At 44.1% G+C, this 144,179-nt stretch overlaps 2 protein-coding genes across 3 annotated transcripts in view; both read left to right on the top strand.

Moving 5' to 3' along the window:
• mboat2a (membrane bound O-acyltransferase domain containing 2a) overlaps window positions 1–30,339 on the top strand; it is a 75,265-nt gene extending 44,926 nt beyond the window's left edge. Inside the window, exons 4-14 of one of the 2 annotated variants that reach the window (XR_014610051.1) lie at window positions 9,876–9,971; window positions 11,715–11,770; window positions 16,524–16,578; window positions 22,201–22,384; window positions 24,047–24,239; window positions 24,866–24,969; window positions 25,066–25,130; window positions 25,455–25,587; window positions 26,953–27,104; window positions 27,950–30,053; window positions 30,103–30,339. Coding sequence is in view for 1 of the 2 variants with exons in the window: in XM_084144309.1 (XP_084000435.1) it covers window positions 9,876–9,971; window positions 11,715–11,770; window positions 16,524–16,578; window positions 22,201–22,384; window positions 24,047–24,239; window positions 24,866–24,969; window positions 25,066–25,130; window positions 25,455–25,587; window positions 26,953–27,104; window positions 27,950–28,136 (1,225 nt within the window). In the remaining variant the exon portion in view is untranslated. Of the gene's footprint in view, window positions 1–9,875; window positions 9,972–11,714; window positions 11,771–16,523; window positions 16,579–22,200; window positions 22,385–24,046; window positions 24,240–24,865; window positions 24,970–25,065; window positions 25,131–25,454; window positions 25,588–26,952; window positions 27,105–27,949 lie in introns of both variants that reach the window. The other variant, XM_084144309.1, reaches the window with a different exon arrangement.
• A 2,410-nt stretch (window positions 30,340–32,749) lies between these two features.
• On the top strand, window positions 32,750–127,325 carry kidins220a (kinase D-interacting substrate 220a). The gene is made up of 30 exons (XM_084144373.1): window positions 32,750–32,869; window positions 45,876–46,028; window positions 46,336–46,434; window positions 48,802–48,900; window positions 50,573–50,671; window positions 50,792–50,890; window positions 51,079–51,177; window positions 51,525–51,722; window positions 51,962–52,060; window positions 52,732–52,830; window positions 53,059–53,157; window positions 54,925–55,102; window positions 55,340–55,504; window positions 55,778–55,957; window positions 56,232–56,397; window positions 56,520–56,671; window positions 63,505–63,605; window positions 63,710–63,895; window positions 67,431–67,571; window positions 73,837–74,065; window positions 74,399–74,487; window positions 76,681–76,825; window positions 76,978–77,140; window positions 98,673–98,851; window positions 100,288–100,514; window positions 103,814–103,936; window positions 114,330–114,467; window positions 118,781–118,879; window positions 119,820–120,035; window positions 125,507–127,325. Exons 2-30 carry the CDS (start codon window positions 45,897–45,899, stop codon window positions 126,563–126,565), a joined length of 5,058 nt encoding a protein of 1,685 aa, XP_084000499.1. The 5' UTR covers window positions 32,750–32,869; window positions 45,876–45,896; the 3' UTR covers window positions 126,566–127,325.
• The last annotated feature ends 16,854 nt before the right edge of the window (window positions 127,326–144,179 follow it).

The raw sequence follows: 144,179 nt of genomic DNA, 5'->3' as shown, positions 1-144,179 counted from the left end.
CAGAATACTACACCAGGAGAAGCCTATAATATTGTTGTTATTACCTAGCTGTGCATTGTGTGTAGCCCAATCACAAGGCAGAGCCTACAGTCCGGAACGTGTGGCAAATGTCAGTGAATAGCATGCAGACAAAACAGGCCTTTATATTTCAAATACAATCACGGAAAAACCACAGGTTGGATAGCAACTGGCTCCTGCTGAAATGAGAAGACTCGAATCTCTGTAGAGGCTACCAAATCCAAATAGGCCTATTGAGCGAACAAGAGAGATGGACATTTGGCGCGTGCGCACCGGCCATCTCCGGTACGTGAGCTGCACATCATTGGGTGAGTGAGTGAAACTGGAAAGCTTTTTTAGGACTATAATTCCCTCCTCATATTGTACAATATGTGTCTCCACACACCTAGGCCTAGGCTGTTGATGGATTCAAGACAAGGTTGTTTTTATTGATCTCAGTTTGTCAGTATCAAAGTAGCCTGTCATTTCAATAATTTGTGTGATATATTAAAAAGATTATGCTAAAGTCTCAGTCATGTAAAATGACGTAGAATTGCACGAAATGTGTTTATTAAAGTTTTTAGAAAATCCCGGACCCGAAGCTAAAAAAAGATTTCCCGATGTGTGCCACTTCTGCAAGCACCTCTACTGCTCTATACCATCACGCAAAAGCGATGATAATGCATGCAATGCTTTATTTTATTTATATATAACAAACTATCGTTTTGGCAAGTCGGTTAGGACATCTACTTTGTGCATGACACAAGTCATTTTTCCAATAATTGTTTACAGACAGATTATTTCACTTATAATTCACTGTATCACAATTCCAGTGGGTCAGAAGTTTACATACACTAAGTTGACTGTGCCTTTAAACAGCTTGGGAAATTCCAGAAAATGATGTCATGGCTTTAGAAGCTTCTGATAGGCTAATTGACATCATTTGAGTCAATTGGAGGTGTACCTGTGGATGTATTTCAAGGCCTACCTTCAAACTCTGTGCCTCTTTGCTTGACATCATGGGAAAATGAAAAGAAATCAGCCAAGACCTCAGAAAAAAATTTGTAGACCTCCACAAGTCTGGTTCATCCTTGGGAGCAATTTCCAAACACCTGAAGGTACCACGTTCATCTGTACAAACAATAGTATGCAAGTAAAACACCATGGGACCATGCAGCCGTCATACCACTCAAGAAGGAGACGCGTTCTGTCTCCTAGAGATCAACGTACTTTGGTGCGAAAAGTGCAAATCAATCCCAGTACAACAGCAAAGGACCTTGTGAAGATGCTGGAGGAAACGGGTACAAAAGTATCTATATCCACAGTAAAACGAGTCCTATATCGACATAACCTGAAAGGCCGCTCGGTCTTTTGGAGAAATGTCCTCTGGTCTGATGAAACAAAAATAAAACTGTTTGGCCATAATGACCATTGTTATGTTTGGAGGAAAAAGGGGGTGGTTTGCAAGCTGAAGAACACCATCCCAACTGTGAAGCACGGGGGTGGCTGCATTATGCTGTGGGGGTGCTTTGCTGCAGGAGGGACTGGTGCACTTCACAAAATAGATGGCATCATGAGGAAGGAAAATGATGTGGATATATTGAAGCAACATCTCAAGACATCAGTCAGGAAGTTAAAGCTGGGTCGCAAATGGGTCTTCCAAATGGACAATGACCCTAAGCATACTTCCAAAGTTGTGGCAAAATGGCTTAAGGACAACAAAGTCAAGGTATTGGAGTGGCCATCACAAAGCCCTGACCTCAATCCTATAGAAAATGTGTGGGCAGAACTGAAAAAGCGTGTGCGAGCAAGGAGGCCTACAAACCTGACTCAGTTACACCAGATCTGTCAGGAGGAATGGGCCAAAATTCACCCAACTTATTGTGGAAGGCTACCTGAAACATTTGACCCAAGTTAAACAATTTTAAGGGCAATGCTACCAAATACTAATTGAGTGTATGTAAACTTCTGACCCACTGGGAATGTGATGAAAGAAATACAGTGGGGAGAACAAGTATTTGATACACTGCTGATTTTGCAGGTTTTCCTACTTACAAAGCATGTAGAGGTCTGTAATTTTTATCATAGGTACACTTCAACTGTGAGAGACGGAATATAAAACAAAAATCCAGAAAATCACATTGTATGATTTTTAAGTAATTTGCATTTTATTGCATGACATAAGTATTTGATACATCAGAAAAGCAGAACTTAATATTTGGTACAGAAACCTTTGTTTGCAATTACAGAGATCATACGTTTCCTGTAAGTCTTGACCAGGTTTGCACACACTGCAGCAGGGATTTCGGCCCACTCCTCCAGACAGACCTTCTCCAGATACTTCAGGTTTCGGGGCTGTCGCTAGGCAATACAGACTTTCAGCTCCCTCCAAAGATTTTCTATTGGGTTCAGGTCTGGAGACTGGCTAGGGCACTCCAGGACCTTGAGATGCTTCTTACGGAGCCACTCCTTAGTTGCCCTGGCTGTGTGTTTCGGGTCGTTGTCATGCTGGAAGACCCAGCCACGATCCATCTTCAATGCTCATACTGAGGGAAGGAGGTTGTTGGCCAAGATCTCGCGATACATGGCCCCATCCATCCACCCCTCAATACGGTGCAGTCGTCCTGTCCCCTTTGCAGAAAAGCATCCCCAAAGAATGATGTTTCCACCTCCATGCTTCACGGTTGGGATGGTGTTCTTGGGGTTGTACTCATCCTTCTTCTTCCTCCAAACACAGCGAGTGGAGTTTAGACCAAAAAGCTCTATTTTTGTCTCATCAGACCACATGACCTTCTCCCATTCCTCCTCTGGATCATCCAGATGGTCATTGGTAAACTTCAGATGGGCCTGGACATGCGCTGGCTTGAGCAGGGGGACCTTGCGTGCACTGCAGGATTTTAATCCATGACGGCGTAGTGTGTTACTAATGGTTTTCTTTGAGACTGTGGTCCCAGCTCTCTTCAGGTCATTGACCAGGTCCTGCCGTGTAGTTCTGGGCTGATCCCTCACCTTCCTCATGATCATTAATGCCCCACGAGGTGAGATCTTGCATGGAGCCCCAGACCGAGGGTGATTGACCGTCATCTTGAACTTCTTCCATTTTCTAATAATTGCGCCAACAGTTGTTGCCTTCTCACCAAGCTGCTTGCCTATTGTCCTGTAGCCCATCCCAGCCTTGTGCAGTTCTACAATTGTATCCCTGATGTCCTTACACAGCTCTCTGGTCTTGGCCATTGTGGAGAGGTTGGAGTCTGTTTGATTGAGTGTGTGGACAGGTGTCTTTTATACAGGTAACGAGTTCAAACAGGTGCAGTTTATACAGGTAATGAGTGGAGAACAGGAGGGCTTCTTAAAGAAAAACTAACAGGTCTGTGAGAGCTGGAATTCTTACTGGTTGGTAGGTGATCAAATACTTAAAATGAATTACTTAAAAATCATACAATGTGATTTTCTGGATTTTTGTTTTAGATTCCGTCTCTCACAGTTGAAGTGTACCTATGATAAAAATGACAGACCTCTACATGCTTTGTAAGTAGGAAAACCTGCAAAATCGGCAGTGTATCAAATACTTGTTCTCCCCACTGTGTGTGTGTGTGTATATATATATCTATATCTATATCTATATCTATATCTATATATATATCTATGTGTTCCGGTACCTCAGGTCACCCCCCTCTCATAGTCATTTTTTTTCCCGGCCCCTCTCGATTTACACATTTAAGCAGTGGGAGGCAGTCTACTTTAGGCCCAGGCTTTGTAGAGGCCTGCACTGCAGGCGACTGGTCAAATTACCTCCGGAGGAGAGAATCCCTCACGGGCCTACTGTAAATACACTGCTCCATAAACTGCTCCATGTTGCTCATGTCCTGTTAGCGTAATATAGCTGCTCTGTGTCGCTTTTAATGAAACAATAAAACATCCCATTTATTATAAAAGTAGGACTACTGCAAATAGAATTGGACTAAAAGAATGTATAGTTTTGTCAGAACAGAAATGGTAGACTGTTGGATGATTTGATAGGACAGTAAACCATGTTTAATGGTGTGAAGCCTCAAGGTTATATCAGTTTGAGGTGTTAGCCATGTCTATCTGTCTCTGGTGGCTAATTTAGGGAGTGACGGAAGACTGGCTTTGACATCATCTGGGGATGTTTCTGACTGAATAACTTTGACATTAAGGGAGCCCAGAGGAGTCAAACTTATGTGAGGACAATGAGTTTCAAAAGTGACTCACAAATCTCTGTCACATCTCTCTCTCTCTCTCACACTTTTGCACACTCTCTCTGTTTCTCTCTCTCTCGCAAACATTCTCAGACAAGTCAATATATAAATATACAGCATTTACAATGATCAACTTCAATAGCCTACAACTACTTTATAGACTACTGTATAGCTGTAAACCTAGCTGGTAGGGCTGGGGAGATTGAACAGAGGACATTATAACAGTCCGGTTCTGTGGACTCTTCCTTGACCAGACTGCTAATGAGGAACATTAGTGTCCACTGTTCAGACCAGGGTGCCTGCCACCCTGCACACAGCACTAAGTTGCCCATTGTTCCCACTCAAGAGTGCCCCCTCTCCCACTTCTAATACCATAGTGCCCCCTCTCCCACTTCTAATACCAATAACCAGGGGCGCAACTTTGGTTTTAGAAGTGGGGGGGACATAACTTAGCAGGGGGTCTAGGGGTCCTCCCATTTATTGGGGCTTTTAAAGCACATTTCCTGCATTTCTACACAAACTAATATGACCCATGGCCCTTCTAGCCGTCTCTATTTAGAACAACAAAAAGTAAGCTAACATGCCCAAAGTTAACAAGCTAGGTAAGAGATTATTAAATATGTTTAAGTGATTGATAAGACTGAACTAGATCAATGATAATTAAATAATCAATATTGCGTTGCACCTTTAAGCAATAGCCTAACAAATGAACAACTCTTACAAAAAAAGTACCAAGACTTAACTTTTGTTTGTCTTAAGACATCCTCTGTATCAAATTTCAGACAGACCAGCCAGCCTGAGCCACTTGCATGCCTAACCCCCACCAGTCTAGTCAATAACTCAACTCTCTCCCCAACACAACTTCCTTCCCATCTTTTTTTTTATGTCTCAAGGGAAAGGTTTGGAAAACAAAAGTTGAATGAAAACACAGATACACCTTCACATTAACACACATAAACAGTACACCCTCCATATCATTAATATCATAGGCCTAATAGTACTGTAGAGCTCTAAATGCTAGGTTACACAGTTTCTTCTGATAAGTTTCCAGTATCAACATTTCCAAGCAAACAAAAACAGGGAGAAGGGAGAATCTGTAGACATACTGAGATAAAAGAACATACTCATTGCTATAATTCAGCCAGCCTTCACAAGACCATAACATATGCAAATATGTCCCCTTTTGTGCTTTACACCTCCAGCAGAATAATACAATTTCTGAGTGCAAGATATTCAGTTTCACTGGCATATAGTACATTCTATGGATGGTCTTAAACTGCACCAATTTATGTCTGAGATTAAATTAATATTACTGGGCAATCTAACATCTGTATCCATTCATCATCATCAATAGCATCTCCCAGGTCTTCCTCACATTTTTGTTTTAAATGTTTTGTGTCATCGGAAAAAGCCTATTTTTACATTTTACGTCATTTAGCAGACGCTCTTATCCATGTCCCCAGTGAAAGTTGCGCCCCTGCCAATAACTATGGGCCTTACTTGGAATCCCAATATATTGCTGACCTTTGGGGTAGACTGTGGATGCACACACTCACTCACACACATACCAGGCCCCCTAGGAGAATGCTGTTCGTAGATGTTTTCTGTGATGCAGCCAGCACTCTCCTCTGGGAGACAGGCCAAGGGATTAGCTTCAATAAGTAAGTAGCTGAACACTGGCATCTGTTGCGTTTTCTCAGCAAATGTTGGTAACCGCTTCAACTCATTGTTTCATTTGGTTGATCTGAAATATTGCATTGCGATAAATGGAAAATGCCTCTAATAGATCATAGATTCAGATTTCTTATTCGAAAATGCATGCATGGTGAAGCACTGCATTTGACTTGGCCTAGGTACTCGAAATACAGGTCTAATGATTTAGATCAGTTCTGATTCACTGCTCTGAAAAAGAATGTCAAGTACATTGGCAGCCCGGTTTCCTTCTCTGTAATCAAATGCGTCAACCATTTTCTTTAGTCAAGAAACCTGGAGTTTACAAGTCTGAATGATAAACTGTAACTGTATAGCAGTCATACTTATATCAACCACCTACTGTTCTGAGAAACCAAACAAGTATACCCTGATGAGGGTACAGTATGTTCAAATAAACGCTTTTAGACTTACTCCTATTCCAAAGCACCCTGGCCATGTAACTATGGACGACCGTCTTACTGAACATAAGATGCAAACCATCAGCATTCTTCCTCATCCCCCAACAAAGACTATTTGATTTGTCTAATTGCCTCTCTGATGTCCACAATCCCTTCCATTGTGGAGAACCAGATGGATGCTCCAGCTAGCTGAATCAGTGTCAGCTTTGTACCAGCAGCCCTCAGTGCTCTCTCTCTCTCCCCCTCACCAATGAAAGCTGGTGTTGTCTCCTAACAACACTGACAGTGATGGACGGCAGGAGCTGGGTTTCGCCCTCCTCTCGTCCTGCTTCCACACAGATATGCAGCCATGCCCACTGTCCCTGCTCTGACAATAGCGATGGCTTTTTGAGAGGAGAATAAGGAGGTTTGAGGCTGAGGAGGAACCCAGTCAAGAGTCTATTGTCATTGTCAAGAGTAAATGATCATATTCATGTCCTGTAGGATGTAGTGCCATCCAATTGTATTGATTGACAAACCTATAGTGCTGACCTCTAATTATATCATGTCATGGAGATGAATAGATCATAGGAAACAGTCATGTTTTTATGTCTGACCTGTTGAATGTGTATACCATATTGTTCACCTCAAACTAAACCATGAAGTCCTTGCGCTAAATGATATACATTTCATTCGGAAAGTATTCAGACCTTTTTACTTTTTCCACATTTTGTTACGTTACAGCCTTATTCTAAATCTCATCAATCTACACACACTACCCCATAATGACAAAGCGAAAACAGGGTTTTAGAAATGTTTGCAAATGTATTACAAATAAACATACCTTATTTACATAAGTATTCAGGCCCTTTGCTATAAGACTCGAAATTGACCTCCGACGCATCCTGTTTCCATTGATCATCCTTAATGTTTCTACAACTTGGAGTCCACTTGTGGTAAATTCAATTGATTGGACATGATTTGGAAAGGCACACACCTGTCTATATAAGGTCCCACAGTTGACAGTGCACGTCAGAGCAAAAACCAAGCCATGAGGCTGAAGGAATTGTCCGTAGAGCTCCGAGACAGGATTGTGTCAAGGCACAGATCTGGGGAAGGGTACCAAAAAATGTCTGCAGCATTCAAGATCCCCATGAACACAGTGGCCTCCATCATTCGGCCAAACTGAGCAATTGGGGGAGAAATGCCTTGGTCAGGGAGGTGACTAAGAACCTTAATGCAGGGAGGTGACTAAGAACCCAATGGTCACTCTGACAGAGCTTCAGAGGTTTTTATTTATTTATTTATTTATTTCACCTTTATTTAACCAGGTAAGCCAGTTGAGAACAAGTTCTCGTTTACAACTGCGACCTGGCCAAGATAAAGCAAAGCAGTGCGATTAAAAAACAACAACAACAACACAGAGTTACATATGGGATAAACAATAACACAATAGAAAAATACATCTATATACAGTGTGTGCAAATGTAGTAAGTTATGGAGGTAAGGCAATAAATAGTCCATAGTGCAAAATAATTACAATTTAGTATTAACACTGGAGTGATAGATGTGCAGAAGATGATGTGCAAATAGAGATACTGGGGTGCAAATGAGCAAGATAAATAACAATATGGGGATGAAGTAGTTGGGTGGGCTAATTACAGATGGGCTGTGTACAGGTGCAGTGATCGGTAAGCTGATCTGACAACTGATGCTTAAAGTTAGTGAGGGAAATTAGTCTCCAGCTTCAGAGATTTTTGCAGTTCGTTCCAGTCATTGGCAGCAGAGAACTGGAAGGAATGGAGGTGTTGGCTTTGGGGATGACCAGTGAGATATATCTGCTGGAGCGCATACTACGGGTGGGTGTTGCTATGGTGACCAATGAGCTAAGATAAGGCAGGGATTTGCCTAGCAGTGATTTATAGATGACCTGGAGCCAGTGGGTTTGGCGACGAATATGTAGTGAGGGCCATCCAACGAGAGCGTACAGGTCACAATGGTGGATAGTATATGGGGCTTTGGTGACAAACCGGATGGCACTGTGATAGACTACATCCAATTTGCTGAGTAGAGTGTTGGAGGCTATTTTGTAAATGACATTGCCGAAGTCAAGGATCGGTAGGATAGTCAGTTTTACGAGGGCATGTTTGGCAGCATGAGTGAAGGAGGCTTTGTTGCGAAATAAGAAGCCGATTTATAGATTTAACTTTGGATTGGAGATGCTTAATGTGAGTCTGGAAGGAGAGTTTACAGTCTAACCAGACACCTAGGTATTTGAAGTTGTCCACATATTCTAAGTCAGACCCGCTGAGAGTAGTGATTCTAGTCGTGCGGGTGCAAGCAGCGTTCGATTGAAGAGAATGCATTTAGTTTTACTAGTGTTTAAGAGCAGTTGGAGGCTACTGAAGGAGTGTTGTATGGCATTGAAGCTCGTTTGGAGGTTTGTTAACACAGTGTCCACAGAGTTCCTCTGTGGAGATGGGAGAACCTTCCAAAAGGACAACCATCTCTGCAGCACTCCACCAATCAGGCCTCTATGGTAGTGGCCAGATGGAAGCCACTCTTCAGTAAAAGGCACATGACAGCCCGCTTGGAGTTTGCCAAAAGGCACCTAAAGGACTCTGACCATGAGAAACAAGATTCTCTGGTCTGATGAAACCAAGATTGAACTCTTTGGCCTGAATACCAAGCGTCACATCTGGAGGAAACCTGGCACCATCCCGACGGTGAAGCATGGTGGTGGTGGCAGCATCATGTTGTGGTGATGTTTTTCAGTGGCAGGGACTAGGAGACTAGTCAGGATCGAGGCAAAGATGAACAGAGCAAAGTACAGAGAGATCCTTGATGAAAACCTGCTCCAGAGCGCTCAGGACCTCAGACTGGGGTGAAGGTTCACCTTCCAACAGGACAACGACCCTAAGCACACAGCCAAGACAACGAAGGAGTGGCTTCGGGACAAGTCTCAATGTCCTTGAGTAACCCAGACAGAGCCCAGACTTGAACTCGATCGAACATCTCTGGAGAGACCTGAAAATAGCTGTGCAGCGATGCTTCCCATCCAACCTGACAGAGCTTGAGAGGATCTGCAGGGAAGAATGGGAGAAACTCCCCAAATACATGTGTGCCAAGCTTGTAGCGTCATACCCAAGAAGACTCGAGGCTGTAATCGCTGCCAAAGGTGCTTCAACAAAGTACTGAGTAAAGGGTCTGAATACTTATGTAAATGTGATATTTCAGTTTATTTTTTACGTCTAAAAACATGTTTTTGCTTTGTCATTATGGGTTATTGTGTGTAGATTGAGGGTGAAAAACCTATTTAATCCATTTTAGAATAAGGCTGTAACGTAACAAGATGTGGAAAAAGTCAAGAGGTCTGAATACTTTCCGAATACACTCTATGCTTGCATACATATGAGAACATGACCAGTGACTCCCTGACTTTCTTCCTATACCCACACTAGCACACTACCTAGTATGAAACAATATATAGGGGGGTGCATTCTGCGAAGTATGCTAGTATAGACATACCTGACGTTTGACTGACCTTGTCTCTCCTCTCTCTCTGCAGGTTATGCTTCATAGTTGCTCTAGGTTACCTCAGCTTCTGTCAGATCACCCGGGTCTACGTCTTCGACTACGGCATGTACTCTGCAGACTTCACCGGGTAAGTATTAGGTGTTGTGTTGACAATCAATGACATTCAATTACATTCATAGGCATTGGCATGGAAAACCAGCAAACCTGGTGGTCATCAAAAACAGGAGTTGAATGACCATGGGAGTCTAAATATCACTAGTACCACATATCCAGCTGAGAAGAAAATCCCAAACTCCAACAACTTTTTCATACACTTAAATGTTGTGTAATAACAGGATGTTGAATCTAGTGAATGGGGAGTGTCAGTGAATGGTTGTGTCGCAGTATTATCGGTACCCCAGGGGTACATTGTTCCACCTCCTCCGGAGTGTCTGGTGAACCAGACAGCCACACACACGCGCTAGGGCGGGGGTGGCCAGTTGCTAAGCAACCCCAGTAGGAGACCCATGGCATCACAAGTGCAGACCTCCCTCTTTTCATTTCTTCTTTCATCCTCTCCATTCCTTTCTTCTCTAGTTTTTTTCCTCGTACTCATCTTTTTTCATGAAATGCCAGTGACTAAAAGTTTGGAAATATCTAAGGCCGTGTCATTTCATGCAGCTTTTGTATTCTGATCATAGAATTCCGAACATGTCATACGTCTACACCTACATTTAAATGTATCTACCGTGCCCACATTGTGTCGGAATTCCCGCTATATTCAAATGTAGCATGCATTCTGCAAACGGTGGAACAGGCTAAATCTGATAATAACAAAACAACAACTTGATGGCAGTAGCCAACTACTGTAGCTAACTAGCCAGCTAACCTCTTTAACTAGCCAGCAAGCTAGCTAGTAAAGCTAACGGGATTGCAAACAGGTTAGGATAACTCTAGCATCATATTTTTTCTAAATAAGCTAGCTGGCTAGCATTTATGAAGCCTGCAAACATGTTCCTCACACGCTAGGAATGTTATCTTCCAACGTTTAATGAAAGAAGGTGCATCTCGCTCCCAAAACATACGTTTTCTGGATACTTGTGGGTGGAGTGCTAATGCCGTCGCCCACTGTATGCGCTTTCGGTAGCCTGATTTGCATCCAGACTGAGGAGAAATCTGCACACAATGCGTCTCTGATCACCTCCTGAAGTGGCCAGCCAGATCTGAACATAATATGACCACAATGCAACTTGAGCATCTAGACCTGTCTTTTCAATGCGATCGTCGTATTCTGATAGCAGAAGTCGCATGTAAGTGTCAAGTGTAGAAAAGTCACGGAATATCATCAAGTCAACCCTAATTGAATATTTGTAGTTTCTCTCTGGCTTGGACGATTAGGGCACAATCTATTCCCCACAACATATTAATCTGCTACCAGTTATAACCTGATACAAGCTTTTGGGTGTTATATCATTTTGAACAACTGATTTTCTGTGCAACCTTACAGCTAATGAATCTTAACATTTTTAAGGATTGTCTTTAAGATTTCACCCCACAGTTCTTCTCTGTCACATGGTATTACATACTTGACACTGTGCCATGTTGTCTTTGGGGGATGTACAAAAGCATACCCATACTTAATAGCAGCAAGAAGTCAGTCAGTTGCATTACACAGAGTGATGGTCTGCTAATGCATGTTCGCTACAGCAGTGCTCCCAGTGCGTGATGGTAAATGAATAATGTATGCCTGATGGAGATGGATGTTATTTTATGGGATGTTTATATAATATGGAACGAGAAGAAGCTTGTTCCAGTGTAGGTGAGCAGAGGCAGTCGGGTGATTATAAGTTGATGTGATTGGTTCCTCTCCTCTCCTGTGTTTCTCCTATAGGCCAATGATGGTCATCACTCAGAAGATCACCAGCTTGGCGTTTGAGATACACGACGGTGAGACGTGTGTGTGTGTGTGTACTTGTGTGTCTCTAACTAAGGAACTGAGTCATGGTGATAGAACATATCATTTTGTCATTGATAAGGCTGTCAAGGCAGGTGCCTGGGAGATGAAAGCAGCAGCAGAGAGATAACACAGTGCTGCTCTATTTCCTCTCGCCCAGCCAGCTAAAGCTATGCATAGTGAATACGATCTGCAGTCCCCTTTTGAATAGAAACAAGAAGTCAGAGGGGATATGAACGTCCCATTTTATTGTTTTGGTTTCATCTGCAAGGTATTTTCGAAGGCGAGTTTCCATGTGTGTGTTTGTCTCCTTTTCACCTTGCAGACAATAAATAGTCCAATTTATATCCAGTTTCTCATTTTTTTTTTTTTAAATTGAAAATAAACAATATATACCTTCAAATTGGTTTACATTTTTAAAACCTCTCTTTGGGAACAGTATATTTCATAATACAGTATTGATACTGTAGTGCTTGTATGGTGAGTATGAAAAATGTATGCACTCACTAACTGTAAGTCGCTCTGGATAAGAGTGTCTGCTAAATGACTCAAATGTAAAAATGTGAGGAATTTTTACAGAGTGGACTCAGTCAAGTGAGCAGGGGTGGCTTTGTAAACAAGCTTATGTAACGAGGAACGTTACACACTCTCCCTTCCTCTCCAAGTTCCTCTGTAAGCCTTTTCCTCTCCCCTACACCAAATCATCCATAATGTCAGATACTGTATGCATAGAGAGAAGTGTGTGTGTGCGTCAGTGTGGTGAATGGGGATTACATGGCTGTACTCCTTTGAAGTCCTGTAAAGTAGAGCGCCTGTTTTGGAAGTCTAGAAGTAGCCAATAGGCCACAGCAGCTAATTAAGGATGGGGAGATGGGCGACAGGATTAGAATGAACGAGTGTAAGAGAGGCTTAGGGGAGTTGAGGCTGACCAGCTCCTCCACTTCAGTCACATGGCTTCAGGGTGTGTGTGTGTGTGTGTGTGTGTGTGTGTGTGTGTGTGTGTGTGTGTGTGCGCATCAAGTGTTTTAATTGCAGTGTAGGCTACTGATACTCCTCATAAGTAATGAACATCTAAGACCATAATCCCTATTATGTCTGTGATGTCACAATGAACACTGCATGTTCTTTTTCTGTAGAGGGAATAATGTAATGCAGTGGTATTTAAACTTTTTCAGTGGGGACCCCATGTTTTTCACCGGAAATTATGGGGACTTTTTTTTTAAACAATTTCTGGCGACTCCACCTCAAATCTAATGATGCAACCTTAAAATCGTAAAATTCTGATTTTTACATCAACAAATACATTTTTATCTCTTATCAAAATGAAAATAATCCAATAAATACATTTACTCAATAACATTTTATTTTTTAAATGATATTCTTCAAAAACGTGTGTATTGTCCCATACAATAATAAGTACCAGTAATCTTAAAAATAAAAAATATAGTACGTGACGCATAGTGTAATCACTTGGGTGCAGAGTGTGCACCCAAGTGAATGGGAAAGGTAGGCAACATCAACAATTATGTACTCAAAATGATCAAATTAGACTTTGCCCATCTTTCCAATTCATTTGGGATTGAGGCATATGGCCGGACCAACTAGCCAGTTTATAATAGCAATAAGGCACCTCGGGGGTTTGTGGTATATGGCCAATATACCACGGCTAAGGGCTGTATACAGGCACTCTGCTTAAGCATCGTGCCTAATTTTATTTTTTATTTCACCTTTATTTAACCAGGTAAACCAGTTGAGAACAAGTTCTCATTTACAACTGCGACCTGGCCAAGATAAAGCAAAGCAGTGCGATAAAAACAACAACACAGAGTTACATATGGGGTAAAACAAAACAAAGTCAAAAATACAACAGAAATACATATATATACAGTGTGTGCAAATGTAGCAAGTTATGGAGGTAAGGCAATAAATAGGCTATAGTGCAAAATAATTACAATTAGTATTAACACTGGAATGATAGATGTGCAAGAGATGATGTGCAAATAGAGATACTGGGGTACAAATGAGCAAAATAAATAACAATATAGGGATGAGGTAGTTGGGCGGGCTAATTTCAGATGGGCTGTGTACAGGTGCAGTGATCGGTAAGCTGCTCTGACAACTGATGCTTAAAGTTAGTGAGGGAGATAAGTGTCTCCAGCTTCAGAGATTTTTGCATTTCGTTCCAGTCATTGGCAGCAGAGAACTGGAAGGAATTGCGGCCAAAGGAGGTGTTGGCTTTGGGGATGACCAGTGAGATATACCTGCTGGAGCGCAGACTACGGGTGGGTGTTGCTATGGTGACCAATGAGCTAAGATAAGGCGGGGATTTGCCTAGCCGTGATTTATAGATGACCTGGAGCCAGTGGGTTTGGCGACGAATATGTAGTGAGGACCAGCCAACAAGAGCGTACAGGTCACAGTGGTGGGTAGTATATGGGGCTTTGGAGACAAAACGGATGGCACTGTGATAGACTACATCCAATTTGCTGAGTAGAGTGTTGGAGGCTATTTTGTAAATGACATCGCCGAAGTCAAGGATCGGTAGGATAGTCAGTTTTACGAGGGCATGTTTGGCAGCATGAGTGAAGGAGGCTTTGTTGCGAAATAGGAAACCGATTCTAGATTTAACTTTGGATTGGAGATTCTTAATGTGAGTCTGGAAGGAGAGTTTACAGTCTAACCAGACACCTAGATATTTGTAGTTGTCCACATACTCTAGGTCAGACCCGTCGAGAGTAGTGATTCTAGTCGGGTGGGCGGGTGCAAGCAGCGTTCGGTTGAAGAGCATGCATTTAGTTTTACTAGTGTTTAAGAGCAGTTGGAGGCTACTGAAGGAGTGTTGTATGGCATTGAAGCTCGTTTGGAGGTTTGTTAACACAGTGTCCAATGAACAGTCGTTTCCCATCTAGTAGATACCCATAGACTTCCAGTTATTGTGCTAAAGCTAGTTAGCATTGGCTCACGAAACTACCTTGATCTTCCTTCATACTGAACACAGACACATACAAATTATATCCATGAGTTCATCTGACTATGGGGAAGTAGATCAATGCCAAAATCCCGAAGTATCCCTTTTAAGGTCTTACAGTTGCGTGTGTGGTTTTTGCAGCTGTTTGGTTTTAATGAGTGCATTTCGCAAGTGGCTAGTTTGCATAAACTACCTTAACAAACAACTGAAAAGGTTTTGCCTGCAAACTTTGGTTTTGAATCGTGACGTTCTGGCATGTCTGCCTCGTGATTTGTTGGGAGAGTCCCCGGTATATTTTTTCTTATCGATGTAGACCGTGACGTAGTTCCTCTATGCCAAAAGAGTCCATCATTGAAACCAGACCCTAGTTACTGTGTTGCCTAGGGTCGGGTTTTCAAGACTACCTCAGTCTCACTACCGCTAGCACTCTGACTGAGGCAGATGGAGATGGGCTCAGGCCATAGCTGATTTAGGCACTGTACATTTTAGGGGAAGAGAACAAAACCACAAATCACCACTGACAATGCTAGCACGGAGCTAGCTAACACAGTTGATCTGTGTACTAGGTCATTTTCCCTTTAAGTCTGTTTTTCCCTCTTTTTCTCTCTCTTTCTGTGCCGCACACATTTGTAGCTGAAGAAATGTTTTGCATATGACTTATTCCAATTATTAAATGTTGCTGAGTGACCAAGGGAGCACACAGCAATTAGGCTAGCCTGTAGCTGCTGTGCTGGAGTGATCTGATCTCAAATTAGGCTATATTACCACATAGGGTTGCAAAATTCCGGTAACTCTCCTAAATTTCTGGTTGGAGGATTCCCGGGATTCCTGCTTATTCCTTTGTAATTCCAGGAATCTTCCAACCAGGATTTCTGGAAAACCGGGGAATTTTGGGAAAGTCACCAGAATTTTGCAACCCTATTACCACATCAATTTACTGTATCTCTGAATGGTATGCTCAGAGATATATGGTTTATTATATTTCTTTGGTTAGACTATAACAACAAGCCTGTGGTCATACAGCATCATGTTTAACGGCATCTAAGGTTCCAAAGTGAATTAAGCAATAAGGCCGGATGAGGTGTGGTATATTGGCCATATACCACAAACCCCCAAGGTGCTTTATTGCTATTATAAACTGGTTACCAACTAAACTAAACAGTAAACAAGTATTTTTGCGTCATACCCTTGGTATATTGTCTGATATACCACAGCTTTTAGCCAAACAGCATCCAGGACCCAAACGACCCGGGTTAAAATAGGATATAAGGAGAGAAGAGACTGGCTTCCTCCCAAATGGCACCCTATTCCCTATGCAGTGCACTACTTTTGACCAGGGGCCCATCAAAAGCAGTGCACTATATTGGGAATAGGGTACCATTTGGGACGCAGACACTGTTTAGCGTTGAGCCATAATGAGTCTGAACCTGCAGAACGGATCAGTGTGAATCACTGAGTGTGTAATTATATGAGTGGTTCTGATAACAGCTTGGCTTCACCCCTAAAACAACATCAGTCTGAGACGCTAGTGCTACAGCTTTCAGCTTGATGAGTCACTAGCTTAGCTCTCATGACCCTGTGCAGAATTATTATTTTTTTACTCTATTGGATTGCAATCAACACCTGATAAGTGAATAATATTTTGTCAAATTCAAATGCATATATACTTCTTACTTACTGTATTAAGAGTTGACTATATATATATTTTTAAAACGGTTGTCAAAGGGTTGTGATTGGTTGGGTGCAGTCATGTGACCACACTCTCTGTGTTCCCATAGGCTTGATGAGGAAGGAGGAGCAGCTGACCCCCAGTCAGAGATGCCTAGCTGTAAGGTATGTGTTTCAGGTATGTTTTTACTCTCCCAGCTTGACTAGAGACAGTTCTACTGCCGTACTCAAGAAAGCTATGAGCTAGGTAGTAATATGCTTCCTGGGACTGGGGGCTGTTTTATTTATTTATTTTATTCAATTTATTTGACCATTTAAAAGCACAATACAACCACAGGTGGACACAATGCATTTAAAATAATCGAGGATTAAACAATTGTATTGTTTTTAAACGTATTTCCATTGTGGTCCCCCTTGTAAATACATACACAAGATTATAACATTAAAATAAATACGGTCACTGGGAAAGCTTATGGTAGCCACCAGCCAGTACACATGTGCATTGTGTTGTACAGTGATATTTGTTCTGTTCCTTTCTTTCTTGGCTTTCTTCTTTCTCGCTCTCTCTCCCATTGTATCAAACATGTTTTTTTTTTTTACTTATACTCTGAATCTATAACAATATTGAGTGAGAATCTTGAATGCTTTGGACGCAAGGAAAGATCATGTAGGCACTAGGCACCATGCAAAATGTAGCTCACAACAGGATATTTGCTTCTAAAGAGGAAGAAGATGGAAATGATTGTCTCTGGAGGAATCTTATCTTATTCTGTTTTCTTCGCATTAAATTACTGAGAACATAATGCTCTTGGTATCAACAATTAGAGCGGTTATTATGAATTAAACACCGCAGGGCTCCTCTCACAGTCACAGGGGCTGTGAAGGAGTTTGTATCCCTGCTCCAAAGGGTACCCAGCTGTTGCATGGCAACCGGACGTACTGTACGTCCCTTGTCATGTGACCAGGGTAGTCCAGGGCTCCAGACTAACATTTTCCCCTGGTGGCATTGATGCCACTAGCTTTTTCAGTGGGTGGCACCAGTTCATGATTTGGTGACCGTGCTTTGAGCTCAATAATTATTTGTTGAGAAAATCAAATTATACCTACAGAAAGCTGAGACCATCCTCTCTTTAATATGGACAAGTAGTTGCTTCCAAAGCTGTTTTTTTCTTCCCCAATTGCACAATCACAAGGGGCACACGAGGGGGGAGAGAGAGTGTGTTAGGCTCGCTCATTACAGCAGCCGGCCCCAGCGAAACAGGCAGGCACAGCGGCAGGGCAGAAACTTTCATTACAGGAATCAAGATAATGCAGTTTGTTTAACAAATTCATGGTTTTATCTGCCCAAAAAATAGGACATTTTGATTGAGGTGACCAGGTAGAATGTACAGCTCGCACCAGTGCGAACAATTATAAATGTAACTCATCCAAGTTAAAGGGTCGCAAAATGTGACTAAATTGTCGCAGTCTGGAGCCCTGCAGTCAGGAAGCTGTCAGAGACCAAGGAGTTTACACAATGGGACCCCCAACTACTGTGTGAAAGGAATTTAATCTAAGTCATTTTGGCAGTACTTTAACAATGTATGTGCAAGTTTAGTAGGACATTGAACAAAATTGTGCAAGTAATCATGAAAAGAACAACCAGAAAAATACAAATATCATTGTCAAATCCGTCTTGGGAGAAACATTAGAAGTTTGAAATTCTGACAGAATGCCACAGTTAAAAATATATACAGTGGGGGAAAAAAGTATTTAGTCAGCCAACAATTGTGCAAGTTCTCCCACTTAAAAAGATGAGAGAGGCCTGTAATTTTCATCATAGGTACACGTCAACTATGACAGACAAAATAAGGAAAAAAAATCCAGAAAATCACATTGTAGGATTTTTAATGAATTTATTTTCAAATTATGGTGGAAAATAAGTATTTGTTCAATAACAAAAGTTTCTCAATACTTTGTTATATATCCTTTGTTGGCAATGACACAGGTCAAACGTTTTCTGTAAGTCTTCACAAGGTTTTCACACACTGTTGCTGGTATTTTGGCCCATTCCTCCATGCAGATCTCCTCTAGAGCAGTGATGTTTTGGGGCTGTCGCTGGGCAACACAGACTTTCAAATCCCTCCAAAGATTTTCTATGGGGTTGAGATCTGGAGACTGGCGAGGCCACTCCAGGACCTTGAAATGCTTCTTACAAAGCCACTCCTTCGTTGCCCGGGCGATGTGTTTGGGATCATTGTCATGCTGAAAGACTCAGCCACGTTTCATCTTCAATGCCCTTGCAGATGGAAGGAGGTTTTCACTCCAAATCTCACGATACATGGTCCCATTCATTCTTTCCTTTACACTGATCAGTCGTCCTGGTCCCTTTGCAGAAAAACAGCCCCAAAGCATGATGTTCCCACCCCCATGCTTCACAGTAGGTATGGTGTTCTTTGGATGCAACTCAGCATTCTTTGTCCTCCAAACACGACGAGTTGAGTTTTTACCAAAAAGTTATATTTTGGTTTCATCTGACCATATGACATTCTCCCAATCCTCTTCTGGATCATCCAAATGCACTCTATAAAACTTCAGACGGGCCTGGACATGTACTGGCTTAAGCAGGGGGACACGTCTGGCACTGCAGGATTTGAGTCCCTGGCGGCGTAGTGTGTTACTGATGGTAGGCTTTGTTACTTTGGTCCCAGCTCTCTGCAGGTCATTCACTAGGTCCCCCCGTGTGGTTCTGGGATTTTTGCTCACCGTTCTTGTGATCATCTGGACCCCTCGGGGTGAGATCTTGCGTGGAGCCCCAGATCGAGGGAGATTATCAGTGGTCTTGTATGTCTTCCATTTCCTAATAATTGCTCCCACAGTTGATTTCTTCAAACCAAGCTGCTTACCTATTGCAGATTCAGTCTTCCCAGCCTGGTGCAGGTCTACAATTTTGTTTCTGGTGTCCTTTGACAGCTCTTTGGTCTTGGCCATAGTGGAGTTTGGAGTGTGACTGTTTGAGGTTGTGGACAGGTCTCTTTTATACTGATAACAAGTTCAAACAGGTGCCATTAATACAAGTAACGAGTGGAGGACAGAGGAGCCTCTTAAAGAAGAAGTTACAGGTCTGTGAGAGCCGGAAATCTTGCTTGTTTGTAGGTGACCAAATACTTATTTTCCACCATAATTTGCAAATAAATTCATTAAAAATCCTACAATGTGATTTTCTGGATTTTTATTCCTCAATTTGTCTGTCATAGTTGATGTGAACCTATGATGGAAATTACAGGCCTCTCTCATCGTTTTAAGTGGGAGAACTTGCACAATTGGTGGCTGACTAAATACTTTTTTTCCCCACTGTAATATAATGTCATCTGCTAATGTGACCCCTAGAACACCACGACAGTCCAACCTAGCTAACCCTTTGGCCAAAGGACCGAAATACCTTGGTCATTGTGACTTGGCTGCTCACTCCGAGACAAACTCCAGGGAAGCGAGAAATTAGCAACCAAAGTGTGTTCCCCAACCTTGCTGTACCTCCACCACCACACTCAGTTTGCACTTTGCAGGGAAAGGCCTCACTTACTCCCTCCAAAGAGCCAGACAGACGCAAATGCGGCCAGTGCAACAAAGCCCCTTTACAAATCGGCTCCTATAACTAAAAGCACCGCACCTATCAATTTGACAAAAGTCTATGAATGCTTGACTCTTCATCATGTCCCCACAAGACACCATCCCAAACATTTTCTTCAAGTCTTTTTTGCATGTGCTGAATTCACAATCATACTGTATGTTTCTGCTGAGTCACCTCAGAGGGAAGACTAGGTCTCTACTCTTGTTGCTCTACTTGATGGGCATTCACTATGGCCATGCAAGAACGCTACAACAAAAGTGCTGACGCATGGGCTATTTGTTTCCAACCTAGGGTCAAAGCTGGGGTAGGGGTAATATTAACCCTACTTACCGTGCTAAAAGACCCATGGATAGGAGCGAGATGAGGGTAAAGTTAGATGGAGGTACAGTTGAAGTCAGAAGTTCACATACACCTTAGCCAAATACATTTAAACTCAGTTTCACAATTCCTGACATTTAATCCTAGTAAAAATTCCCTGTCTTAGGTCAGTTAGGATCACCACTTTATTTTAAGAATGTGAAATGTCAGAATAATAGTAGAGAATGATTTATTTCAGCTTTTAAATTATTTCATCACATTCCCAGTGGGTCAGAAGTTTACATACTCTCAATTAGTATTTGGTAGCATTGCCTTTAAATTGTTTAACTTGGGTCAAACGTTTCGGGTAGCCTTCCACAAGCTTCCCACAATAAGTTGGGTGAATTTTGGCCCATTCCTCCTGACAGAGCTGGTGTAACTGAGTCAGGTTTGTAGGCCTCCTTGCTCGCACACGCCTTTTCAGTTCTGCCCACACATTTTCTATAGGATTGAGGTCAGGGCTTTGTGATGGCCACTCCAATACCTTGACTTTGTTGTCCTTAAGGCATTTTGCCACAACTTTGGAAGTAAGCTTGGGGTCATTGTCCATTTGGAAGACCCATTTGCGACCAAGCTTTAACTTCCTGACTGATGTCTTGAGATGTTGCTTCAATATATCCACATAATTTTCCTTCCTCATGATGCCATCTATTTTGTGAAGTGCACCAGTCCCTCCTACAGCAAAGCACCCCCACAGCATGATGCTGCCACCCCCGTGCTTCAAGGTTGGGATGGTGTTCCTCAGCTTGCAAGGTACCCCCTTTTTCCTCCAAACATAACGATGGTCATTATGGCCAAACAGTTCTATTTTTGTTTCATCAGACCAGAGGACATTTCTCCAAAAAGTACGATCTTTGTCCCCATGTGCAGTTGCAAACCGTAGTCTGTCTTTTTTATGGCGGTTTTGGAGCAGTGGCTTCCTTGCTGAGCGGCCTTTCAGGTTATGTCTATATAGGACTAGTTTTACTGTGGATATAGATACTTTTGTACCGTTTCCTCCAGCATCTTCACAATGTCCTTTGCTGCTGTTCTGGGATTGATTTGCACTTTTCACACCAAAGTACGTTCATCTCTAGGAGACAGAACGCGTCTCCTTCCTGAGCGGTATGACGGCTGCGTGGTCCCATGGTGTTTATACCTGCGTACTATTGTTTGTACAGATGAACGTGGTACCTTCAGGCATTTGGAAATGGCTCCCAAGGATGAACCAGACTTGTCGAGGTCTACAATTCTTTTTCTGAGGTCTTGCCTGATTTCTTTTGATTTTCACATGATGTCAAGCAAAGAGGCACTGAGTTTGAAGGTAGGCCTTGAAATGCATCCGCAGGTACACCTCCAATTGACTCAAATGATGTCAATTAGCCAATCAGAAGCTTCTAAAGCCATGACATAATTTTCTGGAATTTCCCAAGCTGTTTAAAGGCACAGTCAACTTAGTGTATGTAGAATTCTGACCCACTGGAATTGTGATAGTGAAATAATCTGTCTGTAAACAATTGTTGGAAAAATTACTTGTGTCTTGCACAAAGTAGATGTCCTAACCGACTTGCCAAAACTATAGTTTGTTAGCAAGAAATTTGTGGAGTGGTTGAAAAACGAGTTTGAATGACTCCAACCTAAGTGTATGTAAACTTCCGACTTCAACCGTAGGTAAGGGTTTTTAGTTAAATCTCTTTTGTTCTCAGAGAACGGCGTACAATACGTCCATGTTTTCTAGCGTGGCTGATAGACGACCCTCAGCTTGACCCGCTTTATGCTAAAAGCTGCCTCTCTTTGACATCTGTCTAGCATCTCATTCTTGTCTCGTCCTCTTCCCCCAGGAGGATGCCCAGTCTGCTGGAGTACCTGAGCTACAACTGTAACTTCATGGGCATCCTGGCCGGGCCCACCTGCTCCTACAACGACTACATGGCCTTCATCGAGGGCACGGCCTACCAGCCTCGCCACCTGGAGGCCAACGGGAAGGAGAACGGGAAGTACAAGCAGACGGAGCCCTCGCCCAAGGTACCACAATGCCGGTCGCTTAGTTAGAGCTCCCCCTACCAGAATGAACCTAGTAGAATAGAATAGATACTTTGTCAATTTTTGTCTTCAACTCTGGTCCTGGGTTTTGTTCTAGTCCTAACACACATGGGCTTGAGGATTAGGTGAGTCGTTGAACTAGCTGTCTTAGTGCTGGACTGGAGCAAATGCCTGCACAACCTATAGCTCTAGGAAGAGAGTTGGTGATCATTGCTAGTGTGAGTTAGGGCTTGCAGGGTACATAGTGGGCAAACAGTCACGGTAAAGTAAAGTGGTGTGTATTTGTATTTATTAGGGATCCCGACTCTTCCTGGGGTCCAGACACATTAAAGCACTTTACATCACACATAAAACAAAAGATAACAGTACATCATAACATTATTACACCACTACATGTCTACAATACAAAATGTATAATACCACCATGCAACAATATTACAATGTACGTGTGCTAGCGTGCGTATGTGTGTGTCTACCTGTGTGTGTGCCTCTTCACAGTCCTTGCTGTAATGTGACATGTGACATGGAACTTTGACCAGGAAAAACTCAGGGCGCTAGTTATGCCATCTTGTAGTTCAGAATGGAAACACTGTGCTTTTCATCCCGAAAACAAGAACAACCAGTACCACAGTCCTTTGTTTAGTAATTCAGCTCTCATTCCAATGAATTTAACTACAGATTCTGAAAAGTTCCAATGAGACACCACCAGTCACCGTTTTCTTCTCTCTAACCCCCATGATGGTCTTATCACCAGTTTACCAGACCTGACTGAGGAACTCAAAGCCTGCATGTCAATGAAGGAGCTTATTTTGCATGATAACTGCCTATGAGTTCCCTCTTTCTTATGTTTGGTTTCATAGTAGAAGAAAAATGCCCTATTACTCCGTGTGTGTCTACCACAACAATGATAATCAATCCCGTAACCTACAATCTATATAATTGGTTGTTTCCTCGTTAAGATGGTACAGTTTAATTACAACCCAATTTAAGATTTTACAGCTGGACGGCTAGAGAGAATAATGTAGCATGTCACTTCATCCCTCATAGCGCTTCTCAATTATTCTTACATCGTTGGCATTTATAATTGATATCTCACTCCAGAGTTGTGAGAGACTGTTATGACAAAGATATTCAGTAAAGGGAAGGGGCACAATACAAGCCGTGCTAAATATAGCGTGTTCTCAGACATCCTAGCCGCACTAAAGTGTTTGAGTTTAAGTTAATTGTAGGCTACTCTTTCACAGAGGTGACGATTTGGCAATTCAAGACGGCAAAACACAAAAGCTGCAACACAACACGTCCAATATTTCCTGCTGTCAAAGAGCTCCTGCTGTTGTACATAATGGTATAGGCCTAAACCCGTTTCTTAAGTTCCTCGCGACCCCCAAAGCTGATATTTCAGACGTTAACTCATTAAGCTCGTGGTGGGTGAACCCGGTCCTAAAAATGTGGTAACTTTTTTCAAGTGTTCAAATCTTCACATATCAAAGAAAGAAAAAAACAGACCAAAAAAAATAAACTGTTGGTAACCCTAGTTGGCAGGTATAATCGATTATCTGGTTATAATGCTTCTTAAGACTGTCATAAGCATGTATGACCTCCGTATAATGTTTCATAATCATCTCATATGTTTCCCCTTCACAGAACGACGTGATCTCCAAGCTGTGTACTTGTGCCATCTCCCTGGCCATCTTCCTGTCCGTGTCTAAGATCTTTCCTGTGGAGCGCTCCATCGACGACAAGTTCATCGCCTCTACCCCCTTCATCCTCCAGGTCCTCTACCTGTACCTCTCCATGCTGGCCACCAGGCCCAAGTACTACTTCATTTGGACCCTGTGTGAGTGCACTTTATTATTCATGTGACTAAATGTGAAGTAAAAAAACATTTTGTTTTTACGCTAAGTATTTGGGATTTGAAGGCTGTTGGGGGAGAATTATGTGGGTGCTATTTTATTTTGTATTTTACTAGGTAGGTCAATTAAGAACAAATTCTTATTTACAATGATGGCCTGGCAAAAGGCCTCGTGGTGCAGGGGGTGGAGATTAAAAGTGTAAGACAAGACGGACAACATATACAGAAGTATTTGGGATTTGAAGGCTGTTGGGGGAGAATTATGTGGCTGCTAGCCACCGCATATAACAAATCAGGGTGATATTGGCTCTGACAGTGGCCCTTTTTAAAGTCACACAAAACAGTTGGGCTACTTTTTTGAGTTGTGTTACACTGCCCTCCTGTGTCAATGTGGAGAACAATACCCCCAAAGAGCCTCTGCATTCAGTCGTAGGCCTACAACAGTCAAACAGAATGGTCTTGACAGTAAGGGATATTGTTATTCTTTGTTGGCCAGTGGCATTCTGCCTGGTAACTTTTCTGTTGTCTTGACAGTAAGGGATATTGTTATTCTTTGTTGGCCAGTGGCATTCTGCCTGGTAACTTTTCTGTTGTGTTTTCCCATTGGACAGCTGATGCCATCAACAACGCTGCAGGCTTTGGCTTCAATGGCTACAACAAAGATGGCACCCCAAGATGGGACCTGATATCCAACTTGAGAATACTGGACATTGAGGTAAGCCTTTTTTATTATTCACATTTCACCAGTACTGTAGAAGTAGGCTATTATTCAGTATTTTGGCTACATTCACTACATCATCACTCTTTCCAGTTTGCCACCAGTTTCAAGATGTTCCTCGACAACTGGAATATTCAGACAGCGCTTTGGCTCAAAAGGTAAACTACATCATAAACCAGATTGCGCTGTACTATCTCACAACAGTAGTCATGTATATTGTAGATATACTGTCATGTAGATTGTACGATCACAGATAGTAGGCTTATATCAGTAGTAATGCTGATAATGCACTGAATCGGCACTGGTCTACTAGCACTGCGTCTGGGCCATTATCTCTACACAGGTTGGGATGCTAATGATTTTGTTAGTTTCAGCTAGTGTGCTAATGCTTTATCTGCATCATGTGCAGTCAGGCTGAGATGCTAGTCTTGTGATTAGCGGGGATGCTAATACTATATCTGTACCATGTCTGTCTTCAACAGGGTGTGTTACGAGCGCTGTCCCATCAACCCCACAGCGGCCACCTTCCTACTGTCGGCCATGTGGCACGGAGTGTACCCCGGGTACTACCTCACCTTCCTCACGGGCATTGGCATGACCATGGCAGCACGGGCAGTGAGTACACAGCCAACACAGCTGGTGTTACCGACCTGGAATCAAACCCGGGTTGTCTGCACACCCTTAGCCCTTTGAGCTAAAGCCTAGGTGTCATCTCTAGGAGTGAACACGAGTCCTCTGGTTTTAGGCAGGATTACATGGGTTGTCAGTACAACTCAAAACTGCATTGGCCCTCTGAGCTAAAGCCAAGGTGTTAACTCTGGCAGCTAACAGAAATCCTCAGGTTTCAGGCAAGGTTACAAAAGCACATAATTTAGCTGCTGTTGCCCCATCTCATTTGTCAATGCATTTGTCACAGTCACCATTAGCTCTGAAGCAGACCTTACCTCTGATATAATAGAAGTGAAATGGTGGAATGTTTATGTAAAGACAGCAGAGAGATAACACAGGGGGAGACTGAGCCGTTACCCTGTTCTGATTTAAACAGGAGGCTATAAAACTACAGGTCCTGTGTAATGGCCGCTAGGATTTAAAGCTCATACCCCTTGGCACAGCGGCTGTGTGTGGGGGTGGGTGGGAGTCATGCTTACGCATGAGCAATACGCGAGCAAGGGTGTGTGTAGCAGTATGATAGAGCCTGAGATCACAGGGTAATGGACATGGTGACAGTAGGAGAGTCGTAGAGGACAGAGAGGCCTATGGCAGACAGTGTCCTTAGATAACCTCCACCTCTCCTCAACACTTGGCTCCATTCTCCCTCTACATCACATCTAGGAATAACACTGTCACAAATGTCATGATACACAGAACTAGATAGGGACTATGTTATGATTCCCTATCCGAAAGTGTGCACTTTGCACTCACTTACCCTCATGGATTAATTTAAGCATTGGATTGGATTGGTGTAAGCATGTATGTATGTGAGTTTCCATGCGTCATGTTTGTTAGACCAGTGCATTCTCTTACAAACCATGAGGGGGAGTGAATGAGTGCAAACCTCTGTGAGAACGGTAGCGAATCGCATCTCAGCCATGTCCTGAAAGATAATTTCAGAAAGTCAAAGCTCTACTTTTGAGATTCATATTGCTACTAAATGCATTCTAAATACAGGTCATGGTTGAGTTATGCACTAATGATGAAGTACATTGCTTCTGTTCATGTAAGATAAAGAACGGGGTCAGTAAACTTCTTCTTAAGAGTTTATAATGGCTACAACATGCCTATTAAGTCTGGAAGCTGATTTGTTCCTGGGGTTGTTACTGTGCCTTCACTGATTGGTCTATCTTAATAATAATAAAAATGCTATCTTCTATACTACAAGTTTTGTTTTTACTTTCTGTATCTTAAAGTCAATGCAATATACTGTTTTGAGGGGGTTGCTATGTGGTTTATTCACAATTTCTTCATTTGGCTCACTTCCAGCTAAGACACAACATCAGACCGTACTTCCTGGGTTCAACAACACACAAGAGCGTCTACGATGTCATCACGTGGGCGGGGACTCAGATCGCCATCTCCTACACGGTTGTGCCATTCGTCCTATTGGCCGTTGGGCCGTCACTCAAGTTCTACAGGTGAGTGACATTACTGATATTCCAAATGCTCTACCAGTACTATTGAAATGTAATACATCATGTAAGAAGTTATGTTATATGTAACAATGTAGGCCTATATTCAAACGTATAACTTATTAATACCCGTGTAGACTACAAATGGTGAGTGGCACATACCGTGTTGGGTCCTAAGAATCCTGGGAAGCACCACCAAGTTCAAAACCCCTGTACGTTTTATGGGGAATTTTAACAAATTCCTGTTTAAAAAGGCAGGCCAATAAAACGCAAATGAGCATGGCAGACAGGCACACAGCACAGACAGGCACACAGCACAGAGAATTAGCTCTGTTCCACTTTCTTTGTGGCCCCTTTTAGTGGCAAACAAGACCACTAATTGACTAGAAGACTTTATGCGATCAGGGCACTCCAGTAAAATGGAGGCAAATGTACGGTGTCATCTGCCAGGGTGAGGAGTGTATAAACCCAGTCATTAAACAGGACCGTTGGGGGACGGCTGGCTGCTGAAATGGAAGGAGGGAGGGAGTGGGTCTTGAGGACCTAGTATTCCCATAATCACAAATACACTGACTGCAGGTACATAAACCGCTGGATTTTCTATCCCATTAGGATTAGCTAGAATAACTTGTTGGGACCCATAATGAGTCCATATCATTTGTATTCACAGTGACATTTTGCCAACTCTTCTGAAATCTTTACGCCACATAGAAAACTCACCTAGGCATGCTCTTTCAGGGGCTTAGGCCTGGATTTGTGTTTTGTGACAAATGCATTTGTGAACAATGCTATACCGAACAGATGACATTGGATTGATTACTTCACTGATTGATTGATTTCTCTCTCGCCAGGTCATGGTACTGCTGCATACACATGGCCAGCCTGCTGCTGGTGTTAGCCCTTCCAGTGAAGCCACGGCACCTCCGCGCCAAGGAGGAGCAACAGCAGCAGAACAGCCTACAGGGGGGGTTGACCGGAGACCACAACAGCCACTCCATCACAGACAACAACTGCAACCAGAAACACAAAGCCACATGAGACCAGGGAGGAAGCACCTCCACCCCACACCTCAGAGCTCAAACAACCGGCACAGAGAGAACAAAACTCTGCGCGAACACTGAGACAAAGTGCAGCGATTCTTTGAGACCACAAAGAACCAATAAATGGACAGGAACACAGGAATAACAGACAATAACAAACTCAGTTCAACAACAACAACCCATCAAACCTTCCAGTAGCGAGGAACAACAGCAAATCATGCTTTGGAGAAATGAGAAGAAACGAGAGGAATGGATAGAGATAAGTATCCGAGGGCCACTAAACAGCTAGGATCTAATGAGTGATAATAATGACATTAGCGATGATGCTAACAGTGCGATGCTAAATGACAGAATGCCGAAGAATGCAAAACTGACTCTGAAGTTTCCTTACCCTCTATGTACTGCTAGCAGGTTAGCGGCTAGGCTAGGTGCAGATTCTGCAGGGTGAGAATGGTTGTGTGGAGGGGAGCACTTGTGGCATTGGGAAATGAAGCAGTTGCAGTTGGACCTCCAGAGGGTAGAGGGCTAGTCAGACAGGTATCGAGAGGATTTTTGTCAGGGTCCGAAAACGATGTAACCTCTACTAGGAAAACAGGTGTAGTAGAAAATTGAAAGAGATATGAAATAAATAACTTTTTTGTCAGATGCCAACTTCAAGCAGGCCTTAGGATCCTCTAAACATTGTTTGATTACTCTCACTTCTCTTTTGATTACTGTCACTTTTTTTCATATCTGCTGCTTTTTTGGAATGATACTCGTTCTTTAAAGAGGGTTCATTACAAAGGGAGTATATTCACGGTAATTGTTTAAGGGCTTTTTTGACATGGGGTTAATTCTGTCTAGCTTCCTTGTTTTCCTACTGTATCTGATTACAAACTGTAGGTTTCCTCTAGGTTCAAATGTCTTGCCTACCACTGTAACATCATTTACAAGTTCAGTACTGTTAAACTAGTTTGAAATCTTCAGAGGCTTCTAGATTTACTATGAACTCAAATGGAAATCTCCCTCTAGATTAGTTTTTGAATCCATAGCCTCTAAATGAAATGCAACAAACTGTATTGTTTGAACTAATCGCTCCTGGACAGACTGACCAAATTATGCGAGATTTTAGTTCAGGGTTAACCAAGATTATTTGTGACCTTTCTATATGAGTAATTGGATATAGGATGTGACGCTTACTATCACAATACAAATAAAGCTGATTTGGATGTGTATGAATTACCTTTAGTAACATTAAAAGGTTGGGCAATATGTATTTGACATTTGGGAAACCTACTGTCTATAATATTATTTGTACATATTTGACATAATATTTGGAATAATGGAAAACATAATGATTATGCTCCAATCATGAACCATAACTTGTATGCTCGCTTGTTTAATTACTGTAATGTGGAAAACACTGGTGTACAAGAGTTCTATCAGGTGGGTCCAACCAACTCTTCTGGGGGGGGGGTGTTAATTGTGGTGCAGAGGACAGCCCATGAGCATAACCTACACATGTCCTGATTAATGTTCCACAGTGCTCTGTTTCTGGAGAGGTATGGAACATTCCATCTCATACAGTGCAGGCAGGCAGGCATTGATGTGGCATAGCCACAACATATTTTTGACCATACACCATTCATTAGATGGTAAGAGTTGGATAAGTACTGTAGTACAACCAAGATGGCAGCCAATGACTCAGTTTAGGGGGTTTATTTTGTGATAATAAGTAACAACCATGCAGCAGTTTTCCAATGTAATCTTTCCCAAAAGTGCATACTCCTGCCATAAATGTGTGTATGTAATTTTTAGATGTTCATGTGGTCTATAAGTGTATTTGTAGCCAAGGTGTAAATGCCTGAGGGGAAAGGGATGCCATCTTTACCAGCAAGTTGATAATTGCACTGCATGGCCACCCAAACTTAGCCTGGTGAAACCAGACTGAACACTACGCTCACTATAGTTTGTGTAGTATTCAGTCTGGTTTAACTAGGCTACCCCAAACCAGCAGATCAATGCAAACTGCTCCGTATGTCCAAAGTGCCATGTCATAAAGGCCCATATATGTTGTACGTGCGTGTGTGAAAGCATAATGGTTATTTTTGTGTCAAGAAAGAAGAAACTTCCGGAAAGATTTGTATAATAGTACTTCAAAAACTGATTTATGTCAAAGGGAAATTATTTTTTAAATACTAATACAGAGATTTGAAACCAGAGTTCTCACTCTCCTTCTTTTGCTCTTTTGGTTGGAATGTGAGTGTGGAGTACTACACTACCGGTCAAAGGTTTTAGAACACCTACTCATTCAAGGGTTTTTCTTTATTATTTAAAAACTATTTTCTACATTGTAGAATAATAGCGAAGACATCAAAACTATAAAATAACACATGTGCAATCATGTAGTAACCAAAAAAAGTGTTAAATCAAAATATATTTTAGATTCTTCCAAGTAGCTACACTTTGCCTTGATGACAGCTTTGCACACTCTTGGCATTCTCTCAACCAGCTTCACCTGGAATGCTTTTCCAACAGTCTTGAAGGAGTTCCCACATATGCTGAGCACTTGTTGGCTGCTTTTCCTTCACTCTGCGGTCCAACTCATCCCAAACCATCTCAATTGGGTTGAGGTCGGGTGATTGTGGAGACCAGGTCATCTGATGCAGCACTCCATCACTCTCCTTCTTGGTCAAATAGCCCTTACACAGCCTGGAGGTGTGTTGGGTCATTGTCCTGTTGAAAAACAAATGATAGTCCCACTAAGCGCAAACCAGATGCCTTTTGAATTCTAAATAAATCACTGATAGTGTCACCAGCAAAGCACCATCACACCTCCTCCTCCATGCTTCACGGTGGCTTCACGTCTCACAAAGACATGGCGGTTGGAACCAGAAATCTCAAATTTGGACTCATCAGACCAAAGGACACATTTCCGGTCTCATGTCCATTGCTCGTGTTTCTTGGCCCAAGCAAGTCTCTTCTTCTTATTGGTGTCCTTTAGTAATGGTTTCTTTGCAGCAATTCGACCATGAAGGCCTGATTCTCCTCTGAACAGTTGATGTTGAGATGTGTCTGTTACTTGAACTCTGTGAAGCATTTATTTGGGCTGCAATTTCTGAGACTGGTAACATTAATGAACTTATCCTCTGCAGCAGAGGTAACTCTGGGTCTTCCTTTCCTGTGGTGGTCCTCATGAGAGCCAGTTTCATCATAGCGCTTGATGGTTTTTGCGACTGCAGTTGAAGAAACTTTCAAAGTTCTTGAAATGTTCCGGATTGACTGAACTTCATGTCTTAAAGTAATGATGGCCTGTCGTTTCTCTTTGCTTATTTGAGCAATTCCTCAAATTAACTTTTAACAAGGCACACCTGTTAATTGAAATGCATTACAGGTGACTACCTCATGAAGCTGGTTGAGAGAATGCCAAGAGTGTGCAAAGCTGTCATCAATGCAAAGGGTTACTTTGAAGAATCTCAAATATAAAATTTATTTTGATTTGTTTAACACTTTTTTTGGTTACTACATGATTCCAAGTATTAATTCATAGTTTTGATGTCTTCACTATTATTCTACAATGTAGAAAATAGTCAAAATTAAGAAAAACCCTGGAATGAGTACGTGTGTCCAAACTTTTGACTGGTATGGTAAGTCTGGTATCTGGGGTAATCTGGTTAATGATTATATAATTGATTGGCTCTTTCCTTGTAGAATGTTGACAGCTGTATATAACACATTGTATTGCTAAAATGATCAAACTTAACAGCTACACTCATTGACACAGGAGAAAACTTTATCCCTCATGCTGGCCCTGACCAAACCTTTAAATTGCCCCATCACTATAGCTGCACTTCTCGGTATGGCCAGACTTCGTGGTCTCCCCTTTTAATGTTCTTATGCTGATCCTTGACAAATGCCAAAAGGTCTGAACTAGTCACCAAAGTCGACATACTGTACAAACAATGATCTAGGCTAAGTAAGTCAAAATACTTTTTTGATCTACTGCTCTGCTAACTAGCTAGCTAAAGTGTAGTATGTGCCTTGCTAAGACAGATAAAGGGGACGTAAGAAGTTCAACACTTCATTTCAATACAGCACATGGATTCATCATGGAAAGGGGAAAAAAGGTATCTGATCGCGCTGGTGAACGGTAGCTAACTGTGTTGGCTAGAGATGACGGCGGCAGGTAGCTTAGTGGGTAAGAGTGTTGTGCCAGTAACCGAAAGGTCGCTGGTTCTAATCCCCGAGCCGACTAGGTGAAAAATCTGTCGATGTGCCCTTAAGCAAGGCACTTAACCCTAATTGCTCATGTAAGTCGCTCTGGATAAGAGCGTCTGCTAAATGACTAAAATGTAATGTAGATGACGTGCAAGAATTTGTAGTCTTGCTGAGGTCTTCTCTGTTACTAATTAGCATTTCGAATCTTTGAGAGTAAATTGAGGCGAATAAATTGATCAAACTCACCTTGTTCGATAGATAATTACACGGTTATCAAAACGTCACGCCAAATTAATCCTACACCAAGCAGGTACTTAATTTGAAGTGTTTGTAAAATGCACTATGTGAAAAATGAATGGTGGAAAGACGATTGGAACCTTTTCCGTGTTTGACCGCAAGGTTTTATGGGTGTAAGACGCGTCCACCGCGCGGGACAGGCACATAGAGACCCGCGTTTGGAAGTCATTTCAGTTAAAATGACCTTGTCTCATATTTCCACCCGAATAAGGACGAAATCAGCGTACAACAGGTAAAGTAAGTTCAAAGGAAGTTTATTCAACATTTTGACTGTATATGTTAGAGAGGAGTGAGAAAATAAATGTCACATTCGTATTCGAAAGAAGCACCTCCTCTAACAACATTGTGACAGCTTATTGTGCACAAACTGTAACAGTAACCAGTGGTGGAAAAAGTACCCAATAGTCATACTTGAGTAAATGTAAAGATACCTTAATAGAAAAGGACTCAAATGAAAGTTACCCAGTAAAATATTACTTGGTTTTGAATATACTTCAGTATCAAAAGTAAAAGTATAAATAATTTCAAAATCCTTACATAAAGCAAACCAGACTGCACCATTTTCTTGTTTTTTTTTGCCAGGGGCACACTCCAACACTCAGACATCATTTACAAACGAAGTATGTGCGTTTAGTGAGTCTGCCAGATCAGAGGCAGTAGGGATGACCAGGGATGTTCTCTTGATAAGTGCGTGAATTGGGATATTTTCCTGTCCTGCTAAGCATTCAAAATGTAAGGAGTACTTTTGGGTGTCATGGAAAATGTATGGAGTAAAAAGTACATTATTTTCTTTAGGAATGTAGTGAAGTAAAAGATGTCAAAAATATAAATAGTAAAGTAATGCACAGACACCCCAAAAAACGACTTAAGTAGTACTTTAAAGTATTTGTACTTAAGTACTTTATACCACTGACAGTAACCAGCTCATTACATGTATTTAGAAAAATCTGAAGAGTTGGCTGGCTATCTTTAGAAGTCAGTCATGACATGCACATGTCATGGAGCTACTGTACATTGGAATATTTAGTCACCCATTATAGCCTATGATTCATCATTTCTATGTTACACCTAGCTTCGATGCCAGCACAATATCAAAAGTATCTTGGTTGCATCAAAGCTATGTTACATCTTGACCCAATGGACTATTAGGTAATTTAGGCTAGGTGCAAAATGAAGAAACATTAACTCTGTACCTAGGCTATTGCATTCAGAAACATTTCCATTCTAAGCTGTTTGACCCTTGTGCCTTTTCTCTTCCAAAAATAAGACCCTGTGAGCAACACCTCCCATGGAAATATATCATCAGCAGTTTCACCCCCACATGACAGGCAGACAGGCTATAACGAGCTGACTGGTTGAATTTAGAGATCCTGGAACTACACTGAACAAAAATATAAATGCAACATGCAACAATTTCAAAGTTTTTACTGAGTTACAGTTCATATAAGGAAATCAGTCAATATAAATAAATAAATTAGGCCCTAATTTATGGAGTTCACATGACTGGGAATACTGTGGTGTGTGATTTTGAAGGAGTCAGGCACAGTAAATCACAGAATCAATGGTTTATTCCGTAACACAGCGGTACGCAACAATGCGTAAATCACTCCAGTGCGGAAATACGGCGCACTGGAAAACAACAAGGCACACGGGTGAATATCCCGGCGATACACAATACAAAAGAGATACACCGAGCTATATTAACCTCCACAATAAACAATCACACACAAAGACAAGGGGGCAGAGGGAACACTTACAGTGGGGAGAACAAGTATTTGATACACTGCCGATTTTGCAGGTTTTCCTTCTTACAAAGCATGTAGAGGTCTGTCATTTTTATCATAGGTACACTTCAACTGTGAGAGACGGAATCTAAAACAAAAATCCAGAAAATCACATTGTATGATTTTTAAGTAATTAATTTGCATTTTATTGCATGACATAAGTATTTGATACATCAGAAAAGCAGAACTTAATATTTGGTACAGAAACCTTTGTTTGCAATTACAGAGATCATACGTTTCTGTAGGTCTTGACCAGGTTTGCACACACTGCAGCAGGGATTTTGGCCCACTCCTCCATACAGACCTTCTCCAGATCCTTCAGGTTTCGGGGCTGTCGCTGGGCAATACAGACTTTCCGCTCCCTCCAAAGATTTTCTATTGGGTTCAGGTCTGGAGACTGGCTAGGCCACTCCAGGACCTTGAGATGCTTCTTACGGAGCCACTCCTTAGTTGCCCTGGCTGTGTGTTTCGGGTCGTTGTCATGCTGGAAGACCCAGCCACGACCCATCTTCAATGCTCTTACTGAGGGAAGGAGGTTGTTGGCCAAGATCTCGTGATACATGGCCCCATCCATCCTCCCCTCAATACGGTGCAGTCGTCCTGTCCCCTTTGCAGAAAAGCATCCCCAAAGAATGATGTTTCCACCTCCATGCTTCACGGTTGGGATGGTGTTCTTGGGGTTGTACTCATCCTTCTTCTTCCTACAAACACGGCGAGTGGAGTTTAGACCAAAAAGCTCTATTTATGTCTCATCAGACCACATGAACTTCTCCCATTCCTCCTCTGGATCATCCAGATGATCATTGGCAAACTTCAGACGGGCCTGGACATGCGCTGGCTTGAGCAGGGGGACCTTGCGTGCACTGCAGGATTTTAATCCATGACGGCGTAGTGTGTTACTAATGGTTTTCTTTGAGACTGTGGTCCCAGCTCTCTTCAGGTCATTAACCAGGTCCTGCCGTGTAGTTCTGGGCTGATGCCTCACCTTCCTCATGAGGTGAGATCTTGCATGGAGCCCCAGACCGAGGGTGATTGACCGTCATCTTGAACTTCTTCCATTTTCGAATAAAAGCGCCAACATTTGTTGCCTTCTCACCAAGCTGCTTGCCTATTGTCCTGTAGCCCATCCCAGCCTTGTGCAGGTCTACAATTTTATCCCTGATGTCCTTACACAGCTCTCTGGTCTTGACCATTGTGGAGAGGTTGGAGTCTGTTTGATTGAGTGTGTGGACAGGTGTCTTTTATACAGGTAACGAGTTCAAACAGGTGCAGTAAATACAGGTAATGAGTGGAGAACAGGAGGGCTTCTTAAAGAAAAACTAACAGGTCTGTGAGAGCCGGAATTCTTACTGGTTGGTAGGTGATCAAATACTTATGTCATGCAATAAAATGCAAATTAATTACTTAAAAATCATACAATGTGATTTTCTGGATTTTTGTTTTAGATTCCGTCTCTCACAGTTGAAGTGTACCTATGATAAAAATGACAGACCTCTACATGCTTTGTAAGTAGGAGAACCTGCAAAATCGGCAGTGTATCAAATACTTGTTCTCCCCACTGTATACAGGTACTGATGATGGGATATGAACCAGGTGTGTGTAATAAACAAGACAAAACAAATGGAATGATGAGATGAGGAGCGGCAGTGGCTAGAAGGCCGGTGACGACAAACGCCGAAGCCTGCCCGAACAAGGAGAGGAGGCAGCTTCGGAGGAAGTCGTGACAGTACCCCCCCCCCCCCCTTGACGCGCAGCTCCAGCAGCGTAACGACACCGGCCTCTGGGAAGGCCAGGAGGACGTGGAGCAGGGCGAGCCGGATGGCGACGGTGGAAATCCCGCAACAGGGAGGGATCGAGGATATCTCTCAACGGGACCCAGCACCGCTCCTCCGGACTGTACCCCTCCCACTCCACGAGGTACTGAAGGCCCCCCACCGACGACTCGAATCCAGGATGGAACGGACAGAGTATGCCGGGGCCCCCTCGATGTCCAGAGGTGGCGGAGGGACCTCCCGCACCTCAGACTCCTGGAGCAGACCAGCCACCACCGGCCTGAGGAGAGACACATGGAACGAGGGGTTAATACGGTAATCTGGAGAGAGTAGTAACCTATAGGTAACCTTGTTTATTCTCCTCAGGACTTTGAACGGCCCCACAAACCATGGGCTCAGCTTCCGGCAGGGCAGGCGGAGGGGCAGGTTCCAGGTCGAGAGCCAGACCCGATCACCCGGTACAAAGACGGGGGCCTCACTGCGGTGGCGGTCAGTGTTGGCCTTCTGACGGCGCGCTGGAAGTGGATGTGAGCAGCGTTCCATGTCTCCTCCGCACGCTGAAACCAGTCATCCACCACAGGAGCTTCGGTCTGGCTCTAATGCCACGGTGCCAGAACCGGCTGATAACCTAAAACACATTGAAATGGCGATAGGTTAGTGGAGGAGTGGCGGAGAGAGTTCTGGGCATATTCGGCCCATGGCAAGAACACCGACCACTCCCCCTGCCGGTCCTGGCAGTAGGACCGCAGGAACCTACCCACATCCTGACTCACCCATTCCACCTGCCCATTAGTCTCGGGGTGAAACCCAGAGGTCAGGCTGACCGAGACCCCCAGACGTTCCATGAACGCCTTCCAGACCCTGGATGTAAACTGGGGACCCCGGTCAGACACTATGTCCTCTGGCACCCCGTAGTGCTGGAAGACGTGAGTAAACAGGGCCTCCGCAGTCTGCAGGGCCGTGGGGAGACTGGGCAGAGGAAGGAGGTGGTAGGTTTAGAAAAGGGGTCCACAACGACCAGGATGGTGGTGTTACCCTGAGAGAGGGGAAGATCAGTGAGAAAGTCAAGACACAAGTGGGACCATGGCCGTTGTGGAACTGGTAAGGGATGTAACATACCCGCTGGGATGTGCCTAGGTGCCTTACTCTGGGCGCACACTGAGCAGGAGGAGACATACACCCTCACGTCCTTAGCCAAGGTAGGCCACCAGTACTTTCCGGTCAGGCAGCGCACTGTACGGCCGATACCTGGGTGACCAGAGGAGGGGGACGTGTGTGCCCAATAGATCAGACAGTCACAGACAAGAGACTGCACATACCGCAGCCCAGCTGGGAACTGAGGTGGAGATGGCTCTGTGCGTAACGCCCGCTCTATGTCCGCGTCCACCGCCCACACTACCGGCGCCACAATGCAGGAGGCCGGGAGAATGGGGGTGTTGTGTATGGGCCTCTCCTCTGTGTCGTACAGCCGTGACAGTGCGTCTGCCTTCACGTTCTTTGTACCCGGTATGTAGGACAGTGTAAAATCAAACTGGGTGAAGAACAGGGCCCACCTGGCCTGGCGAGGGTTCAGCCTCCTCGCTGCCCGGATGTACTCCAGGTTACGATGGTCAGTCCAGACGAGGAAAGGGTGTTTTTCCCCCTCGAGCCAGTGCCTCCACACGGTCAGGGCTCTGACAACAGCCAACAGCTCCCAATTACCAACGTCGTAGTTCTGCTCCGCCGGGCTGAGCTTATTGGAGAAGAAGGCACAGGGGCGGAGCTTGGGTGGCGTGCCTGAGCGTTGAGATAGGACAGCGCCTATCCCTACCTCGGACGCATCCACCTCCACTACGAACGGTAAAGATGGATCGGGATGGGCCAGTACCGGGGCTGATGTGAACAGAGCCCTCAGGTTGCTGAAAGCCCTGTCTGCCTCAGCAGACTAGCGGAGCCGGGACGGCCCACCCTTCAACAGAGAGGTGATGGGAGCTGCGACCTTGCCAAAGCCCCGGATAAACCTCAGATAGTAGTTGGCAAAGCCAATAAAGCGCTGCACGTCCTTTACTGTGGTTGTAGTCGGCCAATTATGCACGGCTGAAATGCGGTCTCCCTCCATCTCCACACCTGAGGGGGTGATGCGGTATCCGAGGAGACGGACTGTTGGAAAAACAGACACTTTTCTGCCTTGGCATAAAGGTCATGTTCAAAGAGTTGGCCCAGCACTTTGCGAACCAGGGACACATGCTCGGCGCGCGTAGCGGAATACACCAGAATGTCATCGATGTAGACCACTACACCGCGACTAAGCATGTCCCGAAACACCTCATTCACAAAGGACTGGAAGACTGATGGAGCATTCATCAAAACGTACGGCATCACCAGGTATTCGTAATGCCCCGTGGTTGTGCTGAATGCTGTCTTCCATTCGTCCCCCTCTCAGATAAGCACCAGGTTGTACGCACTCCTGAGATCTAATTTTGTGAAGAAGCGCGCCCCATGCATTGACTCGATTACAGATGGAATGAGGGGTAGAGGATAACTATAACGAATTGTCCCCTTGTTAAGTGCTCGGTAATCAATGCAAGGGCGCAGACCTCCGTCTTTCTTCTTCACAAAAAAGAAACTTGAGGAGGCGGGCGAAGTGGAGGGATGTATGAACCCCTGGCCCAGGGACTCGGAGACGTATGTCTCCATCGCCTCCGTTTCAGCCTGTGACAGGGGATATACATGACTCCTGGGAGGCACAGTGTCTACCCGGAGGTTTATCGCGCAATCCCCCGCCCGATGAGGTGGTAATTTGGTCGCCTGCGTTTTGGAAAACACGTGCGCCAAATTGAGGTATTCGGGGGGAATGCGCACGGTGGAGGTAGTGTCTGGACTTTCCACCGTGGTTGCACCTATGGAAACAGCTAGACAACTACCCTGACACTCTCGCGACCACCCCGTGAGAACCCTCTGCGGCCATGTAAAGGTGGGGTTGTGTAGTGCTAACCAGAGAAGACCCAACACAACAGGGAAATCAGGAGACTTGCTCTCTTGCGTAACCATTGTGACTGGTGCTGTAACTTCCCTAACGAACCCTGACCCTAATGGTCGACTGTCAAGTGCTTTGATGGGCAGTGGAATGGAGAGGGGAACCAAAGTAATACCTAGACTATGAGCTAACGACCTGTCCATACATTTCCCAACTGCGCCTGAATCGACCAGCGCCTTCCACTGGGGAACTACCGGGAAATCAGGGAAGTGGACGTGTATGGTAAAGTGCGCAGCAGAGGGCTCGGAACGAGTGTGGGTTTTTGCTACCTGGGGTGACGCGAGAGTGCCCTGCCTGCCGCCTCCAGACCCAAAAGAACGCTGACGACAGGGTGCAGTAGAATGTCCTCTCGTGCCACAAGAGTGACACTGGAGCTGTTGTCTTCTGCTCTCCCGGATCGCTGCACCACCCAGCTCCATTGGAACGTCATCCGGGTTGGGGGGATGGGGGGTTGGGGTGAAACGGGCAGCGGGCAGCTTTCGGACGTCCTCTGCAAGCCAGCAGGTGGTCCAACCGGATGGCCATGTCAACCAGCCTGCCCGAACAAGGAGAGGAGGCAGCTTCGGAGGAAGTCGTGACAAATACAGATATGCATCTGTTGGTCACAGATGCCTTAAATAAAGAAGGGGCATGGATCAGGAAAGTATCTGGTGTGACCACAATTTGCCTCGTGCAGTGCGACACATCTCCTTCGCATAGAGTTAATCAGGCTGTTGATAGTGGCCTGTGGAATGTTTTCCCACTCCTCTTCAATGGCTGTGCTAAGTTGCTGGATATTGGCAGGAACTGGAACACGCTGTCTGACACGTCGATCCAGAGTATCCCGAACATGCTCAATGGGTGACATGTCTGGTGAGTATGCAGGCCATGGAAGAACTGGAACATTTTCAGCTTCCAGGAATTGTGTACAGATCCTTGCGACATGGGGCCGTGCATTATCATGCTGAAACATGAGGTGATGGCAGCGGATGAATGGCATGACAATGGGCCTCAGTATCTCGTCACAGTATCTCGGTGCATTCAAATTGCCATAGATAAAATGCAATTGTGTGTGTTCATTGTCCGTAGCTTATGCCTGCACATACATGTGGGTAGAGAGTCTTTATCTTGTCCTTCATGTGGTATTTGAACCTAGACCTAATTTTACCTTTTTAGTAATTGTGCATCAGAAAGTAATATGCATTGATTCATTAGTATTTTACCATGTTTCATTGTTGAAACATCAGCTTTTTAAAGCAGGGAAAGGATGGATTCAGTGACAATGAATGCTCATTACACTTTCTCATTATCTATGTTAATTCGTTTTTTTCTACACCAAACAATTAGGCATAGATGTACCTACATTGACATCTTAAGCCTGTACCCATACAGCTATGTTGATGGAACAGGAAAGCATTTAATGTATGGTAATGTTTCCGTGTGTCTCTATTGTGTTGGAGAGGGGTTGGGGCATTGCTCTGCCTGCTCATCCATTATTCATGATAGTCAGGGAGGGATGTGGAGCCTAGGCAGCGCTTGTTGATACTCAGTCAGTGTGGGTGAGGGACAGTAATTGAAGTACAGCTATTGCCATTCAGTGCAGTCAAATTAACATTTTCCATAAAGGTAAGCCATTCAGTTCTTTGTTAATTATTGGACTTTGCTCATTGCTATTTGTGAGGCCTGTGTAATACTAAGGCTATTTAGTCTACTTAGCTTCTATTTCTTGGTGTTTCTTTGTTGGTTTCTGTTTTGAAGTGGTGGGGGATGAGGTGAAGTTTTGAACCCCCTCAATCAATACTCTGTACAGAGAATCCTTGAGGCTCATTGATTGTTGTCTGGTCACTCATTGTCCATTCTTTTGTGCTGATAGCGGCTGTGCTGCCTCTGAGACACATGAGGGTGTGTCAGCGGGTTCATGGTGCCTCAACTGTAAACAAAGGCTCTGCTCAGGTTGTGTGAATAATCTGATATGAGAGAAAATAAATCATAGACCTATTTTATTTTTATCAAAGCCTGTTAACTGCTAGCCTTACCATACTTTCTTAGATTATATGTAGGCATATAGGAAAATAATTGAGATTTGAATAGATAAGCCTATTTGACTGATTCAATTTCCCATTTCTGCTCTTTGGTGACAGACCAACGTAGCTACTGGTTTTCAAAATATGCTTCTTTCTTACAATCATATTACAAGCTGTGTTTAATTTTTTGTTACATGGATTTATGATGTTGAAAAATAATTAAGGCCTATCTAAGGATCATAATAGATTTTTGCAGGTATTGATATATTATGTATAGGCTAAATAATTAATTAATTAATTATATAAAACTTTAATGAATAATTTTATTAGCCTATCTGTTTAGATATACATTTTCAGGCTGCGTTGCTAATGAAGGCGTTTTCAGCTTTTTTTGTCTTAAGTGTTGTTGTTGGGTGAAATTCATAATATTGTATAAAATTAGGCACATTTCAGATTTTTTTGTCATTGGACATACCGCATAATTCTGCAAGTAGACGGCGCAAACAATCAGTCTCCACTTAGCCAATCCTTGAAAGGTTTCCCCATCTCATTTGTTTTGAATATTTTTCAACTAAATCATGCTATGTAGGCTGAGGCCTTCTGCTACTATCCCCTTTGCCTCAGACTGAAGCATTGGACCATAAGAATCGCTGACAGTAAAAGGAAATTGGCATTTTAAGCCTAGACCCTGCCCTTGTTCAATAGACCAAGTTAAGAAGGCACAGCACATCCTGACATAGCCTAGCCTAAGCAGCAGAAATTGGAGTGCTGTGTACGTCCATAACTGCCAATTAAGTAGCTAGCTAATCTTTGTTTTAACAAGCCTCAGGCCTATTCTTTGCCTTCAATGATGGAGCTCATCTCAGTATTGTTATGGGCTGTATTTTTTGTCTTATAGTCTAACCTAGCCGCGGTGACTGCTTTGCTCTCATTATTCCTCTACTAGGTCTGGAAAACATACTGTAATTCCTCATTAGTTCAGATTGTCAGAAGCATGAATGGGTTCAACATCGTTGGTTCAGGGACAGGGTACTGGGGGCATAGCCTACAGTTATAAGGGATGGGCATATTTTTTTTCCAGTACTCAAATGAAAATAAAAATAAAAATTCGAACACAAGGCCCACACATTTATCTATACTGAACAAAAATATAAACGCAACATGTAAAGTGTTGGTCTAATTTTTCATGAGCTGAAATAAAATATCCCAGAAATCTTCCATATGCACAAAAAGCGTATTTCTCTCAAATTTTGTGCACACATTTTTTTATATGGCCTTTTATTATCCCCAGCACAAGGTGCACCTGTGTAATGATCATGCTGTTTAATCAGCTTCTTGATATGCCACACCTGTCAGGTCAATGGATGTAAAGTGTTGGTCTAATTTTTCATGAGCTGAAATAAAATATCCCAGAAATCTTCCATATGCACAAAAAGCGTATTTCTCTCAAATGTTGTGCACACATTTTTTTATATGGCCTTTTATTATCCCCAGCACAAGGTGCACCTGTGTAATGATCATGCTGTTTAATCAGCTTCTTGATATGCCACACCTGTCAGGTCAATGGATTATCTTGGCAAAGGAGAAATGCTCACTAACAGGGATGTAAACAAATTTGTGCACAATATTTTAGAGAAATAAGCTTTTTGTGCGTATGGAAAACTTCAGTGATCTTTTATTTCAGCTGGTATCAACAATTTACATGTTGTGTTTCTATTTTTGTTCAGTGTAATTTTATATATTCAGTCAATAAAAAAACAAGTGCCATTTAAGATTTAAATATTATATAATTAACACAATCTTCAAAAAGGAAGTAACCTCAGCAGTGGCGCTTGCTTGTAGAAGCCTATGGCTGTGCAATGGCATAGCCTTGTTTTTGTTAATTTAGCAGACAATACACTTATTTCCCAAACTCTTATCACAGTCAAGACACACCTATTTTATAGGAAAAAACATGATGTAATATAACATAATAAAATAGAACAGAATAGTGCAAAGTCATTCTTATTTCTCGTATGTTTTTGTTCTACTTTATGTTATTTTTTTGTACTGCATTGTTGGGTTTAGAGTTTGCAAGAAAGGCGTTTCACTGTACTTGTGCACATGACATGAATTTAATTTGATGTGCATCTCGCGGCTGGAACAGTTATTCTCTAGGAGTGATCATTTGAAACCGGGCTCAATTTGGCGAGTTGAAAGACAATTCTTTCAGGGTTACAAACCAATATCTATCTATCTTTTCGATATGCAGAAGTTTCGTTTATTCTGCCTGTTCTTTCGATTTTTCTAAATGTATTAACAATTCCACATTGAACACTGCATGGGGATGGATTACGGCCACGACATCTGTTTGGTGAGTAGGCTTAAAGATTCTGATGTAAATACACTCTTTGTCTTTATCAAACGTATGTTTTTGCATATTTTCAGTGTGGAATCTGTATGTTTAGGGGGGTTATAGCCTAGGCTAACCAATTCTAAATGGCACTAGCAGTTGGTTGTCACTAGTTACCACAACCACAAAGTCATAAATTGCGCCTATTTATACAATTGCTCATCTTAAAATCTGATTTTATACCTAACCACTAACCACACTGCTAACCTTATGCCTAACCTTAAATTAAGAACAAAATGCTAATTTTAGTTTTCATGAATTTGGACGATATAGGAAATGTTGACTTTGTGCAAGTGGTAACTAGTGACAACCGCAAATTAGCCTAAGCGAAATATAAAAATAGACCGGACGCAATTATTCCAAAACTGCAGTTTATTGTTGGAACACATATTTCCCTACTTCAGTCAACCAGTCCATTTTGAATTTGTGATAAAACTGTCATCATTTGGCAATAAATGTAGCTTTTTTATCCCATTAGTTTTTATAGGCCTAAAAGCGCTTGCGTGTGCACTCAGCACGTGTGGAGAGCCAGCGGTCGGAACGCAATTAAGTTAGTGAGACAGACGGGAAAAGGGAATTTAGGGAGGAAAACTGTGTGATGCCTGGCTTGGTTTCTTTTTTGTTGTGTGCCGCAATTTCAACCAAATAGTTTTACAGTATAAAAATTAAGAACAAGTGATCTCTGGTTAAAGGTTGCGTTTTAATGGTCCATTGGAGTACTCGAATACTCATGCCCATCCCTAACTGTTATAATTATAGTTGCTGCCCAGTCTCATGTCCTCTGCCCTTCTTATTAGGCCTGTATGAAATGCAAGTGTATGTCTGCAGTGCTCACTGTTTGCTTCTACCAAGTTGAACTTCTGATCACATTTCTGAGCTCAAAGCTCAAAGAAATACCATCCTTTTGAAACAGAAAACAGTGAGTGGACAACAAACATTCCCTTTATTTGTATTTCTTGGCTTAGGCCTATGTACTGTCATAATTTGTAGCTCAGCTGGTAGAGCACGGCGCTTGTAACGCCAAGGTAGTGGGTTCAATCCCCGGGACCACCCATACACAAAACATTTTTTTATGCACGCATGACTGTAAGTCGCTTTGGATAAAAGCGTCTGCTAAATGGCATATTATTATTATTATTATAATCCATAACACATTCAGAAACATTTTGACCAGTGGAGGCTGCTGAGGGGAAGAAGGCTCATAATAATGGCTGGAACGGAGCGAATGGAATGGCATCAAACACCATTTTTGATGTATTCAGTGATGGAAAAAGTACCTAATTGTCATACTTGAGTAAAACGATAGATACCTTAATAGAAAGTCAGCCAGTAAAATACTACTTGAGTAAAAGTCTACAAGTATTTGGTTTTAAATATACTTAAGTATCAAAAATAAATGTAATTGCTAAAATATACTTAAGTATCAAAAGTAAAAGTATAAATAATTTAAAGTTCCTTATATTAAGCAAAGCAGACGGCACCATTTTCTTGTTTTTTAAATGTATGGATAGCCAGGGGCACACTCCAACACTCAGACATTATTTACAAAATATGCATTTGTGTTTAGTGAGTCCGCCAGGCCAGAGGCAGTATGGATGACCACGTGTTCTCTTGATAAGTGCTTGAATTTGACAATTTCCTGTCCTGCTAAGTTTTCAAAATGTAACGAGTACTTTTGGTTGTCAGGGAAAATGTATGGAGTAAAAAGTACAATATATTCTTTAGGAATGTAGTGAAGTAATAGTAAAAGTTTCCCCCAAAAACTACTTAAGTCAGGGTTCTTCAATTCCGGTCCTGGAGGGCCGAAACACTTCTGTTTTTTATTTCTACCTGGTAGTTAATTGCACTCACCTGGTGTCCCAGGTCTGAATTAGCCCCTGATTAGAAGGAGAGGATGAAAAACAGAGGTGTTTCGGCCCTCCAGGACCGGAATTGAAGAACCCTGACTTAAGTAGTACTTTAAAGTATTTTTACTTAAGTACTTTACACCACTGGATGTATTTGATACCATTCAACTTATTCTGCTCCAGCCATTACCACGAGCCCTTCCTCCCCAATTAAGGGACCACCAACCTCCTGTGATTTTGACTGACATTTAACTAAAACATCAACTTGTGGTTGTTGACTCATGTATGAATGTGTTTTATAGCCCATGGCTTATGAATGTGTTGTGTTGTGATGTTCTTATGAAGATGTGCTTCAAAAATGTCCAGCCAGCTTTGACTGTGCCAGGTTTATGTGTACATCGGCTAATAAGCTCTCTTTGTGTGTCCTAGTCGCGGTGGTGAGGCGTAGCCATGGACACCACCACCTCTCTGAAGATGACCACTCTGGCCATCCAGAGCCTGTTCAGCTACGTGGAGGAGGACAATGTTCCGGCCATCAAAGCCCACCTGGACAAGTTCAAGGAGGTGGACAGCAGGAGCGAGGTGAGTCAGACCACTGGATACTAGGCATTGCATGTAACACAGTAGACATACAAATGAGAGTTAACATAAACATCTAAATAAGTACTAGGCTAATTTGTTTAGCCAGATTTCAGTATTAAAGTGATGCTCCAATTAAATCAGTGCTCAGGTATCTCTTATGTGATTAGTGACCATTTCTCACTCACTCACTCACTCACTCACTCACTCACTCACTCACTCACTCACTCACTCACTCACTCACTCACTCACTCACTCACTCACTCACACTCTCTCTCTCTCTCTCTCTCCCCCCTCTCTCCCTCCTCAGAATGGTCAGACTTCCCTGATGGTGGCATCAGAGCAGGGCAGCGTAGAGATGGTCCAGGAGCTCATCAGGAGGGGAGCCAACGTCAACCTGGACGATGTGGTACACACACACACCCACACCACACTAAAAACAAATGGTAGCTAGACCATGGGTTTGAGGTTCTCTGTCACATGAGTTTTAGACCTAGGACTTTTCCAACCACAACCACACACCTATGCTCAGGACAGGGAGAATACAGTGAGGGGAAAAAAGTATTTGATCCCTTGCTGATTTTGTACGTTTGCCCAATGACAAAGAAATTATCAGTCTATAATTTTAATGGTAGGTTTATTTGAACAGTGAGAGACAGAATAACAACAAAATATCCAGAAAAACGCATGTCAAAAATGTTATAAATTGATTTGCATTTTAATGAGGGGAATAAGTATTTGACCCCCTCTCAATCAGAAAGATTTCTGGCTCCCAGGTGTCTTTTATACAGGTAACGAGCTGAGATTAGGAGCACACTCTTAAAGTGAGTGCTCCTAATCTCAGTTTGTTACCTGTATAAAAGACACCTGTCCACAGAAGCAATCAATCAGATTCCAAACTCTCCACCATGGCCAAGACCAAAGAGCTCTCCAAGGATGTCAGGGACAAGATTGTAGACCTACACAAGGCTGGAATGGGCTACAAGACCATCGCCAAGCAGCTTGGTGAGAAGGTGACAACAGTTGGTGCAATTATTCGCAAATGGAAGAAACACAAAAGAACTGTCAATCTCCCTCGGCCTGGGGCTCCATGCAAGATCTCACCTCGTGGAGTTGCAATGATCATGAGAACGGTGAGGAATCAGCCCAGAACTACACGGGAGGATCTTGTTAATGATCTCAAGGCAGCTGGGACCATAGTCACCAAGAAAACAATTGGTAACACACTACGCCGTGAAGGACTGAAATCCTGCAGCGCCCGCAAGGTCCCCCTGCTCAAGAAAGCACATATACAGGCCTGTCTGAAGTTTGCCAATGAACATCTGAATGATTCAGAGGAGAACTGGGTGAAAGTGTTGTGGTCAGATGAGACCAAAATGGAGCTCTTTGGCATCAATTCAACTCGCCGTGTTTGGAGGAGGAGGAATGCTGCCTATGACCCCAAGAACACCTTCCCCACCGTCAAACATGGAGGTGTAAACATTATGCTTTGGGGGTGTTTTTCTGCTAAGGGGACAGGACAACTTCACCGCATCAAAGGGACGATGGATGGGGCCATGTACCGTCAAATCTTGGGTGAGAACCTCCTTCCCTCAGCCAGGGCATTGAAAATGGGTTGTGGATGGGAATTCCAGCATGACAATGACCCAAAACACACGGCCAAGGCAACAAAGGAGTGGCTCAAGAAGAAGCACATTAAGGTCCTGGAGTGGCCTAGCCAGTCTCCAGACCTTAATCCCATAGAAAATCTGTGGAGGGAGCTGAAGGTTTGAGTTGCCAAACGTCAGTCTCGAAACCTTAATGACTTGGAGAAGATCTGCAAAGAGGAGTGGGACAAAATCCCTCCTGAGATGTGTGCAAACCTGGTGGCCAACTACAAGAAACGTCTGACCTCTGTGATTGCCAACAAGGGTTTTGCCACCAAGTACTAAGTCATGTTTTGCAGAGGGGTCAAATACTTATTTCCCTCATTAAAATGCAAATCAATTTATAACATTTTTGACATGCGTTTTTCTGGATTTCTGTTGTTGTTATTCTGTCTTTCACTGTTCAAATAAACCTACCATTAAAATTATAGACTGATCATTTCTTTGTCAGTGGGCAAACGTACAAAATCAGCAGGGGATCAAATACTTTTTTCCCTCACTGTAAGTCTGCTGGGAACATGTAAGATTTTGGTTGCTCAAGGTACATAGTAGAAACCATTGTTCAACCGTGATATGCACCATGATGCCAACAGAATACATTACCACACAAAGTTAACATTTGGTCATTTTAGCCACATTATTCACATGGCATAGAGGTCTCCACTGCCCGATAATCCCTTAGTATCCAGCCTGCTGAACTCGCCACACTGTGGGTTAACACAGAGCCCCATAATGAGCACCTGTAGAATGCCTCAGGCCTCTGCTAAAGTAAATGACAGGGTGTAGAGCTGCTGTCTTCATCAACACACCCAGCCTCAACCTCTTACTAAACCTCACACACACACACTCAGACTCTCACTACACCAGACTGAGTGAGACTGACCAGACCTGGACACCGTGTCTATCTCTCTTTCTCTCCTTCGCTCTCTCTTCTCTATCTGACGCTCTCTCTGTCACCTCCAACCTGCATCCATGAGCACCTGGTACGACCAGCTGGTAGGTACAGCACTGTGGAGCGGATTAATACAGACCGGCAGACCTCTGATTGGTGGTGGTCCACGGCGACAACGACGTGATTGGAGTTTCCGTGGTGACCAAGTGTAACCCCTGTGTGTTCTGCCCGTCAACAGGACTGCTGGACGGCACTGATCTCAGCGGCTAAGGAGGGCCATGTGGAGGTGGTGAAGGAGTTGCTGGCCAACAATGCCAGCCTGGAGCACCGGGACATGGTGAGAGAGGAGAGGAGGGTGGGCACTGGGTACAGGGTATTGGGCAAGGACATTGACAGTGGGCACTGAAGTAAACACTGGGCAACATGAAGTAAAGCTTTTGTACCTGTGTGTAACATTTTTCTTGAAGGACTAGTTTGATTGAAAAAGTGAGGGAAAACATCTTTACAAAAAGATGAAAGGATTCTTATTTTAGATTGGACCGTCTTCTATCTGGATGTATTTTGAAAAGCGTTAATGTGAAAAACTCTGGCACAGCAGTGTATCTGTCATTGACGGTGTCCATAGGGTATTTCGTATGGGAGCTACAATACAGTACAATACTTGCTTTATTGGTCCATTTGCACTGACATGTATGTTTCTTTTGCTGTCACAATACCCAACACACACACACACACACTGTAGAAAGAGTCTCTTCATATTCATCCTCTACTGTCTTATGTCTGACTGCAATCCATTCCAGGCTGCTTTGAAGTTATTCATCCATTAGCTTGGGATGCGATTCCATTACCTCCAATATAATCTCCTCCATTTTGTAATAATTGCGTTTACTGAGCTCTGGATGTCCGGAGTACATTAACCTGGGATATGGTTCATAACTGTAATACAAACCTCTCAGTGGAAGAAGTCCACTTCACATCCTTTCTATCTGCAGCTCTGTGTTCATTCACAGTATAGTAGAGGTTATTCGAAATGCTTAGTTTTTGCTCCTCTGCAAATCAAAGGCATTCACAGTGTTATTTTAGCAGCATTACATGTTTCCCAGGGGGTAAAAATAATGGAGAAAATACCAGTGACAGTATCTGTTCATTGTGAGTGTCATGACCAAAGCTTTCTTAATTACGTTACATTTTGCCTTCTGAAATGTGCTATTTCCATTTCATATTTTTCAAGTTGGTGGACTTGTTCTAGTGTAAGGTGACTCAGTCAATCAATCATGGCTGTGTTACGTGTCAGTCCGGAACAGCCCGTGCATATATTATTAAGACTTTTTGTGATGTTCTTTTGTTCGTTTTGGAATTCGGCAAGGGATTTTTCGGCTGTTCGGGCACATTTTTTTATTTTTATTGAGGGAAGCCGAAGTCGGAAGCCGAAGTCAGCGATTGGTCAACAGTAGGGATTCTTCAAGGAAGTGCTTGTTGTCATTCAACGAGAGACGACTCGTCCTCAGGCAAATTTTGTCACTTGAGAAATACTGCACCAAACATCTTAGTCAGATGCAAAATTGTGCGACTAAGATCTTTTCGGCAAAAACATAAACATTTATTACAGATTTATTCATAGATCTTAGATTCATTCTGACTATTTTGAGGAAGTGTATACTGGCTAGGGTGTCTCAAAATGCACAAACTGTACTATTGCTGCTTTTTTCTCGTTTTTCATGCGAAGGTCTTTTAAGGGAGTATGCGAGCAGACTCGAGTTCCAAACCTCTTAGGTGCCAGCCGAACTGAAGCATGCTGACGCCTTAAGCCATCCTGGTGCCAGTCTGTCTGTACTAATAACAGGATTAAACCCACTGTTTGGCTAGGTGCATATGACATCATACAGAAGATGACTACTCTACTTCTCCCTGGAATTGTGGCAATAGTCACTAACTGTAAATGTCACCACTTCCCATTTAAAATGTGTGTGTGTGTGCGCGCGCGTGCGCCTTTGTGGTTTACTGTACAGGGGGGATGGAGCGCCCTCATGTGGGCTTCCTATAAGGGTCGTGTGGAGGTTGCCCAGCTACTTCTGGAGAAAGGAGCTAGCCCCAACATCACTGGCCAGGTACACTGGTACTATCTAAAGCGCTTTAGACATTTTATTCATAAATTAAAGAATACATCATTAGGTAAATAATGAGTGTATTTCAGTAGGAGTTAAATATGCTAATGTCTGTCCTTACAGTACAGCGTCTACCCCATTATCTGGGCGGCTGGACGAGGTCATGCTGATATAGTCCATCTCCTGATTCACCACGGAGCTAAAGTCAACTGCTCTGACAAGGTAAGCACTCACCACTGGTTCTGTGTTCAATTTGTCTTATACAAAAATGCCATGAAGGTAATGACTTTTAAAAATGACTCAAAAGTGACTCAAAAGTTTTTCAACTATACTAAATGACCCTACATTCAGTGTTTTAATAGTCATCAATCATCTGTTTCTTTCTCTTTTCTCTCCTCCCCTGTTCTCAGTATGGCACTACCCCGTTGATCTGGGCGGCCAGGAAGGGTCACTATGACAGTGTGATACACTTGCTGGTCAATGGGGCCGATGTGGACCAGGAGGGAGCGGTAAGTGGACCTCCCTACTCTCATTAAAACCTCATTACACAAGGCCTGAGCAGATCACACATAATTGGCTCAAGCAAGGGTAGGTTCACTACAAAATAGCTTTTTTATCAATTCTGTCTTTGAAAAAATATATGTATATTCACAAATGCATTGTCAGAGGTTTTTGTCATACGTTTGACTACCCACTCTTTAAAATAAGACCTTATCTGATGAGTCAGAGCTTTGTCTGTATAGATATCCATTCATTCCCATTCATAGTGGGGAAAAAACTGGCTTTAGCTGCAACTCATGAAAGGAAACACTGTGGTGAAATGACAAAAATCAAACTGTTATTTTCTCCCTATCAGAATTCCATGACAGCTCTGATCGTGGCGGTGAGGGGTGGTTTCAATGAGGTGGTGAAGGAGATTTTGAAGAGGAACCCCAACGTCAACATGACAGACAAGGACGGCAACACAGCCCTGATGATCGCTGCCAAGGAGGGCTACACTGAGATAGTCCAGGACCTGTTGGACGCTGGCACCTACGTCAACATACCAGCCAGGGTAGATGACCATCACCAACCTCTAAAGATGAGCTAAAACATTGCCCTGACAATAAACAGTAGAGACAGGATTATATCAACATGAATGATAATGGTCATGCTATATGGATAAATGTGCTGAAGGTAGCAGCACATGTATCGTCTGCTCCTCTACAGTATGATCTATATTTTCTATTGTGTGATAACTGAGTTTGTGTTCTCTGTATTGAAAGCCTGTGATGTTTATTTTGTGTGTCACAGAGTGGGGAGACGGTGCTGATCGGAGCAGTGAGAGGAGGCCATGTGGAGATCGTCAGAGCCCTTCTGAACAAATATGCCGACATTGACGTCAGGGGACAGGTAGTAGTCTCTCTAATGTGACCCATCCACATTATTAAAGGCACACTGCAGTCAAAAGCGGGATTTTCCTGTGTTTTATATATATTTCCACACTGAGGTTGGTTTAATATTGATATAATGATTATGCCCTTTTAGTATAAGAGCTGTTTGAAAAGACCACCTGAAATTTCAGCCTGTTTTGGTGGGGTGGAGTTTTGGCCCTCCTGGTGATATCACCAGGCGGTAAATTAGTTAATAGACCAATAACAAAGAGTTCCAAACCTTTCTGCCAATAACAGCTAGTTCTCAGTTTTCCTCTCCCCACTCAGACCACACCCAGACAGTCCTAGCAAAATCCTTGCTTGAGAAATTGCTCTTGGCTAAGAAACTATTTTTGTTTCTTTTTGACCATTTTAAATGAAAACAATCACAGTAAGGTACTTAATTGTTACCCAGAAATGATTTGATAATGAGAGACAAACGGCTGCATTGGACCTTTAACATCTTTGCTCTATCATCATGCCAATACTGGTCCTATTCATTAGGGCACGCCGTAGCAAAATGTTTTACAACGGAAAACAAAAACAAGCGTGTCTTATTGGATATGTTCAGATAGTCCCTCCTTGTTTCTGTCAGGTTTCTTCTGTTTGGTGCCTAATGAATATGACCCTCTTCTCCACTGTGTAAAACAGGATAGTAAGACTGCCCTCTACTGGGCAGTGGAGAAAGGGAACACCACCATGGTGAGAGACATCCTCCAATGCAACCCGGACACTGAGAGCTGCACCAAGGTAAGGAACAGCCACAGCTGCTATAAATGAATGAACAGTCATTTTATAGCACTGTGACAAATTCCTCTCTTGTCAACGTCAACATTGTGATAAAGTTGTGACGGTTTAAAAACAAGTTTTAAACAAGAGTGATTAGTGTTGCAAATGTACATTTGCTTGCTTCTATTCTCACCAATCACTGTTCTTGGTCTGAGATGATGATGATGATGATAATGATGTGTGTTTCAGGATGCAGAGACCCCTTTGATCAAAGCCACCAAGATGAGGAACATTGAGATAGTGGAGCTGCTCCTGGACAGAGGGGCCAAGGTGGCTGCTGTGGACAAGGTACTGGAGAAACACAACATACAGAGTCTAGTATACAGTGGTGTGAAAAAGTGTTTGCCGCCTTCCTGATTTGTTATTTGTTTGCATGTTTGTCACACTTAAATGTTTCAGATCATCAAACAAATTTTAATATTAGTCAAAGATAACTCAAGTAAACACAAAATGCAGTTTTGAAATGAAGGTTGTTATTATTAAGGGAAAACAAAATCCAAACCTACATGGCCCTGTGTGAAAAAGTGTTTGCCCCTCCTGTTATAACACAACTCAACTGTGGTTTATCACACCTGAGTTCAATTCCTCTAGCCCCACCCAGGCCTGATTACTGCCACACCTGTTCTCAATCAAGGAATCACTTAAATAGGACCTGCCTGATAAAGTGAAGTAGACCAAAAGATCCTCAAAAGCTAGACATCATGCCGAGATCCAAAGAAATTCAGGAGCAAATGAGAAAGAAAGTAATTGAGATCCATCAGTCTGGAAAAGGTTATAAAGCCATTTCTAAAGCTTTGGGACTCCAGCAAACCACAGTGAGAGCCATTATCCACAAATGGCGAAAACATGGAACAGTGGTGAACCTTCCCAGGAGTGGCCGGCCTACCAAAATTACCCCAAGAGCGCAGCGATAACTCATCCAAGAGGTCACAAAAGACCCCACAACAACATCTAAAGAGCTGCAGGCCTCACTTGCCTCAGTTAAGGTCAGTGTTCATGACTCCACCATAAGAAAGAAACTGGCAAAAATGGCCTGCATGGCAGAGTTCCAAGACGAAAACCACTGCTGAGCAAAAAGAACATTAAGGCTCGTCTAATTTTTGCCAGAAAACATCTTGATGATCCCCAAGACCTTTGGGAAAATACTCTGTGGACTGACGAGACAAAAGTTGAACTTTTTGGAAGGTGTGTGTCCCATTTACATCTGGCGTAAAAGTAACACCGCATTTCAGAAAAAGAACATCATACCAACAGTAAAATATGGTGGTGGTAGTGTGATGGTCTGGGCCTGTTTTGCTGCTTCAGGACCTGGAAGACTTGCTGTGATAAATGGAACCATGAATTCTGCTGTCTACCAAAAAATCCTGAAGGAGAATGTCCAGCCATCTGTTCGTGACCTCAAGCTGAAGCGAACTTGGGTTCTGCAGCAGGACAATGATCCAAAACACACCAGCAAGTCCACCTCTGAATGGCTGAAGAAAAACAAAATGAAGACTTTGGAGTGGCCTAGTCAAAGTCCTGACCTGAATCCTATTGAGATGCTGTGGCATGACCTTAAAAAGGCAGTTCATGCTCAAACCCTCCAATGTGGCTGAATTACAACAATTCTGCAAAGATGAGTGGGCCAAAATTCCTCCACAGCGCTGTACAAGACTTATTGCAAGTTATCGCAAACGCTTGATTGCAGTTGTAGGTTGTAGGGGGCAATCACTTTTTCACACAGGGCCATGTGGGTTTGGATTTTGTTTTCCCTTAATAATAACAACCTTCATTTCAAAACTGCATTTTGTGTTTACTTGTGTTATCTTTGACTAATATTTAAATTTGTTTGATCTGAAACATTTAGTGTGACAAACATGCAAACAAATAAGAAATCAGGAAGGGGGCAAACACTTTTTCACACCACTGTATGTCTTTAGAATACGATCACAGGTTCTGTATTCGAGCCAATGTCTGATGTGTGACCGCCAAATATACTGTATATCCACATTGCACAGGACAATAAAGTGTTTCTACCCTACTTTACTCTAATCATCTCTCTCTTCTCCTGTCCAGAAAGGCGACACGGCCCTTCACATTGCCATCAGAGGGCGGAGCCGCAAGCTTGCTGAGCTCCTCCTGAGGAACCCTAAAGATGGCCGCCTGCTCTACCGCCCCAATAAGGCTGGCGAGACGCCCTACAACATCGACTGCACCCACCAGAAGAGCATCCTCACTCAGATCTTTGGAGCCAGTGAGACACGATACATGCATATAGTACTCTAGGGTTGTATTTGAGCCTGTTATTATTAAAGAAATTGTAATACCCAACTGCTATTATTTAAGTCACCTTTGAATATAAATCATTACATTTAGCTCTCTCACGCTTGTTTTGGAAATTTGGGGATAAAGATTATTTGTAAGTATTGCTGTATTTATCAAGTGATGACCACTCACTCTCCCCTCTCTCTCCCTCTCCCCTGTCTCTCAGAGCACCTGTCTCCCTCCGAGTCTGACGGTGACATGCTGGGGTATGACCTGTACAGCAGTGCCCTGGCAGACATCCTCAGTGAGCCCACCATGCAGCCGCCCATCTGTGTGGGCCTGTACGCCCAGTGGGGCAGCGGCAAGTCCTTCCTGCTCAAGAAACTGGAGGGTAAGAGAGGACCACCAGGAACATCACTAGGGCTGTTCTTTTGCTAGTGTCCCAAGGCTCTCATGTAAAAATAATTAGACTTTTAACCTCTCACTAAACAACAGCAATATGAATCTAAAAGTGAATATGTCAGCCCATTTAGTCACGTTCTGTACATTAGGTTTCCTTTTTCTCATTACCAGGCTGTCTGCCTTAGTGCCTCATTTGCTGTAGGTTCCTGTGTAAGGCAGGAACCGCTAGGGGTCCTACTCATTTGCACTCCCTCTCCTCCAGATGAGATGAAGACATTTGCAGGCCAGCAGATTGAGCCTCTGTTCCAGTTCTCGTGGCTGGTGGTGTTCCTGTCCCTGCTGCTGTGTGGTTCTGTAGCTCTGGTCCTGGGCTTCACCGTCGACCCCCGCCTGGCCATCGCCGTCTCCCTCAGCCTCCTCACCCTGCTCTACATCTTCTTTGGTGAGAAACACTAGAATAGAATAGAGTAGAATGGAATGGAAGAGAATAAAATGGGTAAACAAAAACTCTGGTCCTTGGGTGTCCTACAGTTAAGGAAAGTTGCATGTATTATATCACTAGAGGGCTCCATGGGTCTACGTTTCGAGCGATCATACAGCGTTTTACTACATACAACTACATTTTTCAGGTTCTACCCACTGGATGTCATCATAGGTAGGTGAAAGTCTGATGGTGAATCAATATGATGTATTATTTTCTCTCTCCCTCCCTGCAGTGTTGGTATACTTCGGGGGTCGTCGTGAGGGGGAGAACTGGAACTGGGCGTGGGTCCTCAGCACCCATCTGGCCCGCCAGGTGGGCTACCTGGAGCTACTGCTCAAACTTATGTTTGTCAACCCCCCCGAGCTGCCAGAGCAGACCACCCGCGCCCTGCCTGTCAGGTAACACACACAGATATATACATCAAATGCATGCTTGTAGACGCTCGTGCACACGCACCTTGATGTGAACGACCTTCAATAGAAAAAGTATATTCTAGAAATCTTGCCTGTGTGTGTGTCAGGTTCTTGTTCACAGACTACAATCGTCTGTCCAGTGTGGGAGGGGAGACCAGCCTGGCAGAGATGATAGCCACCCTGTCTGACGCCTGTGAGAGGGAGTTTGGCTTCATGGCCACCCGCCTCTTCAGGGTGTTCAAGAACGAGGAGAACCAAGGTACTATCTTTGTCTCCACTTTGGATATCCTTTAGAACCTTGTCTTATTACCTCTGTGTCTCTAATATTGTATATTTAGTGTACAGCAGGCCTCAAATTTCCCGGCAGCCCCCTTGTGTGGCCGTTGTGCCCTTGGGCTGAATATAATCATTATAATTCCCTTCTCCCGGCTGCTAATCGCAGTGCTCCGAAGCACCTCTCACTCACATGGCTTTCTCAGATATCGCAATTCTTATTAGCCAATGTCTGTCAGGTGATCGGGTCCTTATCACAGGCCTTGCAGCTCCGAAGTACAAGTGAAGACGGACACATCGGGGTTGCAAAGGCGCGCGACATTCTTATCGAATTCCGAGGCGCACGTTGAAGATGTTAGAGTAACTGTCCACGTTTACTTTTCCTCAGCCAACAGGATGAGTAACGAACAGCAAAAGCACTAGCCTATGTCAGTCTACTATCCCCCATAGTACAAAGGTTTACCTATTCTATTGGTCAGCTTGTCATTCTGTGCTAGAAATAAATATTCCAAACAGAATCTGGGACAGGGTTTTTCTTAATTTTTACTATTTTCTACATTGTAGAATAATAGTGAAGACAGATTATTATTTTTTTTTTATCCAAATGTATTTGATTGTGTGTGTCTTTGTGATGAGGTGGTGTAACAGGCTTTAATTCGCAAAATACAGGTTTATGCAGAAATGCGTCAAACACACTCCAGGGCACAAAACAGGCGCATTGGAAAATACAAGGCAGGAGGACGCGGAGCCGGATGGCGACGGTGGAAATCCCGAAACATGGAGGGATCGAGGATATCCCTCACCGGGACCCAGCACCGTTCCTCCGGACCGTACCCCTCCCACTCCACGAGGTACTGAAGGCCCCCCACCCGACGCCTCGAATCCAGGATGGAACGGACAGAGTACGCCGGGGCCCCCTCGATGTCCAGAGGAGGTGGAGGGATCTCCCGCACCTCAGACTCCGGGAGCGGACCAGCTACCACCGGCCTGAGGAGAGACACATGAAACGAGGGGTTAAAATGGTAATCAGGGGGAAGTAATAACCTATAAGTGACCTCGTTGACTCTCCTCAGGACTTTGAACGGCCCCACAACCCGCAGGTTCAACTTCCGGCAGGGCAGGCGGAGGGGCAGATTCCGGGTCGCGAGCCAGACCCGATCCCCCGGTACAAAGACGGGGGCCTCACTGCGGTGGCAGTCAGCGTTGGCCTTCTGATGACGCACGGCGCGTTGGAGGTGAACGTGGGCAGCATCCCACAGCTCCTCCGCGCGCTGAAACCAGTCATCCACCGCAGGAGCCTCGGTCTGGCTCTGGTGACACGGTGCCAGAACCGGTTGGTAACCTAGAACACACTGGAAAGGTGTTAGGTTAGTGGCGGAGAGAGTTCTGGGCATATTCTGCCCATGGCAAGAACACCGACCACTCCCCCAGCCGGTCCTGGCAGTAGGACCGCAAGAACCTACCCACGTCCTCATTTACCTGTTCCACCTGCCCATTACTCTCGGGGTGGAACCCAGAGGTCAGGCTGACCGAGACCCCTAGACGTTCCATGAACGCCTTCCAGACCTTGGACATGAACAGGGGACCTCGGTCAGATACTATAACCTCTGGTATCCCGTAGTGCCGGAAGACGTATGTAAACAGGGCCTCCGCAGTTTGCAGAGCCGTGGGGAGACCGGGCAGAGGAAGGAGGCGGCAGGCTTTAGAAAAATGGTCCACAACGACCAGGATGGTGGTGTTACCTTGGGAGAGGGGAAGATCAGTTAGAAAATCAACACTTAGGTGAGACCATGGTCGTTGTGGAACTGGTAAAGGTTGTAACTTACCAGCTGGGAGGTGCCTAGGTGCCTTACTCTGGGCGCACACTGAGCAGGAGGAGACATACACCCTCACGTCCTTAGCCAAGGTAGGCCACCAGTATTTTCTGGTCAGGTAGCGCACTGTACGACCGATTCGAGGGGTACGTGTGTGCCCAGTAGATCAGACGATCACGGCTAAGAGCAGGCACGTACTGTAGCCCATCTGGACACTGAGGTGGAGAGGGATCTGTGCGTAATGCCTGCTCTATATCCTCGTCCATCGCCCATACTACCGGCGCCACAATGCAGGAGGCCGGCAGTATGGGGGTGTTGTCGCTGGGCCTCTTCTCTGTGTCATACAGCCGGGACAGTGCGTCTGCCTTCACATTCTTCGTACCCGGGATGTATGATAGAGTGAAGTCAAACCGGGTGAAGAATAGGGCCCGCCTGGCCTGGCGAGGATTCAGCCTCCTCGCTGCCCGGATGTACTCCAGGTTACGGTGGTCCGTCCAGACGAGGAAAGGGTGTTTTGCCCCTTCGAGCCATTGCCTCCACACGGTCAAGGCTCGGACAACAGCCAACAGCTCCTGATCACCAACGCCGTAGTTCTGCTCCGCCGGGCTGAGCTTCTTCGAGAAGAACGCACAGGGGCAGAGCTTGGGTGGTGTACCCAAGCGTTGAGGCAGGACGGCTCCTATCCCAATCTCGTAAGCATCCACCTCCACTACGAACGATAGTGATGAATCGGGGTGGGCCAGTACTGGGGCTGAGGTGAACAGACCCCGCAGTTTGCTGAAGGCCAGGTCAGCCTCAGCAGACCAGCGGAGCCGGGACGGCCCACCCTTCAACAGGGAGGTAATGGGAGCTGCGAACTTGCCAAAGCCCCGGATAAACCTCCAATAGTAGTTGGCAAAGCCAAGGAAGCGCTGCACCTCCTTAACCGTGGTTGGAGTCGGCCAATTACGCACGGCTGAAATGCGATCTCCCTCCATCTCCACACCTGAGGTGGAAATGCGGTATCCAAAGAAGGAGACGGACTGCTGGAAAAAACATACACTTCTCTGCTTTAGCATAAAGGTCATTTTCCAACAGTCGGGCCAGCACCTTGCGAACCAGGGACACATGCTTGGCGCGCATAGCGGAATACACCAGGATGTCATCGATGTAGAGCACTACACCGCGACCAAGCATGTCCCGAAACACCTCGTTCACAAAGGACTGGAAAACTGAGGGAGCATTCATCAAACCATAGGGCATCACCAGGTATTCATAATGCCCAGTGGTTGTGCTAAATGCTGTCTTCCACTCATCTCCCTCTCGGATACACACCAGGTTGTACGCACTCCTGAGATCTAATTTGGTGAAGAAGCGCGCCCCATGCATTGATTCAATCACTGAAGGAATGAGGGGGAGAGGATAACTAAATCTTATCGTCTCCCTGTTCAGTGGTTGATAATCAATGAACAGGCGCAGACCTCCGTCCTTCTTCTTCACAAAGAAGAAACTCGAGGAGGCGGGTGAAGTGGAGGGACGTATATACCCCTGGCGCAGGGACTCGTGACATGTTTCCATCGCCACTGTTTCAGCCTGTGACGGGGGTATATATGACTCCTGGGAGGTACAGTGTCTACCCGAAGGTTTATCGCGCAATCCCCCGCCCGATGAGGTGGTAATTTAGTCGCCTGCGTTTTAGAGAACGCTTGCGCCAGATCGAGGTATTCAGGGGGAATGCGCATGGTGGAGGTACTGTCTGGACTTTCCACCGTGGTTCCACCAACGGAAACACCTAGACACCTACCCTGACACTCTCGCGACCATCCCGTGAGAACCCTCTGCGGCCATGAGAAGGTGGGGTTGTGGAGTGCTAGACAAGGGATACCTAATACCACAGGGAAAGCAGGAGACTCAAAAATGGAAAAAGTAACCTGCTCACAATGAGTCTCCTGGGTAATCATGGTGACTGGTGCAGTAACTTCCTTAACCAACCCGGACCCTAATGGTCGACTATCAAGTGCTCTGATGGGGCGTGGAATGGATAGGGGAATCAATGGAATGACTATACGGTGTGCGAATGCCCTGTCCATAAAGTTCCCAGCTGCGCCTGAATCGACTAGCGCCTTACACTGGGGAACTACCATGTGCTCAGGAAAGGAGATGTGTATTTTACAGTGCGCAGCAGAGGGCTCTGAACGAGTGTGGGTGTTCGATACCTGGGGTGATGCGAGAGTGCCCTGCCTGCCGCCTCCAAACCCAGAAGAGCGTTGACGAAAACGTGTGATGAAATGTCCCTTCGCGCCACCAGTGTGGCACTGGCGCTGTCATCCTCCGCTCTCTCGGCTAGCGGTTCCACCCATCTCCATCAGTTCTGGATCCGAGTCAGCCGGGATGGAAACGGGCAGACTTCCTCCAGGACATCCTCTGGTTGCCAGCAGGTTGTCCAAACGAATGGCCATGTCCACCAGTTGCGAGAAGGACAACAATGTGTCACGGCAGGCTAGCTCCCGTCGGACGTCCTCTCGCAGATGGCACCGGAAATGGTCGATCAGGGCCCACTCGTTCCACCCGGACCCAGCTGCCATAGTTCGAAACTCCAATGCGAAGTCCTGTGCAGTCCTCGTCCCCTGCCTCAGGTGGACCAGCCACTCGCCCGCCTCTCGACCCTCGGGCGGGTGATCGAAGACCACTCGGAAGAGGCGAGCGAACTCCCCGTAGTTCTCCAACGCGGCTCCTCCTTCGTTCCACACCGCGTTGGCCCACTTCAGGGCTTTCCCGAGAGGCAGGAGACGAGGGCGGACACCTTCTTCCGCTCCGATGGGACCGGCCGGATGCTGGAGAAGTAGAGCTCCAGTTGGAGAAGGAATCCTTGGCACAGCGCTGCTGTCCCGTCGAACTCCCATGGTCGGGATATCTGGATCCCTCCGGGTACTGGGGTGTAGGTGGGGGGGGGATCGGGTTGGCCAGCTGGTCTCGACGGATCGGGCTCTCTCCTCTCCAGGCGTTGGACGACCTGAAGAACCCGATCCATCGCTTCACCCAAGCTGGCTAGCATAGTTGAATGCTCCTGGACCCGTTCCACGACTCCAGGCATTCATGTCTCTCCCGCTGACTCCATAGCGGGTGGGTGATTCTGTGATGAGGTGGTGTTGAAGGAGTTAGGCGCAGGAGGGTAAACAAAACAGGCGCACTGGAAAATACAAGACACATTGGAAATACTCCCGTCGATACAAAATACACAAGCTCCACCGAGCTTCACTAACCTCCACAATAAACAATCACCCACACAGACAAGGAAGCAGAGGGAACACGTATACAATGACTAATGAGGGAATAAGGACCAGGTGTGTGTGATTGAAGACAAGACAAATGGAGTGATGATAATTGGATCGGCAGTAGCTAGTAAGCCGGTGACGTCGAACGCCGAAACCTGCCCGAACAAGGAGGGGAGGCAGCCTCGGCGGAAGTCGTGACAGTCTTCACACCCCAGAGTTAATACTTGGTGAAAGTACCTTCGGAAGCCATTACAGATGTGAATAATTTTGAATAAGGTTCTACCAACATTTACAGTACCAGTCAAAAGTGTGATTTATTTTTACTATTTTCTACATTGTAAAATAATAGTGAATACATCAAAACTATGAAATAACACATATGAAATCATGTAGTAACCAAATAAGTGTTAAACAAATCAAAATATATTTGATATTTGATATTCTTCAAAGTAGCCACTCTTTGCCTTGATGACAGCTTTGCACACTCTTGGCATTCTCTCAACCAGCTTCATGAGGTTGTCACCTGGAATGCATTTCAATTAACAGGTGTGCCTTGTTAAACGTTAATTTGTGGAATTTCTTTCCTTCTTAATGCGTTTGAGCCAATCAGTTGTGTTGTGACAAGGTAGGGGTGGTATACAGAAGATAGCCCTATTTGGTAAAAGACCAAGTCCATATCATGGCAAGAACAGCTCAAATAAGCAAAGAGAAACGACAGTCCATCATCGCTTTGACTGACCTTATCTTAATCTGGAAAATTTCAAGAACTTTGAAAGTTTCTTCAAGTGCAGTTGCAAAAACCATCAAGCGCTATGATGAAACTACCTCTCATGAGGACCACCACAGGAAAGGAAGACCCAGAGTTACCTCTGCTGCAGAGGATATGTTCATTAGAGTTAACTGCACCTCAGATTGCATCCCAAATAAATGCTTCACAGAGTTGAAGTAACAATTTGTAAGTTGCTCTGGATAAGAGCGTCTGCTAAATGATGTAAATGTAACAGACATCTCAACATCAACTGTTCAGAGGAGACTGCGTGAATCAGGCCTTCATGGTTGAATTGCTGCAAATAAACCATTACTAAAGGACACCAATAAGAAGAAGAGACTTGCTTGGGCCAAGAAACACGAGCAATGGACATTAGACCGGTGGAAATCTGTCCTTTGGTCTGATGATTTTTGGTTCCAACCGCTGTGTCTTTGTGAGACGCAGAGTAGGTGAACGGATGATCTCCACATGTATGGCTCCCACCGTGAAGCATGGAGGAGGTGTGATGGTGTGGCGTTGCTTTGCTGGTGACACTGTCTGTGATTTATTTAGAATTCAAGGCACACTGAACCAGCATGGCTACCACAGCATTCTGCAGCGATGCGCCATCCGATCTAGTTTGCGCTTAGTGGGACTATAATTTGTTTTTGAACAGGACAATGACCCAAAACACACCTCCAGGCTGTGTAAGGGCTATTTGACCAAGAAGGAGTGTGATTGAGTGCTGCATCAGATGACCTGGCCTCCACAATCACCCGACCTCAACCCAATTGAGATGGTTTGGGATGAGTTGGGTGTAGTTATTTCCCTATAATGCACACTCTGTCGTGCATTATCGCTTGCGTAGCTTGGACTATATAGTCCCCCTGTTGTTACGCTGTAACAACCTATGTAGCTAATGTAAAGTGTTGCTTGAAACATACTATTTGCTGTAGTTACAGGCAATAACTCTAGCCTTTGCCCCCTCTCCCCTCCCCTCCAGGTAAGAAGTGGAAGAAGACGTGCTGCGTGCCCAGCTTCATGCTGTTCGTCGTGACTCTGGGCTGCCTGATCACGGCCATGGCGCTGCTGGCCATCTTTAAGGTACCTACACACACTGACACACACACACCGTGTTGAGCATCTGCTGTACATGAAACAAATATTTAAGCTACTTTTTGAGTGCGGACCTTTTTTCATTTATGTAGGTGCAGCGTGAGAACCTCACGGTGAACGCTGTGCTGATCGCCATGGCCAGCGTGGTGGGCCTGGCCCTCCTGTTGAACTGTAGGACCTGGTGGCAGGTGGCCGACTCCGTCCTCAACTCCCAGAGGAAGAGACTGCACAGTGCCGCCAACAAGATGCACAAGCTCAAGAGCGAGGGCTTCATGAAGGTAGTGTAAACCCAGTGACCAAAATTTGTTGACAAGATGTATTTTTCAATGTTTTTCAATCAAAAATACGTATTTCCAATATCTTTTTAGCACATTTTCAACGTCTTTTCAACATCCTTAAAATGTATTTTGCTTATAGGGAATACTCTGTTTGATAGGTTCCTCTCCAGTTGTATTCAAATAGTGCCGAATCCCTAACTTGAGAATAGATACAGTTGAAGTCGGAAGTTTACATATACTTAGGTTGGAGTCATTAAAACTCGTTTTCAAACACTCCACAAATTTCTTGTTAACAAACTATAGTTTTGGCAAGTATGTTAGGACATCTACTTTGTGCATGACACAAGTCATTTTTCCCACAATTGTTTACAGACAGATTATTTCACTTATAATTCACTGTATCACAATTTCAGTGGGTCAGAAGTTTACATACACTAAGTTGACTGTGGCTTTAAACAGCATGGAAAATTGCAGAAAATGATGTCATGGCTTTAGAAGCTTCTGATAGGCTAATTGACATAATTTGATTCAATTGGAGGTGTACCTGTGGATGTATTTCAAGGCCTACCTTCAAACTCAGTGCCTCTTTGCTTGACATCATGGGAAAATAAAAAAAAATCAGCCAAGACCTCAGAAGAAAAATTGGAGACCTCCACAAGTCTGGTTCATCCTTGGGAGCAATTTCCAAACGCCTGAAGGTACCATGTTCATCTGTACAAACAATAGTACGCAAGTATAAACACCATGGGACCATGCAGCCGTCATACCGCTCAGGAAGGAGACGCGTTCAGTCTCCTAGAAATGAACGTACTTTGGTGTGAAAAGTGCAAATCAATCCCAGAACAACAGCAAAGGACCTTGTGAAGATGCTGGAGGAAACCGGTACAAAAGTATCTATATCCACAGTAAAACTAGATCTATATCGACATAACCTGAAAGGCCGCTCATCAAGGAAGAAGCCACTGCTCCAAAACCGCCATAAAAAAAGCCAGACTACGGTTTGCAACTGCACATGGGGACAAAGATCATACTTTTTGGAGAAATGTCCTCTGGTCTGATGAAACAAAAATAGAACTGTTTGGCCATAATGGCCATCGTTATGTTTGGAGGAAAAAGAGGGTAACTTGCAAAACGAACAACATCATCCCAACCGTGAAGCACGGGGGTGGCAGCATCATGCTGTGGGGGTGCTTTACTGCAGGAGGGACTGGTGCACTTCACAAAATAGATGGCCTCATGAGGAAGGAAAATTATGTGGATATATTGAAGCAACATCTCAAGACATCAGTCAGGAAGTTAAAGCTTGGTCGCAAATGGGTCTTCCAAATGGACAATGACCCCAAGCATACTTCCAAAGTTGTGGCAATTTGGCTTAAGGACAACAAAGTCAAGGTATTGGAGTGGCCATCACAAAGCCCTGACCTCAATCCTATAGAAAATGTGTGGGTAGAACTGAAAAAGCGTGTTCGAGCAAGGAGGCCTACAAACCTGACTCAGTTACACCAGCTCTGTCAGGAGGAATTTTGCCTAAATTTACCCAACTTATTGTGGGAAGCTTGTGGAAGGCTACCCGAAACGTTTGACCCAAGTTAAACAATTTAAAGGCAATTCTACCAAATACTAATTGAGTGTATGTAAACTTCTGACCCACTGGGAATGTGATGAAAGAAATAAAAGCTGAAATAAATCATTCTCGCTACTATTATTCTGACATTTCACATTCTTAAAATAAAGTGGTGATCCTAACTGACCTAAGACAGGGAATTTTTACTAGGATTAAATGTCAGGTATTGTGAAGAACAGAGTTTAAATGTATTTGACTAAGGTGTATGTAAACTTCCGACTTCAACTGTATGTAACTTGTAAATTATGCAGGAATGGCAATACAGACTTGAAAATGGAAGTTACATGTACAGTGCATTCTGAAATATTCAGACCACTTGACCTTTTCCACATTTCTGTTACGTTACAGCCTTATTCTAAACTACATTAAATTAATTGTTTTGATTGGACATGATTTGGAAAGGTACACACCTGCCTATATAATATCCCACAGTTGACAGTGCATGTCAGAGTGAAAACAAGACATGAGGTTGAAGGAATTGTCCGTAGAGCTCAGAGGCAGGATTGTGTCGAGGCATAGATCTGAGGAAGGGTACCAAAAAATGTCTGCAGCATTGAAGGTCCCCAAGAACACAGTGGCCTCCATCATTCTTAAATGGAAGAAGTTTGGAACCACCAAGACTCTTTCTAGAGCTGGCCGCCCGTCAAATTGAGCAATTGGGGGAGAAGGGCCTTGGTCAGGGAGGTGACCAAGAACCCGATGGTCACTCTGACAGAGCTCCAGAGTTCCTCTGTGGAGATGGGAGAACCTTCCAGAAGGACAACCATCTCTGCAGCACTCCACCAATCAGGCCTTTATGGTAGAGCGGCCAGATGGAAGCCACTCCTCAGTAAAAGGCCAACAGCCCGCTTGGAGTTTACCAAAAGGCACCTAAAGGACTCTCAGACCATGAGATACAAGATTCTCTGGTCTGATAAAACCAAGATGGAACTCTTTGGCCTGAATGCCAAGTGTCACATCTGGAGGAAACCTGTTACCATCCTAATAGTGAATGGTGGTGGCAGCATCATGCTGTGGGGATGTTTTTCAGCGGCAGGGACTGGGAGACTAGTCAGGATCAAGGGGAAAAATGAACGGAGCAAAGTACAGAGAGATCCTTGATGAAAACCTGCTCCAGAGCGCTCAGGGCCTCAGACTGGGGCGAAGGTTCACCTTCCAACAGGACAATGACCCTAAGCACACAACCAAGACAACGCAGGAGTGGCTTCGGGACATGTCTCTGAATGTCCTTGAGTGGCCCAGCCAGAGCCCGGACTTGAACCAGATCGAACATCTCTGGAAAGACCTGAAAATAGCTGTGCAGCGATGCTTCCCATCCAACCTGACAGAGCTTGAGAGGATCTGCAGAGAAGAATGGGAGAAACTCCCCAAATACAGGTGTGCAAAGCTTGTAGCGTCATACCCAAGAAGACTCGAGGCTGTAATCGCTGCCAAAGGTGTTTCAACAAAATACTGAGTAAAGGGTCTGAATACTTATGTAAATGTAAATATTTCCGTTTTTTCTTTTAAATAATTTGCAAAAATTATAAAAACCTGTTTTTTATTTGTCATTATGGGGTATTGTGTATAGATTGAAGAGGGGGAAAAAACAATCCATGTTAGAATAAGGCTGTAATGTAACAAAATGTGGAAAACGTCAAGGGGTCTGAATACTTTCCGAATGCACTGTATATCAAATTAGTTGATCGAGTTAGAATTTGGCTTAGAATGTCGCTAGTTGTAAATGGTATGCTACAGTTTAACATGGTTAAGTATAAATAAATGATGTTGTTACATGATAGTGTTAGGCACTCAGGAGCTAAATGCCTAACTATCAAAATGATATAAACAGAGATGAATTAATAAGAAGAGTCACAATGTCTGTAGTTATACAGTATGCAGTGGTTGATTGTGTGTGTTTGGTTGCTCCAGGTGTTGAAGCATGAGGTGGAGCTGATGTCCAAGATGGCCAAGACCATCGATGGCTTCACCCAGAACCAGACCCGCATGGCGGTCATCATTGACGGCCTGGATGCCTGCGAACAGGACAGAGTGCTGCAGATGCTCGACACGGTGTGTGTGTGTGTGTGTGTGTGCGTGTGCCTGTGCTGTGTTTTATAACAATGACTGAATAAGACGTTTGTAACAATGGCTAAACACAAAAATGTAGGCTATACAATACTATACACAAAACACACATTACCCATAACCATTGAGGGTTAAATCATTATCCATTACTCATTGGTCATTACTATTGATGGGGAGGGAAATCGATACAGTTACATATCGTGATATTATTTTTGATAATATTATATCTATATTTTGACTCCAAGTATAGATGAAAAATAAATAAAAAGAAAACACTATATATAAAAAAGTATGTGGACACCCCTTCAAATTATGAATTTGGCTTTTTCAGCCACACCTGTTGCTGACAGGTGTATAAAATCAAGCACACAGACATGCAATCTCCATAGACAAACATTGGCAGTAGAATGGCCTTACTGAAGAGCTCAGTGACTTTCAACGTGGCATCGTCATAGGATGCAACCTTCCCAACAAGTCAGTTCATCAAATTTCTTCCCTGCTATAGCTGCCCCGGTCAACTGTAAGTGCTGTTATTGCGAAGTCTAGGGGCAACAATGGCTCAGCCGTGAAGTGGTAGGCTACACAAGCTCACAGAATGGGACCGCCGAGTGTTGAAGCGCCTAGCTCGTAAAAATCATCTGTCCTCGGTTGCAACACTCACTACCGAGTTCTAAACTGCCTCTGGAAGCAACGTCAGGACAATTACTGTTCGTCGGGAGATTTATGAAGTGGGTTTACATGACCGAGCAGCCGCACACAAGATCACCATGCTCAATGCCAAGCATCGGCTGGAGTGGTGTAAAGCTCGCCGCCATTGGACTCTGGAGCAGTGGAAATGCATTCTCTGGAGTGATGAATCATGCTTCATCATCTGGCAGTCCAACGGATGAATCTGTGTTTGGCAGGTGCCAGGAGAATAATAATAATAATAATAATAATAATATGCCATTTAGCAGACGCTTTTATCCAAAGCGACTTACAGTCATGCGTGCATACATTTTTTTTTTTGTGTATGGGTGGTCCCGGGGATCGAACCCACTACCTTGGCGTTACAAGCGCCGTGCTCTACCAGCTGAGCTACAGAGGAGAGTGCTACCTACCCGAATGCATAGTGCCAACTGTAAAGTTTCATGAAGGAGGAATAATGGTCTGTGGCTGTTTTTCAGGGTTCGGGCTAGGCCCCTTAGCTCCAGTAAAGGGAAATCTTAACGCTACAGCATATAATTACATTCTAGACGATTCTGTGCTTCCAACTTTGTGGCAACAGTTTGGGGAAGGCCCTTTCCTGTTATAGCTTGACAATGCCCCCGTGCACAAAGCGAGGTCCATACAGAAATAGTTTTTTCGAGATCGGTGTGGAAGAACTTGACTGGCCTGCACAGAGCCCTGCCCTCAACCCCATTAAACACCTTTGGGATGAATTGGAACGCTGACTGCGAGCCAGACCTAATTGCCCAACATCAGTGCCAGACCTCGCTAATGCTCTTGTGGCTGAATGGAAGCAAGTCCCCGCAGCAATGTAACAACATCTAGTGGAAAGCTTTCCCAGAAGAGTGGAGGCAGCAAAGGGGGGACCAACTCCATATTAATGTCCAGGATTTTGGAATAAGATGTTCGACGAGCAGGTGTCCACATACATTTGGCCATGTAGTGTATTTAGCCTCACAATGAAATGTTAGAACATTTTCTTTTCACGACAGCTAGGGATGCAAGTAGAACACAAAACAATTTGACAAACAGTTGCATTCATGAGTTTTATGGACAAATGTCAATATAAAAAAGTCAGCCAAAGCAGAAAACTTGATAAAAATGAATTTATATGAATGCTGTAAGTACAGAAATTGTTTGCTCAATGGGAAATGAATATCCAACTAGTCAGTGACATCTGTTTTGGAGTTTTGATTTTGTGTGAGCTTATTACAGTATTATAGACACTATGTCCTGGGATTTCCTATGATCCCCTATCTAGAAGAACCCCTTACCTTCTAACGACTCTTTTTTACATTTACATTTACGTCATTTAGCAGACGCTCTTATCCAGAGCGACTTACAATTGTGTAGCTGGTGAGCGTCAGAGCACAACATGTGCGTGTTCGTGAGAGCTGTAGCTTAATAGTTTGTAGCTTAAACCATTTGTTCTACAGACGTTTTGGTAAAAGGATCCGGCCCGGGCCCCTTCTGGATCTACCCTTGTCTCGCAAACACTGCTCTAGTTCAGCCCCCGTTAATCACACAGACTATTGGAGAAATAGACAAATCCACTGGTACAACCTAGACGTCTGTAGCTCAAACACACAATGTTTAAAAGCGGTTTGAAGTCCAAAACACACCGGCATTACAGTGGGACTCATTGGGTTAAAATGAATAGATTTGGTAGATAGTTTTTCATTATTTTGACCTCCCCACATTATAATTGGAAAAGGAAGTGTAAACTGTAACATAGCCAATTAGCTAGAAAGGTAACTCCAAACACATTTTCACTAAGAGCAGCTGCTTAGCTGGTTAAACAGTGGTGTCGTGACGTGACTTTAACATTAATCTCTAACTAACTATGTTTAATTGTTACCCAATTTAAATTAATCATGTAACAATTAACTCATTAGTATCTGGGGCACCATGAGAGCGGTTCCTTAAAGAGATACCATCTCCCGAATTAAACTCTTTACCTATCACATCTATAAACAGTCAACTTATTAATCATAACCTCGTATCATATCATTCTGAACAGTCGTAACCTCCTTGCATCGGCAAAGTCCAGAGCCTTACTTATGATTCAGTGCTACACAAATTGGTTTAATTCTTTATTTACTAGCTAATTAAATGGGAACACAGGATAAACATACACACTCTGCACCGGTTATTGACTGGAGAGGGACAGAGACACTTAACCTTGATACATTCAGAAACGACTCTCACCTACAGTAACCACATACTTGGCACACGAACCGCCACCCGCTTTGAGTAAGAAATCATGAATGTATTTAAATGAAATGTCTTAGTTCACCGGGGATCTCTCGGTGAACCGGTCCGCCTTGGAAAGGGGTTGGGCCTTTTTGCGGCACGCTTGTAAGGCTCTTATTGTCCAAAATGGTTCACAATGTCCTTCTTCGTAGTTGTCCGGTCTCCAATGACTTGTCATGTAGTCCTGAACAGAACTACTTCCTTCCCGTTGCTCTGGAAGTTGCTTCTTTGAAGATGGGCTAGCCAGCCGTATCGATGGTTCCCCAGTGGGGTGATGAGAGTAGTGTAATACAGTGGTTTGAGCAGAGTAGCAGATGGTCCTACTTAAATTCACTTTCGAAGATACCTTACTTAGGACCGCTAATCAGCCGTACCAGTGATTGTCCGGGAGGTGAGTTTATTTTTTTCACCTCGTGATGAGATTCAAAGTTCCAATCATTTTAAACGTGTAGCTGCCGCTTCACGATTTTCTGGTCTGGTATGTTAATTTCCTTTTCCACCATTTATACACTCTGCTCGAAAAGGGCGGTTCCGGCAGGCTGGCACGCTTTCTGACCTCACTTTGGGGCGGCGATTAATCATTGCTCAATGTTATGTAAAACAATTATTTCTTATAACTTCTCAAGTCACATCCTTTTCTTAACAAAAACACTTTCATCATTTTTCATATTACATGCACAACGCATAGTATGGCAACGTCAAATATGTAGTGGGTATACTTTCCAAGTTACAGTATTTCCTTTATAACATTTTTAATGACATCACAAAATAACTAACAAAATTACCTTAGTGTGCTATTGTCACGGATTCTGCCGAGGCTGCCCCTCCTCCTTGCTCGTGCAGGCTTCGTCGTCACCGAAATACTAGCTGCTGCCGATCTATTTTCTATGTTGCACCTGTTGTCTATTGTCACACACCTGTTGCCCATTATTGTAATCACGCCTTCCCTATTTAACCCAGTGGCTCCCAATGTGTTTTGTGCGTGGTTGTTTTTCGTTTCGTGTGTCTTCGGTGAGCGGGTTAGTTCCTCCCTGTGTGGAGATATTCTGTGTTGTATTCAGTAAAGTACGTTTCTGAGAATTCTGTGTCCTGCGCCTGACTTCGATCCACCGCATTACACTGACACTCATGACACCTATAGATCGCCTCCTACCATTCCCCACGTTCTACGTTAGAAATATTGTTCCGGTATTCGCTTTTGAACGTGTTAAAGTTTCAGCAGGAAAAAGTCCTTCCCTCCCCCCTCTGCGGGTGAGAGGTGGTCTGATTGAAGTTATTCATTGCAAACCTGATCAGACCTATTTGGATTCTCGTGGACCGTCATGACAGTGGTTAGCCATGTGTTGGCCAAAATGTAATTTCCAAGTCAAGAAAGCTTACCGGCAGCCTGTGGCACTGTAGCTTTTAATACACACTATTACAAGCTACAGTGCATTTTCCACGTTTTTGTTACATTACAGCCTTATTCTAAAATAGATTAAATAATTTTTTTCCCTCATCAATCTGCACACAATACCCCATAATGACAAAGCGAAAACGGTTTTTTGACATTTTTGCAAATTTATAAAAAATTAAAAACATAAATACCTTATTTTCATAAGTATTCAGACCCTTTGCTATGAGACTCGAAATTGAGCGCAGGTGCATCCTCTTTCCATTGACCATCCTTGAGGTGTTTCTACAACTTGATTGGAGTCCACCTGTGGTAAATTCAATTTATTGGACATGATTTGGAAAGGCACCCACTGTTTATATAAGGTCCCACAGATGACAGTGCATGTCAGAGCAAAAACCAATCCATGAGGTTGAAGGAATTGTCTGTAGAGCATTGAAGGACCCCAAGAACACAGTGGCCTCCATCATTCTTAAATGGAAGACGTTTGGAACCACCAAGACTCTTCCTAGAACTGGCCGCCCGGCCAAAATGAGCAATCGGGGGAGAAGGGCCTTGGCCAGGGAGGTGACCAAGAACCCGATGGTCACTCTGACAGTACTCCAGAGTTCCTCTGTGGCGATGGGAGAACCTACCAGAAGGACAACCATCTCTGCAGCACTCCACCAATCAGGCCTTTATGGTAGAGTGGCCAGACGGTAGCCACTCCTCAGGAAAAGGCACATGACAGCCCGCTTGGAGTTTGCCAAAAGGCACCTAAAGGTCAGACCATGAGAAACAAGATTCTCTGGCCTGAATGCCAAGCGTCACTTCTGGAGGAAACCTGGCACCATCCCTACGGTGAAGTATGGTTGTGGCAGCATCATGCTGTGGGGACATTTATCAGCGGGCAGGGACTTGGAGATTAGTCAGGATCGAGGAAAAGATGAACGGAGCAAAGTACAGAGAGATCCTTGATGAAAACCTACTCCAGAGCCCTCAGGACCACAGAATGGGGCAAAGGTTCACCTTCCAACAGGACAACGACCCTAAGCACACAGCCAAGACAATGCAGGAGTGGCTTTCGGGACACGTCTCTGAATGTCCTTGAGTGGCCCAGCTAGAGCCCGGACTTGAACCTGATCAAACATCACTGGAAAGACCTGAAAATAGCTGTGCAGCGACGCTCCCCATCCAACCTGACAGAGCTTGAGAGGATCTGCAGAGAAGAATGGGAAAAACTCCCCAAATACAGGTGTGCCAAGCTTGTAGCGTCATACCCAATAAGTCTCAAGATTGTAATCGCTGCCAAAGGTGCTTCAACAAAGTACTGAGTAAAGGGTCTGAATACTTATGTAAATGTGATATTTCAGATTATTTTTTTACATTTGCAAATATTTATAGAAACCTGCTTTTGCTGTGTCATTATGGGGTGTTGTGTGTAGATTGATGAGGGGGGGAAAAAACAATTTAATCCATTTTAGAATAAGGCTTTAATGTAACAAAATGTGATGTCTGAATACTTTCCGAATGCGGGTGCTTTTTCAAGGCCTATGTCAGAGGGCCGCAGACCCCCGGTTGAATACCACTGATTTAGCAAGACAACTAGTACGGAGGCCCACCATTGGAATTGCTGTTGCATGCCCCCTTTAGAAATGGAATGTGATCAACAGAAATGTGACCCACAAACTCAACCTAACAAGATACTACAAATTATAGCCACAGTTTGCAGATATTAACAAGTTGATGTCAAGTTTTTTGTTCACCAGTTGTGTGTATGACTACACTATGAACCTGACACACAAGGTTCACCCTCAAATGATTTCAGGCTTTTATCATTCCAATAAGTTCACGACAGATGAGCAGTAGTGAATGAACCCAGGTCTAAATCCTCATCCTATTCCCCTCCTCCACCAGGTGAGGGTGCTGTTCTCCAAAGGCCCCTTCATCTCCATCTTTGCCAGCGACCCCCACATCATCATCAAGGCCATCAACCAGAACCTGAACAGCGTGCTCAGGGACTCGAACATCAACGGCCACGACTACATGAGGAACATCGTCCACCTGCCTGTTTTCCTCAACAGCCGTGGGCTAAGCACAACCAGGAAGCTGTGCACCCACAACGGAGACCTGGCCAACCCTGAGGGTACGCAAGACATATGGATGTATGCATGGCATGTGTCAGGCCTGCAGGAACGCACACACACAAACATGCAAACGCACACCCACATAGGCCAGTGTAGGCCAGTGACACTGACATCACGTTGGGTCCCGTGTACCAGGATTAGGAAACACTGACATAGGCATAGAGTAGACACAAGCTCACACGCACACACACACACACTCATTCTGACTTGCAGTAGGAAATAATAATCATTTTAACGTGAATAGGTTGGTTCTTTATATTAGGTGTTGTGATGAGACATCCCTGATGGTACTGTCTCTTTCTCTCTCTCTCCTTTTCCACTCCTCTTCACAGGATGGCATGAGGAGATGGACAGGAAGCTGTCCTCAAACAGTCTGGGGGATCAGACCAAGTTTGGCAGCAAGACGGCCCTCAACCGCAGGGTAAGCTCTTTCAGCCAGCCGACCCTCTCCCCCCCCCATCGCTATCTATGCCCAGGCTGAGCCATAGATCTACCTGCAGAGGTCCTGTAGACCGACAGAGTTCTGGCACAAAGACAAGTGATACAACAAGGAACATAAGGAGATTGGGCGTCTGTGCGGGCAATGAAAGCTCAGTAAAACACATCAAAATGTTGCATCTGAAGTGGTGCTTATGCTTCTTTTCCCATAGACACAGCTAGAGAAGACTAACATAGAAAGTGTGAGATAATGCACTTAAACCCACATGCACGGGGGTGTAGCTAGCTTCCTCCAGCCTTGTGGTGAACATAGCAGAGAGGGGTGGAGGAGGTCGGGAGCAAAAGAGCCAGTGTCTGTGTCTCCATCGCAGAGGAGTCTGTCTGGTAATTGATGTAATGTCTGTTTATCCTTCCTGCTGCGATGCCACACTGCCTAATGACAGGGAGGAGCAGCAGTGGGTCCCGGTGACAAAACGCTGGCATCGGTGGCTGCCGGCGGGAGGCTAAGTGGCCCTGCCTGCTTCCCCCTGCGAGGACCCCGTTTTGTTTGTTTATCTGTTTGTTTGTTTGGGCGTCTGATTTATTTGCCTGTTTTTTTGTCTTTATTTTCCTTGGGTCCCTTTTTTATTTCGGCGCACACTTCTTTTTGTTTGCCCTCTCCGGCAGTTTCTTGGCTGCCAAGAAGGCAGTGAGTGGCTCTCTTTACAAGCGGAGCTAAAAAGGATGGAATGATGGAGGGAGAGAAAAAGCTCTCTGTCTCTCGGCTGCTTAATTGCAGAGTTGTGGATCTTTAGCCGAGTCTATCTTTACAAGATGGCAGGGGAGGGGAATTGAGGGAGGCAGGCCAGGCGAGCTCAGGCTTGTAAACAGTATGGGCGGTGGGCTCTGGCCTGATGTGAACTCAAAGTACGTTTGCTCGTTTGGAGGAAAGATTCCAACTTACAGCAGTTTTTCAATATTCAAAGTTCAACAATTTCTCCTGATGGTCTGGTTATACAGAAAAACCAATCAAAAAAATAACTATCAACTTTCACCATTTCACTTTTTGAGCATGTCCAGTGCATCTAAGTAAGGATCAAAGGATCAAAGGAGAGCCAATCACCTTCCTCCTTACTAAACCACTACTGACTTATTACTGGCCATACACTCTCTCTCTACTAGTGAGGTCGTCACAAGGCAGGCATTAAGTCGACATCAAAGTCCGCTTAGTGCCTAGTGGTGGTGTTCTGAGTACTTGTGACCAGAGGAACTTTCTCATATTGTAACCACTGCTGCACTGTTCAGCAAGCAGCACCTATTGTGGTCCTGCAGACCGCATTCCACTCATTTTGGACTCAGACAATCCAGAAAAGAGGTGATATGTAGTCTCAATACATAGTTTAGTCTTTGCTTGAAACACACACACAACCCTGTATGGACCCCAGGAAGCGTAGCTGTTGCTATTGTATCAGCTAGTGGGAATCCAAATATCAAACATACTTTGGCCTAACTGTGTAAGGACAGTGACTGTGGACAGAGATGCCTCTGTCTTGGAAACACAGTGTATTTCTGCTCAACTGAGATCTCCAGTCTGTTAATTGGGCCCAGTAACAGAGCTGCTTGTGGGTAGGGGATGGGTGTTGGAAAACAAGGATGGAAGGAGGAAGGGACAGGATGCCAGGACTAGAGGTCACACACACAAGGAGCCGCTTGTCACAAGGTGCACAGCACGCCACGGGGTGATGTCATCATGAGACTGCCACAAAACTGTCACGGGGTCATGTGAAATGTAGAACACAGGACAGGTCAAACGAGGCCAGTTCTTGCTGTAAAGAAATATTACTAAAATGTTGATATGAAAAGCAAACACATAATATACACTCTGTGGAAAGTTTATTAGGTACACAAAAATTGTTCGCTCCTACAGACAGTGAGTCATGTGGCCGTTGCTTGCTATATAAAGCAGGCAGACAGGTGTTGAGACATTCAGTTACTGTTCGATTGAACGTTAGAATGGGCAAAACGAGTGACTGGCTGAGTGACTGGTTTGTGGAAAGACCAAGGGCACATCCAAGTATAAAGATGAGGTAACATGAGGTCTGCGTGTGTGCGTGTGTGCGTGCGTGTGTGCGTGTGTGCGTGTGTGTGTGTGTGTGTGTGTGTGTGTGTGTGTGTGTGTGTGTGTGTGTGTGTGTAGGACACGTACCGCAGGAGGCAGATTCAGAGGACTGTTACCAGACAGATGTCCTTTGACCTGACCAAGCTGTTGGTCACTGAGGACTGGTTCAGTGATATCAGCCCCCAGACCATGAGGAGGCTGCTCAACATCGTCTCTGTCACAGGTAACACATCACCTATTAGATGACCTATATGACCTTTATACCACCCAAGGGGAGAGTTGACTGCTCCCAGCATGGCACTTATTATCGGAAGGGGAGTAGTAGGCGCTTCAACCAACATACCAACGTCACTTCTCATTGGTCCATATTTCCAGGACGTCTGCTGAGGGCCAATCAGATCATCTTTAACTGGGACCGTCTGGCGTCGTGGATCAACCTGACGGAGGAGTGGCCCTACAGGACCTCCTGGCTCATCCTCTTCCTGGAGGAGACCGACGGCATCTCAGACCAGATCACCCTGAAGACCATCTACGAGAGGTACATACACCCACATCTGTACTCAAACAAGCACGCATGCATAGGCAGACACACACAAGCAGACGGGCACACAGGCAGACACTCACGTTTTAGACTATTTCCGAAAGGTTCCTTTTTGCTCCACACACACGCCTCAAGATTGAAGATGATTACTGTAATGTGATGTAAAAATCATGTTGACCAGTAGGTGGCAGCAGATGATCTTCCATTTCCACTTCGAACATATCATTTAGGAGTAAGTCATGTATAGGCTTCTGTGAGCCTACAGCCTAAATAGACTGTGATCGTTGGATTCAGATCATGCAGGGAAATGCATGGATGTAAGAAGTAGCATATCATTATTAATCTGTTGATTGAAATGATAACGTGTTAGAAGCACAGCCAATGATGGTTTAACTAGGCATGAGAGTGTGGACAAGGGGGGAGGGAATCAGCACATAGCCTGAGTCATTAGGATTGGAGCTGTTCTGCACCAATAGTTGGCCTTTAAAGGTTGCACTCTGCCACTCTTTCACAATACACTAGCGCCCGGGAGTCCCGGGGCGCTGAAGTGTCACCGGCACTCAGTGTCACATAGTCATCGTCACCATCCCCATCCTTCACTGAGATTCTGGACGAATAAATGGATTTGGACAAATATATGTGAGGCAGCACATCTAAGGGACCTCATGAACCTATAATATACTTGTGCATTAGAAGGACTCCTTAGCACAGAGCTTTACCTGGGTATTGGGTAGGTATCACCTGAAATGGCCACGTTAGGCTATTCCCCCCCCCCATCACTGCATTTTCACCTTTGTCTATCTCCAAAACGTGACTGGCGCTGCGTATGAAATGGCCACTAGCAATGGCGGTTTGGGATGAAAGGAAGCCCCAAACGGACATGGATGCCAGGCTGAGCCGAGCGGCTCTTATCTGGAGAAAGATCTCCTTATTGATGAGGCTGGAGCGCCTCTTTCTCTCTCTCCTTTTCTTTCTCTCTTGCTAATCTTTTTCTTGTTCACGTGGGCTGGGCAACCATTCTCTTTTTATAGCCAGGTGAGTCACACCGCCTGTCTTTCTCGAAGGTCACTTGCCTCACTTCAACCTCAGGCCGCTGTCTGCCTGACAAATGCGCACTTGAGGAACAGATAGCTGCTTCTTCTTTTAATGGTCACCTTGTGGCCAGGTCAACACGGCGTAGATCCCCTCTCTCAACCGAAACTCAACCAGCGCCCCTTTGCGATCTCCTCTTCTGCTCAACCGCCAATTACTGTATAATGGTTGTGTCAGACCACAGCGATTTAGATACTGTAGGTTATTCGATTAGGCCGTAGACAACTATCTTTACCCCTCGTGAAGCGTTTGTCAGTTTTCTCTGACAGTGTTGTCGGTAATCCACATGACTGGGATGTTGTTGGGGGAGGTGCTCAGTTCAAAATGATCAAAATCAAATCATATTTGATTTGTCACGTGCTGAATACAACAGGTGTAGACTTTACCATTAAATGCTTACTTAGGAGCCATTTCCCAACAATGCAGAGTTAAAAAGTAAGACACATTTGCAAAATAAAAAAATGAAATGGTAACACAATAAAATAACAATAACATTTTACATTTTAGTCATTTAGCAGACGCTCTTATCCATTTACATTACATTTTAGTCATTTAGCAGACGCTCTTATCCAGAGCGACTTACAGGAGCAATTAGGGTTAAGTGCCTTGCTTAAGGGCACATCGACAGATTTTTCACCTAGTCGGCTCGGGGATTAGAACCAGCGACCTTTCGGTTACTGGCACAACGCTCTTACCCACTAAGCTACCTGCCGCCCGAGCGACTTACAGTTAGTGAGTGCATACATATTTTTTTATTTTTTATTTTTCATACTGGCCCCCCGTGGGAATCGAACCCACAACCCTGGCGTTGCAAACGCCATGCTCTACCAACTGAGCTACATCCCTATAACGAGGCTAGGAGTACTAGTACCGAGTCAATGTGCATGGGTACGAGGTAGTTGAGGTAATATGTACATGTAGGTAGGGGTAAAAGTGACTAGGCAATCAGAATACATAGTAAACAGCAGCGTGTGTGAAAGTGTGTCTACATGTGATAGGGGATGTGTGTGTGTGTGTTGCGTCAATATGCGTGTGTGTGTGTGTTGCGTCAATATGCATGTGTGTTTTGTGTTTGTGTGTGTGTGAGCGTGTGTGTTGGAGTGTCAGTGTAGTATGTGTGAGTCTGTGGGTAGAATCCAGTGAGTGTGCATAGAGTCAGTGCAAGAGAGTAAAAAATAAGGGGGTCAATGCAGATAGTCCAGGTTGCCATTTGATTAACTGTTCAGCAGTCTTATGGCTTGGGGATAGGAGCTGTTCAGGAGCCTTTTGGTCCCAGACTTGGTGCTCCGGTACCGCTTGTCGTGTGGTAGCGGAGAGACCAGTCTATGACTTGGGTGGCTGGAGTCTTTGCCAATTTTTAGGGCCTTCCTCTGACACCGCCTGGTATAGAGCTGAAACTAGTGTAGCTGCAACTGAATGGCTACTTGCTATTAGTCACCGTTAGCGTCTTCACCATTGTCCGTGGCCTACACTATCCACCAGCCAGCTCTAGCTCTAGCCTGGACAATTCGTCGGCCAGTCTGCACAGCGTGCTATCGACCCAGAGCATATCGGACTTTCTGCCGGAATCACTGGACCCTAGCGCCGGATCATCGTAACCAGCTAGCTAGCTGCAACCTGTTGTTGGCTAATTACCATTGCCCTATAGCAAGCACCAGTTAGCCTTGAGCTAGCCTCAGGCCCATCTCCCGGCTATCTACCTCTCTGTCAACCGGACGGGACCTCCTAGTGTTGACACTGAGCCCCGCCGATCCAACACGACTGGTTTACCGACGAAATCGTCTGATGTGGTTTCAACAGGCTTCCCGTTGCGACGACCACGAAGATCCATCTGCTAGCCCCGGCCCGCTAGCACACGCAAACTACAACTGTGCTCCCTGCTAGCTGTGCTGAAGCACCAATTTGAACTGCTCTCGGACTCACATATTGCTGTTCACTGGACCTTATGATCACTCAGCTGCACAGCTGATGCCTGCTGGACTGTTCCTTTACACGGTACCCTGTCCTGTTTATTCTGTTTAGCCTCAGCCCAAACTTTATCGCTATTACCAGTTGTTGTCTTAGCTCTCTCTAATAACACCTGTGATTGCTTTATGCCTCTCTCCCTTGTCAAATATACCTTGCCTATTGCTGTTTGGGTTAGTTCTTATTATACAATTTCACTGTAGAACCCCTAGTCCCTCTCAAACTGCCTCAAATAGTTCCTTTGGTCCACCCCCCATACACGCCAAGACCGGCTCAATCGGTGCCTCCAGTGATGCTATCTCTTTCATTGTTACCCAACGCTTAGGTTTACCTCAACTGTACTCATATCCTTCCATATCCTTTTCTGTACATAATGCCCTGAATCTTTTCTACAACGCCCAGAGAACTGCCCCCTTTATTCTATGTACCCAACGCACTAGAAGACCAGTTCTTAAAGCCTTTAGTCATATCCTTATTCTAGTCCTCCTCTGTTCCTCTGGTGATGTAGAGGCTAACCCAGGCCCTGCAGCCCCCAGTATCACTCCTACTCCCCAGGAGCTATCATTTGTTGACTTCTGTAACCGTAAAAGCCTTGGTTTTCTGCACGTAAATATCAGAAGCCTTCTTCCTAATTTGAGTTATTCACTGCGTTAGCACACTCCGCCAACCCTGATGTTCTAGCAGTGTCTGAATCCTGGCTTAGGAAGGCCACCAAAAATTCTGAAATTTCCATCCCCAACTATAACATTTTCCGTCTAGATAGAACTGCCAAAGGGGGTGGAGTTGCAATCTACTGTAGAGATAGCCTGCAGAGCTCTATCATACTATCCAGGTCTGTGCCCAAACAGTTTGAGCTTCTACTTCTAAAAATCCACCTTTCCAGAAATAAATCTCTCACTGTTGCCGCTTGCTACAGACCCCCCTCAGCCCCCAGCTGTGCCCTGGACACCATATGTGAATTGATTGCCCCCCATCTATCCTCAGAGTTCGTACTGCTTGGTGACCTAAATTGGGATATGCTTAACACCCCGGCCATCCTACAATCTAAACTAGATGCCCTCAATCTCACACAAATTATCAACGAACCTACCAGGTACAACCCTAAATCCGTAAACATGGGTACCCTCATAGATATCATCCGGACTAACTTACCCTCTAAATACACCTCCGCTGTCTTCAACCAGGATCTCAGCGATCACTGCCTTATTGCCTGCGTCCGTAACGGGTCCGCGGTCAAACGACCACCCCTCATCACTGTCAAACGCTCCCAAAAACACTTCAGCGAGCAGGCCTTCCTAATTGACCTGGCCCAGGTATCCTGGATGGATATAGATCTCATTCCGTCAGTAGAGGATGCCTGGTTGTTCTTTAAAAGTAATTTCCTCTCAATCTTAAATAAACATGCCCCATTCAAAAAATACAGAACTAAGAACAGATATAGCCCCTGGTTCTCCTCAGACTTAACTGCCCTTGACCAGCACAAAAACATCCTGTGGCGTACTGCATTAGCATCAAATAGCCCCCGCGATATGCAACTTTTCAGGGAAGTTAGGAACCAATATACACAAGCAGTTAGGAAAGCAAAGGCTAACTTTTTCAAACAGAAATTTGCATCCTGTAGCACTAACTCCAAAACGTTTTGGGACACTGTAAAGTCCATGGAAAATAAGAGCACTTCCTCCCAGCTGCCCACTGCACTGAGGCTAGGAAACACTATCACCACCGATAAATCTACAATAATCGAGAATTTCAACAAGCATTTTGCTACGGCTGGCCATGCTTTCCACCTGGCTACCACTACCCCGGCCACCAGCTCTGCACCCTCCGCTGCAACTTGCCCATGCCCCCCCCGCTTCTCCTTCACACAAATCCAGACAGCTGATGTTCTGAAAGAGCTGCAAAATCTGGACCCCTACAAATCATCTAGGCTAAACAATCTGGACCCTTTCTTTCTAAAACTAGCCGCCGAAATTGTCGCAACCCCTATTACTAGCCTGTTCAACCTCTCTTTCGTAACGTCTGAGATCCCCAGAGATTGGAAAGCTGCCGCGGTCATCCCACTCTTCAAAGGGGGTGACACTCTAGATCCAAACTGTTACAGACCCATATCCATCCTGCCCTTCAAGTTTTTGAAAGCCAAGTTAACAAACAGATCACCGACCATTTCGAATCCCACCGTACCTTCTCCGCTATGCAATCCGGTTTCCGAGCTGGTCATGGGTGCACTTCAGCCACGCTCAAGGTCCTAAACGATATTATAACCGCAATCGATAATAGACAGTACTGTGCAGCCGTTTTCATTGACCTGGCCAAGGTTTTCGACTCTATCAACCACCGCATTCTTATTGGCAGACTAAATAGCCTTGGTTTCTCAAATGACTGCCTCGCCTGGTTCACCAACTACTTCTCTGATAGAGTCAAATCGGAGGGCCTGTTGTCTGGACCTATGGCAGTCTCTATGGGGGTGCCACAGGGTTCAATTCTTGGGCTGACTCTTTTCTCTGTGTATATCAATGACGTCGCTCTTGCTGCTGGTGACTCTCAGATCCACCTCTACGCAGACGACACCATTTGTATACATCTGGCCCTTCATTGGACACTGTGTTAACAAACCTCCAAACGAGCTTCAATGCCATACAACACTCCTTCAGTAGCCTCCAACTGCTCTTAAACACTAGTAAAACTAAATGCATGCTCTTCAACCGAACGCTGCTTGCACCCGCCCACCCGACTAGAATCACTACTCTCGACGGGTCTGACCTAGAGTATGTGGACAACTACAAATACCTAGGTGTCTGGTTAGACTGTAAACTCTCCTTCCAGACTCACATTAAGAATCTCCAATCCAAAGTTAAATCTAGAATCGGTTTCCTATTTCGCAACAAAGCCTCCTTCACTCATGCTGCCAAACATGCCCTCGTAAAACTGACTATCCTACCGATCCTTGACTTCGGCGATGTCATTTACAAAATATCCTCCAACACTCTACTCAGCAAATTGGATGTAGTCTATCACAGTGCCATCCGTTTTGTCTCCAAAGCCCCATATACTACCCACCACTGTGACCTGTACGCTCTTGTTGGCTGGTCCTCACTACATATTCGTCGCCAAACCCACTGGCTCCAGGCCATCTATAAATCACTGCTAGGCAAATCCCCGCCTTATCTTAGCTCATTGGTCACCATAGCAACACCCACCCGTAGTATGCGCTCCAGCAGGTATATCTCACTGGTCATCCCCAAAGCCAACACCTCCTTTGGCCGCCATTCCTTCCAGTTCTCTGCTGCTAATGACTGGAACAAATTGCAAAAATCTCTGAAGCTGGAGACACTTATCTCCCTCACTAACTTTAAGCATCAGTTGTCAGAGCACCTTACCGATCACTGCACCTGTACACAGCCCATCTGAAATTAGCCCGCCCAACTACCTCATCCCTATATTGTTATTTATTTTGCTCATTTGTACCCCAGTATCTCTATTTGCACATCATCTCTTGCACATCTATCATTCCAGTGTTAATACTAATTGTAATTATTTTGCACTATAGCCTATTTATTGCCTTACCTCCATAAGTTGCTACATTTGCACACACTGTATATATATTTATTTCTGTTGTATTTTTGACTTTGTTTTGTTTTACCCCATATGTAACTCTGTGTTGTTTTTATCGCACTGCTTTGCTTTATCTTGGCCAGGTCGCAGTTGTAAATGAGAACTTGTTCTCAACTGGCTTACCTGGTTAAATAAAGGTGAAATAAAAAATAAATAAATAAATAAAAAGAGGTACTGGGCCATACACACTACCCTCTGTAGCGCCTTATGGTCGGATGCCAAGCAGTTGCCATACCAAGTGGTGATGCAGATTCTCTCAATGGTGCAACTGTAGAGCTTTTTGAGGATCTGAGGGCCCATGCCAAATCTTTTCAGCCTCCTGAGGGGGAAGAGGCCTTGTCGTGCCCTCTTCACGACTCTGTTTGTGTGTTTTGACCATGATCGGTCCTTAGCAATGTGGACACCGAGGAACTTGAAGCTCTCGACCCGCTCCACTATAGCTCCGTTGATGTAAATGGGGGGTGTGCTCGGCCCTTCATTTCCTGTAGTCCACAATCAGCTCCTTTTGTCTTGCTGACATTGTTAGTTGTCTCTACACTAGAGTGCTTCATATCTCACAAGTGTCTAATAAGTGAATAGATTACTGCTGATGTGTATTTGGGGGTGAGTCAACTCCTCGTAGGTCAACTGTCATAAGGCAGAGTGTTCTCACTCGGTAAGGTTTATTGCAGCCCATATAGGCCACAGAGAGCAGCATGCACTTGGAAGACAGTGAATTTGTGATATTAGTAGTATTTTATAGTCTTATTATTATATTCGCTATATAGCCTAGTCATATTAGTAATGTTCTGTGAAACTGTCACACTGTCCTTCCAACTAAAAATAAACTATAAATGTAGCATGTGTCTCTGACCTCTCAAAAGAAAGAACAAAGAAAAAAACGGATTTCTTGATATCACACAAACAGGCTGTCAAAATGGCCAAAAGCTGTTTTTAGCAACTTTCATCCCAGAAGCTTGCGTGATGCCGTTGGCGGAGCACAGCGAGAGGTGCACCAGATTATTCCCATTGTCAAAGTGGGCCAAGCCGTCTAATCTGCTGCAGAATGTGCATAATCTGTCTAATAACATCAGCAATTTATCATTAACTGTAAGGCCAGCGCTGCCAAGCAATCCTTTAATGTAGAGAAGGGGGAACAAAGATGGCAATGTCCTGCGGGGGACATTGGCCCCAAACCACAGCCACACATGACAGGGTCAACGTGTTTGTCTCACTTGTTCTGCAGGGCACACAAAACAAATTACACCTTGGGTGGCGAGCCAGTGTGCAGGGCCTGCCTAACGCACTTACGGAAATTGAAACGCAAACAAAATTAAAAGTGTTTTGGAGAGCGCCGGTATTTATAGCTGTCGGATTTACTGCTCGAATGGAGATGGTGGATCATTGTTCTTTTGATCACTCGCAAATTGAATGAGAGTCTTGAGAGTCTGTGAGTTGTGGTGCAATGTTCTATGCAGCCTTCTCATTTCAGTTTTTAAAGGAGATGCGAATCGGGCTCCCTCTGGTCGTTATAAGGATGAATAACAGCTGCTGGCTTCTGTGGTTGTTGTTTCAGATCAGGAATAAATATCTTCAGATCAGTACCCCAGAGTGGTATGTTATGTTCAGCATCGCACCAAAAAAAACAAGCTTCCGGAAAGCAGCAAATGGAAACTATTTTGGTGATCACAAAATAACACAAGTAGAGATTTCCGGCTGTCGGTAGTTGTGATCTGTGGGGAAGTTTGAGCCGAGTCAGATCCTCGGGGAGTCTATTTCGGGAGCTCCAACCGGATTTTCAGCGTTAAAAGTGTTGGTTGGTCGGTCTTTCGAGCCAGAGCCTTGGTCCTGGATCTGCTCTGACATCTGGTGCCCGGTCTGTGCCAGGATGCCCCTGTAGTACCCCCCTACCCCCACACACACACACCTCTCACACACCTCCAAGCTCTCACAGAGGAGAGGAGCGGTGCAGCGCGGGAACATATGTCACCCCCCCGCTCCTCTGAGGATCACTATAATTAATCAGACCCCGAGACGCGAGCGAGGCACGTTCATTCACACAAACACACACACACACAGCCCCTCACAGGAAACAGAAGGCCAGGAATCCGTGTCAAGCACCAAAAAACACTTTTCTTAACTACTCTATATAGCCTTCGCCCATATGTCTTTCCCTGGCTCGTTCTGTTTCACGACACCACACTATTCAATCAAAAGCTGTATTCAGTTTCTGGATTAAGGCAAAACAACAGTTCTCTTGCACTGAGAGCATGTTTCAATCCATATCTGGTTGGATTTGTTATTATACTGAACAAAAATATAAACCCAACATGCATCAATTTCAAAGATTTTACTGAGTTACAGTTCATAGAAGGAAATCAGTCAATTGAAATAATTAATTAAAACCTAATCTATGGATTTCACAGGGGCACAGCCATGGGTGGGCCTGGGAGGGCATAGGTCCACCCACCTGGAAGCCAGTCCCACCCACTGGGGAGCCAGGCCCAGTCAATAATACATATTTTTTCCCCACAAAAGGGCTAACTCCTCAGCACCCCCCGTAGGTGAAAAAGTCGGATGTGGAGGTCCTGGGCTGTCCTGGTTACACGTGGTCTGCGGTTGTGAGACCGGTTGGACCAAATTCTCTAAAACGACGTTTGAGGCGGCTTATGGTAGAGAAAGGAACATTCAATTATCTGGCAACAGCACTGTTGGACATTACTGCAGTCAGCATGACTATTGCACACTCCCTCAACTTGAGACAAAGGTGGATGGATTATATTGGCAAAGGAGAAATGCTCACTAACAGGGATGTAAACAAATTTGTGCACAAAATTTGAGGGAAATAAGCTTTTTGCACTTATGGGATCTTTTATTTCAGCTCATAAAACATGGGACCAACACTTTACATGTTGCGTTTATATGTTTATTCAGTATATTTCACATAGAAAAATTGGTTTTACTTTAGATTACAACATCCCAGTACATGAACAATGTTTCTTAAACTTCCATATAGGGGTTATTGCTTGGTCAAATGAAATAAAATCACATTTTATTTTCTACATGCGCCGAATACAACAGGTGTAGACATTACCGTGAAATGCTTACTTACAGCCCATAACCAACAATGCATTTATTTTTTAATAAAAAAGTAAAGTAAAATAAAACAACAAAAACAAAAGTGTTGAGAAAAAAAGAGCAGAAGTAAAATAAAATAAAAATAACAGTAGGGAGGCTATATACAGGGGGGTACCGGTGCAGAGTCAATGTGCGGGGGCACCGGCTAGTTGAGGTAATATGTACATGTGGGTAGAGTTAAAGTGACTATGCATAAATAATTAACAGAGTAGCAGCAGCGTAAAAAGATGGGGTGGGGGGGCAGTGCAAATAGTCCGGGTAGCCATGATTAGCTGTTCAGGAGTCTTATGGCTTGGGGGTAGAAGCTGTTGAGAAGCCTTTTGGACCTAGACTTGGCGTTCCGGTACCGCTTGCCGTGCGGTAGCAGAGAGAACAGTCTATGACTAGGGTGGCTGGAGTCTTTGACAATTTTGAGGGCCTTCCTCTGACACCGCCTAGTATAGAGGTCCTGGATGGCAGGAAGCTTGGCCCCAGTGATGTACTGGGCCGTACGCACTACCCTCTGTAGTGCCTTGCGGTCGGAAGGCCGAGCAGTTGCCAAACCAGGCGGTGATGCAACCAGTCAGGATGCTCTCGATGGTGCAGCTGTATAACTTTTTGAGGATCTGAGGACCCATGCCAAATCTTTTTAGTCTCCTGAGGGGGAATAGGCTTTGTCTTGCCCTTTTCACGACTGTCTTGGTGCGTTTGGACCATGATAGTTTGTTGGTGATGTGGACGCCAAGGAACTTGACGCTCTCAACCTGTTCCACTACAGCCCCGTCAATGAGAATGGGGGCGTGCTCAGTCCTCTTTTTTTCCTGTAGTCCACAATCATCTCCTTTGTCTTGATCATGTTGAGGGAGAGGTTGTTATCTTGGCACCACACGGCCAGGTCTCTGACCTCCTCCCATAGGCTGTCTCATCGTTGTCGGTGTTCAGGCACACCACTGTTGTGTCGTCGGCAAACTTAATGATGGTGTTGGAGTTGTGCCTGGCCATGCAGTCATGGGTGAACAGGGAGTACAGGAGGGGACTGAGCACGCACCCCTGAGGGGCCCCCGTGTTGAGGATCAGCGTGGCAGATGTGTTGTTACCTACCCTTACCACCTGGGGGCGGACCGTCAGGAAGTACAGGATCCAGTTGCAGAGGGAGGTGTTTAGTCAAAGGATCCTTAGCTTAGTGATGAGCTTTGAGGGCACTATGGTGTTGAACACTGAGCTGTAGTCAATAGAGATTGCATCATCTGTGGATCTGTTGGTGCGGTATACAAATTGGAAAGGGTCTAGGGTTTCTGGGATAATGGTGTTGATGTGAGCCATGACCAGCCTTTCAAAGCACTTCATGGCTACAGACATCAGTGCTACGGGTTGATAGTCATTTAGGCAGGTTATCTTAGTGTTCTTGGGCATGGGGACTATGGTGGCGCAGTGGTCTAAGACACTGCATCGCAGTGCTAGCTGTGCCACTAGAGATCCTGGATCGAATCCAGGCTCTGTCATAGCCGGCCGTGACCGGGAGACCCATGGGGCGGCGCACAATTGGCCCAGCGTCGTCCAGTGTAGGGGAGGGAATGGCCGGCAGGGATGTAGCTCAGTTGGTAGAGCATGGCGTTTGCAACTTCAGGGTTGTGGGTTCGATTCCCACGGGGGGGCCAGTATGAAAAATAAAAAAATAATGTATGCACTCACTAACTGTAAGTCGCTCTGGATAAGAGCGTCTGCTAAATGACTAAAATGTAAATGTGGTCTGCTTGAAACATGTTTGTATTACAGACTCAGTCAAGTGAAGACACTTGCCAGTTGGTCAGCACATGCTCGGAGTACACGTCCTGGTAATCCGTCTGGCCCTGCGGCCTTGTGAATGTTGACCTGCTTAAAAGTCTTACTCACATCGGCTACGGAGAGCGTGATCACATAGTCATCCGGAACAGCTTGCCTCGAAGCAAGCATAGAAGTGGTTTAGCTCGTCTGGTAGGCTTGTGTCACTGGGCAGCTCGCGTCTGGGTTTCCCTTTGTAGTCCGTAATAGTTTTCGAGCCCTGCCACATCCGACGAGCGTCAGAGCCGGTGTAGTACGATTCAATCTTAGTCCTGTATTGGCTCTTTGCCTGTTTGATGGTTCGTCGGAGGGCATAGCGGGATTTCTTATAAGCGTCTGGGTTATTGTCCCGCTCCTTGAAAGCGGCAGCTCTACCCTTTAGTTCAGTGCGGATGTTGCCTGTAATCCATGGCTTCTGGTTGGGGTATGTACGTACGGTCACTGTGGGGACGACGTCATCGATGCACTTATTGATGAAGCCAGTAACTGATGTGGTTTACTCCTCAATGCTATCTGAAGAGTCCCGGAACATGTTCCAGTCTGTGCTAGCAAAACAGTCCTGTAGCTTAGCATCTGCGTCATCTGACCTCAGTCTCCATCACTATGCTGTCCCTGGGTCCTGGCTCTCTTTAACAGGAAGGGATTTAACTCTGATGCTCGCTTCCATTCTCTGCCACTCTGCTCTTGCTCAATCTGCTGCTGTCACAATCCTCAGCTATTGTATTCATCCAGTGAACAATTGACCTCTCAGAGACGTGCCCGGATCCAGGCTTTCAAGTGATTCTCTGAGTGCTTCAGAACTTATAACTAATGACACTCGAAATGAATACGTGCAAGGCAATTTAGGCTAATTAGGAAGCCTCTTCTCCCAAGTACTGAAACATTAAGATGACATACTGTTCATTCTGGATTACTTTAATTGGGACAATTATTGTAATTTCGTCGCAATTAGGCGTTGAGATAAAAGCGCTTTCTAAAGCGCATGTGTGCGATTCCCTTTATTGAAAATCCTAATAAGCTTCTAAATACTTGGCCACAAAAGGAGATTAGCTTTTTTTCCTGGAACACTTTTGAACTTTACTGCCTTTGAATGAAGTCGTTTTGCTTCTCTTCCTCTATACGCTATTGTTAATGCCGTATTTCCATCACGTACACAACTTGTCTGTAAAATCTCGATTGCACTGCTAACAGTAGAAAAACGCTTTTCTCCCTGTCGCCTTTTCCCTCAGAGGGAGCCCATTGTCCCTGAGCTAAATCCTGCAGGAGGCATTTTGGTGGAAGGAGTAAACTTGTAATTCAATAGTGCTGCCGTTATTTGCCAAGAGGCCCTAAAGCGCTCTAAATTATAAAGCTGCTGAAAAGCCATCTATTTCCCAATAGAGTGTGGTCTATCTCTGATAGGGAGCTCTTTATTGAGTCCACACAGTGTCTGTGACAAACCGTATGCCCTCCAGATAGGGGAGATGGAGTGAAGGGGGTGAAGGGGGCCCTGTAGACAGGGCTATTATGAGGTCTGCAGGACTACAATTGTGGCTCATGTGAATACCCCTTGTCAATGTCAGGTGTCCTCATAAACCATGATTGTTGGCACATTGACATAGCACCATAGTATCCAGCGACTACAGGGAATAGTGGCTATATTTCATGATTTGAAAGTGAATCCCGGAGTTTTGCTACCAGTGCTGAACAGAAAAATTGAGTGTATGAGCAGTGACTACTGTAATGGCCTAAGCCCTGGTCTTTGCTGTGTCTAGTGTCCACCTGATAGTTTTCTCTCAGGTGGGCTGAGAGTGTGGGCAGTCCAGGTGGTGATGTTTCATTCTGCCTTCGCCTCTCATATGGACATGTTTATCCAGTGGGATCAGCCCTGGACTGGTCCAGCAATACCCACCCATCTGTTCTGTGTGTGAAGATGGGAGACGCACCAGGGCCCGGGTGGGTGTGTTAGTTACATACATCCCTCAGGTGTTGGACCGTCGTGACTAAGGGATGAATCAGCAGTTAGGCGAGCTTCACCAGGCTCCCGCAGAGCAAACAAAATGGCCACAGAGTCTATGGCACAAAATGTGAAGAAAATCGAAAAATGCAATTTAGTACGGAGCTGTGGCCGATGTCCACAGGCCCAACCTCTGTGTTGAGGTGTGTCCCTGGAATTAGTGTTTGTGGAGATGGCCAAAAGAAGTGGCAGTGGGATGCCACATTTCCCTACCACTACATACTCTGGTGGTTAATAACCATGTGATGGAAAAGCGGTCTGTTATGTAGCATTCCTTCTTAGCAAATCCACTTAGAGCCCTTTCATTATTTCATAAACTGAAGTTGAATTTGAAGGATTAAACTCTTTGAAACAGGAGAACCAGACTGTTTTCAGATGAAAGCAGGGATAACAGCCATGTGATCTAAAATGTTGTAAATCAAGGATAGACTATCAAAGACTAAACTCCATAATCAGAATATAAGGAGACCGACTGCTCAGATAGATTGTGTGCTTGGTTTTACCTGACTAGACTTTGACTACACTGTTATCACTTTGGCTTTGTGTGCTAGTGGGTGTATGCTAGTGTGGTGAGCCCATGAGCGTTTGTGTGGGTGAGTGAGCATGTTTATGCTGGAGTCTGTCTTTCTGGATGTGCCTGTGGACATATCAGTGATCTCCCTCCCTCTCTATTGTGCCGTATGTGGTAGAAGGTGGCAGGGGTTTAATAAATAGCAGCGCTGGGCTGCGAGGGGTCATCGGTGACCTTTAAAGTGGACAGTGTTGCTCGTCACCAGTCACAGGGCCTAGGGCACACTGAACCCCCTCTAGCTTTGATGTGCCACCCAGGACCACAAAGGTCAAATAGGGTCAAGCCAGCATAGAGGAAAGGATGGTCGCTAGAGATAAAGGAAGTGTGTGGCGAGCAAAGCGTGCGCGTGCAAATGCCAACTCTTCTGGGAACTCTTTTCTGGAAATCCCTTGAGCCGAGCAATGAAAAAGAATGGGGTGTCTTTTCCCATCAGCGCTTAAAAGTGGCTTCTTATTCTGAGCATAGTTATGCAGCCACTGTATAGCTTAAGGATTTATCAGATTTATCTGGTACCGAGTGCTTGAATGACAAGTTCTTAAAAACTTGGAAGCACTCTGTTCCAAATAACTTTCTTAAGAGCGTTCTTAAGAATCCTGCTCTTAGCTGGCCACTCCTCTTTCTCCCTTTCCCAGATAGGAAGCCGAATAGAGGCGAGGTAAAGAAATGAATCTGTGGTCTTCTCCAAATAGAACTGTCTCTCTCTCTCTTTCTCTCCCTCCCTTTATGACTCAGTCTCTCTTCATCAGGTCATCCTGTGTCTGAGGTATCTCCTCATCAATAAAGTTAAGTAAAGGATTATCGGTCGGGGCTGTTTTCATGTTTTTGCCAGAAAATAACAAACTTACATGAATCACTTGTTTGACTTCTCATATACCGTCTCAACCCTGACACGCATCAAACACCCACATTGACTGACTGCTCTGCTCAATTCATGTCAGGATTGCCTCATTCTATTACCATTTAGCCACACTCGGCAGTGGACTGGAGTTCAAAACGTTCTCTTTCACATAAATCATCAAACTGGGCCTAGTTTTCTAATATCCTGTACAGGGTTTGTTAGGAATTGAGTTTAGCTCCCTTGAATGAAGGGTTCAGCTAAGGTTTTTGGGGTCTGGAACGGGTGGGTTTGTGTACAGATGAGTTTAATCATTTCGGAGAAACTCTGAATCCCAACCCTATTTCTGAGAGGCCATTCTAAGGCTGCAGCGTTTTTTATCAGAGTGGTATGTTTCCCATTATGCTGCATTTCTCTGCGGTCCGTTTTAGATACAAAGGCTCGGCTTAGTACATAGGAATGGCAATTACAGGCTTAAACTTTGCCACGGATGTATACGAAAAGCAAAGTCGCTTTTAATGTCCGCTGCCATAGCGGAGAGAAGACGAGACCCAAGCAAAGAACGCCTAACTCTAAGAATTCGGCCAAAGAAACATGACAGTTTAAGTAGACGAAAACATGGCGGCGTCTGAAGTGAAAACATAATTTGCTCTCGTTTTCGGGTAGACGAGGGCTTGGCAGATTCCTCTCGCACAATAATCCTCCCACTCTGGAGTGTTGACGCTGCGAGGCCACGCGCCAGCCAGTCCATCCGTTGGTTAGAGGGCCTCTTCGAGTTCGCCTGCCAGCCCGTCGGCCTGAGGAACACCCCAAGGCCCGGGCTCGCCATTGTGACAGACCACTGTTGTTCTTTTCACCACCAAACATTGATTCTCTTTATGGCCCTCTGAAAACAAATGTGTGTTGGCATTTCGCTTCTCTCCGGGCCCCTTTATGGAAATGCTCAGAGCCTCATTGTGGGGCGTCTGCACATCGTCCACACACAGAGGGTGGCTGTAAGCATTGTCAAGTGACACATTCAGCGCCTGCAGAGGTAGGAGAGCAGGGAGGAATAGAGGGAGAATTCTGCTCTTTCCCGTCAGCTGCAGTATGTGGGAGTGTTGGAGGAGAAGAAAGGCTTGTCGGTCCAGTTTTTGGATCGATTAGCATTTGGAAGAGCCCAGAAACCTCCCAAGCGCTACGTGCTGCAACATAGACAGTGTATAAGAGCCTGTGCTTGTAACACAAGTCCCCATCAATGGGGCTATTGTGTGAAACCGGCTGCAGGATTCCTGAAATGCTTTATTTCTGTATCCAGACTTTTAAAAGTAACGTGTCGGCTTCCGATCTCGCCACAGCGCAATCCTCCAGCTTGTCAGTCTCACGAAAGATGGACTAATAGGCAATCTAACAAAGCCACTCCTATCTCCCTCCACCAGTGTCAGAAGCAATTCATGTAAATTACTTGACGTCATGGCTTAAAACTCTTCCTCAATTGACTCAATCTGTCTCTTGAAGTGTCCCATTGGCACGTTCGGTGGCACTTAAAACAGCGCTCCATGTGCCACAGTAGATGGTCAAACGTGTTGGATGGGACACCAGGTAATAAACCCATGCCATCATGTGTGATTTCATGTGTGATTTCCCTGACCTGTGCTATTATCAGAACAAGGCCACTAGTATTAAGAGAGATGATGTTTGGATGACTCAGTCCCTTGTGGGTGACTGGTGGCTGCCAGCAGACAGTTCCGACTGGACAGCGTGGTGTGAATGCTAGGAATGGGGTCTCTGTGCCACAGTGATGGATACCTTTACTTAGTCCATGCAGTCCATCTTTGGAAGATGTTGTTAACAGTGTGTGTGTGCTGGGTGCCACCATGGGCCAGAGTCAATAAAAGGCTCCTCTAAGTACTCATATTTGTAGCTCTGGGCATCTCTGTAGAAGTATGCTCGACTCTACTCCCCATACATTGGGTTGAGACTGAAGATTTGACTAGGTCAAATACAGGTTATAATTAAATACATTTGAAATATGTGTGTTAAAGGGAGTTAATACTCAAAATAATTTGTTAATCCAAAAATGTTTAAATAAAACGTCCGAGGTAAGGGTTCAGAATACGTTTGAATGGCCGCATTCATTAGCAATTCTTTGGCATTATCTTTGTAAACTATGTGGAATAGCTCTAGGCTTTCTTAGGAAAGACAAAGCATCACTTAAGATTCCTTAGAGGCAGTAGAGAAGTGTGTGCTCTGTGTAGACACTGCAAGAGCTGGAGGAAGTCCCATCAGCGCCGCACTAGTGTGTGTGTGTGTGTGTGTGTGTGTGTGTGTGTGTGTCACTGGCTCCTGTTGGTCTGCGTCTTTGTGCACACAAATAAACAGAGAGCCCAGCTGGACTGCTGGAACAGCACAAGGCTCTCAGCGTGGGTTAATACAGCGCGTGGGAAATGGAATCAAAATCACATTCCCTCACTACCATGAATCTATCTATGGAAATCCCCATCGTCACTGACCTTCCCAGGTGTGATTGGGTGTTTTTGGTAGTGGACAGTGTGTTTTGTGCATTTGAGACTGTGTGTTTTGTTAGTGAGAGTGTCTGAGAGGTTATGTGCCTGTTTTGTGGATGTGTACTTCATGACAGGCGGCCACCTAATGGCCTTAATGTGAGAGGTCAGTTGACTATTAGCATGGCCATCTGTCCGTCCCTTCAGACCGCACTGACCCTTTGGTTAGATGGTTGTGATGGAGCACAGTGAGGGGCATTGTCCAGCGGAGCACAGCTGTTCTGCTCTCCTCTTCTTTCTCACCCACCTGCTTCACACCCTGCCTGCACTTCCTCCTGGGCTAGACTCAGACGCTACCCTATGTGTCAGCACATCCACTACTATGGCAAACCACAAAAACATTTTGGGCTGATGCCTTAAAGGATAGGAAGCATGAGTTTTTACACACAAGTAACAACACAGTGTGGTCAAAGACTTAGTAACTTAGTTGTAGTTGTGATCTGGTTACCAATAACTACAAACCTATTTATGTTTTAGCATTTTTATATATTTATTAACTTATTTCTGGTTATCTTCGGAACTACCCACAATGCACTATTTCTCAACATCATATGGAGAACCGGTGCTACCTAGCTAGTTCCAGCTGGCTAACGTTAGCTACTAGCCATACTAGCATGTAATTATATTCCAAACCAAGTGTTGGCACTGGTGAGCTACTATGCACATCCACAAAGAAGAAACCATATAAATGAATGCCAAAAAACTGCAACTCTTTTTCTCCTGTGTGTTTGGTAGTGGTAGTCGAACGAGCGAGTGACTGTTGTAGTTGATTTCGGTCGTTTGTAGCTAGTGCAGTAATGCCCACAAGGACAAAGCTTTGAAGTCGGAACAGTTTGTCAAGTTGAAGCGAGTGGATTTGGAGTATGGGAACCGTGCACACGTCTACTGTATGCGGTGCTTATTTCACCGCAGAGTACTTCAATGGCTTAGAATAACCAGTGGATGGCAGGATTCGGAATGAGACTGACTGAAACCAGGTGCTGTGCCGAGCGTGAATGTGAACCCTGCAACCTCTATTTCCTACCGATCTACCGGAACATCGCGAGTGTCAGCAGTGATGGAGATGAACCGGGTAAATTCAATGAGGAGTTACCTCACTATATCTCTATTGGATTAGCTAGCTGACTCTCCCTCTGAAGGCCTCTCCTTGGCTCTTCTTTGACTTTGGTAGCTAATTCAGCCGTGAATCGGTAAGTCTCCGCTCTCTTAATCGGCTGGCTTTTTTGTTGTTGTGTTCTGTGGGTATCTGCCTATGCTAGACTAGTTGTTCTCTGGCTTTCTACTTAGCTATGTAGACCGTGGTGGTAGGCTAGTTAGCTGGCCAATCTCTACTTTATATCTGGTGGCTTTTTTTTGTTTTGTTCTGTGGGTTTCTGTCTGTGCTAGACTAGTTTTTCTCTGGCTTACTACATAGCTATGTAGACTGTGGTCGTTGGCTAGCTAGGCTAGTTAGCTGGCAGGATAAAATAACTAACTTTAGCTGGCTGGCTGGCTTGCTGGCTACGATAACTGCATAGACCGGTAACATTATTTGGTAACTGGTTAGATGGCGTTATGTATTTCCAAAACTTTGGTATACTTTAATGTAGCTGTAAGATAGGGGTTTATAGCAACTGGCTGACTCACGCAGTGCTAACGTAATGTTAGCAGGCTAGTAGGGCTAACGTTAGCAGGCTAGTTGGCAGAAAATTACAATTGATTTGGTTTAATATGAAGTTATACATTTTAAGTTATTTCTGTTGGAGTTTACATTATAGGAAATAGGCTGGCTTGCCGGGTCCTCCATATTACGTCACACGCAGCAAATGTTTTTTCCGGCATGACTTCAGAATTCTGATCAGTTTTATGTAATAATTCGAAAAATAGGAAAGTGAGGTTTAACTTTGCATTGGGGCTTTTGATGTGTATTCTAATGCAAATCCATATGTTACATGTGGTAACATTTATGCTACCTATCCCTTTAAGCTATTTCCAGGTATCAATGTAGAGTCATTTTGGGGGATGTTCATTGGTTATTCCTTACTTATTTCACATAACTAGAGGTCTAAGAGTGCACTGCTTACACTCTTAGAAAAAAGGTTCCATCTAGAACCTAAAAGGGTTCTTCGGCTCTCCCCATGGGAAAACCCTTTGAAGAACCCTTTTGGATTCTACCTGGAACCCAAACGAGTTCTTCACAGGGTTCTCTAATAGGGACAGCCGAAAAACCCATGTGGAACCCTTTTTTCTAAAAGTGTACCTATATTGTCATGATTATTTGATTGACACAGAAAATAACTGCACTAATAACAACCTGTGACTTGTTCAGACTATTCTGACCCCTTTGACCCAGGTTAATCAAGGTAAAATGTGGATTAGCACAGCTAACCAGAACACTAGCTTGGGCAAATCATCACTGGTCTCCGCTACTGACGTCACTGAGTCAGGTGTTTGTGGATTGCGTGTCAGTAGGTGCAGAGGGCACTGATTCTGTTACAGCATTTAGACTACTGTACATCTGGTTGCGTGTGTGTTCCTGCCTGTGTACAACAACGACGCCTCGGAAGGTCTTAACCCCGGTCTGTTTACCCAGCAGATCTAGCTCAGCTGGGCATTAAGGTATCTGAGCTTCAATTGTGTCAAGATTTTTCCTCCGCAAATTGAGCATATTCGGATGAGCTAACAGCAGCAGTAAGGCTGGGCCCAGACCAGCTCGCCTTCAGTTAGTTTAGCACGATGGTGTGGTAACAGCAGAAAGACCAACCTCTGTTCCTCCCCCAAAAATGGATCAGGCAATACCCTCCAAACCCAGCTTGTGCTTTCCCACAACTTAATAGAGAGACACACACACACACACACACACACACACACACACACTCTCACACACACACACACACACACACACACACACAGACAGACAGACCGACTGACAAATGAAAAGCAAAATGTTTGTTCTGGAGAAATCTGCTCATTCATCTGATAAGGCTGACGCCCACACGGATGATGAAAACATGACTTCATGCCTCAGAATGCATTAATAATGTGCTATTTGCCGTGGTTGAATAACTTTTCCAGCAAGAAAAGCAAAAATGGCAAGGTATGAAAATTTTTCTGATACCATTTTCTGGTGGTTGGGTGGAAGAACTTGCACAATGCAGTTGGGTCATCTACCGTACATCTATCTGTATGTAATGGATGGACATGCAATATTTGTGAGATAATGTTCAATGACATCATCTCCATAAATATACAAGGAGTATACCAAACATTAGGAACACCTTCCTAACATTGAGTTGCACCCCCCCTTTTGCCTTCAGAACAGCCTCAATTCGTCGGGGCATGGACTCTACAAGGTGTCGAAAGCATTAAACAGGGATGCTGGCCCATGTTGACTCCAATGCTTCCCACAGTTGTCAAGTTGGCTGGATGTCCTTTTGGGTGGTGGACCATTCTTGATACACACAGGAAACTGTTGAGTGTGAAAAACCCAGCACCTATCATACCCTGTTCAAAGGCACTTCAATATTTTGTTTTGCCCATTCACCCTCTGAATGGCACACATACACAATACATGTCTCAATTGTCTTGAGGTTTAAAAATCCTTCTTTAACCTGTCTCCTCCCCTTCATCTACACTGATTTGAAGTGGATTCACCTGGTCAGTCTATGTAATGTTTTGTACACTCAGGGTATATTTACTTCGAGGCTACAAAAAAAGCTTAAACATCTTAGTTTGCAGAACGCTCCCATTTGAACACAGCTTCTAAATGAGTCAGAGCTGCAAACCTCTGATAGTCATCTACTCATGTTTCCTCTGCTGTCAGACCCAGATAACAAACTGGAGCTATCAGTCACCAAACTAAATGGAATTAGTTTCTCTCTTTCATGATGCCGGAAACAGCAAGAGCAGCAATGACCGTTGCAGGGCCTCTACTAGAGATAGACTAAATATCTTGTCATCTTTAGCATGTTTAACAGTCCCTCCTCCTATTTCCTCTTTCTCTCTCGCTTCCTCTCTAGAATCTCCAAAAACATCCCCACCACCAAAGACGTAGAGCCCCTGCTGGAGATCGACGGGGACATCCGTAGCTTCGAGGTTTTTCTGTCCTCTAGGACTCCCGTCCTCACGGCACGCGACGTGGAGATGTTCCTCCCCTGCACTGTCAACCTGGACCCCAAACTCCGGGAGATCATCGCAGGTCCTTATATTTACACAAAAGCATCACTATTCACTATTCTAATGGTCATTACACTCAGTCATTACACTCAGCTGAAAGGCCCATATTCACAAATCATCTCAGAGTAGGAGTGCTGATCTAGGATCAGTCCCCCCTGTCCATATAGTCTTATTCATTATGATCTAAAAGCAAAAACTGATTCCATGTTATCATTTCTACTCTGAGACTCTCTTTGTGAACATGCCATGAACTGAAGTGAATGGGGTATGAATACTTCAGAAAGTATTCATACCCCTTGACTTATTAATACTTATATAAGTGAGATATTTCTGTATTTAAATTTCAATAAGTTTGCAAAAATGTCTTAAGAACATGGTTTAAGTTTGTCATTATGGGGTATTGTGTGTAGATGGGTGAGATAGAAAATCAATGAAACATAATAAAATGTGGAATAAGTCAAGGGGTATGAATACTTCCTGAAGGCACTGTAAGTGTTCTGTCATTATATTTGTGTAATTGGCTAAATTGTTACTTACTCATTGATCTGCAACCAAACACATTTAAATGCAGCCAAAGACAACAGTCGGTCAGCTATCCAGCTCAAAGGCCTGACGTCACTAATAACGAAGACAGTACTGTGTAAGCGTGTGTGTGTGTGTGTGTGTGTGTGTGTGTGTGTGTGTGAGCGTGAGCTTTGGAAGGTGACCAATGCCCCTGTCCCTCCCTGGCCAGTCATCCAGTCCCGTTTCCAGTGTCCTGCAGCCAGCCAGTGGGCACGGTGGTCAGTGATACCCACTCACTTACCAGGCTGACTCACTCACTCATAAGGCCTCCATTGTGCTCTGTACTGCAGGATTGGGTCTCTACTCAACCCATCATTCAACAACATGCACTCTTATGACCGAGACATTTTGGTGCCCGTTTCTTACCTGGCCACTTATCCCACTATGTTCTGTTTTTTAAAATGTTATTATAAAATGCAATTTATCAGCAGAAAAAAAAGACAAAAGTGAGAGTTTGAATTAATGTTGTCTATTTTCAGTAAAGCCAATAACTTTAACAATGTGTTATTTTCCACCCTGCTCCCTCAAGTGCACTCAATCACATAATGAAAGTTTATCCATGTATGTGGCATTTGATTTGCATTCTCTCCACAGAACCTCTCTATGTGAACCCGCTAAGAATGATCAAATATGTTTGGCTGAATCCGTTTCTGAGTGGGTGGATCTAAAGTCTCTTTATAGTCGGAGCCAAGACGTGATCTACATCAGCATCAGAGATGAAACGTCTCCTTTTCACTCCCCCGCTCTTCCTTCCCTCCCCTCCTCCTCTCCCTCTCTCTCTACATAATGTCTTTCTGTCTCTCCACCCACTCTCCCTCCCTCTCTCGATCTCTCTCCTTATCTAGTCCTCTTACCATCTTTCCCCCTCTCTTGTCGCTCCCCCTCTCCCTGTAGATGTCCGTGCTGCCAGGGAGCAGATGCACATTGGAGGAGTGACCTATCCCACGCTGCCCCTGCAGGACGTCCCAGCCCGCGCCGCCTCTGCCTTCGGCCAGCACTCGGCTGCCTGCTCCCCCACGGGCTCCTTCTCTGGCTCCCTGCCCCCCCCAGGGCTGGTGCCCCCCCAGCCCCACGGCAGTTACTACAGCATGCCTGCCCCCCAGCACCCCTTCTACACCCGGGTGAGACATCAACACATCAGCAGACAGGCAACTGAATGCACCTGAATGTAGCTCAGAACACATTAATTTAGGATACTGTAGAGTAGCAAAGTTTTGTTCAACGTACTTCAGGTAGACCTTAGTATGAAGAGAATCACAGTGCAGTTGAATCTACCTCAGTTTACCTGTGGAGACACACGACCCTGTAAGCAGTCTATGGACAAGGTATGACAGAAATCCATGCTTTGTTAAGTGATGGTTACTTACCTCTGTTTGTTAATGTAACTGCACAGCTATCTCAGTGCACCTCACAATACAGGTCCCTTTACCCACTTAACCTCATTTTTAAATGTTACAGTGCAGACCTCCTCTCTAAAAAAAGGATCCTTCACAGTTCTAGGGTTACCTCAGATATACACTACCGTTCAAAAGTTTGGGGTCACTTAGAAATGTCCTTGTTTTCGAAAGAAAAGCAATTTCTTTGTCCATTAAAATAACATCAAATTGATCAGAAATACAGTGTAGACATTGTTAATGTTGTAAATGGCAATTGTAGCTGGAAACAGCTGATTTTTTATGGAATATCTACATACAGTGGGGGAAAAAAAGTATTTAGTCAGCCACCAATTGTGCAAGTTCTCCCACTTAACAAGATGAGAGAGGCCTGTAATTTGTATCATAGGTACACGTCAACTATGACAGACAAATTGAGAAAAAGAAATCCAGAAAATCACATTGTAGGATTTTTTATGAATTTATTTGCAAATTATGGTGGAAAATAAGTATTTGGTCACCTACAAACAAGCAAGATTTCTGGCTCTCACAGACCTGTAACTTTTTCTTTAAGAGGCTCCTCTGTCCTCCACTCGTTACCTGTATTAATGGCACCTGTTTGAACTTGTTATCAGTATAAAAGACACCTGTCCACAACCTCAAACAGTCACACTCCAAACTCCACTATGGCCAAGACCAAAGAGCTGTCAAAGGACACCAGAAACAAAATTGTAGACCTGCACCAGGCTGGGAAGACTGAATCTGCAATAGGTAAGCAGCTTGGTTTGAAGAAATCAACTGTGGGAGCAATTATTAGGAAATGGAAGACATACAAGACCACTGATAATCTCCCTCGATCTGGGGCTCCACGCAAGATCTCACCCTGTGGGATCAAAATGATCACAAGAACGGTGAGCAAAAATCCCAGAACCACACGGGGGGACCTAGTGAATGACCTGCAGAGAGCTGGGACCAAAGTAACAAAGCCTACCATCAGTAACACACTAAGCCGCCAGGGACTCAAATCCTGCAGTGCGAGACGTGTCCCCCTGCTTAAGCCAGTACATGTCCAGGCCCGTCTGAAGTTCGCTAGAGTGCATTTGGATGATCCAGAAGAGGATTGGGAGAATGTCATATGGTCAGATGAAACCAAAATATAACTTTTTGGTAAAAACTCAACTCATCGTGTATGGAGGACAAAGAATGCTGAGTTGCATCCAAAGAACACCATACCTACTGTGAAGCATGGGGGTGGAAACATCATGCTTTGGGGCTGTTTTTCTGCAAAGGGACAAGGACGACTGATCCGTGTAAAGGAAAGAATGAATGGGGCCATGTATCGTGAGATTTTGAGTGAAAACCTCCTTCCATCAGCAAGGGCATTGAAGATGAAACGTGGCTGGGTCTTTCAGCATGACAATGATCCCAAACACACCGCCCGGGCAACGAAGGAGTGGCTTCGTAAGAAGCATTTCAAGGTCCTGGAGTGGCCTAGCCAGTCTCCAGATCTCAACCCCATAGAAAATCTTTGGAGGGAGTTGAAAGTCAGTGTTGCCCAGCGACAGCCCCAAAACATCACTGCTCTAGAGGAGATCTGCATGGAGGAATGGGCCAAAATACCAGCAACAGTGTGTGAAAACCTTGTGAAGACTTACAGAAAACGTTTGACCTGTGTCATTGCCATCAAAGGGTATATAACAAAGTATTGAGAAACTTTTGTTATTGACCAAATACTTATTTTCCACCATAATTTGCAAAAAAATTCATAAAAAATCCTACAATGTGATTTTCTGGAGAAAAAACATCGAATTTTGTCTGTCATAGTTGATGTGTACCTATGATGAAAATTACAGGCCTCTCTCATCTTTTTAAGTGGGAGAACTTGCACAATTGGTGGCTGACTAAATACTTTTTTTCCCCACTGTAGGTGTACAGAGGCCCATTATCAGCAACCATCAGTCCTGTGTTCCAATGGCACGTTGTGTTTGCTAATCCAAGTTTATCATTTTAAAAGGCCAATTGATCATTAGAAAACCCTTTTGCAAAACACCAGTCTCAACGTCAACAGTGAAGAGGCGACTCCGGGATGCTGACCTTCTAGGCAGACTTGCAAAGAAAAAGCCATATCTCAGACTGCCCATCTTCATCTTTTTCTTTTATTGGCCAGTCTGAGATATGGCTTTTTCTTTGCAACTCTGCCTAGAAGGTCAGCATCCCGGAGTTGCCTCTTCACTGTTGACGTTGAGACTGGTGTTTTGCGGGTACTATTTAATGAAGCTGCCAGTTGAGGACCTGCGAGGCGTCTGTTTCTCAAACTAGACACTCTAATGTATTTGTCCTCTTGCTCAGTTGTGCACCGGGGCCTCCCACTCCTCTTTCTATTCTGGTTAGAGCCAGTTTGCGCTGTTCTGTGAAGGGAGTAGTACACAGCATTGTACGAGATCTTCAGTTTCTTGGCAATTTCTCGCATGGAATAGCTTTCATTTCTCAGAACAAGAATAGACTGATGAGTTTCTGAAGAAAGTTATTTGTTTCTGGCCATTTTGAGCCTATAATCGAACCCACAATTGCTGATGCTCCAGATACTCAACTTGTCTCAAGAAGGCCAGTTTTATTGCTTCTTTAATCAGCACAACAGTTTTCAGCTGTGCTAACATAATTGCAAAAGGGTTTTCTAATGATCAATTAGCCTTTTCAAATTATAAACTTGGATTAGCAAACACAACATGCCATTGGAACACAAGACTGATGGTTGCTGATAATGGGCCTCTGTACGCCTATGTAGATATTCCATAAAAAATCAGCCGTTTCCAGCCACAATAGCCATTTACAACATTAACAATGTCTACACTGTATTTCTGATCAATTTGATGTTATTTTAATGGACAAAAAAATTGCTTTTCTTTCAAAAACAAGGACATTTCTAAGTGACCCCAAACTTTTGAACGGTAGTGTATGTGCATGAATGATCCCTCATACAATCCTCATTCTGTGTGTTTTAACCATTCTCCTTCTTCATCCTTCCTCTCTCCCTGGGTTCCATATAGCCTTATTTCCCCCATCATGTGTATCACCTTCCCCGGCATCAATACAGCTCCCATCCTCACCCTGCCCCGACTCAGTCACGCCCCTCCATTAAAGCAGGCTACCCCAGGGACCCCAATGGACTTGTAAGTACAGAGCTGCCTGTCAGTAGTAGACCTAGCGCTAGAAGCTAGCAGTAGTCCATTGTAGTATAGTGCAGTGTTGTGTTCGAGACCGATCCAAGACCGGAGCAAATCGAGTCTGAGTCAAGACCAAGACCGGAGGGGGCGAGACCAGGAAGGGTACAAGGGGTCCGAGACCGAGTGAAGACCGAGACTAAAAAAGTGCGAGTCCAATTCAAGACCATGTTGTAATTTTGTCAAATCACTACCATAATAAGAGTTCAAAATGTCCAGTATTTCTGTGTTCATATTTCAGAACAATATATGGATTCTTTAGACATTCAGAATAGTGAAATAATGCATGCTGAGGGAAAATAGAGCCACTATACAAATTATTACTAACCCAAACACAAGGGGGAACAATGGGCCTTCTACACCTTCAGAGAAGGGCTAAGGATTTATAAAATAATGAATATAATAATAATGATTATTATTTAATTATTTTCAATGATGTTCTGATGTAATCTCTTCAATTTTAGTTGGAAAGGGTTAACACGGAAGAGGAAAAAATATCCAATCAGGATTTTTATTTGCTGGTCTCTGGGGAGATAAATCTAGCTAGCTAAGTCAGGCATTGGCTAGGCCATCAGAAGCTAGATAAAGGCATCTGACATTCAACTGTATTAGGGCAACATTTTGGATTCAACCAATCACATTTTGACTTAATGAGTGGGACCGTTTTTACAAAAACGTATGGAAACTTCTGCCTTCTTGAAGGCCAACAGGTCACTGCGCAATAGCAGCAGTTTTCCCATGGTCTAGCTAGCTAGTTTTTGTTGTCTGCTAGTTTGCAGCATGTGTTATCAAAGAGGATGTTGTTGCTAATTTGTTAGCTTCTCCCTTTTCAAGAATAACTTTAAACAAGAAGTTAAGTTTCAAATGATCATCTGGTGAATGGAACTGTGTTTTTTATTGCAGCGCGCTTGCTGTTGTTAGCCATCTCTTTGAAAATAACTTATGTGTGAAACATTGTTGCATTTAAAGCGGAACTGACAGCATTTTAGCAACATTAAATCTTATTAAAATCTGTTCATATAGATCTCCAGGAAGAATATGACAATTTAAAAGATATGGTCATAGAAATAGATATGGTCATTTTCACAAATTCTTAGAATGTTTGGGAATTATGTATACTAAATATATATTTGTGAAAATTATATCACAATATAGAGTGGGAAAGTGGCTGTGCGTTTGGACAATTAATAGACACTGTAGTAAATAAAATAAAAAATAAAAACATCTGTCTTGTCGGGGACCAGAGTATACACAGACCGGTGCGCTATAGCCAATCAAGAGCTACAGTAGACCTTTATACAAACAAGCCATTTGCCACACGAGCCTGCCATCATTCACTTTGAACTGGACTGTGTGTTTACAGGCAGTTGCAACAGCGCGACTTTAGATCATTAGAACGCATTCGCCAAAAGCCACAAAATACACCTGAATGGAAATCTGCAAATATGTAAACACCACGGGAGTCCTCTTACATTTGGGAACTTTACAGTCCTATTGATCAAACAACCATGAAAAGGTAGGCTTTCGCTCCCTCATTTATGCACAAAAAACAACAACAAGATCAACTACTAATGCTAGCCAGAGCAAGATGAGCTAAAATCTAACGAAGGAAAATTTTGATTAACCCTCTCAAACTTTTTCAGCTAGTTGGCCGTCAAAATTGCTCTGATAAACGATGGGGAATTTTAGCCTCCTCATCCTTCTGCAGCTTGCCTGCCAATGCATGCTTGTCCCAACCAAGCACCCAAGCTAACTGGCTAAAGTTGGCTAGCTTGCTAGCTACTTCCAGACACAAATGAGAGAACACCTCACTCTGACCATTTTACTCGCCGTAGCACAGCTGGTTAGGCTGTTTACATGTTACCTAGAGCGTTCTTGACTAACTATAACTTATTTTTCTCTACATTTACTGACACCGGTCATATTAAGCAGGTGTTGTGCATTCGTAAATTAATCAGTTGTTCTGCTCTCTGGCCCACTCAGACGAGAGTGCTCTGAAATCGGAGTAGATGGCCAGAGTGAATTTGCGAATTCAAGAGATATGCTAACTGTATAACAGTCGTTCAAGTTCTTGCTAGCTAACCAAATGACACCTGCATCTCTAGCTGTGTATAACCACCAAAAAACGATATGAAGGGAAAAGGTCAGTCACTCACCAACTCCTCCAATGGCATGACATCCTCCTAGTAGCTAGCTAGCTATCTAGCTAACGTTAGGCTCCGTGTTTTTAGCTTTCTACATAAATAGGTACACTAGCCTATTAGCCACATTATGACTGACTTGTGATCCTTGCCCTTGCTAGTTTGACATTCCGAGCGTTAGTTACATTAGTCCGTTTTTATCTAGAATATTGAGTCATTGAAACTGAAAGTGCATCCCGAATGGAGGCAGCAAACAATGTACCAGGCCAGGTGAGATTTACAACCTGATAGCAATATTTTTCAGACTACCAAGAAATGTATTGGTGAATTATATTAATCATGCATTGAACTGGAGGCAGCAAACAATGTACCAGGCCAGGTGAGATTTACAACCTGATAGCAATATTTTTCAGACTACCAAGAAATGTATTGGTGAATTATATTAATTATGCATTGAACTGCATCCAAATTTGATATTTTTGACTGATATTATGATTGGCTGTTTGTTTCATATCTGCAAAGTAGTTAAAACGCTGTCAGTTCCACTTTAAACTTTAGGTCACTGGTTATTTTGTGTGCTAAATGTGAAATGTTTCTTGCAATGGGAAGTAATAGTTGTACATTTCGATTTTATGAGATTTTCACTCTCAAAATCACTTTTTTTTAAAAAATAGAAATAATACAAATAAATGATGGTCTAAGTCCACAACAATACTTATACCACATCAATCTGATTGGGTGGACCTGTCAAGGCCTGGCTCCCCAGTGGGTGGGCCTCTGTCCACCCAGGCCCATCCATGTCTACGCCCCTGATGCAAACAGCGCATTATGACAATTGCGCATCACAAATAGCCTACAAACCAACACTTCGGACTAAACTTTTTCAATACCTGGTTTGCATACCCATTGTTGCCTTAGTTAGCATTCACTGGTAGATATAAGTTGAAACATATTTCCTACCCTACTGGCTACTGATGTCACTCTTCTGTGAGCTGCGCCATAATGCCTGCAGATTATATTCCGCTGAAACTAGGCTATGTGTGCGGCGCCCATGTGAATATATTTAATGTGCTTTGCGATTGTGTAGGCTACTTTGTGCATGATTTCTCTATTGTACTACATAATTGATAAGTCATATACCTCCACTACACTACTTTGATATGCATTAGTAGGGATTAAGAAGTGAGTATAAGCAATGCCCACTGAAAAAATAGTGGGTATACAGTTTATACCTGCGTATACCCTCCACTACACCGCTGGCACTCTCCCACATACAGTACCAGTCAAAAGTTTGGACACACCTACTCATTCAAGGGTTTTTCTTTATTTTTACTGTTTTCTACATTGTAGAATAATAGTGAAGACATCAAATCTATGAAATAACACATATGGAATCATGTAGTAAACAAAAAAGTGTTAAACAAATAAAAATACATTTTATGTTTGAGATTCTTCAAAGTAGCCACCCTTTGCCTTGATGACAGCTTTGCACACTCTTGGCATTCTCTCAACCAGCTTCACCTGGAATGCTTTTCTTGATAATGTCTTGAAGGAGTTCCCACATATGCTAAGCACTTGTTGGCTGCTTTTCCTTCACTCTGCGGTCCAACTCATCCCAAACTATTTCAATTTGGTTGAGGTCAGGTGATTGTGGCAGCCAGGTCATCTGATGCAGCAGTGAAGGTCAAATAGCCCTTACACAGCCTGGAGGTGTGTTTTGGGTCATTGTCCTGTTGAAAAACAAATGATACTCCCACTAAGCGCAAACCAGATGGGATGGCGTATCGCTGCAGAATGCTGTGGTAGCCATGCTGGTTAAGTGTGCCTTGAATTCTAAATAAATCACTGATGGTGTCACCTGCAAAGCACCCCCACACCGTCACACCTCCTCCTCCATGCTTCACGGTGGGAACCACACATGCGGAGATCATCCGTTCACTTACTCTGCGTCTCACAAAGACATGGCGATTTGGAATCAAAAATCTCAAATTTGGACTCATCAGACCAAAGGACAGATTTCGGGTCTAATGTCCATTGCTCGTGTTTCTTGGCCCAAGCAAGTCTCTTCTTCTTATTGGTGTCCTTTAGTAGTGGTTTCTTTGCAGCAATTCGACCATGAAGGCCTGATTCACGTAGTCTCCTCTGAACAGTTGATGTTGAGATGTCTGTTACTTGAACTCTGTGAAGCATTTATTTGGGCTGCAATTTCTGAGGCTGGTAACTCTAATGAACTTATCCTCTGCAGCAGAGGTAACTCTGGGTCTTCCTTTCCTGTGGCGGTCCTCATGAGAGCCAGTTTCATCATAGCGCTTGATGGTTCTTGCGACTGCACTTGAAGAAACGTTCAAAGTTCTTGAAATGTTCCGTATTGACTGACCTTCATGTCTTAAAGTAATGATGGACTGTCATTTCTCTTTGCTTATTTGAGCTGTTCTTGCCATAATATGGACTTGGTCTTTTACCAAATAGGGCTATCTTCTGTATACCACCCCTACCTTGTCACAACACTGCTGATTGGCTCAAACGCATTAAGAAGGAAATAAATTCCACAAATTAACTTTTAACAAGGCACACCTGTTAATTGAAATGCATTGCAGGTGACTACCTCATGAAGCTGGTTGAGAGAATGCCAAGAGTGTGCAAAGCTGTCATCAAAGCAAAGGGTGGCTATTTGAAGAATCTCAAATATAAAATATATTTTGATTTGTTTAACACTTTTTTGTTTACTACATAATAATAATAATATGCCATTTAGCAGATGCTTTTATCCAAAGCGACTTACAGTCATGTGTGCATACATTTTTACGTATGGGTGGTCCCGGGGATCGAACCCGTAGTGGGTTCGATCCCCGGGACCACCCATACGTAAAAACCACCCATACGCTCTACCAAGCGCCATGCCCTACCAATTGAGCTACAGAGTACCACAGATTCATGATTCCATATGTGTTATTTCATAGTTTTGATGTCTTAGCTATTACTCTACAATGTAGAAAATAGTAAAAATAAAGAAAAACACTTGAATGAGTAGGTGTGTCCAAACTTTTGACTGGTACTGTAAGTGCGCTGGTATTACGGTTGCTGTCCTTTCAGAATCACAAACCTGTCACACACTGAAGGCCTATATGTTCGCAACTGCACAAACATGTCTATAATAGATATAAAGGCTGTTAAGATATTAATGTTTCAAGAAATAAGTATATATATTTGGCCTGGCAAAGCGGTTTTATGCGCTGACTGAATGGAAGCTGATAATTATTAGTTTTTTCATCCGCTGGTCTCAGGAAGAAATTACGAGACAGAGTCAAGACCGAGTACAAATGTATCCGACACCGAGACAAGACCGAGACACTCAATATGTGGTCTCGGGAACGGACTCGAGACCGGTCTCGAGTACTACAACACTGGCATAGTGATAGTTTGTAGGTTTAATGGCTAATTATGAATGACTGTCGGAACCATTTGATTGACATCGATTCCCTTTGGCTTTGTGAAACACGTGTTCACCTCCCAAATGTATTTTGTTCTCCAAAAAAGCCAAAGGAACTTTCTCTCGTTACATTCCACTCGTCCTGCTGACTATTGCAATTAAGTTGTACAGTTAATGCAGAAGCAGTGGGTCACAGTAGATCTCTCTATCTGCCTTCAGGCCCATTATGTAAGCTAGCATGACATGTACACCTCTTCTTTCCTCCCACCCTCTTTTCACTCTCAAAGGAGTGTGTTGTCATGCATTTGATTTACATCCCCTACTAGTTTGGGTTATTCCTATATCCAGTGCCCCCTTACCCACCCCGTGCCCTGTTCTGTGCCCATGTCAGGATGTAATTGCTGAGGATGCCAGAGAGGGCCTCCCCACCCCCACTACCAATTACCTCCCTATGGTAACACAACAGGCTGGTGTGGAGTGTTGGCATTAGCTGGAGCATGTGTCCTTCCGTCTTGACTGTCACAACTCGCCACACACAAACACACCAAAATGCTTTCCATGCACTCGCACACACAGCTAACCTTGTCCATCGGCCAGATACACTAACATGGTTTCGAAAGCAGACAGGGTATGTCAGTGACAATGTCTCATGTCTCATGTTGAATAGTTGCACCGGTGGCTCCCCTGTTTGTCGCCAGCTCCGGAGCTAAGTGTAATAGCTCAGTTCTGTTTGAATGTGAGTCTCATTGTCCAGGAGTGAACTAACCACCGTGCGAGTGCGACAATACCATTCTATACAGTATCTGCATGTAGGGAGCATATTCATATAGAACTAGTGCACAGGAAGGTTGAAGTAGCTAAAGGCTAATGACATGGGAATTAGTAATGGATATACACGTTTAACAATGGCCAATGTCTCAGCTTAGGTTTCCTTTGGGTAAGTACAATGTGTCTGACTGACTTGTTCTGTTCACTATTGAAGTCCAACAGGAAAAGGCCTCAATGCCTACTGTCCTTACTGATCCTTCTCCATCTCTTTCGATTACCATCACCCTCTGTATCCCACCCTCTCTATATCCCTCTAATACTCTCTCCTCCCCGCTCTCTATTGGTCTGTGTATATAGCACAGTCTGTATGTGTGTGCAGTAGGCAGCCTAGTGTGATTGCCTAGCCCCAGCTGTTGAATAGTGTAGCGGCTATATCCCCATAGGGCTGGTGAGGAGGGATTAGCATCAGAGGCTAGCGGGGCCGGAAGCAGCAGCGCAATGAGCACAGGGCTTATCTCCTCACAGAGACGCTTCCTCTTCCCCATCCCTCTGCTGCCCACACCCCGCACCACTGTAATTACAGCCTTATCACACACAGGGAGCTCGCTCACACACACAGGTACACACACACACACACACACACCCTCACATGCGTATACGTAATGGCACAGTGTAACACACACACACTGACATAGTGTACACACAGTCACACATGCACAGTCTGGGTGGAGGACCAGGTTTTAAGGCTTCCTCAAAATGGAAACTTCTACTTTTCTGTGTTGGGGGAGAAGAGATCTCTTTTTCTTTCTCCTTTCCGCTTCACTTTCTCTCCAAACATCACGCTCTGTGCTGTTCGTCCTCTCTGCAAAGATTATCTTCTGAATGTCCTCTGTTTCTATTATTAAATGGCTAAATGGCTTCTCAGTTTCAGTCTTTGCTTCATGGAATGCTGTAAAAGTGCCTTTGCCTGCTGTGTTTCAAGATAAATGTCTTATTTTCTAGTCTGATGTGTATCTCTGTCTCTATGCCTCTCTGTCTCTCTGTCTCTATGCCTCTCTGTCTCTATGCCTCTCTGCCTCTCTGTCTCTCTGCCTCTCTGCCTCTCTGTCTCTCTGTCTCTATGCCTCTCTGTCTCTCTGTATATATGCCTCTCTGCCTCTCTGTCTCTATGCCTCTCTGTCTCTATGTCTCTATGTCTCTCTGCCTCTCTGCCTCTCTGCCTCTCTGTCTGTCTCTCTGTCTCTATGCCTCTCTGTCTCTCTGTCTCTCTGTCTCTCTGCCTCTCTGTCTCTCTGCCTCTATGCCTCTCTGTCTCTCTGTCTCTATGCCTCTCTGTCTATATGCCTCTATGCCTCTCTGTCTCTCTGTCTCTATGCCTCTCTGTCTCTCTGTCTCTATGCCTCTCTGTCTCTCTGCCTCTCTGTCTCTCTGTCTATATGCCTCTATGCCTCTCTGTCTCTCTGCCTCTCTGTCTCTCTGTCTCTCTGTCTCTCTGTCTCTCTGCCTCTCTGTCTCTCTGTCTCTATGCCTCTCTGTCTCTATGCCTCTCTGTCTCTCTGCCTCTATGCCTCTATGCCTCTCTGTCTCTATGCCTCTCTGTCTCTCTGCCTCTGTCTCTCTGTCTATATGCCTCTATGCCTCTCTGTCTCTCTGTCTCTCTGTCTCTATGCCTCTCTGTCTCTCTGTCTCTATGCCTCTCTGTCTCTCTGCCTCTCTGCCTCTCTGTCTCTCTGCCTCTATGCCTCTCTGTCTCTCTGCCTCTGTCTCTCTGTCTATATGCCTCTCTGTCTCTCTGTCTCTCTGTCTCTATGCCTCTCTGTCTCTATGCCTCTATGCCTCTCTGTCTCTCTGTCTCTATGCCTCTCTGTCTCTCTGTCTCTCTGTCTCTCTGTCTCTATGCCTCTCTGTCTCTATGCCTCTCTGTCTCTCTGCCTCTCTGTCTCTCTGCCTCTCTGTCTCTCTGTCTCTATGCCTCTCTGTCTCTATGCCTCTCTGCCTCTCTGCCTCTCTGTCTCTCTGCCTCTATGCCTCTCTGCCTCTCTGCCTCTATGCCTCTCTGTCTCTATGCCTCTCTGCCTCTCTGTCTCTCTGTCTCTATGCCTCTCTGCCTCTCTGTCTCTCTGCCTCTCTGCCTCTATGCCTCTCTGTCTCTCTGTCTCTCTGCCTTGCTTTCTCTCCCAAAGCAGTTCTTGTCACAGCCTTTCAGACCCAAGCAGGTACACTCAACTCTTTGGATTTCACTGTCTCTAACTTTCTCGCCACCTTTCTACCTTACCTCCACCAGCTAATATAACACGTCATGCTTTTCCCTTCACCCAGCATGCATTAGAAACCTAGACAAGAACCTCCACCCACCTTCCATGTAGCCCACCTCCACAGATGTTATCTTTTGATTCTAGATAGTGGCATATCTTTTCTTCTAGATAATGTAGTTTTATCTAGTTGAATGTAGTTTTAGTTGAATGTACAATAGTTATAGAACGGAGGCCTCTTCTAGGTCATCCAACGCATGTATTATGAATCCTACTTCTAGTTGAGTTCAACACAACTTTTAGTTGAGACTCAATTTAGGAGCATGATTCGAAATGCCTGTCAAGTAGTCTAATTTCTACCCCTAAGAAGCAGAAATCATTTGGGCCATCATTATTGAGGAGCTCTACAGTCTACAAGATATCATGGGCGGCGCACAATTGGCCCAGCGTCGTCCAGGGTATGGGGAGGGAATGGCCGGCAGGGATGTAGCTCAGTTGATAGAGCATGGCGTTTGCAACGCCAGGGTTGTGGGTTCGATTCCCACGGGGGGCCAGTATAAAAAAAATATAAAATAAAATAAAAAATATGTATTCACTAACTGTAAGTCGCTCTGGATAAGAGCGTCTGCTAAATGACTAAAATGTAAATGTAAATGTATTTGATCTCTCTGGTGCTTTTAATGAACAAGGCTGCAGGGGCATGCTAATCAAACTGACACAAGAAATGTCTATGAAACTCAACAGGTAAAGTTGTCTATGTTCCTTTGATACTTGTTCCTTTGCATAGCAGACAGGCAGATAGTGTGTTACAGCAAGTATTGACTGCTATAGCTACACACACACACTATTAGTGAAAGTGCAGCTGATACAGCAGTATGCTACACTCCTTCAGCACGGTCTGTGTACAGTAGCTAACATTCTCAAGTGACTTTCACCCTCTCTCATGCCTTCTTTCACAGAGCGACTACAGTTAACCCACCCGTTCTGCTCGGCTCTGTTAAGACGTCTACATCTTATTTTCTCTAACAAGCACTCGCAGCGAGAGAGCAAGCACAGACATCTTCTAAGCCTCGCCGCCTTCTCGCCCATGTCTACAAAGCTGTTGTTTTGTTGTTGCTCAGTCTGAAACCATGTCCTAGTGGTATTATTAGAGCGAAAGAGAGAGAGAGAGCAGAGGGAGGGAGGGAGGAGAGGGAGGGTTGTTGAGTTGTGTTTTGTTTCACTGCTAGTGGGTGGCATGTCAGGCTAGCTGGGAGTCTCTGGTTTGAGATCATTAGGGGGGCGAGGATATTGGCTACTCTTCTAGCTTATATGAGGGGGGGGAGACACACACACACATACGGCTCGTGTGTACAGTGAATACTGCACTACCATCTACAGTGTGTTCAGATTAACATAAAGACCCCCAACAGAGCCTATATTGCACATCTGGTGCCACTTTAGTGACCATGCCCTTGTATTGTTACCTCACAGGTGCTTGCACTAACAAAGATAATTGCATTTGGATTTGCTTGCTCTTTTGTCTTTGTACCATGCTGTGAAAAAGGGAATAGTGTTCCTGGTTGCAGTGAATAGATACTCCAGTGTTAACCTTCATTCATATTAACGTAGCTGTGGTTGTTGTAACGCTATTCTGTGGTTCTTGAAGCGTTGCGCTAACCGTATGAGTTTGCAGTGGTTGTAAATTATCCATGCTACGCTACTTAGTCAAAGGTTGATTCTGTCTGTCTGTGTGTGTGTGTGTGTGACAGGTTTCTGGCTCTGGGGTACCAGGCGCCCCTGTGATACTCCTCAGCTCTCTTAACACGGACGCGGTGTGTGAGCGCGTCAAACACATCGACGGCATGGACCCTAGCATGCTGGGCCAGTACACCGCCACCATCAAGAAGGTGAGGCCTGCTATACTTTTACATTTTAGTCATTTAGCAGACGCTCTTATCCAGAGCGACATACAGTTAGTGAGTGCATACATTTTTCACACTATACACATTGTCTCTCACACACACACACAACCCTCATATACACACACTCAGCCTTTTACACACTCATAGCCTCCTACACCCACATAGCCCCTCCTACGTTTGCTTATACAACACTTCTGTCAATAAAGTTGATTCAAAAGATTAAATATCAGTCATGTCAGGGTATCCATTCCACACAAGGGGTGTTTCTCAATATGCATACTACCGTGCTCCGAGCACGCAAATTGGAGCACGGAACAGTTGGAGTATGAGTCCAAATCAAAGTATGCGTAACGGAGAACAGAGGGCAATTCTCAGATGCGTACTTTTCTAAGCATGCATTGATGCAAGCTTCAACTGAAATATTCCCATGATTGTTGACGTAATATGATGCAACCACATAAAATACAACTCAACATTTCTTGAAAACAATGCCGTCTGGTTTTGAGCTAAAGGGAGAGAAAATGAACTCTGACTTCGGACTGAAATGCTTCCCACTCACATTGCATACACTACCGGTCAAAAGTTTTAGAACACCTACTCATTCAAGGGTTTTTCTTTATTTTTTACAATTTTCTACATTGTAGAATAATAGTGAAGACATCAAAAAACTATGAAATAACACATAGAATCATGTAGTAACCAAAAAAGTGTTAAACAAATCAAAATATATTTGAGATTCACTCTTTGCCTTGATGACAGCTTTGCACACTCTTGGTATTCTCTCAGCCAGATTCATGAGGTAGTCACCTGGAATGCATTTCAATTAACAGGTTAACAGGTGTGCCTTATTAAAAGTTAATTTGTGGAATTTCTTTCCTTCTTAATGGTTTTAGCCAATCAGTTGTGTTGTGACGGGGGGGGGGGGGGTATACAGAAGATAGCCCTATTTGGTAAAATACCATGTTGCCTGAATTTTATAATAAATACATACTGTGTTCATTTTGGCATGTTTAACTGCCTAGAATATCCACTGTAGTGTGTGTAGACAGCAAGCTAACTAACAAATAATTGGTTGCTAGCTAGCTTCCCATGAACAATTTGTAGCTAACGTTGGCCAGCTGCCTTTCATAACAACATTAGTTGTAGGTCATTTGTACAAGTAAAACTAGCTGGCTAGCTAGATTATTAGGATTCACATATAGCTAGCTGATAATTATTAAGTTACAAGCTCGCATTTGCTTTATGTAGTTATCTTGTTTAGTTTGTATTGTTCAAAGGTAATGCATTAGCACGGGAGTGCGCATTGCTTCTCAAATGTTAATTTGTATGTACTCGAACGTCCTCAGAGAACGAACTCGCAGCATGAGAGTGTGGAGCATGGTAGTATGCATATTGAGCAACAACCAAGGGTTTAATTTTTGTCTATTAAAGGTCCAATGCAGCTGTTTTTATCTCAGTATCAAATAAATTCTGGTTAACAATTACGTACCTTACTGTGATTGCTTTCAATTAAAATGGTCAAACAGAAACAAAAATAGCTTCTTAGCTAAGAGCAATTTCTCAAGCAAGACTTTTGCTAGGACTGTCTGGGAGTGGTCTGAGTGGGGAGGGGAAAACTGAAAACTAGCTGTTATTGGCAGAGAGGTTTGGAACTTACTTATTGGCCTATTAACTAATTTACCACCGGATGATTTCACTAGGCAGGCCAAAGCACCATCCCACCAAAACAGGCTGCAGTTTCAGGCAATCTTTTCATCAGATCTTACACTAAAAGGGCATTATCATAATTTTCACAATTTCACAGTATTATTCCAACCTCATAAGGTGGAAATATACACTACATGATCAAAAGTATGTGGACACCTGCCATTCAAACGTCTCATTCCAAAATCATGGCCATTAATATGGAGTTGGTCCCCCCTTTGCTGCTATAAAAGCCTCCACTCTTATGGGAAGGCTTTCCACTAGATGTTGGAACATTGCTGCGGGGACTTTCTTCCATTCAGCCACAAGAGCATTAGTGAGGTCGGGCACTGATGTTGGGCGATTAGGCCTGGCTGGCAGTCGGCATTCCAATTCATCCCAAATGTGTTTGATGGGGTTGAGGTCAGGGCTCTGTGCAGGCCAGTCAAGTTCTTCTACACCAATCTTGACAAACCATTTCTGTATGGACCTCGCTTTGTGCATGGGGGCATTGTCATGCTGAAACAGAAAAGGGACTTCCCCAAACTCCTGCCACAAAGTTGGAAGCACAGAATCATCTAGAATGTCATTGTATGCTGTAGCGTTAAGATTTCCCTTTACTGGAACTAAGGGGCCTAGGCCGAACCATGATAAACAGCCCCAGACCATTATTCCTCCTCCACCAAACGTTACAGTTGGCACTATGCATTGGGGCAGGTAGCGTTCTCCTGGCATCCGCCAAACCAAGATTTGTCAGTCGGACTGCCAAATGGTGACGCGTGATTCATCACTCCAGAGAATGCGTTTCCACTGCTCCAGAGTCCAATGGCGTCGAGCTTTACACCACTCCAGCCGACACTTGGCATTGCTTATGGTGATCTTAGGCTTCTGTGCAGCTGCTCGGCCATGGAAACCCATTTCATGAAGCTCCTGACAAACAGTTATTGTGCTGACATTGCTTCCAGAGGTAGTTTGGAACTCGGTAGTGAGTGTTGCAACCGAGGACAGACAATTTTTACGCGCTTCAGCACTCGGCAGTCCCGTTCTGTGAGCTTGTGTGGCCTACCACTTCGTGGCTGAGCCGTTGTTGCTCCTAGAAGTTCCCACTTCACAATAACAGCACTTACAGTTGACCGGGGCAGCTCTAGAAGGGCAGAAATTTGACGAACTGACTTGTTGGAAAGGTGGTATCCTATGACGGTGCCACATTGAAAGTCACTGAGCTCTTCAGTAAGGCCATTCTACTGGCAATGTTTGTCTATGGAGATTGCATGGCTTTGTGCTCGATTTTATACACCTTTCAGCAATGGGTGTGGCTGAAATAGCAGAATCCACAAATTTGAAGGGGTGTCCACATACTTTTGTGTATATATAGTGTATATAAAACACATGAAAATCTCATCTTTGAGTGCACTGGGCCTTTTAATAATGACCTGTATCAGCTTTATATGGCCCGGGCCTCCCGAGTGGCGCAGCGGTCTAAGGCACTGCATCGCAGTGCTAGAGGCTTTACTACAGACCCGGGTTCATTCCCGGGCTGTGCCACAACCGGCCGTGGCCTTGAGTCCCATAGGACGTCGTCCGGGTAAGGGGAGGGTTTGGCTGGGGTGGCTTTACTTGGCTCATCGCGCCCTAGCGACTCCTTGTGGCGGGCCGGGTGCCTGCAGGCTGACCCCGGTCACCAGTTGAACGATGTTTCCTCTGACACATTGGTGCGGCTGGCTTCCGGGTTAAGCTGGCGGGTGTTAAGGAGCGCGGTTAGGCGGGTCATGTTCCGACTCATGACTCCACCTTCGCCTCTCCCAAGCCTGTTGGGGAGTTGCAGCAATTAGACAAGGGGGTACAAAAAAAAGGGGGTACAAAAATAATAAATAAAATAAATATATATATAATAATATAATACAACAATTCTACTAAAAAATATAGCTTCATATGGCCCAACAAAACAGCCAAAGTTGATGTCTGCATTGAGCTTCCAGTCCATTTAGACAGGATGTCATTAATGTCTAGGCTATATATCAATTCCTCTAGACCACAGTTGGCCCACTTAACAACACTTCTAGTGAGACGTTGTCTTTATGTGAAAGTATTTATTGTTCTGTGAGGTGCAGAACTGAGAAAAGTATAGCAATGTAGAGTTCATACATGTGTACCTTTGGAATTGAGGCTTTAGACATGGCTTTAGCCCAGGACTACTGTTACATACGAGTTTCGTTATACCATCAGAAGGGATTCCAAATGTCTCTATTTTGCCTTACTTGAGCACATGGCCCTACTTGCCCAACCTCTAAATGCGCCTACTTTAGCCTCCTTGTCCCGTCTTTTCCAACTTATACATATGGGCCTACTTTACTCAATTTATGCCTACTTATGCCCTAATTTATACAGTATGGGTTAGCTTCCCAGACACAGATTAAGCCTAATCCTTGAATAAAAAGCAAGCTTGATGGAGAATCTCCATTGATAGTGCTTTTTAGTCCAGGATTAGGCTTTTTAGTCCAGGATTAGGCTTTATATTATATTATATATATTATATTATCTGTGTCCGAACCGGCCCAATGTGCCTGTATTTGATCAACTGTGATCATGTCTCTGCCTCTCTCTCTCCATGTTAGGCCAATGTGAATGGCCGGGTGCTGTCTCAATGCAACCTGGAAGAGCTGAAAAAAGAGATGAACATGAACTTTGGCGACTGGCAACTCTTCAGAGGCATGGTAAGACAAAACCTCCACCTCCACTTTTAAATACTCAACATCCTTCTTTTATTTATTTTATGTGTACATTAATATCAGTGTCCTGATTTCTATTCACCGGATTTGTGTTTTGTGCGTTGTTTTTTTAGTCTTCTAAAAAATCAGGGCATCTTGTAATACATCTTGAGCCCTCTCTGGAGACATCGGAGGATTTTATAATCCGTATTACGAGAAAGTCTGGAGTCTGCTCCGCTCGCTCGGGGGGCTGGAATCAGGAACACATGTAGCTTGCGTTGATCAGATGTCCGTTTGTGCCTCCTTCCACAAACGAATGTTGTGTTGCCAGAACGTGGCCAGCCAGCCAGCCATCTGGTCCAAGATGGCTGAGATTTAGATGAAGGAAGGTTATTGTCAGTGGGAGCTGCAGTCAGCCAGTCTCCATGCAGTCGAGGGGTCTGACTCTGAATAGCTGCACGGTTTTACAAGAAATTGAATTTTTCCCTCTTCTGAGCACATCCCAAGCCATCTGATGTGGAGACCGGACCACTAACTGTATGCATATAGGCCCTATAGAGTTTAACAGAATTAATTTGAGTGTGAACGTTGTCATCAGATGTACTCACCATCTATTGAACTAAAATACTAGTACTGACTTTGTGTTTCTAAAGTATTAATATGATGGTTATGTATTGGCTTCCTACAGCAGCTGATGGTAGACTATATGTTAGGTAAAGAGCTGGTAGATGCAGTGTGCTGAATCTATTCCTATTGGTTGTGTGTGGTTCTATAGAGTTAGTGGTTGTATGTTGGTTTCATAGCTAGTGGTTATACTGTATATTGGCTCTGTAGCTTGTGGATATTTCCTATGTTGAGTCTATCTATACCTTGGGGTGACATGTTTGCTCCGCACGCGGCTGGCTGTATGCTTTTCTCTCTAACAGTCCCCTCTCCCCTCTCCCAGGTGATGGAGCAGCGTCACGGGGAGAGCCAGGCCCTGCAGGAGGAGTCTCGTGCGGCCAGCGAGCAGGGCAGCAGCGTGGTCAACGTGGAGACGGCCAGGCACCAGGGAGCTCCCCATGAGGTGGGCAGCTACAGCTTGAACCTCAGCTTCGAGGAGCTCAGTAACGTAGGCCTGGGTCTGGAGGAGCCCCCGAGACCCACTCAGCACTGGCCCGTGGTGAGTTGAATACACACACTCCCACTCGTATACACATACGCACATGCACGCACACACACACACACACGTACACATATACGTACACTCATACACACACACACATTGATAAATACGGTACATACACAAACACACATTTACACATGCAGTACATTCATAGACTCATGTACTGAGCACAGATAAACACATTCACATACCCACAGAAATACAAACATGCCAAGCCTTCCAAACACCCTTAAAGAGGACATGTAAGCAGTCAAATATGCAAATACAGTTGCTAGTGAAAGTCTACCCACCCCTTGCACAGTCTTCGTATTTTGCTGCCTTAAAATAAAATAAAAAACGATACAATTCAAAAAAAAAATTAACTACAGATCTGCACAACCTACTCCACATTTTCAAAGTAGAATTATAGAAATGTTCCAAACTAAAGTAGAAAATTGTATATCATAAACTGCAGTTGAGGAGCAATGGGAAAGTAATTCTGCTTTGAAAGTTGATAAACTTGTAACCCCACTTTTGAGAAAATGTTTTGGTACACCTACTGGAGAGCTCTTCTTTGTCTACACCTATTCAGCAACGTTTACACCCTCTTAATCCTTAGCCCCACCCATCTCTTTAAGGATTCACATGTGAGGCCATGTGCTAAATAGAGTGAGTAGTGTAGTAAACAACCAAAGATTTCAAGACTAAAAGTGGTGAAAGTAGTAGCCTACAATAAGGAAAGACTATAGGTAAAAATACACTTTATCTAGTCCTTGGCCTATATCCTAATCTGACTTTGAAAGTGTCCAGATACAAATATTTTATAATCATTAGATGATGCTTACCCAGACACTTGTCTAAATTGATGGGTCATGTGAAAGAAATGCTATAACCACCCCCCCAGCCACATCTAGCTAAGTGGATGGGTCACTATTGTCTAGACATGTACACATGTTCATGAAATACAATAGATGGCCGTAATAATAATATAATAATAATATGCCATTTAGCAGACGCTTTTATCCAAAGCGACTTACAGTGCATACATTTTTTTGTGTATGGGTGGTCCCGGGGATCGAACCCACTACCTTAACGTTACAAGCGCCGTGCTCTACCAGCTGAGCTACAGAGAACCACTAATCACCCCCAGACACACCTGGCTTGATGGGTAATTGAATAATTATCTTGCAAAGTGGAGTCTTTTGTTTTGACATATAGCTAGCTAGTTAGCTAGCTAAACAATGAACCATAATCCCAACCCATAGCTACGGTACAAACGAATTGTCATAGCTAGCCACTATGCATGAACTGCTGGAGTATGAATCTGCAGGTAGCTAAAGCTAACCAACTAGGTTCAATGTTAGCTAGCTAGCTAACAGTACACTTTAACTTGCAATGAAAATGACTTTCTGACAGAATTTGAAACGTATAATATCTGAAAATGTAGCTAGATTCTTACCTGTATACATAAGTGAACGCTTCACAGCAGTGTCTTTTCTGTTTGGTTTGTAGCTAGCTACAGCTTGTTTGGCCCATTGTTTTGTCAAATCACTCCAGTTCACACTGACCTTCTGCAGAAAAGTAGTCCATCACAACTTTTTCCCACTGATCTTTGTCGATAGCGCCTGCTAAATTCTGGGCAACAATGTTGTTGAGAGCAGTAGAAACACTTTTGCAGATATCCATTGCTAACATTATACTGTATATCCATTGTTTTTGTCAAAATTGCTCAATCTCAGTAACTTTGACTGGGAACCATTGATGGACAGCAATATTCAAACATTTTCTCTGATTTTCAAGCAAATTTAAGTCAGGACTGAGACTGGACCACTTAGGAACACTCAACACTTCTTGGAAAGCCATTCTGGTGTGTCTTTGGCATTACAATGTGTGTAATTGTGTAAGTAAAACTCTATCCCAGGCTTAGGTTTTAGAAGACTGTGGCGGGTTTCCTGTAACTTTTTACCTGGGCTTTGCTCTTTTCATATTTCTTTTGATCCTGGCATACTCACCAGTCCCTGCCAGTGACAAGCATACCCATAACATAATGCTGTCACCACAATACTTGAAAAACAGAGGGTTTCACTATGTGTTGGATTGGATTTGACCCCAACCTATAGTTTTTAATTTAGGCCCAAAACTTAATTTCTTTGCTGTGTTGTCTTGCAGTATTATTAAACGGCATTGTTGCAAACCGAATGGATGATTTGAAGTAGATTCTTATAATACAGGTTTCCTTCTTTTTACTTTGTCAAATAGGCCGGTAATGAGGAGTGAATGTAATGTTGTTGATCCCTTTGTATATTCTAGTATTGTGGTGGCAGCATCATGTTATGGGTATACTCTTGTCACCGCAAGGGATTGGGGAGTTTGTCAGGATCAAAATAAATATTAAAGGAGCAAAGGTAAAAAGTTAGAGGAAAACCCACCTTGGTCTTCTGAAAACCTTACCCTGGGATAGAGTTTTTAATTTTTTAGCGGGACGATTGCACACATTTTAATGCCTAAGACACCAGAATGACTTTTCAAGAGGTGTTCAGTGTTCCTGAATGGCCCAGTCTCAGTTCTGACTTAAATCTATTTGAAAATCAGAGACAAGGTTTGAATATTGCTGTCCATTAATGATTCCCAACCAAATGTACTGTGCTTGAGCAATTTTGACAAAATCAATGGATTATGTTGCGCTAAGAGTTGTGCAAGGTTGGTAGAATTGTATAAAAAAATTATTAACAGTTGTAATGACTACCAAAGGTGCTTCCACCAAGTATTGATTTGAGGTGTGACGACATACAGTACCAGTCAAATGTTTGGACACACCTACTCATTCAAGGGTTTTTCTTTATTTTGACTATTTGACTATCAAAACTATGAAATAACACATATGGAATCATGTAGTAACCAATAAAGTGTTAAACAAATCAAAATATATTTAATATTTGAGATTCTTCAAATAGCCACCCTTTGCCTTGATGACAGCTTTGCACACTCTTGGCATTCTCTCAACCAGCTTCACCTGGAATGCTTTTCCAACAGTCTTGAAGGAGTTCCCATATACACTACCGTTCAAGAGTTTGGGGTCACTTAGAAATGTCCTTGTTTTCGAAAAGAAAAGCAATTTTTTGGTCCATTAAAATAACATCATTGGTTTGTAGCTAGCTACAGCTTGTTTGGCCCATTGTAACAGTGAAGAGGCGACTCCGGGATGCTGACCTTCTAGGCAGAATTGCAAAGAAAAGGCCATATCTCAGACTGCCCATCTTAATATTTTATTTTTATTGGCCAGTCTGAGATATGGCTTTTTCTTTGCAACGATGCCTAGAAGGTCAGCATCCCGGAGTCGCCTCTTCACTGTTGACGTTGAGACTGGTGTTTTGCGGGTACTATTTAATGAAGCTGCCAGTTGAGGACCTGTGAGGCGTCTGTTTCTCAAACTAGACACTCTAATGTATTTGTCCTCATGCTCAGTTGTGCACCAGGGCCTCCCACTCCTCTTTCTGTTCTGGTTAGAGCCAGTTTGTGCTGTTCTGTGAAGGGAGTAGTACACAGCGTTGTACGAGATCTTCAGTTTCTTGGCAATTTCTCGCATGGAATAGCCTTCATTTCTCAGAACAAGAATAGACTGACGAGTTTCAGAGGAAAGTTCTTTGTTTCTGGCCATTTTGATTCTGTAATCGAACCCACAATTGCTGATGCTCCAGATACTCAACTTGTCTCAAGAAGGCCCGTTTTATTGCTTCTTTAATAAGCACAAAAGTTTTCAGCTGTGCTAACATGATTGCAAAAGTATTTTCTAATGATCAATTAGCCTTGATAATGATAAACTTGGATTAGCAAACGCAACGTGCCATTGGAATACAGGACTGATGGTTGCTGATAATGGGCCTCTGTAAGCCTATGTAGATATTCCATTAAAAATCAGCTGTTTCCAGCTACAATAGCCATTTACAACATTAACAATGTCTACACTGTATTTCTGATCCATTTGATGTTATTTTAATGGACAAAAAAATTGCTTTTCTTTCGAAAACAAGGCCATTTCTAAGTGACCCCAAACTTTTGAACGGTAGTGTATGCTGAGCACTTGTTGGCTGCTTTTCATTCACTCTGCTGTCCGAGTCATCCCAAACCATCTCAATTGGGTTGAGGTCGGGGGATTGTGGAGGCCAGGTCATCTGATGCAGCACTCCATCACTCTCCTTCTTGGTCAAATAGCCCTTACACAGCCTGGAGGCATTCCAAAAATCTCAAATTTGGACTCCAGACCAAAGTACACATTTCCACCGGTCTAATGTCAATTGCTCGTGTTTCTTGGACCAAGCAGGTCTCTTCTTATTATTTGTGTCCTTTTAGTAGTGGTTTCTTTGCAGCAATTCGACCATGAAGGCCTGATTCACACAGTTTCCTCTGAACAGTTGATGTTGAGATGTGTCTGTGACTTGAACTCTGTGAAGCATTTATTTGGGCTGCAATTTCTGAGGCTGGTAACTCTAATGAACTTATCCTCTGCAGCAGAGGTAACTCAGAGTCTTCCATTCCTGTGGCGGTCCTCATGAGAACTAGTTTCATCAGAGCGCTTGATGGTTCTTGCGACTGCACTTGAAGAAACTTTTAAAGTTCTTGAAATGTTCCGTATTGACTGACCTTCATGTCTTAAAGTAATGATGGACTGTCGTTTCACTTTGCTTATTTGAGCTGTTCTTGTGTAAGGGCTATATGACCAAGAAGGAGAGTGATGGAGTGCTGCATCAGGTGACCTGGCCTCCACAATCACCCGACCTCAACCCAATTGAGATGGTTTGGAATGAGTTGGACCGCAGAGTGAAGGAAAAGCAGCCAACAAGTGCTCAGCATATGTGGGAACTCCTTCAAGACTGTTGGAAAAGCATTTTTTGAAAATGTTGAGCAGGTTGTGTAGATCTGTATGGAAAATATCCAGTTTAATCCCTTTTTAGATAAACATTTAAGGCAGCAAGATGTGAAGACTGTGCAATGGGTGTGTAGACTTTCACTAGGCACTGTATACACTTACACAAGCAGTCATTGAACTCATCAGAGCTAAATTAGCATGTGGTTTTGGGTGAGATGATGGCAGTTTTGACCTCCCCTGGTTGAGGACGTTGACGTGGCTGATCACACATACACAGACTCACACCACCAAAGGGCAAGGCAGGGTGTTAGAAAAGCTGTTATTTTTGCCCTCTCTGCTCTCAACTGCCAACATGCTAACATATACGCAAACATAAACTTCTCTAGCATGGCTGTCAGTTTTTTATTGTCATTACTAGTTATTTGGTGGCTTGCAGTGCTGTTGTTTGCCTGTAAATAAAGCATTGTAAAGTCAAACAGCACCACCATGACCACAAACCTCATGAGATTGTGCTTTCTCACCCCTTTACCCAAACCAATAACGTCCATGGCGCATCCCGTTCCCCCCTCAACCATAACAAAAACCTTTATACTGCACGTTACCCTCTCCTTCCCACCCCCAGGCGGCCACCCACCGCACCCCCAGCATGTCCAGCCTCAACTCCCAGGAGTCATCCAACGACATCTGCAAGCTGACGGACAAGCAGCAGGCAGAGTATCGCGACGCCTACCGCGAGTACATCACCCAGATGACCCAGCTGGACGTGGCCGGAAGCGGGGGAGAGAAGCCCGTCCAGCCCCACCCGGGCCAGTTCCTCCAGAGCCGAGAGGTCAGAGACCCAGAGGAAAAGGCCAAAGACGGGACCGAGCAGGAGGGCCGCAAGCCCTCTTTCCCCACCAAGAGAGGGGCTAAAGCTATGGATGCGGTCGATTCAGATGCCCCCCTGGACCCCATCAGCGAAGAGGACGAGAAGCTGTATTCCAGCGCCTCCAAAGCAGGGGGCTCCAAGGTGAAGGGAGCAGGGCCTCGATACCACAATGTCCCCAGTGATGAGGAGTCAGGGACGGAGGAATCAGACAACACCCCTCTGCTCCAGGAAGAAGGGAAGGAGGGGGGCGCCCAAGCGACATCCGACATAGCCCTGGACAAGAAGGACTCGTCCGACTCGGGGTTGAGGTCTGGCGAGAGCTCCTCGGACCACTCCCTAGTGGAAGCCGAAGAGGTTAATAAACCCAACCTGATAGAGCTGGAGCTAGAAGGTCTGGTAAAGGAGAGGGGCCTGCTGCCCAGCAGTCTGAGTGGCCTCCACGATTCCACCATCGCCCGCATGTCCATCTGCTCCGAGGCCCCGTCCGAGGGCAGCCTGATGGCCTCCAGCCCCGACGAAACCTGGTTCCCCGCCAGCTTGTCCATGAGCAACCTCAACCGCGCCTCCAGCACCACCACGCTCAACAACAACAGTAGCAACAACGCTGCCACCACCAACACCAGCCAAGACAACCAAGACACAGAGAGCTCCACCCCACGCTCCAGCACTGACTCCACCACTGGGCCTGTCCATAACCAGAACCTGCGTGGGATCATCCTCAAGAGGGCACTGAGCACCGGGGAGGCCCTTGAGGGCCGCACAGGGGCCCCTGATGCCATTATCCTGGAGGACGAGAGAGAGAGTGTCCTGTGAGGGGCCCAGGCCTTTTTTGAGGTCCCTTAGACGTTGCTTGATGTTTGATGTTGTGATGTGCTACAAAAAAATAAAGGCCTATTCATTTGTAATTTAGTTTTTAAAAGACTGAAGGTTGTTACAGCATTCACCCAGAGTTGATATGCAGATCAGTAAGCATCGATTAAAACGAAGGGGATCACATTTTTGCCAATCATAAAAATATTAAATAAATTGGGTTGAAGAAATGAATGTCCTGGCTTGTAGACAAACCAAAAATACATCAAGAACTCAGGATACATTTTGTGAAATAATTTGAAAGTTCATGACGTCATACTAATATGGAATCAAAGTCCAATTGAAATGGCCCTGTAGTTCAATCAGGTGTTGTGCTGTCATGTTCACGTTTGCTGTTGGAAAATGGTAGTGAGTTGTGATGTGATTGTTTGTGTGTCCGTATGAATGTTGTGTTTTGGTGTAGTGATGGTGACAGTACAGTAGTGGTGTATGTTGGTGCAATTTTGTATACTGTACTTTGTTATAGGTTACTGAAAAATCTTAATTGGCTTTGTGCTTAACTAGAATTGAGGAAAACTTAGTTATCAAGTAGGCTACCAGTGAAAATGTGCCATGTTCAAACATGAGTTATTTGGTGTAGTATTGCTGTGAATTTGTATTGTGACACCTTTTTTCCATATTTGTGATGGAAAGGTCTATTTGCCCAAGAATCTGTTTTGTGCTGTAATTAAAGATTTAAAATCTATGTGAACAGTGTGGTAAACCTCCTGGACTTTCTGTGATAGGAAAAAGTGTGTTCCATGCACTACTGATATGTCTCTGAGGATCTTAGTCTTTTTCAGAGTGCAATGTGAAGCCATGTTTTTGTGAAACAATAAACATCTTGGCTGTCAGAAGCATTTTTAACTTCCTGTATAAAATAACAGTTCATAACATGCTTCCCATCCCTTGAACTCTACTTTTCCTATGAGCTCAAGTTGACTCGTTTGTTGTTCATTATTTAATTAACACAATTTCCCATACTCCCACATAGCAGGGTTTCCCAAAGTCGGGTCCTGCCCACCCCCCGTTTCGGTTTTTGCCCTAGCAGTACACCGCATTTTAAATCGGGGGGCAGGAACGACATTGGGAAACCCTGCCATATAGAAAGGGTTAAGACATAATTGCATTAGCTGGAGTCAGCTGGACTTTATTTTCACCAGTAGGTGGCAGATTCTCCATACAAACCCGCATTAGGCCAAAGAAGACAATGTCCTAGCCAGCATCACTGAACCATGGGCATGAACTTCCACTTGTGGGAAAAGCTGATTTGAAGGCCAAGTTGTCATAATATACATATGAAGTATAATTCATATGCATAATACCGTAGCCAATCTATTTCATCCTATTCGAAGCCCTTCCCTTCGTATGTTGGGCACACTTAAGAGTTTACTCCTCTGTGTAAAGGAACTTGAGCTTTCCAGTTTGTGGGGAAATGGTGAACCTGTGCTTTGTCATTCTACCTGTAAAAGTGGAATAATGTGCTGCTTTAAAAGCAATAGTTTAGGCTTGAGCATAGAGCAGTGTCCAGGTAGTTTGCCTTATGGTGTCATCGCACGTTCAGACAAAAATGAATGCGTAGTCTAATCATTATCATAACACAGACATCCTGAGATTCATGAAATGTAGCCCTATGGGTCTGTGTTTTTCTACAAAAATAGTATGATCAGCACTGGCAGGCCATTTAAAAATGACAATTAGTGGTGAAGTGTTTATTTTAGAAGTTAACAGCTTTGTGAGTAGCAGATTAATGCAGAATCATATTGTCAATAGAAGATGTTCTGTGATTGAAAATGGAGAACAGCTTTTAATACATTTGCACTAGCTTTTATGAACAGGTGAGACAATCGCATTATGCCCAGTGTCCTATATGCGTACACCCTGGGGGTTTACCGCATCCTTGCGTGTTTGAGGTAGAATTAGGTCTCAATTCCTGAACACTGTCAAGATGAGGAAGACAGAGCGTTGTGTGAATGAGCAATGTTTCACTGTAAATGACGCACTTAGTCAATGGTATAGCTTGTCCATTGCGCACCTAAGAAATGACACTCAGGAATTCACCATTCTTTACATTTAATCATTAAGTTGACACAACTGTCATGAAAGATTGACATTCCCACTACATTGACTTCATTACCACTGCATGGGCTGGTTAACGCACAGGAATTGAAACTCATTTTGGGATTGTAGATGATCACAACAACCTGGCATTGCATAACCATTTTCAGCCAGAACATTGTCAGCCTTTACCTTTTGCAACTCAAATCTCAAGAATGTATGTCTATAGGCTACAAGTTTCCATACAGCAGGGAGACATGCTCAAATAATGCATTTGATTTGTTTATTTTTTGTATAAAAAGGTACAATTTACATTATTACTTTTATAAAAAGTTTCAGCATATTTAAGTACAGCATTACACTTTTGCAGAAATGTGCAATTCCTGCAACTATACAAGATAAAACTCCGATAGAGTGCACAAGGTTTCACGCGTTCTTTTGTTTTTTTTGTTTTTTTTTAACAACGTCCAGTCCTTCATGTGCGAAGAAGAGTAACAATTCTGACAAGACAGACTAAACTATATACAGTAACTAACCAAGTTGTCTTCTATTCACTCCAACTCCGGAGAAAAAGCGAAGACTTCAAGGGGGATAAGAGGAAATCCTTGTGACACTCTTATTTGTTTTTCTCCCTGTGTCGGGAGTATAGCGCGACTTCCATTTCAAGAAAGGACCAAAACAGGTCTTAAGTTAAATAATATGAGTGTCTGAACTGAAAACACATCACATAGATTGTCCTTTATAAGCAAAGTCTCTTGATTCAATTAAAGAAGAAAATCCAGAACCCGAGGACAAAAATTTAGTGAAAAAAGTCCGGTTCCCAGGTCCTGTGTGTTTTGTGTCTTAACCAAACACCTGCAAAAGATTGAGAAAGAGGCGAGTTTAGAAACTGCAAACAGGGCAGAGATCCGGACAGACTGGCGCCAGGGAGGAAGCCGCAGTTTTAAAATTGAACCAAACACTCGAATACTGAGCAAACCCTGGGCTCCAGATGTACACGCTAACTCAGCATAGGGCACTTTCTCACTCAACTTCAGCCTACTATCTCGGAGAGAATCAGCCGAAAATGCAGTTCTGCTGGGCCTCTTCTTGCACCAATTATGTGCAGACATCTAATAGTAATCCAGACAACCATTTATTTTATATTACAGATGAGCGTAGGTGCGTTATAACGTAATAACAAAGAATTTGCCTACACGCTATAGCAAAAATGTTTGCAATGCATTCAGTTCAAATATTGAACCAGTTAACAATGAGATAATGATTAGCCTACTGTCAGAAATATGCACCGACTTGTATTTGTTGTATTCTGCCACAACAGGCTGTAGGCTAATAGGCAAGTAAACCCCAGACATAATACTACAGACAGGGGATATAACATAGCGTACTTACCGCTTTAACGATGAAGATTCCTGCTGTCATCTGTTATCAGCTCTGATGGGAACTCCGGAGACTGAAAAACAAACATATGTTCATTAGCACCGCCGCAGTCAAATACGTGGAATTATTGAGATTACACATAAAAATGCCTCCCCTCGCAATGCTGATAATGGATAACATGCCTTTTGTAACCAAATGGTGTAATTTCACAATAGACCACAATTGCGCATTTAAAACGCACTAAAAATGCGCACGCCAATAGGTTAAATAGACCCAACCAAATGTATGGTCTTTGTTTATATTCATATTCTTCTGATATTTCAGACAATATCCTTACCTGTAATGACAAGATGCTGATATCTGTATTTAGAGTTGTCAGGGGAGTCCTGGATGTCGCTTGCCCCGGTCGCGGGTGATGGAGGCTTGTTATTGCGACATTGGAGTCAAGTGCGATCTGCAGGTCCAGAATATAGTCGATGACATGCTGCAGGATTTCCATCTTGCTCACGTTCTTGTTTTGAGGGATGCTGGGCACGAGCTCCTTCAGCTTAGAGTAGCAGTCGTTCATGTTGTAAAGCAGGCTTAATGGATCATCCACGGGAGTCTTGCTCCGAGAGATTCCCAGACTATGTTCAGACAGATTCGCGCTGTTTTTCCGGAAAGATCTTACTGGGCTTATTGCTTTCATATTGAATCTTCGAGCGAGACGTTCAGTGCTTTCGTTGAGAGGTTGGTTTTAGTATTCTTTCTGTTCCTTCGTAGACGGATCGGTAAGCGAACGGACTGGATTTACAAGCTGTCATTGTCGCTTATATAGCCAGCAGGCTGGGTTTGCAACGCACGGGTTTTGTTTGTGCTGATTGGATGAGTAGCTTACGTCAATCACCCCCCCCTCGTGCCCTACCATTGGTTAAGACTGCCTCACAGTCAGGCCCCTTCTTTTCCTTCCGTGTTCTCAGCAAGTGAAAACGCATGTTGAAGGTGGCACCGTGAGAGCCCTTCAGCTTTGGTGGGCAATTTGGAAAATTGAGCCCTTACCTGTTTCTGATTATTCGTAATTTGGCATCAGGAGCTTGTGAAGCTCTAGCGTGCATTTTCCTGATGACTTTAATTGAATGTAAATTGAATGAATGGAATATTGACAAAGCTCTTCTGAAGGAGTTAACGTAAGAATACTAAAATACAACTTCTTATAATGATTTGTATCTATGCGTAAAATGCGCAATAATGCATCCAGATTTATAAAGGTGAAGGGGCTGATAGGCTTAAATTGTCACAATATCTTGGTTTATAGTCAAGATTAGAAGAGCTCGCTGTCTCTCTAACACGCATTCCTTCACTGTCAACATAGCACTATGTCCTTGTGATTAATTTGATCATTATCTCTTATTTGAAATGATGGATAGCCTATACGAATATTATATTTCTAAAGATTATGAAAAACAACAATGGGAATTATGATTGTAGAAATTGTCAATTAAAAATCTCAGGGCATGACATCAGATGTTGAATGAGTACATGGTCCATGCATGTATAAGGTGGTGATAACAGAAATGTGAACTTTGAATGGGTCATTAAACCGGTAGGCTAAACCGGACCCCGGACCTAGCCTTTATGGCATGCTTGCGGACACACTGGATCAGTAGGGAAAGATGGATTCTGCATAATAGGGAATATTTGAAATAAGACGAGGGTGTATGATTGTGCACATTATTGTGAGACATATGTGATCACTGGCCAGAGAGAGTGACTGTCACAGTGTGTATAGGGCCACTTGGATGACGTCTGGATTGACACTGTGCTTAAGGTCCTCAATAATACCTAGAAAACATTTCGTCAGGAAGGCCATTCTATGACCTCCATGAATGGTAATAATGTAAAACACTGATTGAACAACAGTTCCTTTGGTTGCAAACATGTTAGACTTCAGTAGCATTCTTCTGTATAAATGAGGCTACATGCGGCTGCATTCTTCAACTGGTGCCGGGCACAGGGCTCCAAAGCTCGCGGAGTGATGCAGCACAAACTAATTGCACCGGGGCTGTTGTGGGCTGCAGCTGGTGGTCGTTTTGATTTGTGTATTAAAATGCATAGTTTACTTAAGTCCATACATTTTTTACAAACACATTAGGGGTCATAGTGACAACGTCTATAATGGATGAGAATGTGTTTCTTCTCCTTGTGTACAGCTGCTAAAAAATATAATTTAGAAAATTATCATTTAGTTTTTGGATATAATATTCCTAATATGCAAAATATTGTAAAAACGACCCAAAATTAGATTTGAGAGAAAAGTGCTGTATAACCACCAATATGCCCATATCATCTTGCAGAGAATGCATTTGAACACCAAATGCAGTCCTAGCAAGTCCTGCGCAATTGATGATGATGTTTGGAGAGTAGTCTGTCCTATGCGTACAAGACTGAGCTGTGCAATAACAAATCTTATACAAAAAATGGATATAACCTTCCCCCCACCACCAACTATTTCTGAAAGAGATATTGCCAACACTTGGATAAAAAGAGGCTATTAAATATTTGGGCAGAAATGTACGCACATTATACAGTTTTGCTTTTGCAGCCACGAGACAACTTCCACTATTTAACAAGCCTTTATGCATTTTTATGCGACGAGATGTGGAATTCTTGCACTGAAGTTCAAGTTTTATTGTCATATGCACACGTACAGTGAAAAACTTAACTTGCCATCTCTACCCAACAGTGCAGTACTCAGTCATGTCCACATCTGGTGCAATCGGATTTGTCATTTTTCTTTCCTCTTCTTTTCGTTCTCACAGCTGTGTACATTTCACATGACACCCTGACTGATCCATGACAGGTGATGAATTGGCACCAAGCGAGCGGCAATCGGCCTACTGAACAGCGCCGCGAGCTCATGCTCTCGCAGAGTAGACTCTCTGGCGCCAGCTCCGTGACGTCACCCATTCACAGCAGCCCTCCAGCCAGTCCTCACCGCGCCGCTCAGGCGGCTGCTATGGCGACCGGGGCTGTAGTCAGCACGAGGTCTCAGCTGATCAATGGGACCAAACCGTGAGAGATCGGAGTTTGATTCGTCACCTTGGTCCTCCAGTGCTCCGGGGCCCGCACACCTGCATCGATTAACATTTCTTAAATTACATTGGAGTTGGGAAAGTGTCTCCCATCTTCGGTTTGTGAAAAGAACAAGACAAGAAAAGGACTGGCTGCCAGCATAACCAAGTGAGGAGTTTGGATACATCTGTCCCATTAAACCATAGAGGCCAAGTTTTAGTTTTCAAAGCATTCTGAGGTTGATAAAAACGATATAAATACATATATAAATTCAATTCAAAATAGTTGCAAAAACGGTTTCCTGTTTATTTCAAAATAAGTAGCCTGGACTACTTTGAAGTCATTCTAACCTAGTATTGATTTTCTCAGTGCATTGTCAATAGCCTACCCAAATAGAGGATATATTTTGAGGTAGTTTTTACTCTTGAAACTTGATATCAACATAACTCAAAACTATATTTTTACCTCCTCAATCATATGACAATTGCCACCCTCTCAGGGGAACTGAACTAGAAAGACATTCTTAAAAAATGAAAGCTTCAACCACTCCCCTTTTTCCGGTCACAATACTATGTAGTTTAAGTTGAAAAGATAAGTTTCAGAAAACCTGTGGTCCTGTGCAGCTCAATTGGTAGAGCATGGCGCTTGTAACGCCAGGGTAGTGGGTTCGATCCCCGGTACCATCCATACGTAAAAATTTATGCACACATGACTGTAAGTCGCTTTGGATAAAAGCGTCTGCTAAATGGCATATTATATTGCCATTGCAGCTTCACGTCCCTGACTGTCAACCATGTGCAACAAAGTGAGCGCTATTTGACTCTCCCTAGAAGTGTTATTTTATTATATGAATAGTGTGCGGACATAGAGTCCAATAGTTGTTTTAGATTATGTTTAGTCTATCTACTATTGATTAAATAAGTGTTATTCCCATCGCAATAATTGATTTTTGCGTTAAGTTGTAAAAGAAAATGGATAGCCTCCGGTTTAAGTAAACTGTCAGCCTATTTAAAATAGTAAAACAAAAGTTTATAGCAGTGCTAATAAAATAGGAATACATTGGTTATTAGAGCCTATTTAGTTTGAAGAAAAACTTGCAGACAAATCTTACTCTAAACGCGTTTCAGAAAACAAGTAAGATCAATCTTAACATTAGCCTATAAAGTTCAATCTATATCTCGTTTTTATCTAACACACCACCTTTTTGTCAAAAACCTATAATTCATCCGTTCTATTATCCGATTATGGGAAGAATTGAGCCTATGCAAAATTGTTTCTCAGCTTCGGTTTGAGCGAGTTCTGCATTCCTTTCGCTTTTCTGAAGAAGAGCATCCAGTCCAAGGGCACCGGTTGGCAGCTAAGTTTACATTTCTGTCCACTCTGTATTCGGTATGTAAGCATAGTGCTTTGTTGTCGATTGAGAGGGTACCACGCGCCTGTCGCGTGCAGTAGTGTAGCCTACATAAAACAGTGGCACACGACTCTTGTAGCAACATCGACAGCAGGGGCGGGTCTTTCCGTTTTCCTATTGTTAGTCTTGAAAGAATAGGGTGTCACCGGAAGTCAGTTTGATACATTGTTACAACGTGGTGCATAACTCAGAAATTCAGATATCTGGGCTGTTTTGCTAATGGCTAGAACATCCATTCGGGACATAATAAACCACATGAAAAGGTGAGGAAAATGTATATTATACTCTGAGTGTACAAAATATGACCAGGTGAATCCAAGTGAAAGCTATGAATCCTATTGATGTCAGTTGTTTAGTCCACTTCAATCAGTGTAGATGAAGGGGAGGAGACAGGTTAAAGAAGGATTTTTAAGCCTTGAGACAATTGAGATATGGATTGTGTATGTGTGCCATTCAGAGGGTGAATGGGCAAGACAAAATATCTAAGTGCCTTTGAACGGGTGTGGTAGTAGCTGCTAGGCGCACCGGTTTGTGTCAAGAACTGCAATGCTGCTGGGTTTTTCACGCTCAACAGTTTCCCATGTCTATCAAGAATAGTCCACCACCCAAAGGACATCCAGCCAACTTGACTCAATATTAGCAAGGTGTGCTTAATGTTTTTTACGTTCAGTGTAAGTATATATATATATATATATTTGACAATATGAAAGTTCATTTCCCATCCAAAAACACAATACACTGAACAAAAATATAAACGCAACATGTAAAGTGTTGGTCCCTTTTTTTCATGAGCTGAAATAAAAAATCACACAAATTTTCCATACACACAAAAAGCTTATTTCTCTCAAATGTTGTGCACAAATTAGTTTACATCCCTGTTAGTGGGCATTTCTCCTTTGCCAAGATAATCCATCCACCTGAAAGGTGTGGCATATCAAGAAGATGATTGAACAGCATGATCATTACACAGGTGCACCTTGTGCTGGGGACAATAAAAGGCCACTCTAAAATATGCAGTTTTGTCACACATCACAATGCCACAGATGTCTCAAGTTTTGAGGGAGCGTGCAGTTGGCATGCTGACTGCAGGAATGTCCACCATGACTGTTGCCAAATAATTTAATGTTAATTTCTCTACCATAATTTGGCAGTACGTCCAACCGGCCTCACAACCGCAGACCACGTGTATGGCATCGTGTGGGTCAGAGGTTTGCGGAAGTCAATGTTGTGAACAGAGTGCCCCATGGGGGCGGTGGTGTTATGTTATGGGCAGGCATAAGCTACGGACAATGAACACAATTGCATTATATTGATGGAAATTTGAAAGCACAGAGATACACAACATGGCCATAAGTATGCTTGTCGAACATCTCATTCCAAAATCATGGGCATAAATATGGAGTTGTTCCCCCCTTTGCTGCTATAACAGCCTCCACTCTTCTGGGAAGGCTTTCCACTAGATGTTGGAACATTGCTGCGGGGACTTGCTTCCATCCAGCCACAAGAGCATTAGTGAGGTCTGGCACTGACTTTGGGCGATTAGGCCTGGCTCTCAGTCGGTGTTCCAATTCATCCCAAAGGTGTTTGATGGGGTTTAGGCCAGTCAAGTTCTTCCACACACGATCTCCACAAACCATTTCTGTATAGACCTCGCTTTGTGCACAAGGGCATTATAATGCTGAAACAGGAAAAGGCCTTCCCCAAACTGTTGCCACAAAGTTGGAAACACAGAATCATCTAGAATGTCATTGTATGCTGTAGCATTAAGATTTCCCTTCACTGGAACTAAGGGGCCTAGCCCCAACCATGAAAAACAGCCCCAGACCATTATTCCTCCTCCACCAAACTTGACAGTTGGCACTATGCATTGGGGCAGGTAGCGTTCTCCTGGCATCCACCAAACCCAGATTCGTCCGTCGGACTGCCAGATGGACGAATCTGGGTTTGGTGGATGCCAGGAGAACGCTACCTGCCCCAATGCGTGATTAATCACTCAAGAGAACGTGTTTCCACTGCTCCACCACTCCAGCCGACGCTTGGCATTGCTTATGGTAATCTTAGGCTTATGTGCGGCTGCTCGGCCATGGTAACCAATTTCATGAAGCTCCCGCCGAACAGTTCTTGTGCTGACGTTGCTTCCAGAGGCATTTTGGAACTCGGTAGTGAGGGTTGCAACCGAGGACAGACTATTTATACACGCTACGCGCTTCAGCACTCGGCGGTCCCGTTCTGTGAGCTTGAGTGGCCTACCACTTTGCGGCTGAGACGTTGTTGCTCCTAGACATTTCCAATTAACAATAACAGCACTTACAGTTGACCGGGACAGCTCTAGCAGGGCAGACATTTTACGAACTAACTTGTTGCAAAGGTGGCACCCTATGACGGTGCCACGTTGAAAGTCACAGACCTCTTCAGTATGGGCCATTCTACTGCTAATGTTTGTCTATGGATATTGTATGGCTGTGTGCTCGATTTGATACACCTGTCAACAACAGGTGTGGCTGAAATAGCCGAATCCACTAAGGGGTGTCCACATACCATTGTCGTGCCATTCATCCGCCGCCATCACCTCATGTTTCAGCATGATAATGCACGGCCCCATGTTGCAAGGATCTGTACACAATTCCTGGAAGCTGAAAATGTCCCAGTTCTTCCAGCATACTCACCAGACATGTCACCCATTGAGCATGTTTGGGATGCTCTGGATCGACATGTACGACAGCGTGTTCCAGTTCCCGCCAATATCCAGCAACTTCGCACAGCCATTGAAGAGGAGTGGGACAACATTCCACAGGCCACAATCAACAACCTGATCAACTCTATACGAAGAAGATGTCACGCAGCATGAGGCAAATGGCGGTCACACCAGATACTGACTGCTTTTCTGAACCACGGCCCAATTTTTTGTTTTTATGTATCTGTGACCATCAGATGTGTATTTGTATTCCCAGTCATGTGATATCCATAGATTAGGGCCTAATGAATTTATTTCAGTTGACTGATTTCCTTATATGAACTGTAATTCAGTAAAATCTTAGAAATTGTTGCATGTTGTGTTTATATTTGTATTCAGTATATGTAAAATGTATAGTATGATAGAATAATGATTAGACTATAGACTGAGAACTCAAGTGTTTGGGCTGTCACCCTACTACAGTGACTGAGACCTGAACAGGTTGCTCCAATCAGACAGACAAACGCTCCCTGGTTTGGAACAGAGAGCTGTCCCTTACCAAATCCCTGCCTCCTCTCACTAGCCATCCCAGCTGGGCTTGCTCTTTCTCTGTCTGATCACCCAATTGGGGCTCCATTGACACAGTGCCTTCAGAAAGTATTCACACCCCTTGACTTTTCCCCAAAAATTGTGTTAAAGCCTGAATTAAACATGAATTAAATAGAGATTTTTTCTCACTGGCCTACTACACACAATACTTCATAAAATCTGAAACATTTTCAGTCAATAACTGTTCAAACCTTTTGTTATGGCAAGCCTAAATAAGTTCAGGATTAAAAATTAGCCTACAAGTCACATAAGTTGTATGGACTCACTCTGTGTGCAATAATCGTTTTTAACATGATTCTTGAATGACTACCTCATCTATGTATCCCACACATGCAATTTTCTGCAAGGTCCCTCAGTTGAGCTGTGAATTTCAAACACAGATTCAACCACAAATGCCTCGCAAAGAAGGGCACCTATTGGTAGATGGGTAAAAAACAGACATTGACTTTGAGCATGATGAAGTTATTAATTACACTTTAGATGGTGTATAAATACACCCAGTCACTACAAAAATACAGGCGTCCTTCCTAACTCAGTTGCCGGAGAGGAAGAGAACCGCTCAGGGATTTCACCATGAGACCAATGGTGACTTTAAAATGGTTACAGTTTAATGGCTGTGATAGGAGGAAACTGAGGATGGAGCAACAAGATTGTAGTTACGCCACAATACTAACCTAATTGACAGAGTGAAAAGAAGGAAGCCTGTACAGAATACAAATATTCCAAAACATGCATCCTATTTGCAATATGGCACTAATTAACTTTATGTCCTGAAAGAAAGCGTAATGTTTGGGGCATTTTGTCATTATGGGGTATTGATGGGTGAGATTGTTTTTTTTATTTAATCAATTTTGAATTCAGGCTGTAACAACAAAATGTGTAATAAGCCAAGCAGTATGAATACTTTCTGAAGGCACTGTACAGTATGTGAGAGGCTGCAGCAGGCAGCAGGATGCTCGGGGGAGATGTGGACAGATTGGAGGGGAGACAAAGGCCCAGTAGCTCCCTGAGACGTAGCCAGAAAGCCCAGGCTGGAGAGGTCCACTCCAACCTGCCTCCTAGAGTCCCCTGTAACCCCGCCTCCTCACCCCGCCTCCTCACCCCGCTCGCCTGGCACACAGCTGGCACTTCTGGGGGATGAAAAGGGGTAGAGTGCTCCTCTCTTTTTTCATCCCCTGTCCTTTGATTGAAAGGTTAATCTGTAGCCAAGGCAACAGTCTGATCCATAGTGATAATGGTGGCATTGAGGCTACAGGGGTGCTTTGTTGTTAAAGGCCTATAGGAATTTATTTCCCGTATGCATCGGTGTGACAGGTGGTTTGGTTTTATTTGTGATTCAAATAATTTTGTATTAGTCTTGTGTGCCATGCTATTCTATGTAAAGTTATGTCAGACACAATGCTGTCATGACATATGATGTTGGTGTCATTTAAATCCCATACTGTCCCAAGGTCCTCTCTACACCAAGGGGGAATTGAGAGTTGTGCATGAGACCTGAAACTGACTTGTGATACCACCTCAGCCTGCAACTTCTTGGATCCTGCAGTAACTGTCTGTCCGCCTGAGTTTTAACTGTACACTCCAGACCCAGTGTCCGCTTCCCTAACCCCTATCTCACGCCTTCACCGGGGCTCACTTCCTGTTAGATGTCACCCACAGCCATGTCATTCTTACTCAATCGTCCACTATTTATACAGCGCAGAGGGAAGAGAGAGTTAATGTAGGAAACACACTCCTCTCTGTGTGACTGACTTGGCCTACTACCAAGGAATAGAGAACAAGTACACACACACACACACACACACACACACAAACTGCTGCTGATTCATTGCATCATCCTATACCATCTCCTACCACCCATACTTAGAATTGTTATTGCGAGGGGTGTAATTTATGGGTCATGGGTAAAAGCCTGAGGTGCCGAGTTTCTTGGATTTGTTATAGTACTGCACTTGCTTTTATGTAGGCCTACTTTTAATGTATGATATCCTTGAGTACCCTGAATGGCGTCCACCGAATAAAATGTATTGTTATTAATATACTGTACCACATACTGTATATTCTATTAGGTCCTGTCTTTCTAGGCTGCTGCTCTGTAAAACCTCCCAGTTGATTCCTTTTTGTGAGCATTGAATGAGAAAAGTGCTTTTTTCAACAGAGCTTTTTTTATCCCACTATATCATGACTATGAAGAAAGTCCTTTTTGATTATGAGCGCGAACATAGCCTATTTGAATATGCCATTACATGAAAACATGCAGCATGGAACAAACTGATATTACCTAATGTAATCCCGGTTCTATGACATGATGAGAGAGGTCTCTCACTTTGGGTAACGCCTCATTAGGGGCAGAGTATAGGAAGATCCAATCATATAACGTCTGTTGTAAGTTCTATTTCAATTACTCATTCAGTCTCTCACTTTGGGGATATAGCCAACTCCCGTGGCACTCATATACTCTCCGAAGCCAAGTCTATACAGGATCAACCCTCAGAAGTCCCGACACTAAGCATCATATGCGCTAACGAGGGTGCAGTGATGTCCAGTCGGTAGATCCTCATGAAGGTATGGGGGTACCCCAACATGCCGCATTACAGATCTCTTGAACAGAGATGCCTTTAACAATGTCCATAATGTATCAATACCTCTGGTGGAGTGAGCACTCAAGCCCTTTGGTGTAAAACCCTTGCTACTATACAGTATGTCATTATAATAGCCTCCACTATCTAATGGGACAAACGCTGGCGAGAAAAGGGCCTCCCTGCGTGGGGAGGTGCCCAAGAGACAGAGATCTGATCGCTCTTTAGTAGCTCTTCTCGTGTCCAAGTAGATGCGCTATGCAAATACTGGACACAAGCGGTGGAGACGCTCTTCCTCCATGAAGGAGAAAGACAGTGGGTGAAAAGGCCAACAGCTCTAAAGTGAGGCGATTAGTGAGGCCAGATGTTTGTATCAGTTATAGCAAGAGTGCATATGCAGGGGAACCGATCGGAAGATCTGTAACAGAGGCATAACCATTGGAAGCATATGAAAGATGTGTTCTGATGGTCCCATAGTCACCATTCCATATTAGTACAACACAAAGCATAGTGCCCAATGGTGGCTTTAGTGGAACAGGTGATGGGCGCCTGTTGCGTCTAACAGTTTGGAAGTCAGTTTACTAGATGTGGGGAGGGGTTGCGGTTGCGGGTCGTCAGTGCAGTCTGTAAGCGGTAATTTTGCAGTAGCAAGTTGACTTTGAAAAGGTAAAAGAGGAAATTTGAGTTCCAGGATCTGGTCAAAGTAAAAGTTTTAATATGTAGCTTTGTGGTACAAGTGGTCATGGACAAATGCAAAGGCTAATAGCACCAGAGGTTAAAAAGCCAAGGCCAATAGCAATGGTGGTAGACTATGGCTAAAAAGGCATGGCCTAAATGCAAATTATTATTCTAAATTCCCAAGATTATATGGTCATTTTGTATGCATGCATCATTACAGACGTTAGTTGATATAAAACTGATACAACTTTCAATTGAACAATGAGAACAGTGAGACATCTGCTACTTTGGGTACAGAGAGTGAAATTCAACATTTTAGCAAGTTCAAGATTGGATTGTCAGTTCCTGAGGCCTAGACTTCTGTGACCTGACATCTGATACATAGATAAATGGAAAACACTTGTAGACCTATACTTTAGACCATTTTAAGTTATGTGTAAGCAATTAAGCAGGCTAGTCATGTTATGATTATAAGCAAAAGTATGTGAGGATGTGGTCATTGTCGATCTTGGTAATCGACTTGGCATCCGGCTGAACCCCACAAGTCAAAAACCGTATGTCATAGAATAGAGTGGAATTCATGGTGCAGCATAGTTAAAGTGGATGGAGAACTGGTGACCAGCCCGAGAATGTTATACGAGTCTAGTGGATTCTAATAGGATATTGGCCGGCTAGAACCTCCTAGGGTGTGCTCCACACCTAAGGTATTCCTCTCTCCCCCTGTATTCCCCTGACATCATATCTGTTTAGGAGGGCGACTGCCGGAAGGGGGAAAATCCACTCTTTAGGGTAAGCCCCGAAACAGTGTACTTAAGCCATGTAGTGGTGATGCATCTTAAGACTGAACCCAGATAGCCTCATTCTACGTGGTCCAGGGGCACTCTAGAGCAGTGGGGCTGTAGTTGAGTGAGCGGAGGTGGACACGGAGCGCAACTGCATGTCCCCTAGGGAAGAAAACATCGCAAGGATGATAAACTTCTGATAGACAGCGCAACCTAAGGAAGGAGAGAGGCAGAATTAGTCTCCAATCTTCCTATCCCAGGGTCATATAACAGCTTTGTGTACCTAGTCTACCCCTGCACCTCACCTCTGGGGAAGTGGAGTTAAAGGCCACCGCGTCCTCCTTACTGCTTGTTCTCATGGAAGAGAACAGAGCAGATAGTTGCCCTATTTGCATGAATGAAGTGCAGGGTGAGAAGGATGGGATGGTGAAGTGCGATGCACTATTGGCGTATGAGAAACCAGATAGCTGTCTGGGGCGTATGTCCACAAGGACCTGCAATTGGGAGCGTGCAATTGGCATGCTGACTGCAGGAATGTCCACCAGAGCTGTTGCTAGAGAATTGAATGTTAATTTCTCTACCATAAGCCGCCTCCAATGTTGTTTTAGAGAATTTAGCAGTATGTCCAACTGGCCTCACAACCACAGACCATGTGTAACCACGCCAGCCCAGGACCTCCACATCCAGCTTCTTCACCTGCGGGATTGTCTGAGACCAGCCACCAGGACAGCTGATGAAATTGATGAGTATTTCTGTTTGTAATAAAGCCCTTTTTGGGGGAAAAACTCTGATTGGCTTGGCTGGCTCCCCATGGCTGTGCCCCTGCCCAGTCATGTGAAATCCATAGATTAGGGCCTAATTTATTTATTTAAATTGACTGATTTTCTTATATGAACTGTAACTCAGTAAAATTGTTGTAATTGTTGCATGTTGCGTTTATATTTTTGTTCAGTATACAAACTATGTATGAGGGATAGGCTAGTAATATCCAGACGGTAGTTAGCTAGCTAGTTGGCGTCGCTAGGAGGGCTGGTAGCCTAGCTTGAGCTAGCCGAGGCCGGTTCTTGGTAATGCCGTACAATACTCGCAGGACTCAGGTTAGCCGAGAGCTGCCTGGGTATGGAACCCGGGTTAGGCATGTGCTAGACGACGCTAAGCCGTGAGGTTCTCATACTTGGTATCAGCTAGCCAGTGTTCACCCAGGGGGATACTCTTCTGGCTAAGGCTCACACCTTATTTGACCGTAATGCTCTGTAGTGTAACTGATCCGTTTTAGCCATAGCTAGCTAGTAATTCCAGGAATTAGAGTGCTTGGCTTAGTTAATCCAGTAAGGGGAAAAACAGTAGCCATAACTCCAGGAGACAAGGTTCTGTCAGCTGGGCTAAACGCCTAGCTGTAGTTAGCACTTTGTTAGCCGAAGAGCGCTGTTGCTCTTACAGGCTGTGCAGGGTTAAAAGTAGCCATAGTTTAGGTGCGTGTGCTTTTTGAAGCTTAGCTTTGTAGCCAGCTAGTCCTGTCGTAGCTATAGCAAGCACACTGCTTGGGTGCCTGACTTGGGTCACCCTGGCAAGGGGAAGCGGTAGCCATGACTATTTAGAGTGAGCTACAAGCCTGTCATAAATGGCATGCAGTAAGCCAGAGAGCACCGCGAGGTGGCTCTGCTCTACAGGCTATAAGGCTCCCACGACTGCAGTACCAGAAGGTACTAGCCTAGCCATCAAAAGCACTGGTAAGCTACGTGGAGAGAAGAATACTACCGTGCAGGTAGAGAGCGCTAGCAAATGAGCTAGTTCTGGTCGTGTGCTTGCCGATGCTTAGCTGTATAGCCAGCTAGTGCTGGTGTTTAGCTATAGCTAGCGTTCACCTCGAGGGTTAGTAGCCTAGCTATAGCAAGCACACCGCTAGCTGAAGAGAATGTGCGTTCTTCGTTAGCTAGCTAGGTTAACTTAGAGTGTGGCTAACTGAATCTCAAGTATCTTTAATTTCTTCCACCTTGGTGGGAATAAGCAACACAAAGCAGGTAGCTGGGCAGGTAGTGCGAGAGCTAGCTGTTTGGTGCTAGCTGTGTGGCGCTAGCTGAGCCAGAGATTGAGAAGTAGCTGTCATGCGAGCTCAATCCTCTCCACGAGAAGCTGCTGTCCTACGCTCGGCGGTGGAGTCCTTGATGGTCCACCTGTGAGCAGGTTAGTAGGAAAGCAGAGGTCCAAGTCGATGCTGAGGAGAGTAGGGAATCTTTAATCGAATCCGTGAGGAAGATGAAACAAGTGAATATGGGAGTGGACTACGATCCCTTATATGGGAAGTGGAGTGGTTTTCTATTGGCCGTTGCTCCTCTCTCTCTACGACAAACGTTGT

This window comes from Coregonus lavaretus, assembly GCF_964263955.1.
Source record: "Coregonus lavaretus genome assembly, chromosome: 27".
Lineage (NCBI taxonomy): Eukaryota > Metazoa > Chordata > Actinopteri > Salmoniformes > Salmonidae > Coregonus > Coregonus lavaretus.
The sequence above is the reverse complement of the archived record's forward strand: the minus strand, read 5'-3'. Positions and strand labels throughout refer to the sequence as shown.

Bases quoted from the DNA above. Each gene is read 5' to 3' on its own strand.
- kidins220a (XM_084144373.1), top strand. From the start codon at position 45,897: ATGGACACCACCACCTCTCTGAAGATGACCACTCTGGCCATCCAGAGC. The intron at 48,901-50,572 runs GTGAGAGAGGAG...TTTACTGTACAG, and splicing joins GCCTGGAGCACCGGGACATG to GGGGGATGGAGCGCCCTCAT. The intron at 76,826-76,977 runs GTAACACATCAC...CCATATTTCCAG, and splicing joins CAACATCGTCTCTGTCACAG to GACGTCTGCTGAGGGCCAAT.